Here is a 144,179-nt window from a genome sequence, read left to right as displayed (position 1 = left end):
TAAAAAAGGAGAAGCTTTGAGAAGAAAGTGAGAGTTTCCAAGGCCTGCTCTGGTTCATGGGGTCACGGAGAATCGAACACGACTAAGACGACTGAACAACAATAACCACTTAGCTACAGAACATGCATAATAATTCACAACAATTTTGTTCTATTTAACAATGGTGTCCCCCCCATTAGAAGCCTGACGGGGGAGCAGTGTTCTGTAACTTGGATCAGTGCTATTCTGCCTTCTGACAGTAGTACAGTTGTATTCTAGGTAGTGTAATATTCTATAGGAGTTGTATATCATGTCTGGTCCAGTCTTAGTCATGCTTGGCGTTGCCTCAGCATGAGTAGAGCAATTGAAATCATTCAAGCTTAAGTCCATGTGATTTCAGTTGGTTGACTCTTAAGCATGCCTTATATTTCATCCAAACCATTGCGTTTTAATAACACTCCTTGGTGGTGTTAGACTTGTAAACCCATAGAAAAGAATTGTACATCTTAGATCAGGGATTGGGAAGCTGTATCCCTTCAGATGTTGTTGTATCTCAATTCTTATCATCTTCATGCAAAAGGGCCAACCGTCATGGAAGACGGGAGTTATGGATTTCTGTTCTTTGACCTGTAGGTTTATCAATCGGCCTGGAGGCCTTGCCAAGTAATGGAATTCCTAACTCACACTTTATAGCAAAGGATAGCTCACAAACTCAGCCCACACTCAACATGCTATGGTCAAATATTTCCCGGTTATCAAGATTCCTCATGTCCTATCAGTCCAGGATTGACAGCTACCTCATCAGATATCTGATCTGGACATGTTATCCAAGCCATGTGGCCAAAGGAGTTTGTGCCCTACACATCTGCATTCAGCCATTGATACATCAGGACCATACGCAATGCCTTGAAAGCAGCTCGTTCTCCAGGAAGAGATCTTAGCGCCGCTTCACAAATGTACCGCTCATCAAGTGATTTGCCATCATCTTACTATTCAGCATTTCATAGCGTGCAGCTGAACTGAAGGTGTGCGCCGACTTTGAAGAACTCTTGTGGTGTGCAGAGTTCTATTAGCGGTGTTAGACCTGTGACGACGCCTTCTCACATACAAGCCAAGTGAGGAACGCATATGTGTGAATCAGCCCAGAGTGGGCCAATCTGCAAATGGTCCAGAATTGCAAGGCACACAGACTCTTGTCAGTGTCCACTGACTCTGCTGCGGGAGGTCAGGTACAGGGGCCCAGTGAAAAGCTTCTGCAGCGTTAAGAACCTTCTACGCAGCTATTAATGGTGGAAAACTGCTCTTCTCTTGTCCACCTGGGCACCCTACCACTAATGGTTTGAGCCAACAGCGAGGCTACTACTGCTCTTTTGGTCAGCCCTGAGTGCCATTCTTAGCCAGTTGTCATGGAGGACCGAGACATTGCCAGTGGAGGCTGGTCCACTTGGGTGAAGGGGACACTGCCCCACCAACCTCCATTTCCCTTCAGCCAACCCCCACCAGCCTGCCTTCTTAGTCTCGGTGTCACCCTTTCAGGACTCAGCAGGAAGGAAGGTGGGAACAAAACTAGAATTAGCTGGCTCTCCCTCTCATTGGTTCTGGCTCTGCCTGCCTTCTTCCCTTCCCAAGGGATGCTGCATTACTGCCACGTTCTTATATTTAGCCTGTGATCAATGACGGGAGAAGCAAATGTCTCTATTTTATGCACATGCCCGTAATGAAATGTCATTAAATTATATTCTATTCACTTTCTGGAGCTGCCCCAAAGTTATTATATGTGGCTAATGAGATCATTTGGCCACCCCGCTGTACAGCAGTCCTTATTTGAATGTATACTTGCAATCCTGGCTCAGGTGCGGAGATATTTACATTACATTACAAAGGTGCTTGGATGATTAATATTTGAATGATATTGGCACTGTGGCATGGACACCTGCAAACATACAAAAGAAGGTATTTCTTTACCGTGGGACTAAGATGCAGCCTGGTTCAATGCTGCCACCTCTTGGCCTGTTGAGGAACTCAGGCACACGGCAAGAGTTACCGGTAATTTGTATTTTCAGCTATGGAAAACCAGCAGAACATTGGGAATAAAAGGCATTTTGAATATGTTTTAGAGGAATGAATTGGAATTCTGAAGCGATGTGGCAATTCAATATAATATCAAGAGCTACTTTTACCAAGAGCAACTTAGAATAGTGCTTTCTTTCCACCCTTATACATAGTGAATATTGAATTTCGAAACTGAATAGACAGAACTCAAAGCATTCTTTAATTCATGGCTGGTTTTCATTTTGAACCTAAAGTAAATATGGAATGAGGTTTCCTACTTTCATTTTTATTGAAGATATTAAACTTTTAAAAGCATTTATAGATCAACAAACCTATTTTTTAAAAAAACTACAGGGGGAAAACCAGCAAATTTATTTTGTCCCTGAAGATTTTATGCTTTAAAGAAATTCGGAGCAACATGGAGCAGGGTAATCTCCTGGGCAAGTCCCGTTGAAATGGAGTTTTCCTTCTGCTAGATATAGGCTACCTTCCCAGGTTGAAGATTCCCGTCTGCCCCTCACTTCCCTCTACAGCATGTGCAGAAACCGCCTTTTTGACCATTGGACCCACTATTGGTCTCGTTCGCCCAGTTCACCAGAGCCTGTCTTTGCATGCAGGGCAATAAATAATACAACAATAATTAATTAAATTGCCCACAATACGTTGTCCTTCCACATCACTCCAGATCATCTGCCTGGGCAGGCTGCCTCGGTCTGCCTAACGATAGGGCTGACTCTGAAAGCACTTTGAATAAGAGGATTGCTTTCTTTAAAGGAAGACCCTTGGCCACCCTTACTTGTCCTGTCTCATACAAAACACTGACTATAGCGATTGCATGATACGTGAACAGAGAACAGCAGAGCTTTTTCAAACCTGTTGGATTTTTCTCAGACTATTAAGCACAACGTCAGGGCTGTGACACTCGGTAACAAGGCACAAGAGCCTTTTACTGCCACCTTTGCATTATAGGATAAGCAAATGCCTTTTGTGAGACAAGCTTGTAGCAGGTGAAAGGGAACCCTACCAGAATCTTCATCCTGACTATAGAAACCATTCTGTCACGAGGAGGACCATTGGCAAAGGATGTACAGCCACAGACACAGCCAGACATTTTGTGGGTGTGGCTAGAGCACAAAATGTCTTTTGAAAACCCTGTAGACTGGTATTTGGTTTTGGTTTTCAGGTGCATTCTGCAACATTATAATAATAATTCATTGTTTATACCCCGCCCATCTGACTGGGTTTCCCCAGCCACTCTGGGCGGCTCCCAACAGAATACAGTCATACCTCAGGTTGCGAACGCTGAGGGTTACATCCTTTCAGGTTATGCATTGTTGGTGGATTTAGACTGGATGGCCCACACATCATTCTGCTTTATTGGGCCACATTTAGTCCATGCATTTAAAGAATTGAGCCTTCAAGAATGCAGAAACTAACCAGATAAATAACAGAGTTTGGGGGGAGGGTGTTGTATTTTGAAAAAAGAGGTCAGATAAAGACCCAGCAGAGCACATACTGCAAATTTTCTATTACCAAACGCTGCTGCCCTTTGCTGAACCAGTATGTGCTCTTTCCACTTCTGTGGTTAGTCCTAGAATTAATGATTAGAGGACCCTCCACATTAAGTATGCACATTTATATTTTAATGTGAGGTCCATGGTCACATCGGAGACCTGGGAAGTGAAAGGTTATGATTTATTGCTGGAAAACAGGATGAGCTCCAAACCCTCTAGATGAGAAATGCGAAGCAGTTCAGTCATCTGAAATCAACCCCTCGCAGCACCCCTGGCAACGTAACTGCTGAAAAGAAGGATGTCTGTTTAATTGGGACTTTCAAGGATGTCGCAACCTGAAGTGTGCAATTAACTTGTCAGCCTTTTTGAAACATGAATAACTTTTAAAAAAAAAACCACAGAGATTCATGCAATGTGAATTTTAAGTACCAATAGCCTGATTTTGTCTCCACGGGGGGAAATCAGCACCTAGGGTTCCCACACGTAATAAACAGGATTCCCTGCCCCCCCCCAAAAAAAATTAAAGATGCCAGTGACCCTTTTCTTTAAGCAGTAGCAGCTTTTGAGGAGTTACTCATAGCAGAACCTCTTGTTGAAGAGCATCATAGAAAACAGTCATAGTTTAAAACACCTGGAGGCAGCACCATGAGCTCTGGGGATCAACAAGAGGTGGCCCCAGAATGTAAGTTTTTTTTTAACTTTCTAGAAGGAAAGTTCTGAAGCAAAATGTGGACTCCCTCCTACGTTTTCTTTGAAATGAGCCAGCCTGGCTGCTCCTTTCTTACAGTGTTTGAAGCTAATGAATGAAGTCAGTGTTGTGATTGATGAGCAGGTTGTTCAGACACCAGGAATCTCTGAGGTCCTAAAGAGCAGCTGTTTTCTACCCATCTGCACTTTTCTTTCTGGCTAGTGGTCCCTGTCTGCTTGCAGTCTCCATCTGAGATCAGGCATTCCTGTGGATCTGTAGTCAGTATATGTGTGCTGAGTGTGCATGCATGTATTTCCCCTAGAACTTTGGAGTGCTCTTTGTTACGTTGGACAGCAACAGCATCAATGGGGAAGGGATCAGTCAAGATCATGAACACACACATACACAAACAAACACACTCTTCCCCTGGACATATGTTAGGACTGTGCACACACAACCCCCTGGCAAGTGTCGCATTTTAATAGCTACGACAGACCGAGGTGTTATGCTCCAGCGTGACCCCAATGAGATTATAAATAATACCTGAAATTCTTTCTTGATGTTTGCACATATGAGAGGGTTAGAAATGACTATCAGGGAGTGGTCTGTCAAAGCAAACTCGGTTTTTATTTTAACATAATGATGTCAATGTACGGACCTATATCATCTTAAATTGTGGAATGCATGCTACCACGAGAGGGTGCTGTTCTTTCACTTCTCCAATATGAAATGTGTGTGTCTTAACATACAAGTAGACGATCCTTGCTAAGTCAGTTCAAAGGTTCATCTAGTCTGGCATCCTGTTCCCACAGTGGCCAGCAGATGTCCATGGGACGCCTGCATGAGCACAATTTCACTCTCTCCACTTGTGATTCCCAACAGATTGGTCTACAGAGGCATGCTTGTGAAACATGGACCACTTATAAATGCCATCTTCAACTCCTCGAAAGATTCTCCAAAAAATTTTACACATCACTTGGGAAGACAGGTGAACCAATGCCAGTGTACTGGAAGAAGCAAAGATCACCAGTGCAATGATTCTTCAACATCAACTTTGTTGGACTGGTCATGTTGTGTGGATGACTGATTATCGTCTGCTAAAGCAACTAAGCGTAATTCCGGTGGTCAACAAAAGAGTTTCCAAGACTCTCTCAAGGCAAATCTCTAAAAATGTAGAATAAACACTGACAACTGGGAAACACCGACAACTAGGAATGCTCCAATTGGTGAACAGCCAAAGGTATTGTGGACTTCAAATTACAGGTGGGTAGCCGTGTTGGTCTGCCATAGTCGAAACAAAATAGAAAATTCTTTTCAGTAGCACCTTAGAGACCAACTGTGTTTGTTCTTGGTATGAGCTTTCGTGTGCATGCACACTTCTTCAGATACACTGGACTTCTGTTTCAGTGTATCTGAAGAAGTGGACTTCAAAGACGCTCAGACTCAGGACGAAAGGAAGAAATGAGCTAAGACGAAGACACATTTGGCAAGCCCTCACCATGATCAACTCCTGTCCGGAAACCTATGTCCCCACTGTGGAAGGACATGTAGATCCAGAATTGGCCTCCACAGTCACTTACGGACTCATTGTTAAAACCATGTTCATAGAAGACAATCTTACTCGGCTACGGGCGATCACCAAAGAAGAAGACGACCTATTTGGGCAATTACTGCCCAAACCTGGATTTTTCCTTCAGCCTTATACTAATGCTAATTGAGTATTGGCTCCAGATTAATTTATTTCTAATGCAGGCGGGGAGACTCTGGACCGGCTTCATTGTCACTTTCATCACTTGCCACTGTCACCATTGCTCCTTTGCTTGCCCTCTCCTCTGGATATCGCTGCCCAGAAGGGAAAGGCAGAAGATACACACCCACACAGAGAAGTTGTCCCTCTTTGCTCTTGTCACTACCTGCATGCTTGAAGAGGGCAGATGAACAGGTACCAGAAGGATGAGGGCCAGAGGGATTTGGGGGTCAGGAGCAGGGTCCCTGTGATGGCCTGGGAGTCAGACTCTGATGCTGAACCTGAGGGGTCCCAGCCTGCACAGGATTCCCCGGCTCCAGAACCAGCTGAGCCGGGGCCAGGGCTTGAGCCTGAAGGATCCCCACCTGTGCTGGATCCCCAGGTGCAGGCATCAGCAGAGTCTGCTCTGGCGCCTGATGGGAGGGAGGACCCATTGCCTGCAGGTGCTCCACTCCCAGCCTCTTCAGAAGAAGCGGAGGCATCCCCTGGGTCCAGTAACCCACCAGCCTCTCCTGAGCTACAGAGGCTCAGGGCAGAGAGGCGAAGGGAGTTAAGTGCCTACAGGAGGAGTGCTCGCCTCCAGGCCCGGAGGAGAGGCGAGTCTCCGGAGGATCGGGGCCGCCCTAAGCATAGGGCCAGATAAAAGCCAGCCAGACCCAGCCCAAGTTGCGTGAGCAACTTAGTTGCAAGCGTGTGCTCAACCTGCAACCTTGTGCCTGAACCTGCCTTGGACCTCGACCTGCTCCCTGCCTTGCTCCCTGCCGGACTGGCCTCCTTTGGACCCCTAGACCCAGGACTGGACTTGGACCTCGCTTCATGGACAAACCCTTGGGGCCAGCACAGTCCCTGTGGCAGATATTCAACAATGCTAACCCCTGACACGGGTCCTGTGCTAACTCTGATTAGTGGGCTTAAGTGCAACAATAGGCTGTTGACGACTTCAAAACCTCTGGGAGGTACAGCCTAAAAATATGCACATGGAAAGACTGGGCATCAGCTTAAGGAAGGCAGAGGCGCCAGCTTCTCCAGACGATTGAGGGGGCCCCAACGCAACGTCCTGATGTCACGCCCACAACATGGCACAATTTCCTGATGTCACGCACAATGCCCTCTGAACATTGAGGGGGCCTGTTCCCCTTAAAAAAAAAGATCAGGGGGCAAGGGAGCAGGTCCAGGCAAACCAGGAAACTTCAGGCCAGACCAGAAGGTCTGGCAACCCTATGGCAGGCATAGGCAAACTTGGCCCTCCAGATGTTTTGGGACTACAAATCCCATCATCCCTAGCTAACAGGACCAGTGGTCAGGGATGATGGGAATTGTAGACCCAAAACACCTGGAGGGCCGAGTTTGCCTATGCCTGCCCTATGGACACTAGCCAAAGGGTCCTCATGCAACTACCTGCAGGAATCTAACCTAAACTTTGAGGCACCCAGTTGTTGGTTGTCAGCTATGTCTCTAACTGCTTCCAGATTGTGGAAGGTGGGTGTGGTTTGATGGAAATGGATCAGCAGGCCAAACTGGGACACAGGGGTGCCAACTTGAATACAGTATTTGAGGGGGGGCGAGGCAGGTAAGCCCCGCCCCACATAATCAATCACAAGGTGCTCTTCCCTGAAACCCCTGCTTTCCTCATTATAATTCTCTCCCTTTTTTAAGAGAAAAAAAATGCACTTCTCTAAAGAACTTCCCTTGCTGCATTGGGAGAGAAGAGATCTCACAAGTAATTCAGATTCGTCATGCCCTCTTTTTTGAGACCTTGTGCACCGTGTAAAAAAACAGTGTCTCTCTAGACAGATCAATGCTTGGAGGGTATTATTATTATTATTATTATTATTATTATTATTATTATTTATTTCAAATTACTCATGGCTGTGAAAAGAAGGCCTGGGGTTTCCTCCACCATTTGTTCTGCAAGAATCATTATTTCCATGCTAACATATTGAATATGGTCAGGAATGTTGCTCGGAGAAGCTCTGTGATTAAGTTAAACAATGGGTGGCATTAGCGGGAAGGGATCTGAAGACCATCTAATGGCAGCTCTTCAGGATGTGATTACTTTGATAAGCACTGAAGCAAGGGTGTCAAGTGTGGACTTAACATATAAGTGTACCTGTATTGAAACACCTCTGCAAATGAGTCTTGGAGTGTTCCATCCCTCCTCCTCCAGAGAGAACATTCCATATCAAACACTCTTAAAAGGTTACGTGCATTTGTTGAGATGACAAAGTTCCAGTCCAGAAGCTAAGAACAAAGCCAGATGACTTGCATCAACTTCTCTCCGTCCAACTTTGGATGTGAAGTTGGCAGTGACAGGTGACGAGGTCTGTTGTGGCCCCTTGTCTCTGGAATTCCTCCCCAGGTGGTGGTCCCCCCCCCTTTTGGCTCCAAGTGGGAACCTTTTAAAGTGTTGGGCAAAGCCAATCTAAACCCCTGAGCTGCCATGCTGGTGGGGTTTGGATATGGCAAACATGCCCCGCCATCCCACCCTGCCAGCCCAATGGACCCTGCTGCACCCGCGGAAAGCGCCAGCGAAAACAACCACTTGTACTGTTCGTGCTGGCAGCAGTCCATGAATCAAGATACTTTGGAGGCAAAGGGAAGTTGGGTTGGCCAAGACTCTACTGGACCCTAACCCAAGTTAACCCAGTTCAGGTACCAGTGATGGGACTAATCAGAGTCTCAACACAATTACTCTCCCACTTCACTCTGGTCCACATGAGTGACAGGGCTTCAGATGCAATGCTGCTTCTGCTGTACCATTCAGCTCAGCTGTTCCTGGCAAGTAGTTAGGATTGCATCCTTAGGCTTTATTTTAAAAAAAAAAGTTTTAGGAGCAGGGATAGGCAAATCTGTCAGTTTTGTTTTCTCATTTTTTCCAGTCTCAGGTTTGGCTCTCCACATTTCTACAACACTTTTCACTTTTCTTTCAAGTCCTCGTGAAAATTTCCCAGCATTTTAGTGCAATTTTCTCCCAAACATATACATTTGCATGGAATTTTCCCTAATAGACACAATTTTGCAAAGGATTCCTCCCCCCTTTTGTATGTCAGATTGGTTGATATGTCGCTTTTAATGCACATTTCCCCCTATCCTGTGCAATTTTTTTGTACGTATTCCAGTTCCTTGCAAAGATCATCTAATACAGGGGTAGGCAACCTAAGGCCCGGGGGCCGGATGCAGCCCAATCGCCTTCTCCATCTGGCCCACGGACGGTCTGGGAATCAGTGTGTTTTTACATGAGTAGAATGTGCCCTTTTATTTAAAATGCATCTGTGTGCCAGTGTGGTGTAGTGGTTAAGAGTGGTAGACTCGTAATCTGGGGAACCGGGTTCGTGTCTCCGCTCCTCCACATGCAGCTGCTGGGTGACCTTGGGCTAGTCACACTTCTCTGAAGTCTCTCAGCCCCACTCACCTCACAGAGTGTTTGTTGTGTGGGAGGAAGGGAAAGGAGAATGTTAGCCGCTTTGAGACTCCTTCGTGTAGTGAAAAGCGGGATATCAAATCCAAACTCTTCTTCTTCTTCTTCTTCTTCTTCTTCTTCTTCTTCTTCTTCTTCTTCTTCTTCTCTGGATTATTTGTGGGGCATAAGAATTTGTTCCTTCCTCCCCCCCCAAAAAAATATAGTCCGGCCTAACACATGGTCTGAGGGACGGTGGACCAGCCCATGGCTGACAAACGTTGCTGACCCCTGATATAATACTAGGCAAGATGGACAAACAGTCAAACCAAGCATATGGCAGCTTCTTGTGAGATACCAGCAGAACGAACAATAAGGTCCCCCTCTCTAGTGGGATTTGGGGAAGTGGTCATGGGCTAGATACAGACTAATAAATTGAAGCTTAATCCAGATCCCAGGCATAACTATGGTGCTCCTAGTATGGAAGGAGGTGGTTTAAAACAAAAACAAAAACTGAACAGATGCGACCAAAGAATATTTGCATATACATATGTAATAATAACATTCATATGTAATGCACCACAAGTGCCCTTCCTAGTTGATAGTGGGTGGCAAAAAAGGTTTCAAAAAGCAGATTCTCTGGACATTGATTATAATCTAAATTGGATTCCCTTCCTCTCCCCTGCCACCCAATCTCTCTTTTGTAAGGCAGTGTTAAAATTGACATTCTCCCCCCCCCCCGACAATATAGATACCATGTGGTGTGGCAGGCAACTGCAGCATGTATAATACCCTTAAACATTTTTTACTAATCTCTGTATTGTAGCTAGAGAGAAAACATGGGCATATTAAAGTAGAAGTAAATTCAATTTGCAGCATAATGTATTCATGTCTAGGAATGGGGGATAAATTTGATTCAGTTTTCATTTACCTAAGTTGCCCTTTTCAAAACAGCATGTGAACCAAAACACATACATTTGCATTTCTATGAATCATGCAATGCAGTTCTCCAGATTCACATGTGAGACCCATTCCCCTTTCAGAAGCTATCCATGTTTCCACTTCAATCTACGGATGGAGGGGGGCAGGGAATCAGTTCAATTCACATTTAAAAGTGAATCCACCTAATTCACACTTTCTGAAACAATAAGCAAACTGAAGAACAGCCATACTTTGAAATTTGTACCTCCCTGAATTTTGCAATGGAGCTCTCCAGCCGAATCCTATTTACAAACGCGCATATCCTAAGGTAAAGTGTGTATATAAACAGAAAGATAACTGAAAACAGCATACAGAAATGTATAGCATAAAGCAAAATTGCATACAAAATTGTGTATATATTGTGTATATAATTTTGCACTAAGATGCTGATACATTTACACAAGGACTTAAAACAAAAGCCCACACACCACAAACTGGTGTGGAAAACAAATTGACAAATTCAAACAGGTTTCCTCATGTCAGGTAATGTCTTTTAAAAACAGCTAATGATAACTCTGAATGTTAACTCTGAACTCTGAATCAATAGTTCGGTTCTTTTAGATTTTGCATCCTTAACTCTCCCATTAAAATTAAGCATTTTGACCAGATCCCCCTTCTGGTATGAGAGACTGTTAAAAGGGTGAACTCGCTATGCGCAAACGATTTGCCCTGGAGCATACATACCCATTGCTTAGATGGAGAACAAATCGTGAGTTTATTTTCTTCGCACTGTGAGCAAGTTTCTGCAAGTTCAAAGTTCGGAAAGCTCCTTCAGGTGCATTTCTGGGAGGGGACTTAAGAGAAAGAGGAAAGAAGGGAGGAGAGAGCCTTAGGACATTTGTCTTGTGAATCATTGCCAGAGACATCACTCTCTGTCATCTCCTTTCCATATCTTTCTTACTGAAGCTGTGTTTACGCTGATTACCATTTTTCAGTATCCGTCTTTATTTACAAACAGGCAGGTTGAGCACAGTTGGAGGCAGAGCATACTTAGATGCCCTGGTCAGCCAAAGCTCACTGCTCCCACATCAGATCTCCAGGGGCAGGGGTGAGGACCCTGAGGACCTGAAGCTTCCATCAGCCCCAGAGCCGATGGCCAGTGATGATGAGAGGTGGAGTTCAGCGACACCTGAAAGGCCACAGGTTCCCCAGCCCTGATGCAGATAATCCTGCAGAAGCCACCTCATTCTTCACATCAAAGCTCACCGCTTATCTTCAGAGAATCTGAAACATGCCACAGTTACATGCTAAAGGACACACATCTTTTGCACATGCCAAGGAACCACAAGCCACAGAATCCTTTAGCACCAGCCTTGGCCATTTTTGCACCAAATTTGCGTGGAATGGGCTGTAGCTCAGCGACAAATCTTGCTCCCGGCATGCGGAAGGTTTTCAGGTTCAGTATCCAGCATCTCCAGGCAGGGCTTGGAAATCGTCCTGTCTGAAATCCTGGTGAGTCCCTGACAGTCAGGGTGTTCACAATATTTAGCTCAATGGACCAATGGTGCATCTCAATATAAGGTACTTTCCTCTGCCCCGCTAAGATTTTCAGGGTTTATGTTGCATCTCGGGTTTTTTCACTTGTGTGCTGCTTGGGCAAAGTTGTGGATCAGTGTTATATAGGTCAGCATTGACACAGATAATACTGGGGGGGGGGGGAGTATATACAGCTTCAGTTTATAGCACTCGTTTCCGCACACACACCCCAGCGGAGTATTGTCTGAAAGAAACACAAGAGCCTTATTTCCAAATTGCCTTGCATATTTTTTTGTGTGGAAAGTACAGCATAAAGAACACTAGGTGGTCCCTGTGGTTCACTTTTGGCTTTTCAGAGGCATTTTTCTCTGCATAACAGTGATGTACAATTATGGAAGGCTCTGCAGACGTGGGGTGGGGGGTGGGCAGAAACCTCCAGGAGGAAGTTACCACCCAGAACCACATAAAGAGCTGCAAAAGCAATGAGAGAGGGTTTTTTCTCGGCATTTAAAGCCAGAGATTGACGTGGCATTCTCCGTCTCTGAAAGGGAAGCGAGGCAATCCTCTTTGGAAAATTGCTTTCAAAACAATTGGCTTCAGGGTTCTGCTGAAGTTGGATACACCCTGTAATATGCGGCAGTTTGATTTACCCAAGTGAGGTTATGAGATGAAAAGGAGGGAGTTAAAAATATAACAAAGAGGCTTGGGATTTGATTCATTGTCGGGAGTTCAGGCAGATGGACTTTTCTCTCGTCTCTGGTCCTAGAAGCTGCTGTGGGCACAGCACCTGTGGAGAGGGGGCATTTATGCATTGCCAAAAAAAAAAAAAACCCAGGAAATACTTCATCAGGGAAAGAAGACACCGATTTGCATAAGATTTGCATTCTAATTTATCTGTATAAATTTAGATGTAAATCAAGGACTATAATTTAAATAGAAATACAAGAGTAGGAGTATGACAAGATGCTCTGATTGTGAGACCCAGTCTCCTTTTCAGATCCTGTTTGTGGGTGACGCCTTCCTTCTTATGCTTCCTTATCTTTAAACTGAACTTAGATTGGACAGCCCTTTCAACAGAGGGCTCTTTCAAACAGAGGACTACCCTTGGACAGTCCTTCAAACAGAGGACCGTCCTCTGTAAAGTAGACACTTGGCCACCCCAAGCAGCACACACTATGTGGAGTAAGGCTCCCAGCGATGGTATAAGACAGAGGTAGCCAACGTGGTGCTCTCCTGGTGTTGTTGGACTACAACTCCCAGCATCCCTGACCACTGACCATACTGGCTGGGGCTGATGGGAGTTGGAGTCCAGCAACATCTGGAGAACACCAGCCAGATGGGCGGGGTATAAATTATTATTATTATTATTATTATTATTATTATTATTACACATTGGCTACCCCCAGTGGTTTTCTCTGCATGTTATTATCACTGAAATATATGTTTCTGTGCACACTTTACCTTAGTATATGCGTTTTGGACACGTTCCTCAGCTGGAGAATTTCATTGCAAAATTCAGAGAAGTGCACATTTCAAAAGACAGCTGTATCTCAGTTTGCATATTGTTTCAGAAAGTGCAAATTAGGTAGGTTGGCTTTTAAATGCAGACAGAATCCATTTTCTCCCCCATTCCTGGATGGAAATGGAGACCAGAATGGCTTGGGAGTGAGGGAATGGGTCTCATGTGTGAATGTGCTCCCCAAAATTAAAAGATGTGTGTGTGTTTCATTGTTGGTTGGTTTAACAATATTCAGCCTTGGGGGGGGGGGGAAATCCCCACCCTTATTAGGTTTGCATAAAGCAGCATGGCGAATCATCTAAACTTTTAATTTAGGTGGAATTGGTTAAATCCAGTTGTCTTTTCAAAAGGGATCTAGGTTGGTAGACTTCTTACTGTCACTTTAAAAACTTCCCCTCCCATTAAACTCAAAAAAGGTGTCTTAATGAAAACCTTATGGCAGCTTCTTGATGACTGGCTTCTAGCTGGCAAAACCAGAACTATGGTCTGTTAAAGCTATGTGGGTCAGCTATAGAGGGAGAGAGGGAGTGGAAACAGAAGAGCAAAAATGGTAGAGAAATACTTTGCTTTTTCAGAGGCAGAGCGGGAAGGAGAACTGGGTAAAGAAGAATCTGTGGGCATGGGAAGAAGATGTGGAGGGAGGAACTGGGTGTGAACAGAATCCATATTTTATACAAATCCCGTTGCCCCTTCTGTGTTGGATTCACTGGGTGTGTGAGCTGCTTGCTTACAGTATCTGTCATTCCATGCTTGCTTGCTTACACCCCCTTTAATTGCAACAGCTGAAAAACGACACCAGATTCTCTCTACTTCGTCCAACTTGCCAGCGTTTCCTTTCCTTAAAAGGGATGTGAACTGTACTCCAGCCAACAGATTGGGCTTTAAACACTTGCCCCGCAACCCCCAGCTCTTCCAATTCAGTCTACGTGGCTGAGTCCTTTTCAACATTGAAAACCACAAGGAAATCTTTTCATAGCAAGAAAGTCCATGAAGCGTTCCTTGTTGGTTGGCATCCATCTGTCTTGGGAGATAAAAGAAGAGGCATGGGCATGTTCTCTGTTGACCTTGGGCACGGGGATTAATGGGCTTTACTTACATGGGGGGGGGGAATTACATTTGATTCTATTATTGGGAGAAAGTTCTTAAGAACACAGGCGATTATTGCCTTATACTGAGTCCAGCTAGCTAAATACAGCCTGCACTGGCGGGCAGTGGCTTTCCAGGTGTTGCATCGGGGTCTTCCCCAGCCCTAGCTAGAGATGCTGGGAAATGAACTTGAGACTTTCTGTATGCAAAGCAGATAGTCTACCACTGAACTCCATCTCTTCACTAAGAGCAACCCAACAGTGGGACCAATTAGCCATAGACTCTCCCTTGCTAGAGGTCTTCAGCCATCTGGTGTTGTTGGTGCTCAAGTTCTGGATTTCCTGCACTGAGGAGAGGGTTAGATTAGGTAGCCTACAAGGTCCTGCCTAGGATTCGCATACAAATGCTTTCGTGACCCTGGAATCTGGGCAACGTTCTCACCATACATTTAGACTGCTATTATATCATGTTAACAGCCACGGTTTCCAGCAAAGAATCATGGGGATTGTAGTTCATTGGATACACTGAGAGCTCTTAGGGGCCTACAATTCTTGTAGCTCTGTGAGAGGTCACCCACGACTCCCAAGCCTCCCCCAAGCTGTCAAAACAAAAGGGGAAGGGGGGAATGCCACCTGCAAAGCGGCAAAGCTCCCCCCTTACCCCCGATGGCTCGGGGTAGGCTTGGGAGTCACGGGCGGGCAGCGCGCCGCATGTCACCCCAGTCAGTGAGAGCACCCGGGGGGTCCACCCCCCGCCCCCCTTCCTACACCCCTGATTAAGCCAAGTAGTAAACCAGATCATGACAGTCATCCATTAAAAAGTTCCCTCAACAGGGCTGCCTTCATATGTTTTCTAAAAGTGGTGTAATTCTTTATCTCCCTGGGATCAGCAGAAACACAAGTTTTGCCTCTGGAGAGGCTGCGATTTTGCCCTAGAAAAGCTTCACTTTCCCACTTTGGTGGTTGACATATATTTGTCTATGGGGAAATGTGACTAAGATTCTTGACAGTGAATATTGCTTTCTGAATGGGACAATATGGAGGGGTTGAAACAGGGACTTTTCCAGAGCTCCACCTACTCCCCCCCCAAAAAAAACCACATGCACACACCAGTGGGCGTCAAGAGCTGTGCATGCATGGTGCCCTCCTGGTGCCTCAGAACAGAATTTCTGCCTGTGGGTGAACACATCTAGTCAGACTTTTCAAAAGGTGCAGCATGATGACACCCCCCTCCAATGGTACCTCCCCCTCAGATACAGTACATGCACATAGCAGGATGCGCTGTTGTCATTGAACAATGTCTTTGGATGATGCACGCGTGGCTTTCTCCGTGTGATTGTGCCAAAAGGCCTTTAGAGGGAGATGATTTCACCAACTGCGTAGAGGAGCTATCCTCCCCCAATATTGGCCTCTCAACTTTATTCCTTCCCTTCCTCTCTCCCTCACAGTTTCTTTGTCTGTTTTCTCTATTACTTGCTCTCTCTCCCCCCACTCTCTTGCTTCTCCCCACCCCCCACCCCCACCCCCTTTGCAATTTGTCCACTGGTTTATAAAGCATATTCCCCTTCTTCTGTGGATTTCTTCACAGCCTCCCTTAGACACAGCATCTGATTACCCTATGTGGAGTGTGTGTGTGTGTGTGTGTGTGTGTGTGGAAATGATGCACTCTTTAATATGGTGGTTTTCTCTCATATTATCCTTTAATTGAAATCATTCCTCAGCAATCATTCCTCACTGTAAATCCAGAGAGGAGTGAGATTGGGGGCCCTAATAAAGCCCCCCAAAAAACACTTTATGAGAACTTTTACTCAGGATATTATTATTATTATTATTATTATTATTGATTTTGAGCTCACCCCGTGGCAGGGATTTGAACTGCTGACCTTCTGATCAGCAAGCCCTAGGCTCTGTGGTTTAACCCACAGCGCCACCTGGGTCCCTACATAACACTATAATCCAGTTTAATTCCACAAACCTGCATTTCAGGTAAGCACTTGAACACTCACCCCACCCGACAAAGTACTGACAATCTGGAAGTGACATACTGATTAATTCATTGCTATGAAGAAGCAGATCAGTTTTCAGTAGAAACTGAAAATATTTCAGAAATATTTTGTTCAGAGGTGCTTTTTAAAGAAGGATTTGGTAGGAGGGGAATTCTGTTTGGCTAATAAGTTTTTCACCCGTCTGCTCATTTGCAAAGAATCACACACCTCCGACACAGATTTGGATTCTGGTTAGTGAGATTCCCAGAAAGCTAACTGGGTGAGTATTTTGGCTTGAATTCAGTGTCAAGTCCTGCTCTCGAAAGAAGGAGGAAACAGGGGAGATCTTTCCCATAGGGGCTTAATGCAACGGCTAAAGTTTAGCAGGGATTACAAACGGAATTCAAATGCAAGGGAAGGGAAGGGAAGTCGTGCCCTAATTTTCTCATTCTATGAAAATCCTTCTCTCCTCCAAAAGCAAAAGTTGGTGTCATTTTGCTAAGGAACTTGCAGGAGGAACACGGAGGCAGTTTTCTGAATAAGCAACAGCAGCAGGGGAAAAAGACAACTATTATTTTATCAATTCTATAGCTTGACCTTTAAAAACTTTACATAAAAACCAACATACCATAAAATGCAGGGTAAAATTTACAATAAAACCAGTAGCCAAGGTATTTTGGAGGTATTATATATGTTTTTAAAAATGCCATAGGTGGTAGACGTCAGTGTCAATTTACTGTTTTGCAATTTCAAGAGTGATAATCCAAATTACATTTCATGTATTTTATAAACCAGGTGCCGGGTCCACCTATGAATCTCATGCTGGTCAGCCTAGCTAGCTCAGCAGAAAACAAGGGCTATCTTTTTCAGGAATTGGGGCTGGTCCCTTATCTCAGAGGTGGGGATCCTCAGGCCCAGGGGCCAAAAGTGACCCTCCAAGCTTCTCTATCTGGCTCTTAGGACTCTCCGAAGATTGCATCCTCTCCCCCAGGCCACGTCCTTTAGTCTCCCTGCTTCACATCTTCCTGGACTATTTTTGCCTGGCTGCAATGTGACCTTGACCCAGGGATGGCCAGCTGCGAAACAGGAAGTGCAATCCTGCTCTGCTGCTGTTGCTACCTGTGCCATCTGCCCTGGAACCTGCACTGATTTCATGTGAGATTGTGCCAATTTCTGGCACTCCATCAGATCTCATGTGAATTCAACGAGATCTCACCAGAAACCTTGCCCAAAATTGGTGCCACTTCTCCACCAGCGGACACCTCAAGGGCTTCTACTATCTTCATTTCACCCATCTCTTGTGCCCCCATGCATTCCAGACGAAAATGGGAATTGTAGAACTAAGACCTGACATTGAATCTTATACGAACCCCTCCCGGGTTGAGAGAATGGCTGTAACGAAGAAGGGAAATGCTACGTCTCTTTAGGCCCAAATCTGCACTGTGTACGGTATATGGTACGATGATAAACACTACAATTTAACATAATATAACTTTATGGTTATGGTAATTGCTATTCGTAGCAGTGTAGGCCTGGTTAACTGCGGCGTAGCTCTCAGCTGGAACTCTTGACTGTATCATTTAGGAGACCTTTATTTAGAATTCAGAATTTGCACTATAGCTGTTCATCCGAGTTTTCATCCCAAATGACTGGTATTACTGTCAGCCACACTATCTCCCCACCCACCCAGCCAAACGTCTGCCGTTTTCAAAATTCATTTAGTCCTTCTGACTACTACAGATGCCAATCTTGATTCAGTTCTGTCCGTTAGAAAGAAAGAAAAAAATCATTTATGGATATGCGCATAAAGCGAACCTGAATTAAAACATACACTGGGGTGGGTGGGAAGAATACACTGCCAGTGCTAGGCTGGTGTATTCTTGACTTATCAATATTGTTTTACTGTTCTCACTTCCCTTCACTGGTAACAGAGGAAAAAACCATATCTTGGCAACCGTGTAGCTTCTCACATCAACCAATGCATGAGTCCAGTCACAGCACTGCATTCATGGAACAATTTGCTCACCTCACAGATGACATATGAATTTGATCAGTTTCTTATAAACTGCAAGAAAAATGTGCTGCAGAAAGTCAGTCCACCGCATCGAGTGAATGCCATGGGTTACAGAGTGAAGTGCTGTGTGTTGTGGTGTGTGTGGTGTGTGTGTTGTGTGTTTAAATATTGGTGTGTTTCCCCTCCCTTTCCTCCCCAAATTTTCTAAATCCTTTGAGCAGTTCCAGCTGCTTCTGGGCTACATGCAGCCGCAAATTCTGCTTATCACCTGTTACTGATAAGGATTGATAGACACAAGTCGGTCCTGCAACAAAATGTTGCAGAATGGAGACCCTCCTGTTTCCATTCCTTTCTCCCTCCCCATAAACACTCAGCTAGCATTCCACCGTCACTGAGCCTGTGCAGTCCTCATTCGCCTAGTTTGGGTTCTCAAATCCTTTAGGTTTTCACCCCCCGCCCCCCAGCCCATGTTAATTTTTTGTACTTCTGTTTTGTACTTTAGATTCTTCTGAACCTTCAGCTTCTGCACGGATAGTTCCGTTTTGCTTACAAAAAAAAAGACTAGAACTCAGAGAACTGGAATCACCCTGAATGTATATGATATATTTTTATTATTTTTTTATTATTTATTAAATTTGTATTCCGCCCTATAACCGCAGGTCTCAGGACAGTTACAATGTAAAATCACAATATAAAAACACAAAATACATAATAAAAACAAAACAACCAAATAAACCCCCCTCCCCCAAACACATTTTAAAAGGGCATTGAATGTCAACCAGCCAAAGGTCTGGTTAAAGTGGAATATTTTTGCCTAGTGCCTAAGGGTGTACAATGAAGGCGCCAGGCGAGCCCTCCCTGGGAGAGCATTCCACAAGCACGGAGCCACTACAGAAAAAGCCTATTCTTGTGCTGCCACCCTCTGAACCTCATGTGGAGGAGACACACTAAGAAGGGCCTCATAAGATGATCTTAGGGTTCAGGGTCAGTTCATATAGAAAAAGACAGTCCTTAGGTAATGATGTGCACTATCAAATCTTGTTGCCTTTGTCCTGCCTGTCATTAACTCTTGCTCCAGCCTTCCACCCTACCATTCCTAGTTCATTTTTAAATTTGTTCCATTATTATCTCTGGTCAAACAAGTATCCATGTTTGCATTTTGTTGTTGTTCAGTCGTTCAGGTCGTGTCCGACTCTTCATGACCCCATGGACCAGAGCACGCCAGGCCACCGACTACCCTTCACTGCCTCTCGCAGTTTTGGCCAAACTCATGCCAGTCGCTTCGAGAACACTGTCCAACCATCTCATCCTCTGTCGTCCCCTTCTCCTTGTGCCCTCCATCTTCCCAACATCAGGGTCTTTTCTAGGGAGTCTTCTCTTCTCATGAGGTAGTGTTTGCATAGTACATCAAAAACCCTGTAAAAAACTTTTTAACCCAATGTCATAGTGGATTTTGAAAAAGAAGAGCTGTTTGCAAGCACTGATGCCCCTATTGTATTGCCTTCAGATCTTTGAAAAAAACCGAAGCTAGCACAACTTAAGAGTTAACCAGTGGCCTGTGCAGTAGATCTAATGTGGCTTAACTCACGTTGTCTGTTTGAGTAAGTGCTCCGAAATTTGCTTTAAATAGTGTCCACATTCCTGTATGACCCTCCTTGGAGACTAACATACTGAGGTTAGTTTATAGTATGAAAGCAGCAGTGTAATAAGAGGTTCTTATGTTATAATTAATGGTACCAGCACTACTCAGAAGGAAACCTAGGCAATTTGAAGGCTAAGTGTTTTTGGCTGATCCTTTTCCTATAGATACAAAGCAGTAGAACATAAGGCACCCAGTAAGAAGTCGTTGCATGGTGGATCATTGGAAGATGCCTTACACGGACACTGTCAGCCACGAGATCCAGAGGTTAGTATCTCTTGTCCCAATGATGTCCCTAATGATGTGGTCAAAGACAATATGTCATCCCAAAGGTCAGCTTTTCAAGGTATTAGTTTCTGTAGTCTATCAATGGCTGGCCATGATGGTTCTACTCAGCCTCCATGGTCAGATGCTTCTGAGTAGCAGTTGCTGGAGACCTCAGGAAGCAACCCTGGAGCTCAGTTTCTTCCTCCTTAGGGCCTGTGTTGCCCTTGTAGAACACAGCAAGGAGGAGGATGGGCACAAAACTAAAATGAGTTGGCTCTGCCTCTCATTGGCTTTGACTTTGGCTATTGGTCTTCCTACCTCTGCCCTCTGAGTTCCAGTGTGTATCAGTCACAACTGTCTATGCAAGTTTTAATGCTCCCATGTTACTCAACACAGAAGCTGGGGACGACGACGACGACAATGACAACACACCAAGTGGCAATGTCCCCTAATCCTTTTTTGCACATGCACAAAGGAGTTTGTTTAAAACACACACACACACACACACACACACAATGCATACCCCTTAAAATAAACTTTAAAAACTCTATGTGGTTTGCATAAACACAATTGGGTAGGGGGATTATGCCATTTCCCTATAAAGTCGATGAAAACAAAACTATGTCTCACAAACTGAGCAGTACATAAAACAGAGAATTAAATAGTGAAAAGTGGATTCCAGGAAAACTTGGGTAAATGAATAAGTTTTTAAGAGGCATTTAAATGTCATTACTGTCTCCATCTCATACGTTATCTGACAGAGGGCATCCCAAAGGGTGGGCACTGTCTCCAAGAAGGCCTTGTCACCAAGTGAAAATCTACCAGTCATGGAACCAGTAGGGTCTCCTCAGAAGATATTTAAGATCAACTTAGTTTGGACAGGGGGTGACACTCCACTAAGCTCCTGGTTCTACTTTGTTTGGGGATTTAAATGCCAACACCACATTGGAGACCACCTCTGTAAGCTCAGGTAAGGAGGACTGTGATTCAACAGGATCTCAAATTTGTCCTGAGTGCCAATGCACAAAAGCTTTTGATCCCTACTCAAACAGACAGGAAGTCCAACCTCCTGATTATTTGATTTCATTCTTTGATCTTTGATCATTCTTCCAGGAGTTGTTGGTCCATGCCAATGTGACCTGTGTAGGCAGAACTTCTTCTATTTGAAATTACTTATCCGAACATGCATCCAGCTGTGCAGATTAGTGCTGAGGTGATGAGTTCCACGGGGGGGCGGGGGGGGGGGAGAGAGAGAGAGAGAGAGAGAGAGAGCGCACAACTTTCATTGATCTATATTGAGCATCATTGCTTTGTCAACTTACTTTTTGTGGTTTTGGACAAATGAAGCAGGCCTCTTCATTTCACTCTCTAATCACATGTTCTAAGGTAATGGTTGGTTTTGTGGAATGTGTGTGTGCCTCTGCTTCAAACCATAATTAAAGGAATTGCATGGACTTTTGAAACTGTCTTTGGAAATCTGAAAATGGAAGCTTAGTTAACAAATGGTAGGGTGGAAATTGGAATAGGAAGTCAACAAGCATCATAACTGGCGGGTTGTGGCATTTATAAAGTGTATTCAGAAGAACCTACCTTTGTACTAAACAAAATCGAAAATTCTTTCTAGTAGCACCTTAGAGACCAACTGAGTTTGTTCCTGGTATGAGCTTTCGTGTGCATGCACACTTCTTCAGATACTGGTATCTGAAGAAGTGTGCATGCACACGAAAGCTCATACCAGGAACAAACTCAGTTGGTCTCTAAGGTGCTACTAGAAAGAATTTTCGATTTGTTTTGACTATGGCAGACCAACACGGCTACCCACCTGTAACTACCTTTGTACTGTGTAACATGGAACTGAATACTTCTCATGAGCTTTTCGAGTGCATAAAATGGGTCAAAAAAGAAAGGGGGGGAGGGGTTTAATTGGCAGGGTAGAAAGTAAAGGAATGATGGGCTTAAAGGTTCCAAGTCAGAGAAGAGAATGGATTTTAAAAATCAGTGACAATTTGATATAATTGCTGTTCTGGTTCCAGGAATTGTTCACACACAGACACACAATATTTAACGCAAATGTGACATATTTTATTGCAGTTGCATTTGGGTATGTGTATGCAAGTTTATAGATTACCCACTTCATCAAACCAAAGTGTTCATCAAATGTGAACTATTCCATGCAAATCAAAGGTTTTCATTATCCTACACTGCAAAATTGTCCCTATAAAAGAGCACACTCTTTTTGTGAACAGACTCCTCCCAGAGTTTTTATTCCCAGCACCCTTAACAAACTACAATTCTCAGGGTCCTTTGGGAGAAGCCATGACTGTTAAAATGGTGTAGGGTTCTTTAAATGTAAGGTGTAGTAATTCCTAAGGAAGAGTCAACATAGCTTTCACAAAGGGAAGTCTTGCTTACCAAGGTTGAGAATGTCAGTAAGATAAAGGCGATCTGGTATCTTTTTACAAAGTCCTTCATGAAAGGCACCTGAGTAGATTTAGCAGTCATGGAATAAGAGAATGGTTTCTCTTATGGATTAGTAGCAGGTCAAAAACCAGGAAGGAAAAAAAGAGGAGACAATGGTTAATTTTCACAGTGGAGGGAAGGTGTATGCTATTTTAACATTTCCATAAATGATTTGAGCAGTTTGCAGGAGACACCAAATGATTTAGGATAGTAAAAATCCAAGGTAACTATTTCTGTGAAGAGACCCAAAACAATACTGTATCTCCAAACGGGTTGAATCAGCAACAAAATAGCAAATGAGGTATGCAATGTAAATAAATGCAAACACTTATATTAATTGATGGGGCCAGTAAATTAGAAATGTGTGACTTGAATCACACTGATATTGAAATCTGTACCCCATGTATCATTTGAGATAGCAGCAAACTATTGGGAGTGTCTTTTATTTGTTTTACCATATTGTATTATCCTTTTTTGATGAAACCTCCCCTGGAACCCTAAGGTGATGGGTAAGTAAAGTGGGTTCTCCACTCATGGAGAGCACGTGTTGCGGAAGGGTTAACAAGACAACTCCCTTGTTGCTGGTCGGGTTAGTTTGGATGGCCACAGTTGCGACTGGGCTCTTCAGGTTGCTGGGGAGAAGTGTATGTTGCAAGTTAATGATTGACATCCATAGCCGTTTAAATTCCTGCACGCAGCTTGCGCTTTCACTTTCGCTGCGTGCATCGGATCTCCCGCCCGCCCTCCCTGTTTTCAGGGCCTTTTTTGCGATTGACATTGCTATGCCTATCATGGGGTTGCCTGCTTTGGAGCAGGGGCCTGGTAGGAATTTTGTCCATTTGGCTGATTGGCTGGTGCCATTTGGTTTTTGCCTACTGCGTAGCAAATCGTCACAACTTGTAAGGTTGCAGTTTGGCATTGGTTAAAATTGGTTGGTGCAGGGATAAGGAATCGGCTGTGCCTGCCCCTACAAATGCTGCTGCTACAAAGGTATTCCATTAAAGGAATCCAGGGGCTCGACATGCTTTTGTCCGTACCCCCGCAAGGGGCTAGAGCCACGCAAGAGCCCCTGGGAGCATTTGGGGAGAGGTGAGGGCCTGGCACCCAGCTCTATCCTTTCCCAGGAAGTGTTTACCCTTACTGACTTCACTAGATGGCTAGTGGATGTCAGCTCTGTCCCAGGGCAGGGGACAGATAGTCGGAACCAATGCCTAAGCAACCACTCACATTGGTGGTATTTAAATAAAGTTGTGGCCAAAATAATGCCAAAAACCTTAAACTTAAATTGCTGTGTGAAGTGTGGATTATTGGGGGGGTGTCTTGGGACCTCGACACGCAACAAATATAAACACTAATAACACTCCAGAAATTATATGTGAATGTTATGTACAGCCTCAAATTTCCTTTGCATGATCTCAAGCATTTTAAATTGGGCACCGAAGAGTTTTATGGTCTTCTAAAAGAAGAGTGAGGATCATGACAAGGAAGCAGTTAGATGAACCAACCTCATGATTTAGCTAACTGTTCACAGTATCCCAAGGCCTTCTTTTTGCTAATGAATGGGCTTGCTCTCAAAAATTAGTGGCTTGAAGTAAGATTCCTTTTAGCTGCCTTTCCTTTTTAATGTTAGACTGAAGCACTGTTACCTTTCTGTAGTAACTAAACACTAGCATGTGTTTTAGCTGTAACAGAAGCAATATTCAAGGCAATCCCTGTGTGTTTTCTCAAAAGAAAGTCCCACTGTGTTCATTGGGGCTTATTCTTGGGTATAGGATGTATAGGATCCCAGCCAACATGATCCAATAGTCGATCGTCACTTCCAGACAACTTGTATGTTGAGCATCTGTTCTGATTTGCGGGGAGGTTGTACAACGTTGTGTCAAGCAATTGTCGACTGACACTTTTCAGGGCATTGTTTTCCTTGCTGCAAAAATTCCAATTTTTTTAAGAGCACCAAAAGCACTTTAATTGAGCAATATGAATTTGCCAGTATGTGATTGAATCCCACTTACAAAATAATGACAGTCTGGAAGCAGCTTCTATAGGGCACAGGGTGGAGCACTCATTGGCTTCCGGATGTTGTTGGACCACAGCTCCCATCAGCCCTGACCCCTGGTCGTGTTGACTGGGGCTGATGGGAGTTGGTGTCCAGCAGCAGCTGGAAAGCCACAGGTGCCTTATTCCTGCTGTGGAAAAATACAAGGGAGCAACGGAGATAAAGCAAAAGTCCAATAGTGCAGGGAATGAGATGTGAAGTGGTCTTATTGCTATGTGAGGCAAAAAAGACAGGGATCATTTTCTTTCATGCATATTCATAAGCTGAGTCCTCCTATTTTTGTTTGAAGCAGCTCTCAATTGGCTCAAATATTGCCTTTCTTAAAAAAAAATAAAAAATGAGGAATTCCATCTTGTTTTAATCATAGTCCGCGGCTAGTTTTCCTTAATGGTTGCCAGCTGCATTCCTTTTATGCTGTTGTTTTGGCTTAGGTTCCAGACAAACTCTGGATCTCGGAGCTCTGGAGAAAAAAAAAAAGAAACATACTTTGTGCCTCCTCCACTTTTCTAACACAAAACAGACATGGCTTTGGTTACATAAGTATGTGATGAGCTGGAGGAACAAAATGGCCGCCGTCTACTTTTCTTAGTGTTTATGACGATGTCTTAGGGGGTTTCGTCACAGGGGGAAAAGAAAGAAAACCATGCAGATTTCCTTCTTAGCAGGCAAATCATATATGCACCAAGGAATCACATCCAGTTCATGGGAATGTCTCCATCCCTTCCAACATTTCTCCAGTGAAAATAGGGGTGCCCTATTTCATAAGAACAATAACAATAATTTTATTGTTTATACCCTGCCCATCTGACTGGGTTGCCCCAGCCACTCTTGGCAGCTTTCAACATATGTTAAAACATAATAAAACATGAAACATTAAAAAAACTTCCCTATGCAGGGCTGCCTTCAGGTGTCTTCTAAAGGTTGCCTGTTTACTTATCTCCTTGTCTTGCGGACAAGGACTATGATAGGGACTGTTTAATCTTATTATTTTGAATGTGACTCTTAAACCCCTTTCCAATAAGAAGGCTTATGAATTCTTGGAATAAAGTTAATGTATGTCCTGCAGAATAGCTTGATGAACAACAAATCTGCAGGTGCCTCCCTTTAAGGCCTCAGGCAACAGTGTTCCCCAACCTTGGGCCTCCAGCTGTTTTTGGACTACAACTCCCATCATCCCTAGCTAGCAAGACCAGTGGTCAGAGATGATGGGAATTGTAGTCTGAAAACAGCTGGAGGCCCAAGGTTGGGGAACACTGCTCTAGTAGATGCCATAGAGCTAGTTTACAACTAAACCCTATTTCAGCTACTCCAGTAAAAGCTGGTGCCTTATAGGGAGGTGGCTACAGGTGTTCTGTAAAATGATATTATTTATTAGAAATTATGTTGGTTAATATAAGTAAACCCTGTACACATTTTACATAGAAAGCAATAAAAGTACAAGCAATAGCAAAATATCAAGTCAATATATTATTTTCTTTACTCTATAGAGGGCTCTCTCTTTCCAGTTATCACCAAATAGCTTTCAATAAAGACAAAGTCAGCCTATGGGGAGGCAATGAGGAAGGAAAGACCTATATACTGTAAAGAGGATGAACAACTCCAGAGAGGGAAACCATAAACCACTGAAGATGACAAGGCATTCCAGCAGGGCAGACTGATTGGAATATTCTGCAGTCAGCTGAGAGAGAGCTGGTTAGCAGAGTATTCTTGAAGATAAATGTCTCTGTTACAATATCCCATAGGGTATGTTTTCATAATCAGTAATAAGAGCATCAACCAGATCCTATTAAGGTCATAAACGTGCATCGATTTAATCCCATACGGATAGATTCTCAGCCAGAAGCAACTATCGCTTGAGGAATAAAATTAGTGGGTAAATCAGACAAACACAGCAAGGTTTATCCTTTGCTCTTTTAACTCTCAGTCGTTTAGCTCATAAAGAAACCGTGTTTTTATCAGCTAAATAAAATCATCGTTAGTGAGCATACAAAGCCTGTCTGACTACTGCTGATCACATGTTTTTTATTAAAGCAGCTCAACTCTTTGTGAAGAGTAATCTGAAACACACATACATGAAGGGAACATCAACATGCTAGAATAGATGGAGAACCTATTGCCCTCTTTTCATCTAAACCTTTTTTAATATTCTTTATTACATTTTCAAATTTACATTTCAAAATAAACACCTTCCATTGCAGCCATCCATTCAGCTGCTCCCCTCCCTCCCCTTCCAAGATTCTTTTAATTTGCCCACCATTCCTGCATATCTTTGTATATCCATCTAATTCAGTTCTCCCATCTTACATCCCTTTTAAATATGTTATACTGTTTAATTTACCTTAATACTGTCAGCACTTTCAACTGTATACAATTATTTTCTACATACTCAGCGAAAATTTTCCACTCCTTTAAATACCAGTTCTTCTTGTCTCTTAGTCTATTTGTTAGACCTACTATCTCTGCATAGTATATCATCTTAAATTGTCAGTCCTCCTTGCTATGGACCTCCTCACCTTCCATTTTTGGGCTAACAAGATACGAGCTGCCATTGTTGCATATATAAATAAGTTTTTTTGACACCTGGGTACCTCTGTCTGAAACATTCCTAACAGGAATGTCGTTGGTTTTGGGGGGAATGTTGCTTTAAACATTTTTTTCATCTCGTTATATATCATTTCCCAATATTCTTTAACTTTTTTGCATGCCCACCACATATGGAAAAAAGTTCCTTCCATTTTACATTTCCAACACAAATCCACTTCCACTTTATACATCTTAGCTAGTCTACTCGGGGTTAGATACCATTTATGAATCATTTTCATGTAGTTCTCTTTCAACGAGTAGCATAAAGTAAATTTCAGATCTTTCTTACAGAGTTTCTCCCAGAGGTTTAGTTCTATATTATATTCTATATCAGGCATGTCCAAAAGTTAGATTGCGATCTGCGGTAGATCATTGGCTCCCCCCAAAGAAGCTGAACAACTGTGGCTCCCCTAAAAAAAGCTCAACATTTTGCCTCCTCCCTGAAAAAACTCAACAACTTTGACCCAAACCTAAAAAAAGCTCAACAACTTTGACCTGAACCCCGCAAAAGGGTGTAGATCACTGCCAGTTTTTAACTGTGAGTAGATTGCAATCTCTTGGGAGTTGGCCACCCCTGCTCTATATCAATTGCCTAGTGGGTCATTGAGGCTTTAACCAGCTTGTCTTTTGTTTCCCATTCCAACAATAGCTTATACATGTTAGACAATAGTTTTTCCTTATTCTGCAATAACTCTCTTTCAAATTGTTAGCTTTGGTCCAAAAATCATTTTTTATTAGTTTAAACATATCATATAATTGATAATACTATAACTAATCATTAACTTGGCTCCTTAGTTCTTCCATTGGTTTCAAACTGGGTTCACTCCTTGAGAAGTCCAGCAAGTCTCTCTAGGTCAGTGTTTTTCAACCTTTTTTGGGCAAAGGCACACTTGTTTCATGAAAAAAATCACAAGGCACACCACCATTAGAAAATGTTAAAAAAAATTAACTCTGTGCCTATTGGCTATATATAAAGTAATTTTTCAATTTTTCCCATGGCACACCAGGCAACATCTCGCGACACACTAGTGTGCCGCGGAACAGTGGTTGAAAAACACTGCTCTGGGTAGCCCACTGACTATCCATATTGATTGTAATTGCTTCAGCTGGCGATAACCATAGGGGTGTTTTGCTTTCCAGCAAGTTTTTGTATTTCTCCCAAACTCTATACAAATTCCTCCTAATAACATGATTCACAAAACTCTTATATATTTTAGCTTTCCCATACTAGAGACAAGCATGCCAGCCAAATTTAATATCATGGCCTTCCAAATCTAAAATGTTTTTCAATACAATCCATTCCCTTAGCCAACACAAACTAGGCGCCTCATAATACAATTGTAAGTCTGGCAGAGCAAAGCCTCCTCTTATTTAATGTCTATCCAAAAAAAAAAATGTTCAACTCTAGGCTTTTCCCCCTGCCAGACAAATCTAGAAATATCTTTTTTCCATTCCTTGAAGCAACTTAACTCGTTAGTGATAGGGATTGATTGAAATAAAAACAATATTTTAGGCAATACATTCATTTTGATAGCTGGGATTCTACCTAATAGGGAAAGTTTCATCCTTCCCCAAATCTCCAACTCTTTTTTAATCTCTTTCCACATATAATATAATTATCTTGAAATAAATTGAGATTTTTTGCCGTCGGCCAACACTTCATCTAAACCTGACCTTCACTTACATGACATATGGACAAGAATCTGTTATTTTATGTTGCCATGGTTCCAGAAGTATAATATGAGGTAGGCTCTCCCCAGTTTATGTCCATAGATGGATGCCAAAGATGGAGGCAACGAGGTCTGTATACTGTTTCAAGTATATAATTCAATGGTGCAGGGAAGTCAATGGGACTCTCATCTCCTGACATGGGTGAGATATTTGTTTCATTGATTTTAATACACACAACAGTCCACATGGTCCTTTCTCTCCATTCAAATGCAACCACCCCAACCCCATCCTCTTCAAGATTCTCCTCTTTAAAAAAATGGATTCTGAATTTTAACAAAACACACCACTGCCAAGAATATTAGTTGTAAATTTTGACGCATTGAATGTTATTGTTAGATACTTGCAATGTGACAACCTTGCACAGATATCGTGCTATGGTAACTGGCATTTACCAACTACTATTGGAGCTTTGAGCAGTGTTTCATAGCCAAACGCTTACATAGTTTGCCAGTCACTTATATAGAACCACTCGTGCTGCCCTAAATCCACCTCTGCAGGAAAGTTGTAATGTGGAAGTGCTTTCAAACATGACCCCCTCCCATATATTTTAAGGTGGTACAGTCCACACCATGACCTTTCTGAATGCCAGCTCTTTTAACCTTGGAGAAGTTTGAATAATAATTTTCTTAACTCAGTAAGCCTTGCTAGGAGAAAGTATTAAGAATCTCTGAATCAGTGGAAACTCTTCCTCTGTCTCCTCGTGGTGGCCTAGGGAATAGCTTATCCCTCCCAAAATTCCACCTCTTCCGTGATAGGCACATTTCTCTTTTGTGAGAAGAGGGCGAGTTCCAGATCTCGGTTTTTGGAACTCTCAGAAGTTATGCTAAGTATTCACTGCTCAGGCAGGCTCAAATATTCTCTCAGCCCAGATGAAGATCAAGAAATGGGGGCAAAGCAATATGCATCTGCCATCGGCCACGCTATAAATTAAGAGATGGCTTACTTCTACAGGCAGCTGAAGAACTTCCCTGCTTCAGTGAAATAAAATGCTACTTTAAGGAAGACAACTAACAACAGACAACACGGTAAAATTGCAGGATGTATATATATACACACACACACAACCAGAGGGGATATAATCCATAACACGTACAAATGTCTCAAAAGAGGCAATTAAGATTCCAAAAGTGCAATGTTCAATGTGCAAAAAGTTCAATGCGATAAGGTGCTCAAGTCTCTTAGCCGTCCACGTCTGTTTTCCGAAGAGCGGCTAGCTTGCATTATCCCCGTTTCACTGTTATCGTTTCTTCAAGGGACAGACTTCTTCTTAAACAACAATAATAATAATTGCAGTGTACACAGTGAGCATTTGCATTGTTTGAAATCAGTAAACATATTAATGTCTAAAAATTACTCACCAAATATTTGTACATAGAAACTTGACAAGTCATACTTCATATCCTAGTTTGGCAAGCCTGTCACTTTCCATTGTGTGTGCATGACATTTGTAGGAATCCAAGTTTTACATTAATAAATTTTTTTAAAATGAATTTAATGTCATGCAGCGCTGTGTTTATTTCAAAGTCCAATGGGGCTTACTCCCAGGTAATTGTGCCTAGGCCTGCAGACTTAGAAACATGAGTGACACTTTAATAATAAAATACCCTTTACCCTCCTTTACATTTTTCTAATTGTTTTACAAACTCGTTTCTCCATTCTGACCAAATCTTCAGAGGGTAAATTCACTCAAATGCCTAACTTGATGTAAAGCTGGATTGTGGCAAACAATGCAGGCAAAAGTTTGAATTCATCTCAAGTGTATTTGTTCCTCTGTAGGAGCATTAGTATACATTCTGATTTCCATCTCCTTGACACGTCACAATGCGAAAAGAGCCCATTCTAATCTGGCAGGATTCCTACATGAGATTCCTTTTATCTTAGTGTGAGCAAACGCTTCCAAGCTCATGCCTCTCCCTGCTCCCCGTCTAACTCTGCATATGTTTTCCAGATGAGAACTTCAACTGCACAGCTTTGAGAGCTAGCTCAGGTTTTAAACTAGAAGACTGCCACATACTGCATTTGTATTGCAGCAAAGGAAAGGCCAAGTCCCCTCCTTCTACTTCTTAAAATCTAAACATTTACTATCGTTAAAGTTAGTCTTCTTTTGGATACCTTTTCTTTATTCCATTTTGATTGTGGAATGCAGCTGGATTGTACAAAAACAAAACAAAAAAACACTCCCATCCTGATCTGGTTCCATAGATTCCAATAGATCCTACTCCGAAGAAGGTCTCTTTTGAACTAAAACCTCTGCCAGAAGTTATATGCTTACATTAATCCCTTTCCCTAATAGATCTCCAGTACTAACCCAACTGAAGATGTAGCTAACATTTGGCATCTTCAAGAGTCATACATCACATTGGGGTGTAACACTGCCGGTTTCTTTAAGCCCAGTCCCTGGGTTGGGGGTTGGAATATAAAAATGCAGCTTTCTTCTCTCTCTCTCTCTCTCTCTCTCTCTCTCTCTCTCTCTCTCTCTCTCCCCCCCCCCTTTGAAAGAAAAAAAAACTTGGCAAACGTCTGCCTAGTGTAAGATGCACTGCTTCATTTTTGCGTGTAGGATACCTGATGGGTGGAAGTTAGGGAGGTGGGGGGAACCCTAGCTCTTCGCAAAAAAAAAAAGCTTCCTAGGATTTGAGCTTCTGAAGATGATGTGGAAAAGAAAATAAAATACGTTGAGAGGGGGGGAGGGTTCTGCAGACTAGATGTACCGGTATTTATTCAAAGCCAGATAAGGTACTTAAAGTACCTTATCTGGCTTCAAATCAATAAATCTCGTCTTCAGAGTTAAAGGACCTAACCTAGCTTTGAATAAATATTTCAAAGTACTGGTAAATATTATTTTAAAGTATTTTTTAACTGTTTTTTTATTTTTATTTTCAAATGTCTGGGGTTACAAAAGTACCAACACAGCCTCTATTTTCAGGTCATAAAGCCCTTTCTACAGATCGGTTATATTCAATGTGAGGTATTTTTGTGACTTCTTTTCCACATCATCTTCAGAAGCTCAAGCCCTAAGAAGCATTTTGCAGAGAAACAGGTTTATTCCCCCCTCCCTAGCTTCCACTGCGGGAGGCAGTGGAAGACAGGAGTGCCTGGCATGCACTGGTCCATGGGGTCACGAAGAGTCGGACATGACTAAACGACTGAACAACAACAAGCTTCCACCCAGAGAATCGGCCATCTCCATTTCAAAAGACAGAGGCAGAGAATAAAGAGAGGGGTTAACTGTTTTAGCTTTTATATTAAATGGTACAAATGTTTACAGTTATTGTTTAGGGCGTAATAAGAAATGGATAGATGAGGGAGTGTTAACAGATAATTCCTAATTTATCATTCTTGTTCATCTGTTCTAAAAATGTGCCTGCGACAGCCCATATCACTGTGTTTGCAATTTGAAGAAGTATTTGTTGCACCCGATTGTTTTTCTACATCTCCTCAGTTTGGGATCGTGGTTAGAAATCCTCCGGAAAGGGAAGGAAGGAAGGCATAGAGCACTTATGCTTCATAGCAGTGATGCAGTCAGCTGCCACGTGTTTAAGTATCCAGTTCCGAAAAAGAAGAGGCGGAGGCACCAGAAATACCTTCAGTTCCACAAGCTAGAGAAGAAACACCCAGGACTTGGAATTCCTAATGCCACATCAGCAAAACTTGGAATCTTTGCAACGAGGAGTTTTTTTAAATAATGAGATCACACTGTCACAGCATAGAAATCTAGCTATATTTACTTCACTTCTTTGGTCTAGATTAGATATAATGCCTCACAGATATGTAGCCATATGAGGCCCAATCCTCACGATCCATATAAAGCAGTATCATACTACTTTAAATAGTCATGCCTTTCCCCCAAAGAATCCTGGGAACTGTAGTTTGTAAAGGATGTTGTCAGAAGATTCGCATTGCAGGGGGACGGACAAAATGATCCTCAGGATCCCTTCCGTCTCTAAATCCTATGATCCATATTCCCCTCCCGGAACTACAATTCCCAGAGTTCCATGGGAAGGGGGACTGATAGTTAAACGACTCTGAAGGCAAGGAGTGATCACGGTGCCATGTTCCCATCACTCCCTCTGCCCTCCCCAATGCTTGAGGGAGAGGAAATTTGAATATCGCCCCCCCCCCCAGTTGGCTAGCTAACCATACTTTGCCATTGCACCTGAATGACAAACCATCATTTGCTCAAACCATAGTTTCCCATGTTTGGATGCAACGGCTGTTAATGAGAAGGAGAAGCTTCTAATTTCTCCCCACTCAGGGAGAAGGGGAGGACGGAATACTATGTGGAGAATCATTTGAGTGCAGCCTGAATGCCTGGTGTCAAATGTTGACAGAAGGTTTTGAAGCAGAGGCTGTAAGTGGTGCTATCCAGGGCCAGAAAACCCGACTTGCTTTTCATACCACGTCTTGCTTCCACAAAACTGAAATCAGGCAGATGTGTGGCAATTTTTTTCCTAATTTATTAACAGACGTGCAAGTCTTTCATTCTAGTAGGTGGGACCTGATGACAGAAGCAACCTGGGTCCAGTTACTCCTACGCACAAATAATACCTAGGGACCATCAGCAGTGGTGTTCATTTCCCCTCATATATGTTTTTTGTAAGTATATTTTGTTGGAGAACTGCTTCACAAAATTCAGAGAAGTGCAAATGTTGAAGGATTTGATGTTTGGGGGAATTGCGAATTAGATAGGTTCATATTAAAATGCAAAGGGAGCCGAATTCCCTCACCCACCTCTCAGTTCCTAACTGCAAGATATCTCATAAATGCCAGGGCAAGGTGTAACAGTTGTATACATTGTGCAGTTGTACACACTAATGTTTCATTTCAGTACACAACAGTTGTACAATTGTACTGTAATGAAACAGTAGAAATACATTAATGTCAGTCTTCATTTCTGGATTGCAACTGGAGGATCTAGATGCCATAACTGAGGAAATATCATGTTTGTTAGGTCAATATTTGACTGTGTGAATATCCCAATGGACCGTTGCAGCAGGTTTCCTTGTAAATGAGGGTCTACTTTGAAAGGCTTGCTGTGTAAATATCTTACTTAGGCTGGCAGTGTTTTTCCTGGAAACCAACCATCCGTGTGGTATTTATTTACCTCCAGATATTTAAAGACTATCAAACACATTTAAGTGAAATGTGTACTTAAAGCTGTCTGCGGCTAGGAAATTCATTGATAGATTCTGATTAGGATAGTCTCCTCTCAAAACCTTTACAGCACAGTCCTATACACGTTTACACAGAAGTAGGATACCACAGCATTCAGTGGGGGTTTTTCCCAGGTAGGGAATGAAGGAGAAATTCAATTCAGTATGCACTTTGAGCCAAATCTATCCAATTCAAACTTTCCGAAACAATGTTTGTTTGTTAAATTTCTATACAGCCCTTCATCTGAAGATCACAGGGCAGTTTAAAATATAAAACACAAAGGCAAATGAAGATGATGGACTTTATGGAACTTGCCGAACTGACTGGAAGACTCCGCGATCAGGGAGAAGAGACAGTTGAGGAAGATTGGAAGAAATTTAAATTTTATTGGAATAAACATTGCAACATTTAGTGTCACCTTAGGAGGTAGTTATAGGTTTTTGCTATGTTCTTTTGAAATAGGTTAATCATATGTTTTAGAAGTATATTGGTTAGGATGATAGCTTATAGAAGCTGCTAGATAATGTTAAGGAAATGAAATTCAGATGGGGGGGGGGAAGTCACCCAATAATGTGAAGAACAAGTTATGTATGTAAGAAGAATCTATTGTTCTTTTTCTTTCTTTATTCTCTTTTTTTTTTCTTTTTCTCTTTTTATCTTCAGTATTAAGTGTAATATGATGTTATCTTTTTTTAAAATCTTACAAAATCAATAAAAAATATTAAAATATAAAATATAAAACACAGAAATATATAGCATAATAACATACAAAAACAATACCCTCCCCCATGATTTTAAAGGGCATAGATAGACTGTTTAATTAGCCCAAGGCCTGGGAGAAGAGTAATGTTTTTCCAGGTGCCTAAAGATATGGAATGAAGGTGCCAGGTGAGCCTCCCTGGGGAGAGCATTCCACAAGTGGGGAGCCACCACAAAAGGGCCAATTCTTGTGTTGCTGCCATCTGCATCTCTCACAAAGTTGGGCCTCAGATGAAGATTGCAGGATCTGAGTTAGTTCAAATGGGGAGAGGTGATCCTAGAGATATTGCAGTTCTGAGGCTTTGTAAGTAAAGAACAGCACATTGAATTGAGCAGCCAGTGCAGTTGGGCCAGGGTCAGTGTAATATGCTCAAACCGTCTTGAACTGGTGAGCAACCTGGCTACTGAATTCTGCACCAGCTGAAGTTTGCGAAATGTTTTGAGGAGCAGCCCTACAGTAGCCTAACCTAGAGGTTACCAGAGCAGAGACAACTGAAGTTAGGCTATTCCTGTCTGGATAGGGTGCAACTGGGCTACTAGCCAAAACTGATGGAAAGCCACCTTAGCCTCATGCGACAGCAAAGGATCCAAGAGTACCCGTTCTTTCAGAAGGAATGTAACCTTATCAAGAGCAGGCAACTTCCCATCCATCCGGTCTAACAAACCGCCCACTAACAGTGCCCCAGTCTGATCTGGATGGTGCTTCAGTTTCCTGGCTCTCATCCAGCCCATAACTGGGGCAAGACAATGGTCCAGCTATCCACTTCCTCACCTGCAGATGTAAATGAGATGTAGAGCTGAAACGCAGCTATCTTTTGAGATTTCCACTGATCTGAATTTTGCAATGCAGTTCTCCAATGTTTACAAACATGCATATACGGGGGTGGGGGTGGGTTGCATAAAAATGAATATATGTATTAGTGAAGTTAGCATTTGTTGTTGTTTAGTCATTTAGTTGTGTCCGACTCTTCGTGACCCCACAGACCAGAGCACTCCAGGCACTCCTGCCTTCCACTGCCTCCCGCAGTTTGGTCAGACTCATGTTGGTAGCTTTGAGAACACTGTCCAACCATCCCGCCCTCTGTCGTCCCCTTCTCCTTGTGCCCTCAATCTTTCCAACATCAGGGTCTTAGCATACACATCAGAAGTTAGCATACACATTGTATTAGGGAAAACTGCTTGCAAAAATGTGTGTTAGTCAAAACTGCATATAAAAATGTGTTAATTATGGGAAATAGCACTAAAATGCTGATGAATTTCCATGAGGTTTTTTAAAAAAATTAACAGATTGCGGCAAAATGTGAACTGGAAAAATGAGAGATGGAGGGAACCAAAATTGGCAGGTCCTACCATCTAAACCACAGAGCCTAGGGCTTGCCGATCAGAAAGTCAGCGGTTCGAATCCCCACGGCGGGTGAGCTCCCATTGTTCGGTCCCAGCTCCTGCCAACCTAGCAGTTCGAAAGCATGTCAAAATGCAAGTAGATAAATAGGTACCGCACCGGCGGAAGGTAAACAGCGTTTCCGTGCGCTGCTCTAGTTCGCCAGAAGCGGCTTAGTCATGCTGGCCACATGACCCGGAAGTTGTACGCCAGCTCCTCGTCCAGTAAAGCGAGATGAGCGCCGCAACCCCAGAGTCGTCCGCGACTGGACCTAACCGTCAGGGGTCCATTTACCTTTACCTTTCCCTACTCCCGAGACAGTGCTTAAAGTTGCAGCCTTACCGCTTCCACCCGGCTACCATTCTGCCCCTATTTCACCCCTTCCTGTTCCCCAATATCTTCCAAACTTTTCTTATTTATTTATTTAAAAAGCATTTGATTTATTAATAAACATTGTCTACTAAGACAACATTAGCTGAGCTAGACAGACCAAATGTTTCTGACTTGGGATCAAGCATCTTCCTGCTTTCCTAACTTTTAGGATTGTGTGTCTAAGAAATAGCATAGTTAAAGACTTCCAAGGCAGGGAAATGAAACACACCTCCTAGGACTGAGGGGGTGGGGTGGGGGGTGGGATGAGACTGGCCGTGATGTGATCATTCTTTCCATATGGTTTTGTTTATAAGCTGAAGTATTTCGTTCAGACCGCGGCATTCAGCTGGCAGCTCTTTCTAGGCTAATGAAAAAAGGCCTTTGCTTAAATTCCAGCTGTACCACGTGACAAGGACTTCTATGGCCGAACAGCAACACACAGCGGGTGGGGAAAGAGGAGGTGGGATTTATATTTTGGTATCTCCGCCAGCGTATGGAGGGCTGCTCTAGGAAGGTAAAAATGAATGCATTTAATCTCCTGGTGCTCAGAAGAACTACTGTGACTGGGATGTACTTTCCCCCTTCACTTCCTGAAAGATGAAGAAGCCCAGATCAGCCACAGTTGTTTGAAACCATGAACTGATACAGTGCTGAAGGCTTGTACGAATGGCTCCTGAACAGTTTGTTTTGGCAAGCCGAACTAAGGGCATGCCTCAGGTGTGCTGTGGGATGGGGAATCAAGAACTAGATGCAAAACCTAGGTCACATTCACACCATACCCTGAAAGCACCACAATACCCCTTTAAACAGTCTATGGCTTCCCCTAGGAGTTTGGGAAGAGTCATTTGCTAAGGGTGCTAAGAATTGTTAAGCAACCCCCTTCCCAGAGCTACAAATCACCAGTGATTAACTGATAGTTCCTATGAAACTACAGGAATTGTAGTGCTGCTACAAAGATCCCTAGCATGGAACTTGCCACTGGGGCGACATCTTCATCAAGCTATCCACAACAACCCAAAGGTCTCATCCCTGGTCAGTCATTCATGAGCGTCTATGTGAAATCAAGACTCTTTGCCCCACGTGCAACACTTTAAACTTGTTTAGATTGAACTGCATTTCTACTGCCCATTGCTCGGTTTGGAGAGCTCCTTTTGGAGTTCTTCAGAATTGTTTGTTTGTTTGCTTGCTTGCTTGTTTTAACAACCATTAATAACTAGGTATAATCAGCAAAATTGGGCACTCCCACTGCTCCCAACTCTAGATTGTTTATGAAGAAGTTAAAAACACAGGTCCCAGTGCTGAACTTTGGGGGACTCCACTCACAGGCGGAGAAGGAGGGTGCGGATGTGGCATGAAGGGGGGTGACATTGCCATCCCGCCCCCCTAGGACGCTTGCTGCTCACTGCAGGCGGCCCCTCCCTGGACACTTGCCACATGTGGCTAGCCCTGCCCCACCCAGGTGTACAGCAACTAGCTCCACCTCTCACTCCACTTTCTATATCCTATTCTTTCCATTACTCCTCTCTGCTTCCTGTTACTTAACCATTTCCTGATCCAGAAGAGGACTTCGCCTCTTATTCCATGTGAATGCTGCCCCCCTTCTCCTATACACACGCATTTCCCCCATACAAAATACCCCAATGTGCTCTTTGTTCCCTGCTTCCTCTATCAGTGTCCTGTACAAATTGGTGGCCTCTGCTACTGTTTGGTCTTCTTCTGTTCATGTATGAAGAACACACCACGAGCCAAGGGCAAATTAAGCTTTCTTCTTGATGAAGCCTGGGAACCTCAGCACAGTAGAAGATGAATTCCTCCAGCCAGACCACACCTCTGAGTCAGCTCTCCAGGAACTGGCCTCCTGGGTCAAAGCTGTTTCTCTTAAAGGGGTGGTGTGTCATCTATTTAATTCATAATGCAGACATTACCACCACAACAATGTATCAGTGTAAAACAGTCCTGGATCTCCTGCTTAACTATTATTGGGCCTTAGGTAGAAGAGCTAGGAGAGGATTGTCTCTAAAATCTTTTAGAATTACTGCTAGTCAGAGTAGACAGACTCAATGGGACAGTAGTTTAACATCCTATCAGGCAGCTGCATGCATGCATTGAATGAACTAACAGTTCCCAGTAACACAGGTCAAGTTGAGTCCTCCATTTTATTGCATTGTTTTTAAATATCTAAAGTTAAGAATGTTGTGCTTTAGAAAATAACAGAACATGCATGCATGCTTTGCTATCTACTAACTGCAGGTGTTAAAAACACAATACATGGGAGGGCTAAAGAAGGGTGTGTACAGAAATACAGGTGTGATTTAGAAACCTAAAGATAAGGTTGATAGGTGACCCACTTTGCAGGGGGCATTTGAAGGAGTCGTCTATTTGAAGGTTCAAAGATAAAGAACCATTGAAAAAAGGAGAGCAGGGACCTTGAAGTTACCCATCAGCTCACTGTCTTCCCCGTATGGCAAGATATGATGTACTTATATAAAATTAGAGCAAATGGTTCTAAATTTGTGACTATGCATATAGGTAAGAATGTGCAACTTTTTTGCAGATCTGTGCCCTCCTGTCCTTTAGTGATGTGCTTCACCTTTTTCGGCGATGTGTTAGTGACCACCCTATCTAAAGGGCAATACATTCTTGTAAGACAGGGGTGGGGAACCTTTTTTCAATCCAAAGGACCACATTCCATTCTGGGAAACATTTCAGGGGCCACATGCCAATAGTGGGCACAGCAACTAAGGTGAATTTTACCTCTGTACAGCAGGCTAGTTTCTACACACAGATCATTCATTAATGGTGGCTGGTGGCAGATGCAGAGAGACCCATGGAAAGTGGATCCAAAACCAATGACAGGCTGAGCCAACAAATTCTAGTTTTGTCCTCCTTGCTGAATTCAACAAGGGCAAGATTGAGATTAAGGAGGAGGAAGATGGCAGGCAGGGCCTGGTTGCAAGTAGGCAAGCAGGCAGGTGAGCACCAGCTCAGGGCAAACTGAGGCTGGTGTGGTAGCGCCCATTAGCCCTAATGCACCATCCAAGCATCCATTCCGACTTGATAAAAACACTCAAGGATGCATAGCGGGGCCAGTGATTGGTGTGGCCTGGAAGAGTCCCGGGGAGGGGGGCAGGCAGAGAGGTGTGGAGGGCCACATATCAATCCCCAGCCTGAGGTTCCCCATTCTCTGTCATAAGAAATAAAAATCCTATACAAAGATAAAACAGCACATCTCCCTTTGATATCCCGTGTTGTCCAGATGTCCAAAGAAGTCTCGGCAAAGTGTTTATTCTGATTTTCCTCTCTCCTGCATCCTCCAGACACAGTTTCCTAATGTAGAAGGCTGGAAAAGAAAACACGGTCTCTTGCTATGAACTGTTAGCGGGCTCTTGCTTCGCTTTGGTCGCTTTAAGTATCTTGCTTGGGTTGGCCCGAGACACTGTTTTTTCTGGAAACGTCATTTTGCTCTTGGTCAGCATTCCAAAACCGCAGAGCACTAAAAAAAAAGTTCCTGCTCCACGCTGTCAGTTCTTTTGCTTCTCTTGCATCTAGAGCCTCAGCTCTCCAAACTTTCTCAACCTTACCTGCATGAAGGAAGAGGAGAGAAGATTTCTAAGGTGTTTTGTCCCCGTCCCCCCACCCCACCCAGTCTGCATCTTCCATTGCTTGTTAGACTTTTCCTGCGGAGCTGTTAGTTAGATTTTAAATAAGGCTCCATCTAGCTTATTTAATGGAAACGATTATAGCAGAAACATTTGCAATCACTTAAGAGTGCGTTCCCATCATGCTTAGCTGGGAAGGCAGGGGGAAACCAGCAAACAATTCAAAGGCGAAAATGCAGTTGTAACTTAAAGAGAAAACGACAAAATGACAGGCATGGGAAAATCTTTCTCATGACTCGGAGCCTGTTAAGTGGAAGGATCGACTTCTTTTGGTGTGTTTGTGGGGTATGGTGTGTGTATCTCTCCTCCAACCTTGAGTGCAGCAATAGATGTGTGTTAGAAACATATATGCTTTGCAGCCAAACTGCAGTAGTGAACATCTGTTTCTGCTTTAAGTCATACCTCACTCTGGCATCTATCCAAAAAGCAGCACTTGCCTGCAAGGCACTGTAACTTTTTTAAAGGGGCAGATCTCCTAAGGCCTTCTTGTTTTACTGAGCCCAAGTTCAGTGCAACTGCATAAATTGGATGGGTGTCTGACCTGACTTTCACCAGCAAAGCAGAGTAGTGAGAACAGCATGTAGCTTTGCCATTTTATACATACATCTGTATTTGAACAAATGTTACCTGAGCTTCCAGTCAATGCATTATGGCAATCCATCTCAGTGATGATGGTCCTACGGTTCTCCCAGAACCTCAGTATCAGCAGCAACAAGAGTTACACTATGACTGGAATCCATTGATTTCAATGACGACAGTGGTTTCAGGTGTGGCGGGGAGGGAGAGAAAATAGGAAGTGCAAGTGACATGCACGCCCAGGACCAATATGCAACTTAACACTTCCATCATACGGTGAACAAGCAAAATTGCAAACTACATAAATTAATACTTCCGGTTTAATAATGTTCAGGCCTCAAGGTTAGCAGGGCTTCCAGGTAGTGGTGTGCAGATGGATTTGCTGGGATAATAGCAAGCCATGGATGCAACCATCATCAAGTAACTGGGCAAAATGCTGTTGCCCAGATCCTTCTTGAGAACTTCCCATAGGACATCTGGTTGGCCATTGTGAGAACAGGATGCTGCACTACATGGGCTGTTGGCCTGATCCAGCAGGCTTTTCTTATGCTTTTCAAGTGTTTGTATTTTCTAATAAACTACCAAATATTTTCTAATAAACATACCAAAAAAAATGGGGGGGGGACAAAACAAATTACAGTTCTCGGGATTCTCCATGACTATGAAAGTGGTATAAAAGTGCTTTAAATGCATGGGGTGAAACATAACCAGACTCTCCAACATTTTTGTTTGTTTGTTTTAAATGAAGAATAATATTGATCAGGGCAGCGGTGGTTGGGGAGTTGTGCTTGTGTTTTTTTTAAACCCCGTTCCCCAATCTCTGAACTGTTCCTCTCTAGCTTTCCCCTACAGGGCAAAATGAAACAGCAAGGCAGCTCCTTGTATTCTCTATCTCAGCTGCTTTTCACACCCCAGGGGGGGGAACGTACTGTAGCTGCAGCTCCATAGCTGCAGCTTTTGAAAAAAGCCAGAAGTTGGTTTTTCATGCCAGAGGGACAAAGATGGAAAAACTGCTAGAAGAAACTGGAACCAGCACATAGCTGAGGGGGGCAGGGAAGGATAAACCCCCATATTACTCTGGGAACATTTAGCTTTTGCGTATCACAGCCCAATCTGCCAGCCTACAACCCTCCTTATACCTTCATGTGCAACGCTGCAAAGTTTTTTCAGACTTGGACCAGTGGGGGAAACGTAACTCTTTCGCAATCGGCTTTGGGGCTCATAAATATGAATAGCAGTTCCCGAGTGCAGAGCTACGCTTGGTGATTTAGAAGGAAAACGTAATCCTAGATTATTATTTTTTCTGCAACGGTAGCGATAGTGCCACATAGCTGAGTGCCTGGGAGCCAGCCAAGCCAAGGCTTCTTCTGCAAAGCCCGCCCTGAGCAGACGTGGCTCGCCTGAGCCATCCCCAGAATGGAAGCACATGCTCACTGAGGAAAAAGAAGCCGCAAAGGCTCTTGCCACGCACCGTTTTGCTCTGGCACACTTGCTTCTTAACTGCCTTCACTGAACTTCTGCAGTCCCCACCCAGAAATGTCTGTGAGCGGAATTCCACCTCTTATGTAGGTCAATGGCAAAATGAAATTCATAAGACAGCACTCCAGTGGCTCTGGCCGAAACATGGGTGCTGAGACCTGAAAGAGTAACGTCTTTTCTGCATGCTTAATTCCTAGATTTAAGAGCATCTGCGTGCGGTGAAGTGCCCTAAACGGGGGTTACCAATGTGACAATCACAGGTGCTAGTGTGCCCATCTCCTATGGCACCTGCAAATGGTCTCAGTAGCCTAAACGCCACCTCAAAAATACACAATGCACATGGGACTGTTTGTTCTTCCTGCTCAGTTCCTGTTTCTGCTCCCTCAGCTTCTCCTGCATTCGACACACCCCCTTTAAAATGTTATAAGTAGAAAAAAGAGGAGAAAAGAATAAAATAATGGAGGAATTAAAAAAGAAGGAGAAAGAATTGAATAAGGATCAAAAAAATGAGAAATTGAAACAAGAAATTAGGTTATTAAAAATTGAATATTCTAATGTAATAGATCAAGAATTAGAATGGAATTTAAAAGTAATGAAACAACGCTGCTTTGAATTTGCGAATAAGCCAGGCAAATTCTTAGCGTGGCAGTTGAAGAAAAAACAAAACGAGAGGCTAATTACAAGATTAAAAATTGAAGAAAATTATATTGATGACCCGAAATTAATAATACAAAATTTTGTAAAATATTATGGAAATCTGTACAAAAAAGGAAAACAGAATATAGAAGATATGGAACAATATTTAATTAATCACAAACTACCAATTATTACAGAAGATAAAATAAAAATATTGAATGCTCCGATAACAATAATGGATATTAAAGACGCAATAAAGAAATCTAAAGCAGGGAAAACACCAGGCCCTGATGGATTACCAGCTGAATTCTATAAAAAGATAGATACAATATGTAAACAACTAAAAGAACTATTCAATGAGGTTATGGAAAAGGGTGATGTACCGAGCTCATGGACAGAAGGATTTATTACATTAATACCGAAACAAGGTGGGGACCCTGAACAGATGACAAACTATAGGCCAATATCGCTATTAAACAGCGATTACAAACTTTTTACAACAATATTGGCAAATAGGCTAAAAGAGATTTTGAAGGACATAATACATCATAATCAAGCGGGTTTCTTGCCGGGAAGGTACATCCAGAACAATACCAGAAATATTATCAATATCCTAGAATACCTGGAATTTAATCATGATAAACCTGCAGCCCTAATGTTGATCGACTGAAAAAGCGTTCGACAACATTTCATGGGAGTTTATGAAGAACAAATACAATTAATGAAATTAGGAAAGGAGTTTGAGAGAGGGATTGGAGCAATTTATAATAAACAAAGTGCAAACTTAATAATCAATGGAAATATTACGGAAAGAATTGCAATTGAGAAGGGCACGAGACAGGGGTGTCCCCTCTCTCCATTACTATTCATTTTGGTATTGGAAACTCTGCTAAATTCAATTAGGAATAATGAAAGAATTAGAGGAATCAAAATAGGAGCAACATCCCATAAGATCCGGGCATTCGCGGATGATATAATAATCACTACTGAGGAACCTCAAAACAGTAACCCAGCAGCACGGAAATGATTAATACTTTTGGGAACTTAGCTGGATTCAAGCTGAATGGGGAAAAACAAATCTTTTAATTAAAAATATGGAAATAGAAGAAGCTAAAAAATTACAATTGATAACTGGCCTGGAAATCAAAAACAAAGTTAAATACCTGGGTGTGTGGATCACAGCAAAGTGCATCAATCTGTACCAGGACAACTACACCAAGGCATGGAATGAAATAAAAAGTAATATGGAAACATGGAATAAGTTGTACCTCTCGCTAACAGGAAGGATAGCTGTGGTGAAAATGAATATTTTGCCTAAGATGTGTTATTTATTCCAGACCATCCCTATATTAGGAGGGATGGACTGCTTTAAAAAATGGAGGAAAGACATATCTAAATTTATCTGGAGCGGGAGAAAACCCAGGATAAAGCATCAGATCCTTATAGATAAAAAAGAGAGAGGTGGCTTTGCCCTTCCAGAATTAGAGATATATCATACAGCTGCTGCCTTAACATGGTAAAAGATTGGATAGATCTGGAAAATCCCGAAACATTAGATTTGGAGGGGTTTGATAACCGCTTTGGGTGGCACTCCTACCTGTTATACGGGAAGGTAAGCGCCCATAAAGGTTTCTTGAACCACATTATAAGAAAGTCCCTGTTTAAAATCTGGACAAAACATAGATGGATGCTGGAGCCAAAAATCCCATTATGGACATCGCCAATAGAAACAATCACAGTGAGGAGGAAGAATATGCAGGGCAAATGGGCAAGATATAGAACATTAATAAAGGAGGAGAATGGAAATATTGTATTAAAAGAGTACAAAGAGATAAGTAATCAACTGACAGGATGGTTACAGTATTCCAGTTAAATGAAAGGTTCAAGACAGATAAAAAGGAGGGAATAGCCAATGAAACATCTAAATTTGAGGCGCAGTTAATTCAATCTAAAGGAAAATACATTTCCAAAATGTACGATCTGATACTAGAATGGGAAACCAAAGAAGAACTGGTAAAAAGTGCCATGATAAAGTGGGCTCAAGATATTGGGCACAATATTCTCATGACGCAATGGGAGAAACTGTGGAAAGATGACATCAGATTTACAGCCTGTATTAATTTAAGGGAAAATGTCATGAAAATGATATACAGGTGGCACTATAGCCCAGTCAAATTATCAAAAATGTTTAAAAATCAGTCGCCCCTGTGTTGGAAATGTAAAAGTAGTTTGGGAACGTACTTCCACATGTGGTGGGAATGTGAGAAAGTTAAGGAGTACTGGGGAAAGGTTCATAATGAATTAAAAAAACTTCTGAAAATCTCTATAAAGAAAAAGCCAGAAACCTTTCTCCTGGGAATACTACCTCCAGAAATTAAGACAGAAAAAAGATCATTAACAATGTATGCCCTCACAGCGGCCAGAATTCTTTTAGCGAGAAATGGAAGGGAGAGAGTATCCCCACAATATGTGATTGGCAAGCTTTAATGACAGAATATATGCAGTTAGCGGCAATGACGGGAAGAATGAGAGGTCAATTCAAACAAAAAACACAAAAAGGGGAAGTTTTTATTGATTATTTAAACCAGTACAGTAACATCAAAATCTCCTGGCAATAGGAAGGTGAAATCTGCGTAGGTACTGAATATCAACATATCATTAGAAAGAAATAGAAGACTAGACTGGATGTAACAAGACCTGTGTGAGAAAAAAAAAAAGGTTAAGATAAAGAAACAAAGAGCACGAACGGAAGTCCAATTTATGTATTTGTATATTGTATTAGTGTTGTAAGTTGTAAAATTAATGTAGTTTTTTTACTCCTTCTCTTTTCTTTTTTCCCTTTCCCCTTTTGCTTCTTCCCCCTTTTTTTTCTTTCTTCCTCCCCCCTCTTCCTTTTTCCCATTCCCTCCTAATCCCACTCTTTTTTCTTTTTTTTTTCGTTTGTCCTTTGACCCTCTTTTTAGGATTATTCTTTTAATATTGTTAAACTATGTACGGGTTGTATATGAGGTGTGTGTTTCCTTTCTGTGTGTGTTTTGAAATTGTTATGTATTCTGTTGAGTTATTGTATGATTTTGCTGTATAATAAAATTTAATAATAAAAAAAGAAAAAAAAATTAAACATGTCATTTGACGTTCAAACTGTCTTTTTCTGCCCTTTTAGATGTGGCAGCCATTTTGTGTCATGTCACGCACCCTACAGCAGTCATTTTGTGACTGGCACCCATGGCACTGATATCTGGTATTGATTTGGCAGGTGGAACTGTATTACCTGGGGGTGGCCCCAATAAAACTAGAGTTACTCTAATGGCATCTATCTTGTTGGCAACTGGTGTTCATGTTTGGACATTTTCACCACTGGTCAGGGGCCTATGATGTGACCCCCCTCCCCAAGAAGGGCACCCAATGAGGTTTTCAGACTTCATGGATTCCTATTCCTCATTTCCCACCCAAAGCACCTTTGTTTGAAAAAAAGATAACCACTGAACTCATTAAAGCCAAGGCTGCTATTCTCCCAGAATAAATTGATCTTGTAAAGAAGCACAGAGACCGTTTCCAGATAGGGATGGGCAAATCAGTCAATTCTAGTTTCTATCACTTTCTCATTTTTCTAATCTTAACTTTAGTTATTCGCATTTCTGCATCAATTTATCTTTTGTGTGTTGTTGTTGTTTAAAAAAAACCTTTCAGTGCAAATATCTCTGAAAACACACTTTGCCATTTTGCCCAATATACACATTTTGCAAGCGATTCTGCCTAAAATGATGCATTTTATGTTGTTTTCATTAATATGCACTTTCTCCTAATATATGTGTTTTCGTATGCATTACTCTTTTGGAGAACTGCAGCATAAAATTCAGAGAATTTCATGAATTTCAGAAAGTGTGAATTTAGTTAGGTGGGTTCACAAACATATCAAATTTCTCCTGTTCTCTACTTTCAGATGGCCTGTTTAATGAGCATTCATTCTTATTTGTTTGCAGGGAAGTTAGATTACGTTGTGTCAAAGCAAACTATCTCACACTTTCCATTTACCTGCAATTTTTTTCACTATCCCAATCACCTATAATTTTGCATCCTGAATCTGCTGGTATGTGATGGCATCCCAACCGAAAAGAGTGACAGTCTTGAATTGCTCTCAGGAGCAGACTGAGCACAATACTGAATTCAGCCCCATTTCGGCAGAAATTGTTCACTAAACTTGGCCAGGAATAATCACATCCAAGACCTTCAGAGCAAACAATTAAACTACCACAAACATACCTCTACAGAAACTTAAAATGAAGGCTTTGTTGAGATTTTTGCTTTAAATAAAAGGGTACGGCCAAATGCAGATCCCAGGCTAAGACCATATTACCATCCTATCCTGTTCTAGCCTTGGAAAAACATAGATATATTTAGGGTTTTTTAAATGTGTTTGGTTAAAATCCATGACTCAGATAAATTTCAGTGCAAGCTAAATAGCTATTATGCTGGCCTAAGGGTGTGGCTTTCTGTGGCCTTTCCTTTTTGAGATATATATATCTCACATACATGGCATACACACAGCAAATTCACTCTCAGTGGAATGATGAAAGAATAAAATTATTTTGTAAAGTAACAGCTTCAAAGAAAGTTCCTCTTACTCCTTATCACATTTTTAATATTGACAAAATCTATATTCTAGTTTCAAACCTTTCTTTTAGCACATAAGTGTTTTAGAGCAGAATGGGAAACCTGTGGCCCTCCGGACAATTCTGGACTACAAGTCCCATCATGCCTGCTAGGTGGGGGGCAGGGTTGATGGGAGTTGAAGTCCAGCATCATCTGAAGGGCTGCTGATTCCCCAATTATTGAGGAATCTGAGAGTTATTAGGGACCCTTATTTTCCTTAGAGATATGATTTCCCAGGAAGAGAGTTTGATTGTTAAACCACTCTAGGAATTGTAGCCTCTGTTAAGGGGATTGGAGTCTCCTAACAACCCTAAGAAGGCTGATCGCCGAAGAATTGATGCTTTGAATTATGGTGCTGGAGGAGACTCTTGAGAGTCCCATGGACTGCAAGAAGATCAAACCTATCCATTCTCAAAGAAATCAGCCATGAGTGCTCACTAGAAGGACAGATCCTGAAGTTGAGGCTCCAGTACTTTGGCCACCTCATGAGAAGACTCCCTAGAAAGACCCTGATGTTGGGAAAGATGGAGGGCACAAGGAGAAGGGGACGACAGAGGATGAGATGGTTGGACAGTGTTCTCGAAGCTACTAACATGAGTTTGGCCAAACTGCGAGAGGCAGTGAAGGATAGGCGTGCCTGGCATGCTCTGGTCCATGGGGTCACGAAGAGTCGGACACGACTGAACGACTGAACAAGAACAACAACTCTAAGCACCCTTAACAAACCAGAGTTCCCAGGATTCTTTGAGGGAAGCCATGACTGTTAAAGAGATAAAAGAGTGCTTTCAATGGTGCGGATGTGGCCATACTTAATTACAATATGGCAGAGATAGCCAAGGTGATGCCCTCTGTATTTTTATGGGCCTACAATTCCCATCATCCCTGACCACTGCCTATGCTGACTGTCTCTGTTAGAAGTTGTAGTCCAACAACATCTGGAGGGCATCATCTAATAAGTCGTGCCAATGGCTTCAAGGAAAAGGCAGGTTTCGAGGAGAGATTGATCCTGTATTTATTCGTTAGCCCCTCGTTCAGACACTGTAAAGAACATTATTTGCTTAAGGGCTGGAGTCAGGAAGAATGAGGTATAAGGGAGGGAGAAAGCATTGCAGCAGGAAATAGCTTCTGGGGATTGAAAGAAATGCATGCCCCAGGCCAGCTGCAGTGCATCAAGGCAGCCCACAAAATGGCAGCTTCCCAGAGCACAGTGAAACAAAGGCCAGAGAGGGCTTGGTTTCCTTTTGGTATGTGAAGACTTAAAGATCAAAAGAGAAAAGACCCATGTTGCAAGAGGGATTCTGTATGCAAAAGGGGTTCTGTATGTTTATTAGAAATATTTAATCCAGCATCCTGTTCTCCCAGGGGAGAGACTACATGCTTTATGGGGAGCCCACAAAAAGGACCCAAACACTACTGTACTCTCCCCAGTTACATAACTATTGTAGGGTTGCCGTACGTCCAGAATTTCCTGGACCTAGCTGGGATCCGGTCATCTGTAACAGCACGCAGGCGGAAATTGCTGAAATTTCCAGGAAAATCCAGACACCGGAAGTCTAGATTTTGCCAAATTTCCTTTAAAACTTCATTTAAAAAAATAGATTTTGCAACAACTTGGCCCCCTCCCCCCCCAAAAGCCCTAAACTATTGTCACATCCACACCGTACGTTTAAAGCCCTGTTGTCCTACTCTCACCAACATAGAAAATCCCGGGAACTGTAGTTTATTAAGGGTGCTGACCTCACAGAGCTAGTTTGAGAAGCCACAGTTCCCAGGATTCCCTGTGACTGTGAAAGTGCCGTAAGAGCTCTAAGTGTCTGGAGTGGGTGTGTCCTATGTGTTAAAGGGATTGCTTGTGAATAATCAGGTTTAATCACTCATCCTTTCCTCAATGGAAGCAAATGAAGTGGGGGCATCCTTAGCAGGCAGTCTAACTCCAGAACAATCTTTGACCAGGCAGAAAAGAAACCAGAAAGTTGAACAGGAAGCTTTGTTTTAGCTGGACTGAAAACAGCAGCCATGTTTGCTGGGGGTTGGTGGAGGGTATGAAACCACAGTTTTGATAATAGCACCATCTCTTTGGGCAATCCTATTTGCATGCAACATTATCAAGCATTGTGAAAATTCAGGATTAACAAGAGATGTGTCATTAGATCAATTTACTAATTTTGATGCAAAGTGGCCTTGCAAGGGATGACATGGGAGCTGGAATTATGGTTCTGGAAAGGCCTATAGGAGCAGTCTGTGCCATAACCCAAGTGCAGGTGGAACACATAGTGCCTGCCTAACGCACGCAGTCAGCACCCCTGCGGTATGCCCATTGTTTCCAGCCTATTCCCTTTCTGCTTCCTCTAAATGGCTTGTTTAATTGGAAAATTAAGTCCACAGCCTAGAAGTAACTTAGTTGCTGTTAATTTTTACCTTCCTTTTGTTAGCCCAGGAAGCAACGAGACCTTTAATCTCTTAATCCAGGTGTACCCATCCTGTGACTTGGATGAGACTAAAAAAAACGGGATTGTTGGTCTTTAATTTTGTTGTAATCATTAAACACACACACACCCGCCATCTTGCTTTTTTTTGCCTTTGTAACTAGGAGTTGTTTCGGATGCCAAAGAGACTTGGTTTCCCTGCACAGGAACTTTCTTTCTTTCTTTCTTTCTTTCTTTCTTTCTTTCTTCTTTCTTTCTTTTTCTTTCTTTCTCTTTTTCTTTTCTTTTTTTCTTTCTTTCTTTCTTTCTTTTCTTTCTTTCTTTCTTTTCTTTCTTTTTCTTTCTTTCCTTTTCTTTCTTTTTTCTTCTTCTTTCTTCTTTCTTCTTTCTTTCTTCTCTCTTTCTTTCTTTCCTCCTCTCTCCCCCTTCACTTTGTATCACTTTCCAACACCTCACAGAAATAAGGACAGGTATTAACACCACCAGCTTCTTTCTCTCTGGCAAACTCATCAGCCGGCCAACCACCCCAAAAGTTGCCAAAGTTTTGGGGTGGTGGCAAGGTCAGGGCAATATAGGTGCAGTGGCAGGAGCGCCAGATTGGTAGGGAGGGGTTACTTCCACAGCATGGCCTCAACCTTGCCACTACCCCAGTGCCATTCAGGTAAACAGTAGTGTTGGGAGCGGTGGTTCTGCCTCACCAAACATGCTGCTACAATTCTCTTTGGCTTACTGTATTATGCAGTTCGTAGCTTTTTCCGGATTCGTTACTGCTGTTACGGAATTTATGAGAAGGTTTCCAGTTAAACGGGGCACTGCGCCCCCAAGACCAGCACCATTCAATTTTGTAAATATCACATAAAACCCACCACAGTTTTGCCACTGTAGTTTGTTCAAGGTTACATATTCATACATAGCGGAAACCTTCAGAAATTCATATAAAATCACTCCAGTGTCGGATTTATCCATTCCTATGTTGTTCTGTTCAGGAAGGAAATGGCTACCAAGGGGTAAGCTTGGGACATGAGTGAGGGCAGCCATAATCCCTAAGTGTGAGCCCACGTACTCAGCAGCCCCTCTGCTTGGGTGATAATCTCTGGCATCCTGACATGTAGCCATTCCGGAAACAAGAGCGAACCCAGGTCAAGATAAAAGGGTGCGATTAACTTGACTGGGAAACAGGAACATGTAAACTTAACTTTGTATTACTTAGTGGGTGTGAGGTGGGGGTCAAGGAAGGAAGAGGGACAAAGCTGATACTCAGGTTTCTGTCAGAAAACCCCTTCCAATTTGTGACATGGTTATGCTGTATGTGTGATGTTTTACTAAGGGTGTTTTGGGTAGTTTAGGAAACTTATAAAGAGGGGAGCCATCCTTTGTTCGGGGCTTCTTCCTGCTTCTTCCATTTGGTTGTTTGAAGTGTTGTTGCTACAATAAAGATCAGGCCTACAGGCTGCTGTTTTGCTCCTATATTCTTAGCTGGTGTCTTTGTTCAACAATCCAAGTGAGCCCAAAGATTTTCCTATAACTCTGCAAAAGTCTACTTTGTTGTTGTTCAGTTGTGGGGTCCGACTCTTCGTGACCCCATGGACCAGAGCACGCCAGGAACTCCTATCTTTCACTGCCTCCCATAGTTTGGCCAAACTCATGCTAGTCGCTTCGAGAACACTGTCAAACCATCTCATCTTCTGTTGTCCCCTTCTCCTTGTGCCTTCCATCTTTCCCAACATCAGGGTCTTTTCTAGGGAGTCTTCTCATCTCATGAGGTGGCCAAAGTACTGGAGCCTCAACTTCAGAATCTGTCCTTCCAGTGACCACTCAGGGCTGATTTCTTTAAGCATGGATAAGTTTGATCTTTTTGCAGTCCATATTTTACAGTATATGTATATTTTACAGGCTTTTAATTGCTTGGGCTGCAATGGATTTGGGCACCCGCTTAGCATTCTACACCCTCCCGCATACACGTGTCCGTAATGACTCTGTCCAGCTGAGTTGTTTTATGGACCATGGATAGCCACTTATCCACGGGTGATAAATTTATGCAAAGAAGCACTATGCTTGATGTAGGCGTGGTAATTGTCCTCCGAGCCACCATAACCATGAACACTGTCCCAAGTAATAAATTGCTATGATATTTACACAGAGTATATTTCACAAGCTTAATGTGCATTTCATGATGCAGCAAACAGTGCGATTCACCCTTCGCGGGACTGACAGGCCTAACAGTAGCACCTATGAACCAGATACCCCACCCCTTAGCCTTGGAAGCCTTGCTAGTGGCTGCAGGAGGGGACTGTGAGCAACATCATGCGAGGGAGGGTTTCTAGGACTAAGGTGAAACTGACGCTCCCTTGTTATTTTGGCTATCGTATGCTGCATGTCTCTCATGTAATCTTGTTATATTTATAGTACTGAAATGTGGGGTTTTGTCTGTTATTGTATTTGCTCTTGTTTTGCTATGTTGTGAAATTGTTGCCTTGTTACTGTTGTGCTATGCTATTATTATGAAATTGTTATTCTATTGTTTTGCTATATTGTTAAGAAATTGGTTTTGTAGTGTTTGTTTGAAATGCTTTCCTGTTTTCTTTGTTGTAAGCCGTTTTGAGCCTGTTTTTTTTGTGTGTAGTGTCGTTAATAACTGGAGGCAAGAATCAGGTACAACATCTCTTTATTTCAGAAACAGGGAAGAGCTAACAGGAATGGAGAAAACTGGGGTTTATAGTAACAGTCATCTAGTAGGGAGAAGATACATTTTGGTGGGAACCAATGGCACGTCTTCCCTCCCGTGGAAACCAATCCAGCAGAGGATCCAAATCCTGCTCCCTGAATCAGCAAATGATTGCCGTTCCCGCTGTAACTTGTACATTCAAATAAGGTCTGTAATACAACACAATACACTATATTAAACATATTGACTGTGTTATTGCTTAATACACAACACCGTGGAAACGCGGCATGCAAATAAAATGAATAATCACGCAATGCTCCTTTGCAAGGGATCTTAGTATACAGGATGAAGTTGTGACTGGCCCTTCACCACACTGAGTGTGTAGCACCAATGGTCCAAAGGGACGCCACACAGGGAAAGGCTTACTACACACATACAGCTTAATGAGAGCCCCGAGCTGGTAGAATGGACTTTACCATTTCAGACTACAGGTGGGGGATTACATCATCAATGTCCCATAAATGCACAAATTTATCTGCAGAGAATACCAGCATAGCAGTGAGAGGGCTAGTCCAGAACCTTTTTCTCTAATGTGCTAATTATTGACTAAAGGAAAGGGGTGGTTTTTTATTTTTTGGTTTTTTTTGCTTTGCATGAGGCAGAATTAAAAAATGGCATGCTGCATTGGCCACATGAAATGGTACTGTCCATTCTATCACCTCATGTTGTTGTGTATGTAGGACAAGTCAAAGACAGCACCTTATGCACCAGGCTCGATCCAGGGCTGGCCTTAAAAGAAAATCTATCAAGTAGCCCACCTAGAATAGGAAATTTCCAAAGGGTGCCATTGGACGGGGGGGGGGGTTGTAACAGAGATGGAAGTTGGCAATGGTGGTAACAAGTAATTTGGTTCAATGGAAGCAAGTGTAAAGTAATAAATGTTGGGGCAAAAACAAAAAACAAAAACTCCTTAATTTCACATATACGTTTATGAAGTCTGAACTGGCAGCACCTGTGAAAGTGGCAAATTCTATGCTAGGAATCATTGGGAAAGAATTGAAGATAACACTGCCAATATCATAATGCCATGATACAAATCTATGGTTTGGCAGCCTTTGGAATACAGTGTACAGTTCTAGTTCCCTCACTTCAAGAAGGATTTTGTTGGAAAGTTTCAGAATAAGAGCAGCCAATTGCCCTATGAGAAAAGCTAGCAGTACATTTCCCAACATTTCGTTCTACAGCGTTAGACTTCGTTAGCAACTGGAATTCTTGTGGTCAACTTTTACACTTTTGGTGAATTCTTTCAGAAACATTTCTTCCCTTTCAGTCTCTCTCTCTTTTTTGTAATTAGCTTTCTAAACTCACAAAGAGGAAAATGGAAATTAATCTACATTTGAGTTTTCTGCAAGTTAAATCTTCTTGCGTACCAGTTTTGCTTGGGTTCCAATATGTAGCAAATTCAGAAATATCACTGACTTGGCAAAATTGAACTTCATAGTTTATGCAGAGATTATTTTCTGGTCACTTAACTTCTTCCATTTTCTATCTGGGATATAACTTAGTTCATGCACAAATCTGATCCTATGACCACCTGCTTCATCTTACAGGATATAAGGAGATACCATAACATACTGCAGAAGCAACAGTCTTTTTTCCATCTTCTTCAACCCAGGTAAGGTTGATTTGATTCCCCCCTTGCTCCTGCTGTAAGATCTTCACTCATCCCTTCTCCCTGGCAAGGAGGCAGGTGCCATTTTGTGGTTTGCCTCAGATGCCAAAATGTCTTTCCTGGGAAGGAAAGAATAGTGACCGTAGGCAGCACTGGAGGACCAACCTATTACGTACTGGCTGAGGCTGATGGGAGTTGTAGTTCTGAACATCTGAACGGCACCAGATCAAGAAAGATTGCCCTACTTAATTCTGGGGTATGTATCACACATATCAAAACCTACATTTGGTGCCAGCTTTTCCCAGTGGCCGAAACACGCCATACCTACAGTAGGAGAAAAGCCATCAGATCATCTTGGGATTGGTAATGTTTTCTTCCAAAGACTGGAAATCACAGCAATAACTGGATGCTGAGGAGATCCCTACACCAACACAGAGAACTACAATTTCAAGAGTTCCAAAATGGCCGTATGACACATTCCTCAAGCGGTTCCCCCTGCCCTTGCCGTAAGAGCTTTCCAGATGTTTACACAAATGTGGTATTCATTATGCGGTAAATCCTTTGTGTGAAGACTCTACCACCCCAGCAGTAAACATGTGAACCTTACTCTTATAAGTCCAGGCCCATAACTCATTGGCAGAATATCTGCTTTGTATGCAGAAGATCCCAGGGAGGACTGGGAGAGCTTCGGCGTGAAATTTGGAGAATTATTGTAGACAATGCTGAGCTAGATAGACCAATGGTCTTACTCAATCTTAAGGCAGCTTCCTCTGAGATTTGGTATAAACACAGGAACCTAGAAAGTAATTCCTCCCATAATATCCCTTCCAGGTTCACCGGTTTCACCAACAGCAAGTTTAGATTAGAATACTTTCAGGGACGTAGAAATGTGATTGTCCTGCATGGGAGCCACACCTACTGAGTTGCTGTATTAAATCTTAGTCTGCATGGACAACCATCAATGCACCTATAGGGCAGCTCTTACTTGCATTAGTGGTGGAAGGAGTCTGGCTTTTGCTGCCAGCAGCTGGGAGGGAGCAGGGAAATATGAGAGTCTGCAAAGGTAGCCAACAAAAGTTCAGCTGGGCCAGCTCAGTCTTTAAAACCATCTGGAATGTGACAACATCATCTACTTTCCAGTGTAAGTTATGGGCCTGGAAGCAGCTGTGGAAAGCATAGCCTATCCATACCCATCGCATAGAAAAAAGGCAAAACTCCCTTGCATGCTGAGACACGCAGGTCCTGCTGCAATTCTCCATCTCTTTTCTCTACAGGTAGATCCTTGTAAGTATGCTCAGCCCAGTCCTAGGCAAGCAAGCAAAAACTGGCTTGGAGTCATGGTTTCTCACTTGCACCGAGTTAAAGGACAGTAGCATCCACATGCTGACATTATTGTTAGTATTTGCCTGCTAAAGTACAAAGAAGCATTGGCTGGGGCTCTATCCTTTTGTGTGTGTGCATACCTGCGCAAGGAAACATGAATCCAGAGGTAAATTGGGCACACCCAGTTGTACGAGTGAATAAGCAAGTGATGTGGAAAATTGGGTGTCTGTTCTGCTCTACAGAGTTTTTTTTAAAAAAAGCTAACTCTTTGATTCTGTGGGGGAGCAGAGGGCAAAGACTTGTTCACTGGTATTCCAGAGGTCAGGACCAGGTCTAAAGAGTTTAAGTTACAGGAGGGTAGATTTTGGCTGAATGTTAGGAGAAACTTCTTGATGCCAGGAGCCATTCAGCAATGAAAGCAGCTTCCTAGAGGGGTGGTGGGGCTCTCCCTATCAAGCAGAGGCTGGACAGCCACCGACTGAAGATGCCAGTATGCTGGATTTCTTGCCTCAAACAGAGGGCTTGGCCAATGCTGTGATGCTGTGATTGTGCACTCCGTGGCAATGGGAGGCCAGATGGACTAGGGTCTTTTTTTGGTGGTGCTAGTACTGTGCACCTAGGGATGTGCACCTTGTGTCCTCCCTGTTATCTTTTAGGTGTCTTGTTTGACTTGATATAAGGCAGCTCTCTATGCAGAGAAGCCCAGAATAATAGACTCTTGATTTGCTTGTGCGCTATGTACCACACAGTCTCTTTGGGTGGATGTTATTTTCACTATTTCCAGAGCACATTTCCTGATATTTCATTATTGGTTTAATTTCCCCCAACATGGTGTCCTCCGTGTGTTATCAGATTCCAATAATAATAATAATAATTTATTATTTATACCCCGCCCATCTGGCCGGGTCTCCCCAGCCACTCTGGGCGGCCTCCAACAATCAAAATACAATACAGAGTCACAAATTAAAAACTTCCCTAAACAGGGCTGCCTTTAGGTGTTTTCTGAATGTCAGGTAGTTGTTTATTCCCTTGACTTCTGACGGGAGGGCGTTCCACAGGGCGGGCGCCACTACCGAGAAGGCCCTCTGCCTGGTTCCCTGTAGTTTTGCTTCTCGCAGTGAGGGAACCGCCAGAAGGCCCTCGGCGCTGGATCTCAGTGTCCGGGCTGAATGATGGGGGTGGAGACGCTCCTTCAGGTATACAGGACCGAGGCCGTTTAGGGCTTTAAAGGTCAACACCACACTTTGAATTGTGCTCGGAAACGTACTGGGAGCCAATGCAGATCTCTCAGGACCGGTGTTATGTGGTCCCGGCGGCCACTCCCAGTCACCAGTCTAGCTGCCGCATTCTGGATTAATTGCAGTTTCCGGGTCACCTTCAAAGGTAGCCCACGTAGAGCGCATTGCAGTATCCAGCGGGAGATAACCATAGCATGCACCTACTGACAAGACAGTCTGCTCAGTAGGTCCCAGCCTGCCGTACCAGATGGAGCTTGGTAGACAGCCGCCCTGGACACAGAATTAACCTGCGCTTCCATGGACAGCTGTGAGTCAAAATGACTCCCAGGCTGCGCACCTGGTCCTTCAGGGGCACAGTTACCCCATTCAGGACCAGGGAGTCCCCCACACCCGCCCGCCTCCTGTCCCCCAAAAACAGTACTTCTGTCTTGTCAGGATTCAACCTCAATCTGTTAGCCGCCATCCATCCTCCAACAGCCTCCAGGCACTCACACAGGACCTTCACCGCCTTCACTGGTTCTGATTTAAAAGAGAGGTAGAGCTGGGTGTCATCTGCATATTGATGAACACCCAACCCAAACCCCCTAATGATCTCTCCCAGCGGCTTCATATAGATATTAAAAGCATGGGGGAGAGGACAGAACCCTGAGGCACCCCACAAGTGAGAGCCCAGGGGTCTGAACACTCATCCCCACCACCACTTTCTGAACACGGCCCAGGGGAAAGAGCGGAACCACTGTATAACAGTGCCCCCAGCTCCCAACCCCTCTAGCCGGTCCAGAAGGATGTTATGGTCGATGGTGTCAAAGGCCGCTGAGAGATCCAGCAGAACCAGGAAACAGCTCTCACCTTTGTCCCTAGCCCGCCGGAGATCATCAACCAGCGCGACCAAGGCAGTTTCAGTCCCATGATGAGGCCTGAATCCTGATTGGAAGGGATCCAAATGGTCCGCATCTTCCAGGCGTGCTTGGAGTTGTTCAGCAACCACCCGCTCAATCACCTTGCCCAAGAATGGTAAATTTGAGACTGGGCGATAGTTGGCCATATTGGCCGGGTCTAGAGATGTTTTTTAAGAAGCGGTTTAATGACCGCCTCTTTCAGCGGGTCTGGAAAGATTCCCTCGCAGAGGGAAGCATTCACCACCGCGCAGAGCCCATCGCCCAGCCCTTCCCGGCTAGCTTTTATCCAGGATGGGCAAGGATCTAGGAGACAGGTGGTCGGTTTCACTCGTCCAAGCAGCCTGTCCACATCCTCGGAGGTAACAGATTGGAATTGATCCCATGAAACATGACTAGACAGGGCTCTAGCACTCTCCCGCCCCGGCCCTGCTCCCACGGTGGAGTCTACCTCCTTCTGAATCTGAGCGACTTTATCTGCAAAAAACTTTGCAAAAGCATTGCAGGAGATCTTGGGGCCCCTACCAGACCCCGGTGATAAAGGTGGTTCTGCTAGGTTGCGAACCACCTGCTGTTTTCTGCAGATGCAATAGAAACAGCGAAGAAGGTCCTCTTCGCTGTCGCCATTGCCACTTGGTAGGCTCGAAGTTGAGCTCTAACCCGTGTCCGGTCTGATTCAGAATGAGTTTTCCGCCACCGGCGCTCTAGCCGTCTCAGCGACTGTTTCATCACCCTCAGCTCCGGGGAAAACCACGGAGCTGTCCGGGCTCCATGCAATCGGAGAGGACGCTTCGGAGCCAGACAGTCAATAGCCCTGGTTAACTCCGCATTCCAGCGGGCCACCAGGGAATCAACTGAAAGGCCATCAACATGGGATAATGCATCCCCTACCACTCTCTGGAAACCAATTGGATCCATTAAGTAGCGGGGGCGGACCATCTGAATCGGTCCCCCTCCCTGCAGAGGGGAAGGGTCGCAGAGAAGTCCAGCTGCACCAGGAAGTGATCTGACCATGGCACTTCTTTGTTTCACTTTTACTTAGTGTCAGATCACCAACATCCATAGAGGTAAACACCAGGTCTAAGGCATGTCCGCGGCTATGAGTTGGACCAGACTTATTCAGGGACAGCCCCATGGAGGCCATGCTTTCCACGAAGTCCCGAGCGGCCCCTTGTAAGGTCGTGTCGGCATGGATGTTAAAATCCCCTAAGACAACCAAACTAGGTGTCTCCAGGAGCATATCCGCCACGACCTGAAGCAGCTCGGGCAGGGAATCCTTGGTGCAGCGGGGAGGTCGGTACACCAAAAGGAATCCTGTACTGCCCCTATTGCCCAACTTCCAGAACATGCACTCAGAAAACTGGGTCTTCCCAATAGGACGCCTGGTGCAAACTAATGACTTCCTAAAAATCACTGCAACCCCCCCTCCCCGCCCAGATGGCCTGGGTTGCTGTGCGTAAGAGAAACCTGGTGGACAAGCAGCGGCAAGGACAGGCCCATCTGCTTCATCCAACCAAGTCTCTGTTACACATGCCAGGTCAAATCCTCCATCCACAATCAAGTCGTGGATGGCAGTGGTTTTGTTAATCATTGACCTGGCATTACACAGCAACACTTTCAGGTCATGTGGGTATCCCCTGCTGATTCCAATATCCATCCGGTCAGGACCAGACCTGGAGGCAGGGATAGTCCTCAGACAACGACTAAACCTGCCTCCTCGGTAATGACATGATCTGGTCTTAGCGTGACTCCTCCTCCTGCCCATGATCACTGAGATCGGGTGTCTTTCCAAGACTACCCCCCCTGTGGAACCTGCCCCAGCCATCCTGTTGGCTGAGGCCCAATCCCAGGCAGCCCTACCCCTATCCCCTTAAAAAACAAATAAAGACCATACACTAAATTAACAAAATAATACAAATAACAGAGACAACGCTAAAATTAAACTAAACATTTGCCCCACCCCCAACAAAAATAATAAAATGATATAAAAACCACCATTAAAACAAATTAAAAGTGCAGCAGTGAGTGCAGGCCTCGCCCCCTCAGCCAGGTGGAATTAGCAGGAGAAGGGAGCGGCCTTCCCAACACTCACGCAGCAAGCGGCAGCAGCAATGTCCCAGGCCTCTCTGCAGGCTTTTAAGCTGTAACGGTGAGTGCAGGCCCCGCCCCCTCAGCCAGGTGGAATTAGCAGGAGAAGGGAGCGGCCTTCCCAACACTCAAGCAGCAGCAATGTCCCAGCAATGATTCCAAGTACCATCAGCATCTGCCAGCATGGTCCTCGCTCACAGATAATGGGAACTGTAGTCTGATAACATCTGGAGGATATCAAGTAGGGGAAGCCTGATCTTCCTTGACACTAAGCCAAGGGCAGACAGCAGTGGTCTCTTGATTCATCCACCTGCAGAGCAAACAATGAAATGGGAAGTTGTTTCCCCCATTCTATACATGATGAGATACTGGTCAATGTTGGCTCAAAATCCTAAGTAAATCATTCCATCTGGCAGCTTAGGCTGGCTTCTGAAAACTTACAAATATGTGTTTACTTCAACTAGGGATATCCAAGATGGTGCCCTCCAGCTGTTGTTGAACCACAACATCCCCTCATCTCTGGCCATTGGCTATACTGGCTGAGGTTGATGAGAGTTGTAGTCCAACACAATCTAGAAGGCATTGGCTAACCGTGAAAAATATTTTCTACCTTTCCATTTGAAAAAAATCCACTGCCTAACAACCATTACAATCCAAAACAAAGTACTGAAACCCATAATACAATCAACTACAACATAAAATCTAACAGCAGTTCATAAAAAACAACTTTAACAGGAGCAGTTAGCATGAATACTTACCATACAAGTCCAAAAGCTTGATGGAACAACAGTTTAGAAATAATTGTGCCTTCCTGATGGGTTGTTTGTTGTTCATGTATTCAAATACTGTTGGGCTATGTGAACCTTAATTCCATTTTATCATAGTTTATGGCTGGAATACTAACTTTACATAGCTGCCAGCTCTACCACATCCCAAAGGAGCCAGGATGAAAGCTTGTCTGAGATTTCTGCTGGCATACTAGAAGTCATCTTCTGATTAAGCCCACGTCCTCACAACCAGCTCTTCCTACCATCACCTGCCTGCTCATTATCTCTGGTGTTCCAAGTGAGCTTAAGGTCTCTCAAGAGACAGGAAGGGAGCAGTTGTCCATACACATCATAGGCCCACCCCCCACCTACCTTTCCCCACTTGCAGAAATAGGACAGGAAGGAGAAGTGGGATTGTGTGCCCTAGTTAAGATCTGTTTGTTCCGAGCCCCAGACAGTGTTTCCAGCTCCCCCTGTAAGAAGGAACTGTGCATGAAACAAAATGAACAGGATGGCAAAATGTCCCTCAACAACCATTTAGCACAAATTTAAAGGAAAGCTTCTACAAGTTCCTTTTTCATTGGGACTTAACATCTGCAAGGTTTCATCATATTTGCACTGCAGCCAGCAATATGTGCTGGAAATGCAAAGCAGCAAATTCCAAACGTGTTCACTTGCCCTCCAAAAGATTGGTGAGCCCTGCCTTAATTCAAGTCTAATCAGGTGCAATTCTCCAACAGTTTACCCTGCAGATTTCCCATGTTAATTAATAGTACATGTTTTCAGCAGTGAAATGTTTGTATATCTTTACTCTTGGGGTTGTTCCTAGAAATCACTTCAGTTGTCCTTACTTGTCTCATGTATAGCTGCTTACATAGAAATTGACTTGCAGCTTTGTCTAAGTTTCTCTTTCCAGAAATATGTAGATTTTTTTATTGCTGTGAAGTGTGATAAAATGTACTATAGTTCTGTTGGTGTGATTAAACACGTGTTATGTTTTAATGCTGCAACTTGTTTGCATATATAATCTAGATCAAATAGTGTTTGAATAATGTCTCTTTTTGTATGTATAAGTAGTTTATGATAAATAAAAAATGAAGTGTTAAAAGAAAACAAGATAGCAGCCATTCCCAATTAGACCAATTAATTATCAGGTAATTGGAAGACAAAGTAGCTCATTCCCATGCATTTTGCAAAGTGCACTGCTACTCTTTGAAGCCCAAGCGGTGATGCAGGTAAGGACATGTCATAGACAGTGTTCATAGCAGTGCATGGTTTACTGCACAGGAAGGAAATTAGGTGGAATTTAATCTCAAAAGCCATGAAGGTCGTCCCCCTACTGAGCAAATTGCATTCTATTTTATTCTGGAACAGCTTTAATAAGGTTTCCTCGTATTCCTCGGTGAGTAGGGCTTCAGAGGTAAGAAGGAAGGAAGGTCTCCCTCTTTTTGCTAATGTTTGAAAACAGGATGAGAAATTAGCAGAAAGTTCAGCAAACTATGTAGAAAGCTGAGATTTTACAGATATGTCCCTGTTGCAACTGTTGTGAATGTTGTTGTTGTTGTTGTTGTTGTTCAGTCGTTCAGTCGTGACCGACTCTTTCGTGACCCCATGGACCAGAGCACGCCAGGCACGCCTATCCTTCACTGCCATGTGAAATGTTAGGAAGTTAATTTACCTTTTTTTGACTGAAACAAGGGAACAGCCAGGGCTGTCTGGCCCTGCTATTGGGCAAAGTGAAGCAGGTGGCTTGGGTGGCAGGTACTGGGTTGGGGCAGGCAACAGTGATAAGGTGGAGAAGAAAGCTGTGTATACCACTATGTGGCCTGCCCTCCACCCACTAAGTTAGCCTTCTGCCTTCAGGTGTGGGTCTGTTGCCCATACTGAAGGAAGATCCAGCTAGCATTTGGGTCAGCTTTGATATATGGAATGGTGCGGGCGCCAGCTTGCCCTTTGCTCATGAAGCAGCTCTGGAGGGGAAGGAACATAGGAAGCTGCCTTATATATATTGTTGTGAGTTTTGGGGATTGGTTGGTATATTGCCCAGTGCCTTCTCATTCTAATGGAGATTCAATTATTGAAGTAGCCAGGCCAACTTCCTGGTGAGTTAATGGGCCTAAGTAAGAAGGTTACTCTAAGCTAGAAGGCTGCACCAGAGAACTGTAGAGTTTGAAGGTACCGCTGAGGATCATCTAGCCAAACCACTGGGGCAATGCAGGAATCTCAACTAAACCATACCTGACCGATGGCCATCCGTCTCTATTTCCCACCTCAGCCAGGACACACAACAATGGAGACTGGAGGTGGGGGGGAAATAAATTTGACAACTAGACCACCCTGACCGATGGCCATCCTTCTTCTGTTTTTCCCCTCAGCCAGAACACACAACGGATAAAGACACAACAATGGAGACTGGAGGTGGGGGAGGGAAGCCCAGCAGAGGGTAGGGCAGTAGGGCGGTTCATAAAAAACTTTTTTTGAAAATGCCTGCTCCACTGAATTGAAATTTAAGCCTTCACAACATAGGAAAACAGCCAAGAAAACAGCTATTTTCATGAAGCAGGGTCAAGATATTAACTGATATGCATGAAATTTCATATATAGCTGTATAATCCCTAGTATAGTAAGAAAGACCTTTGGAGCAGGCATTTTTTTTAAAAAAAGTTGTTTTTTATGAACCGCCCTAGTAGGGCAGTAATTGTTCATTGATAATTTGTCGTCGTCGTCCCCCCATGATGGCACATTGGGCGGACCGCCCCCTCTGCCCCCTTCCTATGCCTTCTGGGGTGTTAGTTCTTTGAGCTCCTCCATCGTAGGCTCAGGTTGTATATATGTGTAAATGAACTGTCCCTCGATTGAAGAAAACCAAATCCCAGGACAATTGGGACCGCTGGAATTGCCCACGGCTCTGAGACTAGGGTGTCGTGCTACAATATTGTATGCCAGAGCATGGCTCCACTAGTTCATTCCTTTGACACTTTTTTATATCATTTTTTTTAGTTTTGCAATAATACTTTCCATTGCAATATCTCCTCTTATATTATACATTTTGGCTTTTTAGGGCCCTGACTTCCTTCAAACCTTCCTTATGATTTTCTATCTTTCATTTCAAATTTATGCATTTTCACTATTTAACCATTGCTTTAAAATCAAAAACGTTGAACATCATACATTCTTATTCTTATCTGCAGGTGGTTTTTGTACCCTTTCCTTACAAAGCTTCTTGCAATCCCACCAACGTATTTGATTGAATACAATTGTCTTCAAATAATTACAAATTTGGTCCAGTCCTTGATGAACTTTGGTCCCGCTTTTCTCAGATTCTTCCCGTCATTTTGGCCAGTTCCGCATACTCCATTAGCTTCAATGGCCATTCTTCCTTTGTTGGTAATTCCTCTTGTTTCCACTTCTGTGCTAATAAAATTCTTGCTGCCGTTGTTGCGTATAGGAAAAGCTTAATATCTTGTCTGTTAATTTCTGTACCTACAATTCCCAGTAGAAATGCTTCTGGTTTCTTAACATATGTATATTTCAACATTTTCTTAATCTCATATGTATCATATCCAGAAGCCTTTCACTTTCTTACATTCCCAACACATATGATAAAAGGTACCTTCTTTTTCCAACATTTGTTATTTACCTTATAAAGTTGGCTAGCTTCACCGGTGTAATAAATTCATTCCTTTCTACACTGGTAGTGGATCTCTGGGTTTATCAACAAGTGTCCTGGCTCCGACTGGAGGAAGAACTCCAGGTTGTGATTTCTACCGCTCCATACATTAAAGCCAGCCTCCCCCAAAGAATCCTGGGAGCTGCTGTTTGTCATGGGTGCTGTGAGCTTTCGGAAAACCACCCCCTTCCCCTCACAGAGCTCCAGTTCCCAGAGTCTCTAGGGAAGAGGGATTAACTGTGAAACCCACCTGAGGATTGTGCGGGGAATGGGGGGCGGGTCTCCTAACAACCCTCAGCACCCTTTACAAACTGCAGCGCCCAGAATTCTTCAAGGCTGGTGACATGACTGTCAAAGTGGTATCACAGCACTTTAAACATATAGCATTGATGCGGCCAGTCATGGAGACCAGGGAGGAGGAAGCTGGCAGCCAGGGCCAGCCTCTGGACTGATTGCTGCACGGTGGGGGCAGTCTCTGCTGCTGTGCACATGCTCAGGAACACTCTCACCTTTGCCATTGTTTCTCAGGTCCCAAGACTAAACTCAGCTGTGGTTGCATTTCTAAGTCTCTTAACTTGTTGCTGCTGGCTGGTAGGACTGGGCAAGAATTCCTTTTGCCTCGCCACAAAAAAAGAGGGGAGGAACTTCAGCCTGCAGGCTCCTCTCCTCTCCTCTCCCTCCCCCCCCCAATCCTTTTGGTGCTGGTGGGCGGGGTGGAGGCACAGAGAATGAGCTGGGATAGGCTCGTGCGTCAGGAACTTGGGGAAGTCGCTCCAGGGATGGATCTTCCTTGAGGTGGCTCGGCCATCTCCCCCACCTTTGACATGCCAAAGCGGTTGCCGCTCCAAGGGAGGGACGAGAAGGAAGAGACACCACCCCCCACCCCACCCCAGCAGAAGATGGAAGCAGGCTTGGCGAGAAGGATGGCCACGTCAGCCACCGCAGAAGAGAAGGGGAAGGGGGGAAGGGAAAGAGCTGGGGATATCAGGACAGCCGCGGATGGGACGATGGGCGGCGACACCCAACCGAATCGAGGGGGCGTAAAGAAAGCAGGGAAGGGGCGGGGGATCCCCCTCCCCGGACTCCAAGATTTACTTGAAATCCTAAGCATGCTTTCTTGGAAGCAAGATCCCCTTTGGAACCAATGGGGCTGAGCAACGGAGTGTAGGAGAAAGGAAGGGGCCTGCTAGACTCTGGCAAGCCTCCCTTCACCTTGTGAAGGTTGTAGGGGGGGCGATGCAGTCCCAGCAGAGCAGCTCCTTGCACTGCAATGTCACTGTTCCTCAGCCTCAGGTTCCTTGTCTGTAAAATGGGAGCATATAGCAACACCCACCCCGCCTTTCGGTTGAAGCTAAACGAGATTTGGGCTTTTTGTTGGCAGGTGTGTGGGGTGGCAATAGACGACTGCTAGTACTCTTCTTCAACGGTCCGTCCAGGGCCTTACCCAAGAAAGGGGAATTGAGAATCAACGCAGCCAGAGAGGACAGATACAGGCGGAAACAATGTGATTCACTGAGAAGAACGTTGGGAGAACTTGTTGCTCTTGTATATAGAGATAGAGATGTTTGGGGCTGTCAAGGAAGTGAAGTGGGAAGCTCATTCCGCAAGTTGAAAGTGGAGGGTTATACGGTACCTCACCTTGGGGCGATTCTAGAGCTGCTTTATGCGGCAATGCCCTAGGCTTGGTCTATAGAGTTGGAGAGGCAAAAAGTATGGGCAAGATGATGGGCTGTCTGTTTCGGCTTCCTCCCACAGGCTCCCCGTGGTCTCACCACGCAGGTTCAGAGGGGGTCAAACAACTCTCCCCTTTCCCACCTGCAACCCAAAGCTCATTTACTCCAGAGTAGCCCCATTCCAGAGGAATCGCTCCGGAGTAAGCGAGGGATGGGGTCGCCTGGAAAGCATCCGGATTCCGTTTGACTGACCTCAAAGGAAAGGAAGTCTGGGGGGGTGGGAGTTGTTTTTGTTTTGGCTCGCTCTGCTTTCCGAGAAGCCACATAGGAGAAAGTGCCACATCAGAGCGTGGGCTCCACCTGGCTCAGTAGCGTCTACACGGACCGGCAGCGGCTCTCCAGGATTTCAGGCAGAGCGTCTGGAAATGCTAGAGCGAACCTGGGAGCTTTTCCGCGCAAGGCAGGCGCCCCACCGCGAAGCCACGTCCCTTCCCCAGAGCACAGCGCAATCTGGGGGGCGGAGGGGTGGGTGGCTGGGTGTCAAAACCAAGGGGGCCTCCAGGTCGCTCCAGGTTTCCGATACTTCCCCGTCGGCGTGTCCTTCTGCTCTCGCCTCCTTTACCTCGGTGGCAGGACCTGGACAGCTCCCGCTTTGAAAGCCTCGCCCTGCTCCCAGGCGCGCAAGCCACAAAAGAAAAGGGGGAGGGGTGGAGAAGTGGGGTGTGAGGGTAGGGAGACGCGGGGGGGGGGGGGGGAGAGAGAAAGAATCCAGGCAGCCAGTCAGATTTTCCTTTATAAAGCCTCAAAGTGTCCACGTCCTCAAAAAGAATGGAACCAATTTAGCACCCCCAGCTCCTGCCCGCCTGCCCGCCTCTCTCCCAGCAACTCCACCTCTTTCACCCCTCCTCCCTCCCCCTCGCGCCTTCCTCTTCTCTCCCTTCCTAGCTTCCAGATCCCCCCGCCCCGTCCAACAGCAGCTCTGCCAAAACGGCGGGGACAGGTTGGGAATGAGAAGAAGAAGAAAAGAAGAAAAAACACGTCACGTGACGCAGGCCCGGGCTCCTCGCAGCCTGCCCCGCCCCTCCGCCGAGCACGGCGGGCTCTCCCATTGGCTGCGGCGCGTTCTACGGCTCGGCCAGCGCGAGGAACCCCCTCGCCGTATAAATAGGGCCGTCGAGGGCTTTATTATTTTAGCATCCCGGGCAGCAGGTTTCTGCTAAGTTTGGAGTTACTCGCCACCACGACTGTATGCCTGCGTCCCTAAAGTTCTAGCTCACCACCGACCCGGGGACTCTGAAACACAAGGAGTCTGCATGTCTAGAAAGTAGACATGCTCAGCTTTGTGGATACACGGATTTTGTTGCTGCTCGCAGTAACTTCATGCCTAGCAACCAGTCAATGTAAGTGCCTTCAGATTGTTTGGAGCAGGGTTTGGTGGGGAGAGAGGGATTTGGGCTGCGGCGGCGGAATCCTCTCCTAACTTCGTCCTAAGGAATGTTGCCCTGCCGTCGAATGCTTCTTTTCTCCGGGAGCTGCAAGGACAAGTTATCGTGCAGATCTGGGCATGCTCCAAAGCCTGAGAAACTGCTGCCCACTATAACTCCCCCACCCCTGGGGAAGCCCCATCCAGTAGACTGAGTTTTGGGGAGAATCGTAGTTTTCCTTTGCATTGACTCCAGCTGGCAAAAGAGCTGTCTCTTATTTCCATAAGACGGAGTGAAGGGATGAGAGTTCTTCAGAGCTTGCTTAAACTCGGCCCCTCTCAACTTTCCTTGGCTCATGTGGAGAGGTCCTGGCAAGAAGCCAAGCAGTCTTTTCTCCCACACACCCACGCACTTCTCTCTCCCCCTCCCCATACTCCAACCCTCCCCCCCCCATTTTAAGAGAAGGGCGGTTTTAAAACCTAACCCCTATCTCAAAAGCAAAATTGGGGTTGGAGAATGACAATGATAAATCCAGAACTCCTACATTTATCAGCATCGCCTCCTTGGAGAACGTCTAACGTGGTTTGGGGCTGGGGACGGGTTATTGCCCCGATTTATCAAGGGATTTCAGAAAACAACAGATTCCCCCAAAGTCTTTGAGAACAGTCGCTTTTTAGGGCGTTGTACACGAGCTTTGTGCAACGTTTTACGGATGCTCAAAATGCGCCCTCTAGAGGGAAGGATGCGGTAGCGCAGAGGACCCGAAGCGCGGCGTGTGGAGTCCAGATAGATAGACCACCAAGCGCTTTTAAAGATATGTTGATTTTTATGAGACAATTTAGTTACTAGTGGAGTGCACACGCAAGGAGAGAGAGGGCAGAAATTCTGTCGCGATTTGCTCAAGAATGTTTTGCTCTTATTAATTCCGGGTATGGAAGGAGACACGCTTTTAGAAAGCTACAGCAAACCAGGGAAAGTGTACGATTCCTGACCTTTCTGTTAGAGAAACAAATATGACAAAATGGATATTCCAAACATACCCTTTTTAAAAAGCTCTAGCGACCTCTTCTGGTAGACGAGAAGTAGAAAGTTTCTCCCCAGAAAATTCATCTATTTTTATGATTTCCACACTTGTCCTTTAAAGCCCTAAACGGCCTCAGTCCTGTATACCTGAAGGAGCATCTCCAAACCCAATCATTCTGTCCGGACACTGAGGTTCTGCTCCGAGGGCCTTCTGGCAGTTCCCTCACTGCGAGAAGTGAAGTTACAGGGAACCAGGCAGAGGGCCTTCTCAGTAGTGGCACCCGCCCTGTGGAATGCCCGCCCATCAGCTGTCAAGGAAATAAGCAACTATCCTACTTTTAAAAGACATCTGTTTAGGAAAGTTTTTAATGTTTACTGTTGTATTGTGTTTTTAATATTCGATTGGGAGCCGCCCAGAGTGGCTGGGGTATAAATAATAAAATAAATAGATAACTGTCAGGTAATTAACGTAACTTCTATTACCTTGAATTATCTGTAGGCCCCCAATTTTAAATAGTGAAACTTGGCACAGACAGCTGTTGCCAGGTTAGTCCCATCAAATAGATATCTATTACATTGCTACCCCAATGTAATATCAGAGTGGTGTTTTACCCTCACAAGAACCCTGTGAGGCAGGCTCAGCTGAGAGGTGGCCATTTCCCCGAGGCCACAATTTGTTTCATAACCTGAGTATGGATTTAAACTTGGGCTTTCCATACCCTAGCCAGACTTGCTAACAAGTGCACCACACTAGTGATAATCATTTGGCACAGAGAAGGCAATCTTTAGCGTTATATCTGACTGACAAAAAGTGTTCTGTCTAACTCAAAACTTTGCATGCTGCACAAATGGAAACTTTCCAGCCCAAGCATCACTACCATACCAGTTCTCTGTGGTTTAAATATGTGCAAGGTATAGCCTTCACCCTGGCTCGTGCAGCACACCCATGCATCAGAAACGCCTGTAATCCTTTGTACATTGCATATGGCAAATGCTGCGCTATAACAGAAGCATTGGCCCTGCTGCCCAATACATAACTGGATTCAATGAAACAAGTTGGCAGCCAGGGACCCTCCTAGGGTTATTGCAATTAATGACTGAGCATTCACCAAAATTAATTTAGGAACACTGCTGTCTTTACAGTTGCATTCAACTCTTTACCAGTCCTACAACCGCGACTAGGGCCTCTCCCTCTAGTGGCAATGAGAGAGAATGGGTTCCCTAACCCAGTTAAATAAGCCCACCACCCCCCACCCCTTCCAAGCAAGTTCCGTTTACAAGTTCCAGTACCATGTAAAAAAAAATATGTCTAACTTTATTCCATCATCCTATAGGAACCATTATCGAAATGCTTTTGATTAGTCATTTCCACCCTGATCCAGTTTCCCACCAGAACCCCCATTAACATCAGTATCAACTTTGTTATTCTGTACCGACGTTACTCTTAAAACGTTTAAACAATGATTATTTCCTTGAGATATTAAGAAGAGATACTCAAGGTTTCTCATCCAACCAATGGTCTAAGATATATATTTAGAGCTGCCGTCTTGAACATTGTGTTCATTGAACACAGTTGGACTTGACCTCCAGAGAATAGCATACTGCGCTCTATGCTGTAGATTTGCACTCCGTAAGTAACTTTTGCATTTAGCTACTCTGATCATGGAACAATTATCTCTGGGTGAGCAGCTTTTTCAAATTCCCACTCAAAATTCCTCCGTGGCACATCAATGCATATGTGCAGACTGATTGATACTGTTTCCTCCCCATTTTTGTACTAATCTGTTAGTAAAGCTTCTGGAGGCTCTGCCTTGCAGAGAGGAGTTACATGGCCGTGACTCCTTTTTTGCTCTGCTGCTCAGACAGAACATTTCTCCCGCTCCTTCTGTAATACGCAGCATTCCAGATGCATCTCGCAGCAAGCAGGGGAGCAGGAACTAATGGAGCATAATTCCCTGTGCCCTTAGACCAAGGATGGGAAGGCTGTGGTCCCTCCAGATGGTTGTTGGACTACAAAGTCCATCATTCCCCTGATCATTGGCTGTGCTGGCTGGAACTGATGGGAGTTGGAGGGCCCACAGGTTTCCGTCTCGGAGTGACAGGCTTTGCTCTTTGTGCTCCATTGGCAGGAAGGAAATGCTTAACAGGGCAATTGTTGGTTTGTTTTTAAAATAAGAATGTCCAATGCACAAAATGTGGGCTATGTTAGAAAACTATAATGAAAGTTACAGTACTATTCCTAGGATTTCCAAAGCTGCTTTTGGTATGCCCTCCTCCCCTCCCCCCCCCAGTGGAATTTTTGATCTTTTATTGGAACAGCAGGCCCCTCCCACATGCCACACCACAACGTACTGGGAGGGTTGCTATTTGAGAAACCCAAGTCTCTCTCTCTCTCTCAGCATAACCTACCTCATAGGGCTGTTGTAAAATTGGAGGGGGAAGCCCTGTATGCCTCCTTGAGCTCCCTAGAGGAAAGATGGGACATAAATGTAATAATAATGCATACATTAATGAAAGGCCAAATCCCCCTTGGGTATACAGAACTAAGTAGCCTGGCTTTGTCAGATCCTGGTTTTCCACCTGTTAAGATATTTCAAAGCATGGTTATTTCCCGGTTTAAAGTTTAGCAGAAGAACAGTGCTGTCCTAGACATGTCTTCTCAGAAGCAAATCCCAATCAGCTCAGCGGGGCTTCCTCTCTGGTATGTGGGTTTAGGATTGGAGCCTAAATAGCGTGAAAGAGAGGGGATTTCTTTGCTAATGGGTTTACTTGACTTCTGAACTCCAGAAAATCCTATACAAATCCTCAGCACAATCCTGTTCAAGGAATTCCCATAACCTGAAATGATGTGAAAGAATAGTGGGTCCTAAGTTTAGGTTAACGTTATTTACAAGAATATGGCCAACAATAACCTCGGCTTGAAACATCTCAAGTTCAAAAGCTAAACTCACTGTTTTGGGCTTTCTGTTGCACCTGCACACTTTCAAAAGCTGCCGTTTCAAGCATGTTCAAGGGGAAATGGTGTGTGGTCACCTTTGCTGGGATCCACGGAGCCTCATACATCAGCAGAAAGCACATTTGTGCATGCTTGGGAGGGTTTTGTCTGTTTCCCTTTATCTCCCATCTTACGAGATCTTGCTCTGCAGGAGGCCCTCTTCTTCTGGGGCCACATTTCTTTGGTGTGTGTAACAGACATAAGAGGGGGCAAGAAAAATCCCCATGGCACATTGAGCGTTTCACTCATGGCCCTTTAGAACCAAGTTCTGATTCTTATAAAACCTTTTATTAAATATATCCATTCAAGCCTTGGGGTCAGATAAAAGCCTTTCCAAGTTGGACAGGCCCACCCTCTGACACAGGTGTGTTGCGGTGATCAGAATGTCATCCGCTTTTAAAAAAACAACAGCAACAACAACGTCATTTCATGTTAACATTTCCAGCTATTCATCTTTGAAATCACAACTACCGTACTTTTTCCATGTATAAGGCTAGGTTTTTTTTTATTCAAAAATTACGTTCAAAATTGTGGGTCGTCTTGTACACGGATACAATCTCCCCCCCCCATTTTCTCAATTTGGACTCCCCCCAAAATAGGGGGTGTCTTATACATGGGGGCATCTTATACACGGAAAAATACAGTGCATTGCTTCACGTGCAGACTGTTTTGAACATTAACATTTTTTTGTTTTTGTTTTTTTGTTTCCCCCTCCAGATGTAAATCAGGTCAGTATCATTCATTTCAAAATAAAATGGACAAGAGGGGGCTATTTTATTATCTCCCTACTTCCACCTTACCCCCCGAATGGCCACTTACTAACTACAGCTGCCAAGAAGTGCATGGGCAATGCTACTGCCAATTAGCATCATTACGACTGCCCAGAAGTGTGCCCACCCCTACTTTCCTAATGGGCCGTCCTTCTTGTTAAAAGGCTACCTTCATAGGTGAATGTAAGATTAAGAGGAGATCGCACAGTAGCCAGAAGTTTCTTGCATGCACAGCAATTTTGGAGAGTCACAACTCTTATTTTAAAGCCTGTTAAAGACATCTTTGCACCCATAAAGCATGAACGAATTCAGGTATGACTTTTTAATATCGTGTTTGCATGATGTAGCAAATACTAACTCGTATAATAACTTTTTCCCTAACCCCCCCCCCCACTTGTTTAAGTTGCTCTGCCTTAAAATAACTTGGCTGAGTCTAGCGCTTACCTTGAAATATTGCTAATGTTAGATTTCTTCTAACTTCATATTCATTCCTTTTTTTAGGAAACGGAAGAACGGAGGGTAAGCACATTTTAAGGGATTTTCTTAAGTATTACGGAATTACCTATTCCTAGGTATCTGCTACAATTTTAAAGAACCCATGAATGATGAAAATATGATTTTTGAAAGGCTGCAATCTAATACATAATTTCGTGGTAGAAAGGCCTTTTGAAGTTAGTGGGGCTTACCTCTGAGTAGAGGTCCTTTTTACTGTCAGGAAAATCCAAACTGAAAACCTGAACTTCGGAGTAAATGCTATTAATTTCAGGTGAATTTGTTTTTGAACACAGCTGAGATGCTTAGTAGCATACTGGCAGTTTCTCTTATATATATCTCTATTTGGAAGCTAATTGCACTAAATTCCCTGGGGCTTACTCCAAAGTAATTGCGAATGAAACATAACCTTAGGTGAAAATCCAATCAAGTTTTATTCAGAGTAGACTCCTAGAAACGAATGGACCTAAATTAGTAGCTTCCATTCATTTCTGCAGGCCTACTCAAGAGTAGGACTTGGATACAGCTCAGTAAATTTAACTGAATTTTTGGGGCTTTAGCTGCTGTGTTTAGGATTTATGTGTAAGTGGGTTGAAGCCATAGTTTTACCAGCATGAAAGCTGATCTGGTATGCACAGGAAAAAATAGTCAGCCTAAAGCATTCTTCTTGAGACTCTCTGATTTTATGGATGTCAGATCATTTGGCAAATTACTAAATATTTGTGAGGAATATATCCGTTTGGTTTGGAGATTAGCAGCACAACCCTACTCAGGCATAAACTCCATTCGGATTTCCTCTGAGGAAAGTTGGAATAGGATTGCAGCTCAAATGTGAAAATAAATGAATGCTTGCCACTTAATGAAGAACTAATAAATGCATGCATTTTTATTTATGCATGTTTGTCCTCTTGGTTTTCATTGAAAGCAAGAATGTGTTCAATCTCTGAATAGCTATTCCTTTCAGTTCTACCTATGCACTAGTTTTGCTGTTTTCATCAACAGACGGTTCTTTCAACACCATAGTTTTCTGCACTTAAAACGATTGCTTGAAACGCTCGTTTACATTTTTGTTGTTGTTGTTCTTTTTCAGGGGCCCAGAGGAGAAAAGGGGCCACGAGGAGACAGGGTAAAGAACCACAATTTTGTTCATTTTGCTTGTTATATCTAAATCCTGCCCTGGTGAATGAGGAAGAGCATGGTCCAAAGCGAAAAACCTGTTGTACCAACCCATGTTCAGAGTTATGGCTATTTTTGTGTGCAACTTCTGAGACAATTCATATAAATGAGGCTGCACTGTATACAACTGAACACATCTGCTTGGGGGGAAGTGCTATGGGCACCATTTGGAAAGGGTCGGGAGGGCTGTGTAGCTTTAGGTGAGGCCATAATTTGGACAGCAAGTATTGCTGAATGCTTCAGAAGGTCCGTTGCATATGGTTGAAGCGGTTATTATTCCCACTGAAGTGTCTTGAGACTGATTTGCAGGTAATAGGTTTTCAAAAAAGCAATCGTAAAACCACAGTATGATTAGTAGAGGCTCATGGCTCTGGAATTCCTATGTGAATAAATAACAGCCACCAGCAAAATCACTTGAGTTCAGAACCTTATAAAATCAAGAATGGAAATTGAGGTCACGATCCTGAGAGCTCTCCTTTGCTTATTCCCCTGCCCGCTGTTTGTCCATTGATGCAAGCACATTGTCCAACACAGCAGCACTGTTTTTCCTCTCCGATTCCCTCACAACGATCTCTCTGAAGAACCATTTAACTCATTCATTGCACAGGTGATGCAACACAATTGCCCCTCCCTGGGATACTGGGTGCAATGCTTCTTCAGGGTTCAGAGGAAGGAATGGGGGAAAGCAGGTTGTGTTCAGAGATTGATCCGTAGGGTCGGAATTGCTTGTGGGATTTCTGACAGAGGTCAAGGAATGTGTATGGCTGAAGCCTCAGAGGTGCAGTTGCTCGGTAACCAGAGTCCACTTAACACTCTGTGTGTGTGTGTGTGTGTGTGTGTGTGTGTGTGTAGAGCAAATGAAGTTGACACATGTGTCAGGGAGCCAGAGTTGATCCTATTACTCCCCACCCCCCACCCCGTGAACAAATGAATTGGAAAACATGTGTTTGCTACCTTGTAAAATGTGAAGCACTATGAGGGCAATTTGGTAATACATCACGTATCGCTTGTGCAATTAAGTAGCTTTAGATTCTGGATTTAATAGTCTTACAGGGAGGAGGGGCTCCCTTTAGATAATAAAGTGTCTTGCTTCTCTCACTTCAGAATGTGCTAATTGACCCCTAATATGTTGAGAAAGGTGGTCCTTCTCTTCTGAGTGGGACCCTGGATTTTGGCCCTCAAAGTCTTTCCCTGACAGCATCTCTGCCAAAAACTGGGCCTCCAAGACATGCTTCAAGATTTGTTCTTCCCTCAGTAGTAGCTTAGAATGAAGCAACCATTGCTGTTCAATATTTAGCATGTTTACACCCAAACAATTTGTGACCCACCATGCCTGTCACAGTTCTCCACCACATATTACGTTATTAAGGAGCAACCAGGTGCCTGAGAAGAGCTCCCTCCTTACTAAGTTTTGAAGGCCTGGGTTAGGTAGCCAAATTTGGTACTTGCCATAAATAGCTTGTGTGCTGGATTTGACTTGGTGGTTGGAGGCCTGATTTAGGACTAACAATGTGCTAAGGAACCAAGCCTTTAGCCTTTAATCGTCTGTGCTGTGTGAGATGCGTGCCTGCTTGTTTTAAAATGATGGTCACTGCAGATATGGGCACATTCCGAGTTGTCCAGAATACTTCCTGCTTTAAGTTATTAAGGACATGAAGATCCCTTTACTATTGTGTAGGAGGCCACCTTGAATCCAAGAGTCTGTAGCTGGATACTCGATAAAGAAGTATCTGCCATACATCATGAAATATCTGATGACTCAGAACCAGTTTAGGAAAGATTCTGATTTTGATTCCACCCCAATCTAGCCTCTTGTTACTAGAATAGATGTTGGGTCGTCTGATTAACATGTGGACCACAATTATTTAAATCACATCAGTGATATTTGGAATGCTTGTTGTTATTTGGAATAATGCCCTTAGGCATTAGTAAAAATTGACGTTTTTACCCACAGCTAAACACAGAATTTGCAGTGTTTTGATTAGCATGGAATTGATAAGTGCAATCTTTGGTAGTTGTAGCAAAAGGGGATGACTAAAAAAAACCCATGAAACAGAGAGTGCATTGAGTTATAATGCTTTGATAGGTTTCTTTTCATTCAACTAATATAGTCTGGAACTATATTACTCATCTAATGGGAATTAGCATGACTGTTTGTTCTGATGAGATTTATACCATTTAAGAACATTGGTCCTAGAGTTAAGGCTTGTGCAAACAAATTAGTCTCCACTCTTATATATGAAAATCATCGTGATTATTGTATTTGCAAGCCCACTTGCTCAGCCAAATGGGGTGCAAGCAACAGTTAAGTGAAATCAGGAAAGTAATTAACTTGCTTGGACCTCTCCAAAGCCAGAGAGCAGATAACATGGAGTTAGAACATGTACTCATTTAAAGGCAGTTAAAAGGTTACTACGGTATAATTATCCTAGCATGGCAAGGTCTTCCCTAGCACAATGAGAATCTTTGTATGATAGCTCACAAGGGACAACCTTCTCTAACAATGTGTGCTAGAATCCTTATCAGGCCTCAAATCAATGCACTAATGAAGTTTTTAAAGGCGTAACATAATGTGAATCTGCTAAATTTTTCTCAGAGTAGATCCACTGATATTAATGGATCTAACTTATATCCATTAATTTTAATAGACCTGCTTTGAGTAAAACTTAGTTGACTGTCACCCTGTAAGTCCTAGCATTAATATGCCGACAAAATGTTAAGGTGCTGAGCCTTTTCCATGTGTTATGCCCATGATGAGGAAGCTGTGGCCCTCCAGATGTTGCTGGACTCCCAACTCCCATCAACCCCAGGCTTCATGGCCAATGGTCAGCCATGATGGGATTTGTTATCCATCAACACAACAAACAAAACAAAACAGCTAGCACGTTTGCAAAGCTAAGCAGGGTCTGGTATGGTTTCAAACTGGATGGGGAACTGCTTGTTGAGATTCCTGCATTGCAGGGGATTAGACTAGATGACCATCAGGGTACCTTCCAACACTATGACTCTAACATCTGGAGAGCTTCAGGTTCCCCATTCCCATGTTAAGGCCTTTAAGGCTGCAATTCTCTTCTCTCCTGCCTGCAAATAAGCCTCGGTGAACTCACAGGCTTATTTCTGAATATACGTACATGCATAGGATCACACAACTAAATCTTCTAGTTGTCTAAAAGAAACAGTGACACATTTAAGTGGTTTCCACATTGTAAAGTACAGAAACACCGGCTGTTTCGATTGTGCAGGCTCATATATTTGTACTTTAAATGACGTCACTGCTTTGAAATCTTTGGTAGCTATTTATATATATTTATAACTTAACGTTGTGCATTTTCCCCCATAGGGTCCACCAGGTCCACCAGGCAGAGATGGTGAAGATGGTCCACCAGGCCCTGCAGGCCCCCCTGGTCCTCCCGGTATTGGCGGAGTAAGGCATCCAATGTTTTATTTTACTGAAGTTGATTGGTGATGTCTTGAAGCATCTTAACGTTTAAGCAGGTCGTAAAAGGCCTGTCACGTCAAAAGCAGGGACCATTATCTTTAGCTGTGTCTTCTCAGGCATGTATAGAAATACTGTTGAGATCCATAGGTAGGAACATCCTTGAAGATACAGAAACATTTACGGAAGGAAGGAACTTTTTTCCATTTTACTTTGATTCCTTCTGTCTCCCTTCACTCAATCAGTTCATGATGTTGTTGTTGTTTTAAAAACAAGCGCGAAGGACTTGAGATATAGAAATGCAAATTCGTTACCCTGCATTCATTTTCATTTTGGATTAGAGTATATTATTTAGATTCTGATCAAGCTCTTCTTTATTAGCTTTCCTCTTTTTAACTCCTACAGAACTTTGCTGCTCAATATGACATGTCCAAAGCAGCTGATCCTGGCCCCGGACCTATGGTAAGCAAATGCTTCATTTCTTGCACAGGTACATGCACAAATTCAAATTGTGCTGGTGCGTCTTGCCACTGATGGCGAGAGAGAATCCCCCAAGAACAGCCTGCTCACGGAAATCTCCCCACATTGTGTCTCCGCTATGTAACTGGCCTGCAGACCATACAGCAGCATTATGCAGCCCACTGCACCTCCCAGCCAGGCATCTAGCATTGTCATCCCTTGCAAGCCATGCGTGTTCAGAGAATGCATGGGACCCCACTATTCCTGCATCCAGTGTGCTTCATGAATGGGGAAAGTCAATGCTGGGAAGAGTTTTGCACCCTACCCGGGTCACTTCCAAGGAAGGTAGGTCAGCTATCCAGTGTCCCTTTGGTTCCAACACAGATGCTGATAGAATCCAGTGGCTGGAGCCAGGAGACCACTGCATTGCTGGCCAACCTGTCCTTCTCATGATACAAGAGCTGGAAGGGAAGAAACACCTACCAGGTTCAGCTCTGTCCCAACATGGGCTGCCAGATGTAATGCGTTGTGATAGGTGCTGGGCTTGGCCACTTAATTTCTTCACCTGTGATTCTTGCCCACCTGGCAAGACGGGCTAGACCCATCAGCACTAACAAGCCCAGTTACTTGGAAGTTGGCCCATTGAACTTGGTTCCAAGCAAAGGAGCTTAGCACCTGTGTTCCAGTGATTAGAAGTTCGCCTCGTTGATTTGGTTTTGATGGCATTTTATGTCCAAGGAAAAATACTTTGTCAGATTTGCTGAATTAATGATCGTCAAAAATGGTCAAGTCCTCTCATGCTCGGCGGTTATAACAGTTTTTAACAAAACAAAAACCATCATCTGCACAGTTAGGAGCAATGCTTTGCAACACATCAGCTGTAATCCAAACCATAGGGTAAATGGCCCAAATACACATGATGTTTTGTAACTTGTGCTTCAGTGCAAGCTTTCCCATCCCTCCCCAAAAAAACATGGACAGCAGGGAGAAGGGGGAGGGACCTCATCTGAATTGGGACCTTGGCATGTGGCGTGTGTGTAGGATTTTTTGGATTTTTTTTAGATGTGGTCCCAATCTGGATTGGGACCCCCCACACTTGCAATTTGCATAAAGATAAAAAACTACCATTGAAGTGAATGGGAGATTTTCCCCGGCGATGCAAGCTGCAGGTGTGGTTTCATGATTCAGACTGGGACCCATTGTGCGGGGCATACTTTTAAAGCCCCCTACTGTCCTCCACACACACACATCCAGGTGCCCATCCAGAGTGAAGCCTCTGCCCTGGCAGTTTGCACTCAAGAGCAAACTATGCATTAAACATTGTGTGTAGTTTGGCTCTAATATATTTACTAGAAAGTAAGCTCCACTAAACATAGTGGGACTTTTTTTAATTCTGGCATGCCTATTGGGGCACACTGTTCTCCCCAAGTGAATTTTAAAAGTTATAAAGATGCAACAATTTTAAAACTTAAAAAGATACTGTTAAATAAAAATAATTAAAGTTAAAAACCATCAGCTGCTAAACAGTTTCAGCATAGCACATTCATCAAACACAGGCTGAAGGGAACATGCCTTCTTTAAAAACAGAAGTGACAAGGGACAAGAAGTGCCCTGGGATGGAACAGTCCTGCCACTAAGAAGGCCCTGCCAACTGAAAGTAGACTAAGAACTTGTTTCCAAGGGTAAAGATGCATGGGATTGCTCAGATAGAATTAGATTTATTTCCAAATGGGTGTGTTTTGGATTATATAAAATGTGAACTCAGTATGGTATTTTAAAAAATTGGTCATGAAGGAACTTGGTTTCCCGACAAAAAATAAAAATTAAAAGGCCCAGAATGAACTGTCTTCATTCATTTGCATCACAGTATTTTTTACATTTAGTACCTGAATTCCTGGAAACCGTAGACCACTTCAGATGTTCTCTTGAAGCATTGACAAGGCATGAGGAGTATGCTTCCACTCCTCATGCTCCCCCCCTCCCCACTCAAGAAGGAAGGGGAGAGGAAATGCAAAGGGTTGATGGTTCCTCTCATCACTTCCAGAGAATGCTGAAGTTGTCCAGAGTGCCATTTCTGATATTACACTTTCCTTTCTCATGTTAGAAAGAGAGAGGAGATTGTGTTGTTGTTTTTTACACACACATGCACACAGATAAATATAACATATAAACATAAGGTTACAACATGGCGGAAACAAATGGGGCAACTTCTTTTAAGAAGTCACAAAGGTCAAACCTGACTCAGAAATAGGTGGGCTGTGAAAAAGGTCCCAGGAGCATTGTAGGACAGGGCGGGTTCCAGAGGCTGGTAAAACTGGCCGTTGGACAGTGCCTCAAGACCAACTGTTCAAACAGTTCTGCCATTTCCGCTTTGTGCAGTCTAGGAAAATCAGGCGCAATCTGGAAAAAAATCTCAGTGTGCATTTGCCACCTCTTTCCACGCAAGGGAGGCTCCATTGAGGGTATTTTCCTTCAGGGCCCTAAACCTCCAGAAACAGTACTGCCGCAAGACTTAACGCCTCAGGACAGGTTGACCAGTTGCTTGGAACCACGCGGTAGCCACATCTGAGCTTACCATGTGGCACCTATAATCGTCGAGGGAGCTTCTGGCCATGTAACTTGGCCTGCTATTCCCATCCCTCTGCTGCCTCCCCACACTGTTGTGGTTGCCATGTGGTGAGCCTCCAAGAAGGTACCTCATAGCTCCTAGTCTTCTCAGTTCACCCTCATACTTGTTTATGTCTCTTCCAGCTTTCCAAGGGTGGCAGCCCTCACATTTTTTTGTCTCCTTCTGTATATGCAGCAACAGCATGTACAAGGGGTCAGAGTGGCAATAGGACTGTGCTTGCCAGGATGGGGCAAGATGGCGGCAAACTCAGCAGAGCTCTGAATTGGTGGTGACAACACATGTTTGTGTGCACCTGTGGAGTCACCGCAACCACCACACAGCGAGAGCTGCCCTGACCTCTCTGCCATTTTGTCCTTTCACAATCCAAGCAAGCACAGCACTGTTGCCACTCTGCTCCATCCTCATTGTGGCAAGCGCAGCTTTGCCAGGAGGGCACAGCTGCCAATCCACCCCCACCCCTCATGTGCCACTGCTGCACACATATTTTTACTGCTGAGAAGTCACCTCCTCCAGCCAAGAACACAGAAGCCAGCACATCGATATCACCAATATGCAATGTAGCTCTCACGTCTCACCCTTCTGTTGCATGCTGGGAGAATGCCAATCCTGCTCTACAGCAGGGTTGGGCAACCTGTGGCCTTCCAGATGTTATTGGACTACAGCTCCTTCACCATTAGCCATGCTGTTTGGGGCTGATCTGAGTCCAACAACATCTGGAGGGCCACAGTTTGCTTCCCTCCTGCTGTACGGTATGAGCACAGTGCCCAACGTTGGGCAGAATTTGGAATGGTACAACCATACAGCTGGTTCCAAGACCCTTTTCCTGGAGTTGTCTTCCACTGTTTGCAGGGCAGTGGAAGAAATGGCAAAGAACAATGTTTTTTAGAGACACTTATAGCAAGCTGCAGTATCCTTCAATGATAAGCCTAGAGAGAAATGATTAGAGAAAATTAAAAAAGTATATTAAAGCTAATGGTGGCTATTAAGACGGCAGTGGTCATATATTATGGACAACATACGAGTAATTTTATGTTCAGGTGCTTTGATGTTCTCCTGCATAATCCTGGATCCATTCTCCTATTCCAATGATACTTCTGATTTAAAGCTCCATGTAATCTCTTGATCCTTGATCTTGTGGCTTCTTGTTGCCATGAGAACTTCAAGGTACATATGGAGCTCTCATGAACACAAGGTCTTTCTTGATCACTTAAATGGAGAGGGATGCTCTGCTGTATGCATGCAGACATCCTTCAACCATCAAAGTGATTAAAAAAGGCCTAACCTTGCAGAAAACATTTAAACATCCATATTGGGAAGAGATCGTCAGTCCATTATCCATCAGCTTGTGCCACCTATGCTCAAGGAATAGCCACTGATTTTTCTCTGAACATAATTTTGTGCAAGTGGTGGGAAGATTATAGGGAGACACCTGCTTGGAATTATTGTAGAGTAAGCGGTTTGATCATTGAGGCTAATTAAAATCGGTCTTGGAAGAAAACGAAGGTTGGCAGCTCCTCTTCCTGCTCTCTTTATTTGCAGCTAGGACTATGGGCATATTTAGGAACTCAAACAATTCCTCTATATTCTTATTCATAAAGATCAAGCTGGTGAGAATGCAGATCAAGGGGGAATGATCTAACACAGTGACATTTTGAAAACCCATCTGGTCCAGTTGCCAGGACTTAGTGTCAAAAGCAGCCATTTTGGACTTGTTGTCAAAATCTTTTGGGTGATGATGGGAAATGCACCAATGTGTGATTCCCCTATAGATGTCCTCCTAAGGCTCTGCACAGCTGGAGGTGGGAAAAACCACAAGAAACAGGAGCAGGTGGGTGGCATCAGGAGCTTTGAGCTCTTAACCACCCACCTCTTTGAATGACTTCTCTGCTACATGCTGGAATGGAAGGGCAGGTCAGCCTACCAGGCCTTTCCCATGGGGGAGTTATCGCTGTTGTTTACTATTATTTTTTAAGTATACGCCATCTAATTTCCAAAGAAATTCATTAAATTCCAGACATCACCACAGTGTCTGTGTGTGTATTACTTTTCATCCCACACAAGATCCAAAGTATTGACATTAGGAAAACCCCAAACCACAATAAATTACAAAATGGCCATCAGACCCAAACATCAAAGGGAAACCAGATATGTTATTTGAATCCCTGAATCTCTTGGAATTCACCGGAATCCACCTCCCTGCCTCTGAATCTGATGCAGCTCAGGTTCCACAATGTCTAAAATCGAAGACTGACAATCCTAAAAGAGAAATTTAATATAATGAAAAATAATAAAAATGTAGAAGCAGGCAAATATAATAAAGTGGTAGGTGAATAATTTTTGTCTGAGATGTTTCAGGTAAGCTAAAGCTTAAATATTTATTCTTTCCCTTCTTTGAACAGGAGTCTGTTCATATGTTACTATATTAGCCTTCCCACATCTGCTGGTGCCCTCCATAACTTTTGGACTCCAACTCCCATCATCCCTGACCATTGGCCAATGCTGGCTGGGACTTATGGGCATTGTAGTCTAAAATATCTGGAAGACACATGGTTGGGGAAGGTTGTACAATATCTATAGTGTTTAAGGCAAATTACATATGCTAATGTAAGGATGAGAGGCAAATTTCAACTAGTACTAGTACTAAAGCTATGCTAGCAATAGATAAACACAGGAAAATACAGCTTTGACTTTATGATGCTATGCTACTAATATAATCTAAGGCTATTATAATATTACTATCATTATTCATTTATTTTTGCTCTGTGGTTCCTGGTTTAATCTTGAAGCTTTATTTCAGGCAAAAAAAAAAAAAAACAGTGCCTGAAATGTCCTATGCATGGCTCCTTAAAAGTAAGCCCATTGCATTTAATGGTACTTAGTCCCAAGTAAGTGCGGCGCAGGATTGCAGCCTAAGTGATACTGAAACCACTAGCTGGACCATCATTTTACTATTGCAGTATATTAACCATTTCTTTAACTTTTCCCAGGGTATAATGGGACCCAGAGGCCCTCCTGGAGTAACTGGACCCCCTGTAAGTATATTTGGAACACAGCCATTAGTAGGAAGAGAGATATGTTTGATACACATGCAGATATGTTTGATACACATGCAGAAAACATCAGTTACGCAAGTTTTGCCTTGACTAGATCCTAAGCGGGTAACCCCACATGTGTAAGAGGTGCCCTATATTGACAGGTCCAGGACTGCTGTTGTCAGTCCCCTGATAATAGTTCTCCGTTTACAAACTGATGTGTTTCTCCTTTCACAGTTTCCTGTCTCCCTTCCCAGTTTGCACCTTCGTGTTCTTGCCCAGAAGGCCCAAAACACACAATGTGTTTGCCTGATATCTCTCCATGTTACCACTGGTCCACCTGGTCTGGTCTGGGTTGAAGGACCCCAACATTTGCCTGAATCACAGCCTATAACTCCCCAAATCTCACTCTGCTTCCCTGCCCCAGCCCTGCCCAGTTCTCTTCTCCAAACACCTCCATTGCTAAAAGAGTACTTACTTTTCCCACACTTCAAAACCGTATAAAATGTCTTTTGTCACCCACCCTGCTTCTAGGGCTCTCCTGGCCACGCGGGACATGCTGGTGAACCCGGTGAACCTGGTCAAACAGTAAGTGGAACCATTTTTATTCTATTCTGAGAATGGCAGGAATTCTGAAATACCCATTTGCAATGAAGCCCTTCCCCCAAATTGAAGTTTGGGCCTATTATCTGAGATCCTTTTGCAAGCTAGCAAGGGTGGGAGAAGCAATAAACGAGTTCTGATTCTGCTAGAGCCCACGCCTACTTGGTTTCCTCAAAGTGGGGGGAAACATAAAAGAGCTTGAGGGAGACAAAGGATTTTTGCTAGACAGGTAGGCTTTAGATTTCTGCAGCTACCTGAGACTACTGGGGGAAGTTGAAATCAGACCGAACACCAAGTCTTTTGAAACTCAGAAGCCATAAATAAAGAGCCCACCCCCCACCCCAAGCTTGGATTAAAGAATTCAGATCTAGAACTCTGGCTTAGTCAAGTCACTAGATCATATGTAGCATGAAAGAACTATTGTTTTGTTTCAAACGAACCTTTTCCGCCCCCAATCTCTAGGGTCCCCAAGGTGCTCGTGGTCCAATGGGTCCTCCTGGAAAGGCTGGTGAAGATGTAAGTATTCATTTGAACTGGGATTTCGGTGGTGGGGGCGTGGGGGGAATCAGTAGGAGCCATTTCCTTTTCCAAACATTGGTTATCAGCATTTGTTATGGACTGCCTTCTGTGTCCCGTCCCCCACCATCACTTTTGTAACCATCACTTCTGGTACGGAATTTCCATTTCCATGTGTTTTCATAGCTCAAACATGTTTCCTAAGTTCCAGTGAAATACTGCTGTGTTGTAGAGTGTATTAAAATTTTAAAGGATTTTTTTTTTAAAAAAAGCTGGATTTCCCAACTGTTCTGTTTATTTATCTCCAATAAATAAATAAATAAATAAATAAATAAATAAATAAATAAATAAATAAATAAATAAAACCCCACCCATCTGGCTGGGTTTCCCCAGCCACTCTGGGCGGCTTCCAACAGAATATTAAAATACAATGATTCCATCTGCATTTTGTGAAATTAAGTAATGTGCAGTGCGATCCCAGAGCGGAAGTAAGTCCCTTCTGAGTTCAGTAGGACTTACCCTTTAATAAGTACCTTAAGTTAACCACCTCCATCATAAGTTCTTGTCCTAATAATATAGGAGGAAATATGGCCTTCAAATGTGACATCATGTCTCCTGAGGGAAAGATGCTGCATATTTGGTCGGTTTTTAAGCGATTTGTGTTTTTCATACCTTGCATAGAGCTATGCTAAATATGTGCGGCTCACTTGCTTTTTCACACAAAAGACTTCAGTCATCTCATCTAATGTTTCATTAGGGTCATCCTGGGAAACCTGGGCGGCCTGGTGAGAGGGGTGTTCCTGGACCTCAGGTGAGTTTTGTGTTTTCTGTTTAATCTGCTAATTAAATCTGTTTGCATAAATGCAGGGCAGGAAATTGAATTATCAGCCACCGCTCCTTACCGGTAGTTTTAGTGTAAGTACAATGCCACACCCTCCCTCTAAGGCAGAGATTCTAGCTGTTTACATCTGCTGGATTTTAACACCAAGCCAGAGAGCAGCACTACGAAGGTTGCCACATGGTGTTCACCTTTATTCTACAAGAAATATGGTAATAGTGTATCTGTACCTAAGCTACGGCACTCTAGACTATTACTATTAAGCAACCATTAACAGTACCTCTAGGTATAGGCCGGTATATAAATTCTAATAATAATAATAATAATAATAATAATAATAATAATAATAATAATAATAATAGAAGTACTTTGTTTCAAACTCCAGTTTAAGCCCCTTCAGTTTAAGCAGGTAAATTTTCTGATTGGATAATGCATACCAATTATTTTTTTTAAAGAAAACATTATTGGTATTTATTCAAAGGTATACAAAAATACATATCCATGTATTTTTTAAAATAATATACTGAGATTAAACAGCTACTTAATCTATTAGAGAGCAAAGTCAGAAGGAAGAAAAGACAAAGGAAAGGAGAAACCTAAAGAAAGAGAAAGTGAGGGGGGAAGGAAAAGAAAGAAGAAACTAAAGAAAGATAAAGAAGAAGACAAACAAAATAACTTCTGGTTTTCTGTCCTGCAGCTATATATTCATTCCTTCCTTCCTTAAGATCCAACCATTCTGTCTTCTATAAACCAGGTGTTGTTGTTGTTTTTCAATCTTCAAACCCAGATATTACAAGATCATTTTCTCTTTCATGCAAAAAGTCCATAAGAAATTTCCAATCCTTAACAAATGTCAGCAAATGATTTTTCTCTAATTCAGCTTTGCCATCTCAGCCAAGTCCAATAGTTTTATCAGCCATTCTTTTATACTGGGTAGGGCTGTGTCTTTCCATCTTTCTGCATCGACCACTGATATTAAGTACTTTTGTGCAATTTTATGGATGGGTCGTGTTCACTTCTGAGATACTTTTCTTATTGTGTGGCATATAAGCCTATAAAATGAACAGAATTTGGAACATTTTATACTAGGGGTCAGCAACCAGGAGCCCTTGGGCTAAATAAGCCCCCCCCCAATAAAGACAAGGGAGGGGCTAGAGCACAATGACAGAAGATGTGCTTTGCGTACTGAAGGTCTCAGGTTCGATCCCTGACATCTTCAGCTAAAAACAGTCAGTAGTTTGTGGGAAAGGCTCTCTGTTTAAGGAGCACTGCTGCTCAGAGTAGACCGTATGCACAAATAGTCTTACTTTGTATGAGTCTGGACAGTTTTGTAGGCTTATGCGTCATGCCAGCTTCCTGACCCAAAGGCAAAAGCAATGCGTGGAGGGATCAGTGACTGTGGCAATGAGACTTGCAAGCAGCTCACCTTGGTGGCTGGGACTAACATATTGTATCCAAGTACTTTGTCTAGCAGCTTTTATTTGAGATGTTAAGTCTTCTCTCTCATTTTCCCTCCCAGGGTACTCGTGGCTTTCCTGGAACTGCTGGCCTGCCTGGTTTCAAAGGAATAAGGGTGAGCATTTGACTTAAACAGGAAAAAAATTAAGGGTGGTGACACTTAGTTAATACACCTATGGTATGTTCAGCATCTTGTACTGTGCAATTTACTGGTCTTAGACAGAAGCCTAAGGTTTGTCTGCCAAGGTGGCAATAAAAAAAGCTTCTGTCTTCATCACGGGTGCCAACTTGAACAAAATATTTGGGGGGGGGGCAGGTAAGCCCCGCCCCACATTATTGATCACATGATGCAGCAAGCACACACCATTTGAATGGCAATGCCCATCAGCTTAAGAGAGATGTGATCATAAATCTCCCACCCATACCACAGGGTGTTTAGCCCCAAGTCCTGCATGCATCTGTGATATGTCATTGACAAAATTTTGAACGTACAGCCAGCACTTTAAAGTGTAGTTTTAAGTATTTAAGTGCAGACCAAAAAGAAGCCTGTATACCACTTTCCTTCTCCACCCGAAGGAAGTGGTAGTAACTGCTTCACCAAAACACTGTTCACCTAGTCTGCCACATTCCCCTAGTTTACTGTGGCCCTTTCTAACTGTCTTGAGAAAGGCCAGTTTTTTTTCTCCTTTAGAGAAAAGGCATTTCCCTAAACAACTGTGTGTTGCTTCCCTGTTTCTTGGCCTGGCATGAAATGCTGGCCACATTGGGCACTGGTCAAGGGCCCCAGGGACTTGAGAGGCACCTGCCCACTAGCCTGGCCATACAATCCTTCACTGCCCTCCCTGACAGACCCACAGATGTTTGTCAGTAGCAGACAGCAGTGCTGGTTTTATATGGGAGCCAAGCTCAACTCCCATTCCCGGTGGATACTCACATTTTTAAATTACCCAAAAGTGTAACATCCAATGCATAGGTCTCTGAAATATTATCTAGGTAGGACTACAGAACTATGAAATAGATTTCATAGATTTGGGGCCTGGAGCATGGTTTTCTGGGTAATCTAAGATGGCAGCTGGCCACCATGGATGGGAGCCAAGTTTGCTCCCATTTGAAAGCACCTTCCCACCACTGAAGCATGTCTCTGGGCCTGATGGAGGGTGGTGAATGGCGGCAGAGAAAGCCGTGGCAGGAGAAGCATGCAGTGGCAGGCTGTCATTACCACAAGCAGAGCTAGGCCCTGCTCTGGTTAGGGGACTGGTGGGCCATCATTGGCACCATTCCTCCTGAAGTCTTGCACTGTCCCTGCCTGTTTCCACTTTCCCCCTCCTCTGTTTTTTCACTCTGTATCAAATTTTAGGTTTTTGAGGAAGAAGTCCCTTTTGTATTCTGCAAAGCATCATGCATATTGAAGGCACTATATGAATAATGAAAAGCAGTAATAGTCATCTATAAAGCTACAAAAAACATATGAACTGAAGAGGGCTGTCAAAGTTTGGGTCTGATGCAGACCAGAATCAAACCATGCTAAGGAAGGACAACCGTGTCCCTCCTTAACTGACAATGATCCTCTTCAAGTGGGGGAACCAATATGGTGAATGTAGAGCAATGCTAGAGTTGTGTTTCAACCACTGCATGATAAAGAAATGATTTCCTTAAAAGGTGGGGACTAGAGGGGGCACTTTACCCATGAGTGTTTCTTCTTCCAACATAGGGACACAACGGTTTGGATGGTCGGAAAGGAGAACCTGGTACTCCCGGTAACAAGGTAAAAATGACTTTAATTTAATATACGTTACATGGGTATTCCAGCAAGAGCACAGAGTGCATGGCAGCCCTTCTGTTTTCTATCCTGCATGCATGTTTTGTTCCAGTAGGCTTTTATCCTTCTAAGAAAAATCAGCCTATGCTATATGAATGAAGGACAACAGCAGTTTGGTACTAAGCCCTTGAGATGCATGGACACAACAGAAAGTCTCACAGGTCCAAATTCTAGCATGGGAGCAAGATGAAATAAATAGTCAACTTGCTCTAAGCCAGCCTTCCTCAACCTTTGGTTAAGCTGGCTGGGGCTGATGGGAGTTGGAGTCTGACAACATCTGGGGATCCAAGGAGGTGGAAGAACTCTGCACTTCTGGTTCTGGCTCCGACACTCGGAATTGCCAGTAGGAGCCCCCGCCTATGAGAAACTTTGAACTCGCCAATCACCCAAACCATGTGGCTAATTTGAACTTGCCCCTGCCCCTGCCACTGCCTGAGTTGCTCATGAACTCTGTGTGTACATGTAGGACAAGGGTGGAATCCTAGTACCTGCAAGTTTATTGTTTTCCCCTTTTGTGTGGAGTATACTAGAAATCCCAATAAATAAATACATATGTAAATAAAAAACAGTGGGAGTGCTGCTATTCCTGATTCCAGTCATTCCATTTCTCCTTCCTCCTCCATTTTTCCTTTTCTTAGTTTATGGGCAGCACACAAATGTAATAAATACATACAGGATTCTACCAGCAGTAGTTCAGCATCTGTGGTCATTGAGCCTGCTCCACTTAGGGAGGTGCCATAGCTCAGTGCCAGAGCATCTGCTTGGCATGCAGAAGGCCTTGGTTTTATTCCCCAGCATCTGCTAGGGGGAGATACCCTGCCGGAAACTCTGGAGAGCCTCAGCTGGTCAATGTAGATAACACTGAGCTAGCTGGGGCAATGATCTGATTTGTTACAAGCTTCCTATGTTCCATCAGTACTGGACTATTTTAGATTCCCCCCACACACCCCCTTTGGGGGGTGGACTTTACTTCTGCAAACTTTGGTGTTCTGCCAAGCCTGCTGCTCCTCCCTCTAGGGTATGCTTGCTGCCATTTTTCCTACAGAAGAAATGGCGCTCACAGCCTGGACATCAGAAATAGCAAGAGTCATGTGTTGAGGCAAGCCAGCAAATGCATGTCTCATAAGGAACTGGCTTGCACTGACAGGCCTCTCCTTTCATTATTGAAGTGAACCGAAGCTAGGAGGTGTTCTTGAGACTTAAGTGTGCAAGTACCAAAATGGGATATGTGGGGAACGAGAGCTTTTAAACTTGCTTTGCAGCCAGGAATCTCAGATATTCCTTTGTCTAATTTCTGTTTTCATGTTAGCTCGGGGAACACCAGAGGTGGAGCCAGCAAACCAAATGCCGCTTTGAAATGCAGCTGGGTAGATAACACCAGTCTCAGTCAAAAAAAACTATGGAAACAGAAAGCTGAGAAAAATACAAGTTGGTCCCAAAGCAAGCCAACATTGAGGGATGGGGTCTGCTTTATTGATCACAAGGAGATGGGTTGGCCTTCTAGCTAAATGAAGACCTAGGCTCAGGGAGGGTCAGGAAGAAGCTTTGCTTAATCTTCCCCCTCTTCCCTCCTCCTCTAGTCTGGACACAAGGAGGCTTTTTGGAAGCTTTCGCTTCCATTTTTGATAAACCATCACTTGCTGTGTTGCAAATGTGGTTAATGTTGGAGAGCCAGTGTGGTGTAGTGGTTAGGAGCAGTAGACTCGTAATCTGGGGAACCGGGTTCGTGTCTCCACTCCCCCACATGCAGCTGCCGGGTGACCTTGGGCTAGTCACACTTCTCTGAAGTCTCTCAGCCCCACTCACCTCACAGAGTGTTTGTTGTGGGGGGAGGAAGGGAAAGGAGAATGTTAGCCGCTTTGAGACTCCTTCGGGTAGTGAAAAGCGGGATATCAAATCCAAACTCTTCTCTACTCTTCTAATGTTAACTGTGGCTTGTTTGAAACCATTTGAGTTCAGGCTATGGGTTATGAAGCTGGTTTGTCTCAACAAACCATAGTTACACAGTTAATACTGGGTTCAGTTTCACAAGTAGCCCTCAGCTGGTTAGTTGAAATTGGAAGAGAAAATGTACAAACCTTTTCCTCGAAACCGTATGGTAGGAGAGGGAGTGCAAAAGCCCGGAGAGAGAAGCTAGACTTGTTCCCATTTCAGTAAAATAAAGTTTATTGTGATGTTGATAAGACTCCTGTTGCATCAGCTTGTATCAACTTTGGCAAATATCAGTAGAGCTTCTTTGGCTGAAATCTGTGCATCTGTTAGATCTTTATAGATCAACCTGTCCAGACACATGCCTGCAATTGTGGTGGTTGCCTTTAGCCAGCAAAGCATTTTGATCTCAGTCCCAAGAGTCACACTTCAGCTCCAGTGAAATTAATGGGGCATAAGATTGTCACACAGTTAGCTTTTTCCTTTGCTTTTGCACAATGCATTTTATCTGGGCTACAGCCAACATTTGTTCTATCCCTCTTCTACAAACCCTCTTTGCTAACTAGATCGCTAAGCTGATAAGAGGCTTTACTATGTATGAACTTTTGTTCATTAATTTAAATACCAGAAGTGCAAACTTTCTGACTACATCTTTTGCTAAGTCAGTAATAAGATTTGCAAGGAAAGGACAACCTAAACCATGGGCTAAATGGAGAATCTTTGTCATTTGCAGGGCGAACCTGGTGCCCCTGGTGAAAATGGTACTCCCGGACAACCTGTAAGTTTAATTTTCTCTCTGTGACTTACACAATATTAAGTCATCAAAAATCCTGTTACCGTTTGTTAAAGTTTGCTAGTTGCTTTAATGGAGTTATCAGTGTTTAAGAGAAATGATGCTATTTGATCAGAATATATGACTTACTGTGTTGAGAGCAACAGTAAATCTGCAGTCCTTTACTCACTTGGGTGTGTGCCAATCCCTCTGAGTTAAATCTGAGTTGAGCATGCATATCTTGAATCAGGAGCATTGCACCCTATTGTGGAAAACGAGAAAAGACCGAAGCTATACTAGACTATACCTTGTAATGCACTGCAGCTTATTATTACTACTAGTAGTAGTACTAGAAAGAAAATAATATTGTGGGGGGTATTGTTTTTGTTTGTTAAACAACATTATGAATTTTTGAGTTTCTATATCATAAACCACCCTGTGATCCTCTGATGAAGGGTGCTGTAGAAATTTATTAAATGAAGCAAATAAATATTTGGTAATGATTTGCGTGTCCTTTGCTTTCAGGGTGCTCGTGGTCTCCCTGGTGAAAGGGGAAGAGTCGGCGCTCCTGGCGCAGTTGTAAGTGACTCCCCTACCTGTACAACGTGGCTTCCGTTTTCTTTGTTTTGGATTCTTCAATTTTGTACCAGGAATTTAAGGTGTAAATAGAACCTTTGTTTTCTTTTAGGGAGCTCGTGGCAGTGACGGAAGTAACGGTCCCACTGGTCCCGCTGTAAGTCCAAACTTTAATGTTTTATCATTCTGTCCTGACGAACGACACACACTGGGTTTCTCTGTGCGATGGTCTCCTGTCTTTCTCTCTGCCCTTTATCAGTTGCACAAAAGGAAACCTTTTCTTTCTTTCTTTCTTTCTTTCTTTCTTTCTTTCTTTCTTTCTTTCTTTTTCAAAAACAAACATCTGGCATTTCCAGATAGGCATCAAAGAGCCAACCAAAATATTAGTAGTATTCTCAGGGTGCTTCCACAGACTTTTCAGCTCAAGCCTGAAATCCAGTGTTTTGGACTGGACTGTTTTAGAAGTGATGGCTGGATTTGCCTAGCCCAAGCTTCATAGAAGCTGTGGGAGCTCTCCCCGGACAGATCGTGGCATTATTGGCCCTCTTCAGCAGCCTGACTAGTGGGAATCCAGGCTCTGTAGTTAAAAATATATACAGTATATATCTGAAGATCCCTTTTCCTCATCAGTTTTCTGATGGTGCTTAGTAGCTGAGATAAAGAGATATGCCTTGTACACTGCTTATGAAGCAGCTACTCTTAGGAAGGGATGGATTGATCAGTGTTATTTCTGCTCCATGCCAATTTTGCATGTGTTCATTCAATAAGCCTGTTCCATCCCACTTCCAAATTAATCTGCCATTTTTTAAAACCACTGTATTGAAGTGCATGCTTTATCTCAATGTAAACTTTCCCAAGCAATATGTTATGCTAAAATGAAAATGTTTAATAAACACATTGGGATACATATTTTTTTGAGCTGAGAATTGTATCATGAAATTTTGCAGAAATGTGAAATCCGAAGGATGATTGCATTTCTGATCCCACACAATTAGTCCAGGAGGTGTGAAACGGGTCAGTCTGCATAAGAATTCACAGATTCTGAATTCTTCAAGCATTCCTACCTCTGGTTAGGGGGCAAACTGGCTGATTCAGAAACGGAACATGAGACTTTATTTCTGCAAGTGCCCCTCCCCTTGGGAATATGGAGATTGACCCCAGTAGAAAGATGTCCACAGGGGTCTGGTGGTGACATCAGTTCCCCATCCCTGCTTTATATCCTGGATTATCCAGTGTCTAGCCTAGACAGCGAACCAATCACGTTGTCTCCTGGCCAACTCAGGAAGGAATAGGTCAGTTACTGCCAGTGTGATTAGTACATTGCTCTAAGGCTGGATACACAGCCCCTCAATTTTTTCAACACAGTCTGTTGCACTTTTGCAAGTGATGCTAAAAATTGCTTTCCCTCGCTTGTAACTAATGCAGTGTTCCGTCCTCATCCCCCTTTAAATGAAGCATCTAGAAAGTGGGTGCTTGTTTATCATAACAGCTAGGCAAGCATGTTAAACAGAGAAGCAGAAAAATGCATCCATGCAAGGGCAAACTTTATTCTACCTTAAAGGTTTTTTAATGGTTCTTAGCTCAGGGAAGGCGAAACAAAGGCATAAGGCATTCTTGTTTCTGGAGCCATCCACACACAGAGGTGCATTGGCCCAGAAGCAATGCCTTTAATGGTAGCAGTGATGCTCTGGCCCCCCTATATGATGGACATGGCAAGCTATGTATTGAGCCATATCCCCTTCTTTGTCATTTTGTGCCCAGTGAACATGCTCAGTCCTCACTGGATCTTTTTTCTCCTTCTCCCACCCAGGGTTCTTTTCCTGAATTTTTTTTTTTTGGGGGGGGGGGGGTTGGAGGTACTTCTGCAGACCTCAAGAGCTCCCCCAAGTCTGCTGATTTTCTCCCCCAATGTGTGCAGATGGTGCTGTTTTGGCTACATAAGCAGCAACACTTATGCCTGAACATCAGAAATAAAGGGAATGGTGGAAATGCCGCATTCTGATTAAAACGTCAGAACTGAGCGTGATGAAACCTCCTGCCTTTGCCCATCTCCCTGGGCTGGGAAAACCTGGCAGGAGTCCCAAGTTTTGCAGGCCTGCTTTGGGGGCACTGCCATGCCAAAACATGAGCAGACCCTTTCATGCGTTTGGCTCTACCTGCAGATCTTGAAGGATTTCTCTTTCTTTATTTCCACAGGGTCCCATGGGTGCTGCTGGAGCTCCAGGATTCGGAGGTGCTCCCGGAGCCAAGGTATGACATATATTCCGCCCCCACAGGCACAGATGCTCAACGAAATGTTTTCAAACCAAGCAATGCTTTAGCTGTACAATGAGAAGAATACAGGTTGTTCCCACCTACAAACATTCACAACGACCATTCGTAGTTTTCTTTAAACTAATCAAATTGCAGTTGAAATGCAAAAGTGTAATGCTATTTGGTTTGTTCCACACAGTGGGCTGTATCTAGTGGTGCCCCTCCACTGCCACAAGGCAGCATGCATTAGTGGAAAGGAGGAAAGGTGGTCTTTTGCCAATTCCTCTTTCTCTGTGCAGCCCCCTGCTCCAGAGAGCTAGGGCATCCTCTGGTAAGCAGTGTGGAGGGCAAAGAAGGGGATTTGTGAAAATCGTCCCCTCACACCTTTCAGCTCACATAAGGGTTTGCTGGACCAAAGAGCAGAGAGACAGAACTGGTCCTATCCCTATGTCAAAAATATACATCTTGCATTAGGGGAGATGTTTGGTGATGTTTTCCCCCAAACCATTAGCTGGGCAAATCGGTGGTTCACTGTTCACTTAGGATAGATTCACATAACTGCATTTGCCCTCCTGTAAGCAAGAAAAATTAATGGCATGTGCAGAAATTGCAGATGAAATTATTTCTTGTTGAGATAGTTCTAGTGGTCATAATGATTGGGTGGGTTTGTAATAGCCAGGGAAAGATGGGCAGTAACGAAATTTCGCCCCTTGCTTAGAGAGAAAGATAAAGCACTTGCTTTTCTATCAGGAAGGCTAATGTTGTGGCATTGCCACAGCATATGATGTCTTCACATGGATGTTGTGGATCCACAAAAGCCTGCATATCCCAGCATGCAGGGGCAGACCTTGGTAATAGGAGGCAGGAGGACTCCAGGGCCCTGTGAGAGCCCTAACACCACCTTCCCAGTGCTTGCCAGGCTTTGAGAAGGCAATCTTCTCAGCTGCACCCCCAGCGCGGCTGCACCACTCACCCTGCCCTAAATCTGCCTCGATGCAATGCATCACATGATCCAAACTCAAACGTAAGGATTGTAAAATTATTATTAATAATAATAATAGCAACAACAGGGCTAGCATATCTTCTCTTTTGCTGAGCTATCTGCTACAATTGGATTGTGATTACTGTACTATCTAGTGCTCATCTTAACTGAGACAGACACACTGGAGACGTTACCTTTGTTTTGTCTTTGTTCTAAGCCTGATTAGAGTAGAATAAGTGCTGAAATGAACCATACACCGAACACTCAGCACTCACCACACACATTCTCTCTTCCCAAACAGGGTGAAGTTGGTTCTGCTGGCAACACAGGTCCCTCTGGTCCTGCTGGCCCTCGTGGTGAGGTTGGACTCCCTGGTGCTTCCGGTCCTGTTGGTCCTCCAGTAAGTTACCCTTGAAGCTTCTGCTACTGATGAATGTGGTTCCTTGCGTCTGCTTTTGAGCTATTTGAGTTATTTTGTTTATATATGCCGCTTGGGCATAAAGAAACATGTAAGCACACACACACACACACACAACCCCTAAACCAATATGCCCAGATAACATGATCATATATATTTAAAACCTAACATTATCTTTCTCTCTCTCTCTCTTAGGGTAACCCTGGAAACAACGGCATTAATGGTGCTAAAGGCGCAGCTGTAAGTATGCAGGTGTCAAACTGGATTGTCCCGTAGGAAAAGCTTCTGTGGCGCTACAGAGGAGAGTTCTGACATGTGTTCTCCTCCTTCTCTCTCCTTTCTGCGCAGGGTCTTCCCGGTCCAGCTGGTGCTCCTGGCCTGCCTGGTCCCCGTGGTATGATTGGCGCTTCTGGCCCCGCTGGTGCTGCTGGAGCTAGAGGACTTGTTGTAAGTGATGCTATCTACCGTATATGGCCTGCCTTTCAGTCAAGTGATTATCAAGGCAGCTTACAAATGGCAGGTAGCTCCCAAATCGCCCATCATGTCTGCTGCACACTAATACACACATGCACAACCCAGCAGCCTTTGTTCCTCTGCTCTCCAGCCCCAGGAACTGGAGGGAGGGAACAACCCACCCCCTGAATCTGCTCATTGTCTGGCCAATAAGCCAGGTTGGTCCTCTCCTTGCCATGATGTTCTTCCTGGGAGATAGGGGCAGGCAGTGCAGCCTCCCCGGTGATCCTTGGTCTCCTGTCCAGTGGCAGAGGGCAGGGGGTGCTTCCCTCCAATTCCACAGTCCCCAGGGGTTATATGTGGCTTCCACAAAGGCCAGCAGGGCATCGTTTTAGTGTCTGAGTTGCCTTCGTACTTAGGATGCTGGTCTTGCCTGCCAGCATCTGGGCTTGCTCTGACTTTAGGCTGCCCTTGCTAGAACATTTGGCACCATCCAACCAAGTGTGAAGCAGTGTCTGATCATGTAAAATGTCTGGGGTTATTTTGCCTTCTGTTGGTCCAGTGCAGTTTTGCACCAAGCTGTTAATGTCTAATGCCAACGACAGTCACTGTTGCAGATATGCTCTTTTTATGTCAACTTAGCCAGTGAAAGAATTGTCCTTACAGTGGCAATCCTTACAGCAGCTCTGTAAGGGAGACCAGTATTGGGGAGAATACTGGAGCCACGAAGTTTGTCCATGACTTAAGTCAGATGTGAATTAGTAACTGCATATTAACTTAGAACTGGGCACAGATTATTCCCCTATTGTGCTGCATTGATGATTCCCTTCTTCCAATAAACACACCATCCAAGCCAGTGCTCAAATGACTAGGGGCAGGGCAAGGGAGACAGAGCAGGACTGTCCCTCTTACATTCTGGGCCAGCTACTGTTTGTAAGGCTGCAGGGTAATGGGATGAGTTGGGGAGTGAGACATATGGATTCCATCTCCCCGCCCCCAATAATTGAAGCACAAATCTGGGCTAGGAACAGCCCAATTTGGATGACTGAAGCTGCAGTTCTACATCTGGTTACCTGTAAGGGGGAATGACCCATTGATTTAAGTAGGAACCAACTCTTGAGTGGGCATCTACAGACTTGTTCAGGGAGTATCGTTGCGTGCGATGCAGCTGCTAGGCCGTTTTGCTGCAGTTCTTAGTTGCTTGGATAACGTTGCAGCCCAGATGTTCAGAAGAAGAAAAACAACAACGGTGTGTGTAAATTCATAGTGTTCACTGTTGGGATCTCTTGTTCTGTTTGACTCCAGGGTGAACCTGGCCCCGCTGGATCCAAGGGAGAGACCGGTAACAAGGGAGAGCCTGTGAGTATCTTCACTGCATGAAGCACTGCTATCTATTTGGTGGAAATCACTGTTGATTCTGTTTTTCCCCCCTCCCCCATCATGCAGCCTGTTTCTCAAAATGGTGGCTTGTTTTGCTCTCTTTCCTACCCGACAGGGCGCTTCCGGTCCTTCTGGCCCTGCTGGCCCAAGTGGTGAGGAAGGCAAGAGGGGTTCCAACGGCGAGCCTGGCTCGACTGGGGCACCTGGATCTGCAGGTTTAAGAGTAAGTGAGAAGCAAAAGAAAACAAAAACCCAACCCAATAGAAAACACATGGGAAATCCACAGAGGTAGAACATGGAGTTCGAAGGGACCCCCACTGCCATGCAGGAATATTTTGCCCAGCATGGGGCTTGAACCCCCAGCTCTGAGATCAAGAGTCTTGTGCTCTACCAACTGAAGCATAATTGGTACTGGGCTGAATATACATGTTAATTCTTAATGCAGAAGGCTCCATTTTCCATCCAGGACATCTCCAGTTAAAGGATCAGGTAACAGTTAGAAGACCGTCCTCTGCCTGAGATCTTAGAGAGTTGTTGCCACTGGTCAGAGTAGATAGAACTGGGCTAGGCAGACAAATAGTCTGACCTGGTATATAGGGTGGCTTGCTAAATTCCTGTGGGGTTAACATGACCACACCTACCTGTGCTTGGAGGGGCATTCTTGTCTACACCAGACAATGTTCCAATGTATGTGCATATGTGGGCGGGCCATGGCTTGATGGAGGCAGCCCAACCTGGGTCTGTAGAGGACCTAAGGTTCCAGTTAAAGTATTCCAAGTAGCTGGGCTAGGAGAAGGCACTACCTGAAACCTCAGTCTCTGTCCAATATGGTGGTCAGTGCTGGGCTACCAGAGGGCCTGCTCTGACATAGGCCTTAAGCAAGAGTTCACCTGCGGCATCTCAGCTAGATATCCAACGTCCTGAAATATTTTCAAACTAATTGTGGTTTTTGTAAAAATAAATAAATCACTAGCTGCCAACGTGTAGTAGTAATAGCAGGAGTAGTAAATGAGGATAATGAGAATATATGATTGTTCAATTAAAATTGTGTCGATGGGCTTTTTGCTTCTTTAGAACTTGGTGCATTGGGGACACAGTAGGGCTAATTTTTGCAAGATAATCAGCGCTTCTCATGACACGCTGAATTCTGCTCAGACTTTGTTCAGTTATTCCTTTGGGGGCTGGGCTTAGAATCTGGCAGAGATCTAGAAACCAACTCTTGCGACAGTGACAGCTTAGCTGCACATTGTATTTTCTAACCATTGGATCAGTCCCGTGTGTGATCTCCATGCCTGCATAGCAGTGGAAACATACTGTGTTTTACAGGAAAAACTGTTCCTTGCCAAAGTTGCATATTGCCAATCTCCAGATTGAAGAAGCAGCAATTTGCATGCACATGTTCGCAAAAATTTTCCACAGATGTTGAGGCATAAGAGATCACTTAGCAGGAATGCTTCCTCTAGTGGATAAATCGAATGGGTGAATTGGTCCTGATTTCCCCCCATTGGGATAAACCATTCCTTTTGACCTGTGGGCCTGGGTTGCAGTGCATTGTAAAAGTCCTGAAGGCCTTGGTGGTTAGCTCATTTTCACAGTCTGCATGCTCACTGGTGACAGCACTTTGATACTGTTCCCAGCAACACACATTATGGTCATTGCAGGATAATGTCAAGTAGTGAAGGTCACCTCATAATATCCACAAGGTTGTCCCAGGTTGTTTGGCACCTGGTCTGCTTTATCAGTTTTCATCTGCCGCTATAAATTCAACAATATTGATCAAGACTGAGACATGGACCTGTCAAAACTGGCTTAGGGTATGGGCAGGTGAACCTAAGGTCACAGAGCACAGTTGCATCCCTTTTGATAAATCTAATTGTGAGGGATGCTTCTGCCTGCTCTGGTACCTGCTGGTTTCCAGAGCTATATTGAAATGGTACCTGCCATTCCAGTTGAGAGCTTGCCATTCTCTTTATTGGGACAGAGCTGCAAGTGCCAAACAGAATATACCCTGATGCCTTCAGGTGTCGTGGAGCTTGGTGTCTCGTTGCCAGGGTTGAAATAAAACTCGGCTTCTGGTCTGGTCAGTTTCAGCACATGGAACAGGGGGAAGGGGACATAAAGGCAACAAAAGCCCCTGAGATACCATCCCATTTTGGCTTCACTCCAGCCATTGGGTCCGTGTGTGTGCCCAGTTCAACCATTTTTATTAAGTGAAGGAAAAGTCGCTTTCTCTGGAAGCCCCAATCCCATCACAAATGCCGAGCATCCCTTTGTAAATCCTTAGCTGTAGCAAGCCTTTCCTTTGCCTGTTGGCTAAAACTCTCTCTTCTTTTCTGACCAGATATTTGTGTGCTCTTTTCCTTCCTAGGGTGTTCCTGGATCTCGTGGTCTGCCTGGATCTGATGGCAGAGCTGGTGTTATGGTAAGCTACCTTCTTCTTCGTCTGCTACTGCTGCTGCTGCTGCTGCTTTTGTTGTTTTTTAAAAGGAATGTTCTTCCTGCCATAGTTGCTCCCTCTCATTGGAGCCGGTTGTGGGTTTGTTTCTCCTCTGTAGGGAGCTGTTGGCAATCGTGGTGCTACTGGTGCTGCTGGTGCGAAAGGTCCCAATGGTGATTCTGGACGCCCCGGTGAACCTGGTCTCATGGGTGCAAGAGTAAGTATCAAGGGTGAGGGTGAGGATTGTGTGACGTTGCAAGGCAACAGCATCCAAATAAATAGAGGGTTTCCCCTCTGCCTCCCATAATGCTTGCATTTTAAAATGGTCCATTTTAAAAATGCAGTATGATTTATGGTGATGGTTAGTAGTAGTGTTTGGTCATGAGAACTTGATATTCAGCACTATATTCAGCTCTCATGACCACATTGTGAGATTATTCGTATTCCCATTATACAGATATGAAACTGAGGCTGCAGTGGACATTTTGGGTTGCACCCCTATCCTAACTTTCCTGGGGTTAAGCACAATGAGCTTAGGTAATGTGCAGCCCTATACATACCTGCTTAATAAACATGTCTAGGGTTGCACTGTGATTTGGGAGTAAATCCCAATGAGTTCAATATGGACATTTCCCTTAAACATGGATTTAATTGGTAGATAGACTGATCTGTCAATCACTTGTTACTACTTACAGTCTGCATCAATTTCTGTCGTGTTCATTGATAAATCAGTTCCATCCCATTTCTCCGTTAATCTGTTTAAAAAGTCCAGCTGGTCCAAGAGGTGAACCTGGCAGTGCGCATTTTATCCTAAAACAAGCATTTCAATATGCTTTTTTTGAGCCAAAACTGCAAAATTTGGAGAAGCGCTAAATTGGAAGGTAATTACAATCTGTTCCACGTTGCTGGGTTGAAAATGAGGCCCGTTCCCTTAAAAATGCAGGCCAGACCAAACTCTCCTCCATCCCTAATAGCAGCAAGCCTTTATACTATATTTGTGCATATATTTAAGTGCTGGGTGTCTGAAAGAGGGAGGGAGGAGGAATTCTTACATTCCTGTTTGAAATAAGCCCCAAAGATGATACTCAGATGAAACGTCTGTGCTTTTTAGGGTCTCCCTGGTCAATCTGGAAGCCCAGGCCCTGCTGGCAAAGAAGGTCTTGCTGTAAGTAGCCCACACTTTACCCTACAAATATATCATTTTTTAATGTAGATTTTAGTTAACAGTTATAGACTTATAAGTAATGTCCACAGCTGTGTTCTATAACATTTTTATCCTGCTTAGCCTGGTGTCACGGTGCTCCCTAGGCAAAGGAATGCACATGGTAGATTGCTAACACAATATTGTCAAAAGTGGACACTTACAGTAGTTTCTATCGTTCCAGATACCCACACACAGCAGTCTAGGGTCCAGGCAGCTATTCCTTGGTCTGTGATCTATGGAGCAGTTGCAGCAACAGGGGGGCACTCCCTCTCCACCAGTTTATGTGCCTTCCCCCTGAAGGGCTGCATCCACACAGCCTGAGACTACGTCTGCCTAGAAGTTGTCTCTGCTCTTCCCTCTTCAATCCCCTCCTGGTTCTGGGAGACAGTGGTGAAAGAGAGGGTGGAGCAGCACACAGCACACACAGCCCCTCACTTGCCCAACCTGCTTCTTCCTTCGCTTCTTCCAACCCATCCTGTGCTCCACCCTCCAGCTCTGAAGCATCCCCTGCCTCTGACTGTTGCCTCCTCACTGGTACAGTTCACTGGTCCCCCTTCCCAGGTGCACACTTATCAGCATCCTGCAAGTCCCTGAGCAATTTTCTCAAGAGATCATTGGTGAGCCCAGAGTCTGAGCCTGGGACATTCCCATGTTCATAGCCGTTCTGCCATCCCAGGCCCAACTACCTGCCAGTTTAGGAAATCATCACTGTGGTGTCTGTTGAACCTTGTCTATTGATTCAGCTCTGCACAGGTGCTGGTTTGTTAAAATGGTTTCACAGAAGCTTCCAGACAGGCCTCTGAACACAGGCCTGCAGCAGGACTTCTCCCTTTCCAGTTTTCCTCAACCAGGTCAGGTGTCTTCCAGATGTTGTTGGACTACAGCTCCCATCATCCACAGCCAACATGGCCAATGGTCTTGGGAGTTGGGAATCCAGTAACATCAGGCTGAGGAAGCCTGTTTTAGATCTGGGAAGAAAAAGAGGGTGAGTCTAGAGGCTGGGTTGCATCGTGATATTGATATGTAATGTATTGATATGCAATATAGATATAATGTCTTCATTGGAAGTGTGCTGCTCTCAGTGGAGGTTAATCAATATACCCAGGATAAAATCAATGTGGTTTGTTTCCCTCCTCTAGGGTCTGCCTGGTGCTGATGGTAGAGCTGGCCCAATTGGTCCCGCTGGTCCAAGAGGTGAACCTGGCATCATCGGATTCCCAGGACCTAAAGGTCCCAATGTAAGTGCAATGGAGCTTGGGGGGTACCACCATATAACAGCCTGGTAGCACGAGCAATTGTCTGCAACGCCAACTTCGTGTCCTCATGCTAATCTTTCTGGTAACCCAGCAACAAATACCAGAGTGATGGCACTACAGTGGTAGTGTAAGGTTACAGTCCATATCAATGCCCTGCCCAGATTTGGGGTCGGGGGGAAGGTCCTCAGGCACAATGCCCTTAGTGGAGGACCTGCTGGCTTCCCAGGGAGAGAACAACTCCTTCTCATGCTTCCTGCCATCACTGGGACGGGGGGTTTGTGAGCAAACAAGTGGGAACCATAAGTAGGAGGGGCAGCAAATCTAGTTCTCATTGGCCAGGGTAGGGACTTCAACAGGTACCCATTCATGCCCCCTGCCCCCCAGCACTGACTCCAGTCTCAGAGAGCACAAGTGGGTCTTCGGAAATAGAAGAGATGCATCAGCCCAAATAAAGGAACTTGAGCGTAGTTGATGTTTGTTCTAATCTTGTTTTCATTTTCTTTTCTTTCTGCCATAGGGTGAGCCTGGCAAACCTGGTGACAGAGGTCATGTTGGCGTTTCTGGCCAACGGGTATGTGCAACTATCTTATGTCCCAATGAACATGCCTTAGTTAAGAGAGCAGGATTTGTACAGGAATGGCCAACCTCTAAGAGAGGGCTATACTACCCGTCTACCTGTCTGTTATCTTCCATTTTTAATGCAAAGGAAACAGGTTTGTTTGCTTTTTGTGTGTGTGGAGCAACTCTACCACGTGTGCAAGCAAGGAATGTGTATGTGTATGTGTACACATGCCATAAGTTAGCTTCTACATGCTACCAATGTTCAAAGTCATTGGATTACATCTCATGGGGGGAACACCTCGTTCATTAAATAGATAGTCAGCTAAAGTGATGCCATTTTATTTTTGGGAAAATAACAAACATGATGTATATTGTCCATATCTTACGTAACTCATCCCTCTGTTATTGTAGGGTGCTCCTGGTCCTGAGGGAAATAACGGCGCTCAAGGTCCAATTGGTGTTGTCGTAAGTACATGATCATCATTGTTAACCTTTGACACAAACACAGAGTTCCACTTCCTGTGTCTGCCCATTATTGTCTGCCCATTAACTTAAATGGAGGGCGCTGAACTTCATGTGCCTTTCTTTGGGTAGTTTTGCAGGGGGGGAGTTGACTATTTCATTGTGGCCATTGAAGTTCCTTGATTTTAATACGGGGGGGGGGGGGAGTCGGGGGGGGAGCTGTCTAGCCATGCTTGCACTCCAAAGGCATTGGATGTTTATTTTTAATCCGTCTTTTAATTCCTCTAGGGCAACCCTGGTGCTAAAGGTGAAACTGGCCCAGCTGGTGCTCCTGGCTTCCAAGTAAGTGGTGGTGGTGAGGATGATGATAATACAAATACTGTTATTTAACAAGTGCTTGAAACGTTTTAAGCACTGTATGTACATTAAAATATAAGAGGGTCTGTGTGCACAGGTTTACAATCTAATAAACACAGCAGAAAAGGGAAAAGGAATGGGAAGGGATGAGGAAAACAAGGATTGGAGCAGCTGCTCCTTCAGTGGCTGATAGGTGGGGTTATGTTGCTCTCCCCATTGCAGTGATGCTCCTGGGAGGCAGCCTCTCAGTGGCCTTGGTGTCCTGGTCAAGGTCAGAGGCCAAAATTTGCCTCCCTTGCTCTCCTTAAACAAATATGGTCTTTCTTACTAGCTAATGTTAATGCAGATTTTGCACTGTTTGTGGTTGGAAACTGCGCTAAGAGCAAATGATCAGAAGCATTTCAGTATGTCTTGGCTTGCACAATGCACAGAGTATAAATGTGTTTAGCGCATGAAAACAGGAGTGGTAGATAATTTGGACTGGTTTAAGCCACATCTTTCTTAAGAATCTCTTAATGTGGTCTTGCAAGGAGTTGTCTTGCACATGGCTTAGTTTTCATATAAGGGAGTCATCCTGAAAATCTGTGTAACGCACTTCAGTGAAGGAAAGAGCTGTTTTAAAATCTGAGGCTTGCCACTCAAATTACAATAATAAGTTGGTTTGGGCAGAGAACAGCGATAGTAATCCATAGGTGTTTCAGTCCATGTGGATTTTGCACAGGCAACTCCCCATTTCAGGGCATGCGTGACTGCGCACAGGAACCCAGAAGTGGGACGCAAAGGGGCAAAAACGGCCCTAAAAGAGTGCGGAAGTGGCAAAAATAGCATAAAAACAGCATCTAGCAATCCCACGAGCCTTTGCAAGTGGAAGCCCAGGAGCCATTGCAGGGACCTTTGTTTGAGGCCTGTGGAGAGTTTGAGCAAGGAGGTTGGGAGGGTGTTTGCAGGCTTTTTCAATTGTGCTCCCAACACACGCGATTTTACTTAAACACACGGGTGCCTCGCGGCATAACCCCCTCATAAACGGGAAGTTGCCTTCACAGAATATCCCGTGTTCAGTCCCCAGCATCTGCAGAGGGGACTGGGAATGTCCCCTGCCTGAAACCTGGGAGAGCTTCTGCCAGTATAAACACTGGACAACACTGAGTCCGCGTCCTGTGTTCCTGTGTCTTGAACGAAGCCTGTGAGCCCTCCCATTTTAGATTGCGTTTACCAATACTTTTGCGCAGGCTCACCTGTAACTTTTCATAATGCATGAAAGGATGGTGGGTTGTTGATGATTGACATCTGTTTCTTTTCATTTTAGGGCCTTCCAGGTCCCTCAGGCCCAGTTGGTGAAGCTGGCAAACCAGGCGAAAGGGTAATTGAACACAATACATTTATGGATAAGATGTGTGTTTCCCCCCCCCCCCCCAAACCACACAAATGCAGTGCCCCGAATTTTGGTAGAGTAACAGAGAGAAAGTCTGTGCCTGTCTAACCACAGTGAGAGAAATCCTGCTGCCCATCTGCCATACACAGGTGTCCAATGTGGCTGGGAGAAAATCAGGTCGGCACACTTCCTCTAAAGAGGCATGAGGGAATGACTCTGGCTCCCTTGTGTCTCTTATAGGGACAAGCTCCATAGCAGTGCCTGTGCTGTCGTTCTAGCAGCCGCCCTTTACATTTTCCCTGGTGTAACCATAAGGCAACATGGTCAGTGCTTACAACACGCTGTCACAATATTTTGGCATGGTTTGTCTGATAATCCCCTCTCAAACCAAGGGGAAGTTAAAGTGATTCAGTGTACCTGCCCTGTGTTGCTCCAGCCAACTGGACATCCTTGGCTCCTTTGGGTATGGATAACACAATGCGCAGCATGGAAACCACTCCTGTAAAAACAACAACAACAACAACAACAACAACAACCACAACCACATTTTACCCTTAGAAATATGGCCACTTAATCGGTTAAACTGGTAGGTTCCCTCCCCCTCTTCGTGTGAATACACACAGATTTAAAATATATGTCGTGTTTGTTGATCATCGGTCGGTGTTTTTATCTCACCATTACTCCAATGGTGGTGTGCATGGCTGGTCCCTTCCTCATCCTCACAACAACCCTGTGAGGTTGTTTGCCAGCCTGAGAGAGAGAATGAGAATGAACACAACAACAGAGTCAAATTCTCTCTTGTGGCTTGAGCCCTACATTCTGCTGTACCACAGTTTTGAGATCAAAACCCTTTTTATCTCAGTGGATTGAAATAACCTCAGTAAGGAAAACATGTTCAAAGTTAAGCATAACCTGTCTCTCTCTTTTGTGCATAGGGTCTTCATGGTGATTTTGGTCCTGCTGGTCCTGCTGGTCCAAGAGTAAGTTTATTTTTCACTGTGCTTTGCTTTGTTCCTAAAGTCTGCAATACCTGCCTTTGAACTAAGAAAGATGTGAAGTGTGCATGCACACGAAAGCTCATACCAAGAACAAACTTAGTTGGTCTCTAAGGTGCTACTGGAAAGAATTTTTTATTTTGCTTTAAGAAAGATGTGTTCAGAATACCCTTGAATAACCACTGCTACTGGAGTGGGTTTCTGTTTGGGAGAAAGTACCACAGCTCAGTGGTAACACACATGCTCTGCGTGCAGAATTTCATAGGTGCAATCCCTGACATCTCCAGATCTGGCTGGGGAAGACTGCTGTCTGAACCCTGAAGGTTTGCTCCCAGTCAGAGTAGACACTACTGAGATAAATGGCTTGACTCTGTATAAGGCAGCTTCTTGGGTTCCTATGCTTCATCTCCATTGTAGAAGATTTCCCAAGGAGAAAGGCTCCCGTTTCTAGTCTTCCGCCTATAATACATGAAACCACATTTTCACCTTCTGAAGATTTTTACAGAAGACAGCAACACACATATTGAGATAATACGGTTAATGCTGCATCTGTTAAGTGTTGCTAATGTGTTCAGTGTCCAGTATAATTTATATATGCATGTATGGCATGCATAGCACACTATCAAATTGTATTTATAAAATATCGCATGAATATAGCATACATACATAAACTGCATAGGATATGCAGAGCTGCAAGTTGATGTCCTTATATTGACAGGGAGGAACTGAATTCTGGACCAAGAGATAAAGCCGAGTAAAGGGATAGTCTCCTAAGCACTCTGGCTCAGAAGTGAGTCCCATGGAAGCCAATGGGACTTCCTTCTGTCCCAGTGTCTTTGGAACTGGGCCGTCAATAATATGTGTGCATCTAGAGAGCAGCACTCTGAGTTCTTGTTTAGATGCAGGACTCCTGCAGAAGAGCAAGACCTGCCCTTAAGCCTAGATCCCATTCATCAGCTATGTATGAGCGAAGAAGCAAAAAATAGCATTTGTCGGTGGTACCACTAACATCTTCCAGGCTTCAGTGCTAAATGCTAAGCTTGCTATCAAAATTCAAGGCCTCTGGATTCCATTTAACTTCTTTCCCATCTGCTTCCTCCAGGGTGAGCGTGGTCTTCCAGGTCAAAGTGGTGCTGTAGGTCCTGTAGGTTCCATTGGAAGCCGTGGCCCATCTGGCCCACCAGGAACTGATGGTAACAAGGTAAGGCAAAAAGGGTGCTATTTTTCTGAAATCCTGGGGAGGGCAGTGTCATAGCCAGAGCCTGATGGCAGCCTTCCATATACATGTGTAGCATGTCAGCAGTCTGCTGCTTTGCTGCCTTTAAGATCTTGCATTATCGGCGAACGGTGCAGTGGTCACATAGGGGTATTTTTGGCTTAGGTATCAGTTGCTTGTCTTTGTTGTCAGAAGTGTAACTATTAAAAGAGGAACGAGCAACCTGCGAGCCTTCAGATGTTGTTGGACTGCAGCTTCCACCAGTCCCAGCCAGCAAGGCCAATTATCAGGGATAAAGGGAGTTGTAATCTAACATCTGAAGGGCCAGGTGCTCACCACCCTTGTTCTAGAAAGGCATCTGTGATACAGAGAACCCACCATAGGCAAACTCAAGAGCTTGTCAACATCATCAAGCCTGCTGTTGACCAAGTAGAAGCTTTTTATTTGCCATTAATAGGTGCTTTAGAACATCCTCTTAAATTTCAAATGAGGTTGTTGCGTAGGGGTTGGGTAGGATGCTGTTAGATGAACATGGCCTGGAGTCCTCATTACACATCTGGAGCTTGTCAGTCATGTGGTTTTGTCTAGATCAGGGATTGAGCTCTTCCTTTTCTTCTGCTTCTGTCTACTGGCATTGTTGCGGTTTCATGTATACTTACTAGTCCTGGTTTTAGGATGACACTTTCCACTGCAGCGTTTGTGATGAGGCAGAGTCCAGACATGTACAGGGATGCTCTGTGATTGATTTCTGTAATCTTCCACCCTGCCCTTTGATTCTGGATCTGGAGTCCTGGTCAACCTGTAATTTTTGGTTTCTCTGCCCCTTAATCAAATTGAGGGGTGGTAGCAGTCTACAGGGGTCTCCAGAAAAGTATTGCTAGTTGGCTATCAGGTTTCAAGCCCTGGATGTTGCTGCAGGGATGACAGAAAGCATGTGTCTGTATGCAATGTTTTGTAGATTTCTTAGAATCGTTGTTGGTAGGGACCGTGAGGGTAATCTAGTCCGACACCCTGCAATGCAGAAATCTTTCACCCAACGTGGGGCTTGAACCCATTACCCTGAGATGAAGAGTCTCATGCTGTACTGACTGAGCTATTCAGGGGTTGTTCCTAATCAGAGAAGACCCAATAAAAAGAATGGGCATAACCAGCTTAGGCCCATCAATGTCAATGGTGAGTATAGCTTAGTTAGATTCAACCCTTGGAAAATATAATTCACATGGTTCCTGGCATCCCTTGACACTGCCAAGATGCTAATGAAGTCAATCTCATATCGGGTTGATTTTGAACAACCAAAAGACATCCTCCAAATCGATCCATTTTAATCAGACCTATTCCATTTCTGCTTAGGATGTATTCAGCTGCTTTTACCTGCGTGCTTGGAGAATGGATTGTTTGAATGTCACATGATAAGAAACACCACCTCCACTCCTGGGCGGCTACTGCAGACAGTATTTTTCTGTACAGAGAACCCAGCAGTATTCAGAAATGCAGTACCTTTCAGAATACTAACAAACAGCTATTCGCAGGCAGTACAATGAAGCATGTGGCTCCTTTTCCCCTAGGGCTCTTGAAGATTTCTTTTCCTATTCTCCTAGGGTGAACCTGGTGCCGCTGGTGCTGCTGGTACCCCAGGCCCAGCTGGTCCTAGTGGAATGCCTGGCGAGAGAGGTGTTGCTGGTGTCCCAGGAGGCAAAGGTGAAAAGGTAAGGACAATAAGAGGCAAGCTGATTCCTGACCAACAATTCATCACATCCGCAAAGTCGCCCCTGGTGTATTTTAATTGCAAGGTCTTCCTTGTAAGCTGATGACCCCAGGTTCAGTCCCTCAGTAGCTATAGTAATCAAGAGCCAGTGTGGTGTAGTGGTTAAGATTGGTAGACTTGTAATCTGGGGAACCGGGTTCGTGTCTCCACTCCTCCACATGCAGCTGCTGGGTGACCTTGGGCTAGTCACACTTCTCTGAAGTCTCTCAGCCCCACTCACCTCACAGAGTGTTTGTTGTGGGGGAGGAAGGGAAAGGAGAATGTTAGCCGCTTTGAGACTCCTTCGGGTAGTGATAAAGCGGGATATCAAATGCAAACTCTTCTTCTTCTTCTTCTAAGCACTTGTGCTGGAGTAGGAAGTCTTAGGCTCAGTTTTCCTGGCTTAGAACCATATGCAGCAAGACACTTGGAAACCACCTGTGTAATAAGTGATCCACAAGTTTAATTCTGTCAATTAATTTATTATTATTCTGGTTTAGTTTATCAAGCCCCAAAGTTGAGTACATATGTGAGTGAGACTGTGTTTTCCAGGGACGCTACATCATAGGCATCTGCAAGCAATTGGCTTAGTGGGGAATATGGTAATGGCAAGTGCTAAACACTTCCATTCCTGCCTACAAAAGCATGCCCTCTGCTGACTATATTTAAAATTCATTTCACAATGTTGTTCATGGTTTTTAAAATAAAAAAGATTAGGTGATCTTGAGGGAGCTAGCAATAATTATTTGATGAACTGAGTTCACTGGGAGGTATTTTGGGATGTGTTTGTAACATTCAACTCTCTTGTTAGTGTGGATCCAGTTTCTTTTCCATCTGCAGAAGACACAACTTAGAGGATTTTTATCTCCACTGGCAACCCAGAGCATTGGTAGTTGCAAAGGGGGAGAAAATAAAGAAGCGACAGACATGAAAGATGAAAATAAGGAAATAATGTTTAATTAGCTCTTGATCATCTAAAAAAGCAAAACCCTTGAAGGAAAAATGCTCTGGGGGTTAGGAAGTTGGATGCTTTCTGCTTTTCTTTTTCTGTATGAATTTCAGCAAGGACTGAAAGTTCTGTATAGCTCCACCAGGAAATGTGGTATATCTGCACAAGGTCAAAGTAGAAGGAGATGGAGAAAGCATCTTAACTATTGAAGGTTTCACTAATTGATGATGTAATCATCTAGGGAGGGACAAAGCTTCCCCCTCCTGCTAGTACATGCAGGCCCAAAACCATTATTTTGTGGGGGGGGGAACAGCTACCCATTGTTACGCTCTTGGTTTCATTCGTTCTGTGTCTAATCCATCTCCTTCCAGTAAGGGCCCATTATATAGACTGGGAATCAGTAGCCTGTGTCCTCCAGATGTTGTTGGACTCCAGACCTAGTCTGCATAGCCAGTGATCAGAGACACTGGGATATCGAGTCCAAAATCTGGTGGGCCACAAGAACAGATTGACAGATGGAGAGAGACCAGTGAAATGAGTGATTTGTGGGTAGTGGCTCGTCCCCTTGGACCTCCAGTCCTCTGTACAATGTTAAAACATTGTAGTAGCAGGAGAGGACAAGGTTATAGGGTGTGTGTGGCACTGGCCATAAATGGTTCCCCAAAAGAAGCAGCCTCCAGTCAATCAATTTTTTAAGGAGGTACTAAATGGCTGTTTTATCACTTGGGTCTACTCTGTTGGTGAACGCAAAGCAGAGTAACTTGCTCTGCCTCTTCAGGGATTATGACTTTTCGTCTAGGTTTCTTTCTGAAGTTTAGACTTCCTGATTACGGTCGGGCTTCCCCCAACAACCAATAATCAAATCAAATACGCAGTTCCCGTGTAAAGAAAGCTCTAAATCCTTAGTTAACCTGCAGGTAACAGCTTCTAGAGTGATTGTGAAGTTAGTATTCAATGGCAATAATCACACGCGGGGGTGTCATTGGGTGGATTATTGCGAGTAGGTAACAGACAAGGCAGTGCAGGATATAGCTGAATTGCCAACAGAAATGTCCTTAAAATCCCATTTAAGATTCATTTGTGTCAGTCCCATTGCTAAGTTTTAAGAACCATTGCCACATAAAGCACACATCCCTCCCAGTCAGTTAAACCAGTGGTTTGCAACCAGTGTGCGGTGACACCCTGGGGTGCCTTGAATGATGGCCGGGGTGCCGCGGGCAACACTAGCCTCTGTCTCTCTTTCCTTCCCTCCCTCCTCTGATTCCGTCTCAGGTCTCTGCCTGCCAAAGGCTTGCACAGCTGTTTGTTGCAGCAGCCCCGGCTACAAGCTCCCCAGGCAAATGGTGCCTCTGGGGCTGGCCAGGGGGTGCTTCCCAGGCCCCTGTGGGGCAGTGTGAGGAGGCACCTCTCTTTGGGGTGGGGGGCAGCTCAGAGATCAGGGGTGGCGGCAGCAGCTGCCCAGAGGACTCCCAAGGAGAGGGAGGAGGGCTAAGGGAACACTTCACAACAGGGGGTGTTGGAGAAAGGGTGAGGGGCTGTCGGCTCCTGAGCTCCACAGGGGTGCCACAGAAAGAATGTAGTTGGTCAAGGGAGCCGTGAACTCAAAAAGGTTGAAAACCTCTGAATTAGACAGTGAGACTCCGAATTCATGCTGTGTCCCGCTTCATTTCAGGGTCCAACAGGCTTCAGAGGAGAAGCCGGAACTTCAGGAAGAGATGGTTCACGGGTATGTAGACTTCTTAAATTGCTTTATTTCCCAGGAGCCAAGCATTCAGTCCTTTTAGTAATCAAGAGGGGGGGAGAAAAATAAATGGATTTAGGTCCCAATACATAGCCCATTAATTCTGCACCCAGACCCTTAACCTTCAGTGATATTAGCCTGAAGAAAGTTTCAAAAGTAAATGAGAGATCACTGAAGCTCTTCAAAATACGTCACCAATATTATTAAGGAAGTTAATGCAACTTGTTTGGACAACTATTACATTGATTTCTGATGCTGGATTAAAAAAACTAAAAAACTAAAAACAATACAAAACCTTTTTCAAAAACAAAAACTAAATGTGTTGTTTTTTTTTCATTTGTGCAATTATCCATAGCTTTCTTCTGGTGTGGGTTTAACATGGGGAGAAAAAGCACCCCAGGAAAAACATGTAATTCTGCTTGATTTTTTCAGGGTATTCCTGGTGCAGTTGGTGCTCCTGGCCCTGCTGGAAGTACTGGTGAAAGGGTAAGTGGCAGACTTTTCAGCTACTTAGTAGGCTTGCATTTAGTATGGGAAGAAGCCCATAGCTCAGTGGTATAACATGTGTTTTACGTGTAAAAGTCCCGGGTTCAATGCGTCTCCAGGTAGAGCTAGAGAAAGACTCCTGCCTGAAACCCTTGATCACAGAATCCCTGGATCAGAATCATACAATTGTAGAGTTGAAAGGTACCACGAGGACCATCTAGTCCAACCCCTTGCAATGCAGGGATCTTTTGGCCAATGTGGGGGTTGAACCCACGGCCCTGAGATCAAGAATCTAATGCTCTACCAACTGAGCTATCTCCTGGCTGTCAATGTGGACAGTATTGAGCTAGATGGACCAATCTAGTGGTATAAGGCAGCTTCTCATGGGTGAGATTCACCCCTCCAATGTTACAGCATTCAAATAAAACACAATGGGAAAAATATCAAGATGTTTGTTTGTTTGAAAGCATTTATAATCCACTTTATTTTTAAAATATCTTAGTGGTAGGGAAAAGTTACACACAACAGAGAAAGTAAAACAATACCTAAAGTGCAGTCCTACGCATTGGGTCTTATCCTATTTTTTCCTTATTCCCTGTGCTTTTCTTTCTTTTAAAAAAATGTTTAGGGGTACTCTCATTTTGACTCAAGAAAATCAACATTTTTTGGTTCAAATCTGGAAAAATAAATACAGTAAATGGACAAAAGTACAAAGATTCACAAAATGTTTAGGGGTATGCGTACCCACCCACCCACCCCCCAGCAAAAAGCGCTGCTTATTCCTATAGCATTTCTTCCTGCCCAAAGAGCCTCCTAGTAATTATCTTATTCACCAACTGTGGTTATTAATAGTCCCATTTTACAGATGGAGAAATGAACATAAATGGCATGCCCATAAGAACACAGCCAGCCGAAGGTTGAGCGAAGATTTGAATCCAGTTTTTCTTTGTCTTCGCCAAATATGCTATCTGCTAAGCCAGGGATGGAGAACCTGTGGCCCTCCAGAAGTCCTTGGACTCCAACTCCCATCAACCTGAACCATCATGGTCAGGGATGATGGGATCTGTAGTCCAAAAATATCTGGAGGGCCACAGGTTCCTCATTCTTGCACTAGGCCCAGCTGACTCAACTCTAACACTGCAATCCTGCACACGTCTACACAGGAGTGAGTGCCATTGAGTTCAGTGGGTCTTGCTCCCAGATAAGTGGGTATAGGATTGCAGCCTAAATCATTGATCAGGGATAGAGAACCTGTCACCCTCCAGATATTTCTGAACTTCAGCTCCTATTATCTATCCCTGGCTGTGCTGGCTGAGGCTTTGCAACATCTTGAGGGCAACAGGGTCAACACCCTGGGCTTTAGATTAATCAATATTTATGCTCTCAGACTTTTCTACAGAAATTAGACTGCCTCCCTCCTTGTTGTCATTCCACCAGCAGGTGAATACCTTCCTATTCTAACAGGCTTTTAGGAACTGATTGTTTTTAAGGAAGGCGCTGGTGCTGTGTTGTTTTTTATTGTGGTTGTTATCTGTATTTTTAATAGATCTGTCCATCTAGTTTTAATTCTGTTAGTGTTTAATTGTTTTTTAATGGTTATCTTTTCTATGTTTTTAGCTCTTTCTATTTTATCTGTAAGCTGCCTTGAGTCCCAGTTTGGGGAAAAGGCAGGATTTTAATAATAATAATAATAATAATAAATAATTCAGAAAACTCCCTAAAGATGTCAATATTCCCCAGGAAATGAAATGGTTGAGGGAACATCCCTAGTAAAATATACGTGTCAACTGCCCTGGAAAAAACAGGACATCCTGTTTCCCCCCTTCGAGAGCACGGTGGCCATTTTGGGCACCTTGCTCTCATGCAATTTCAAGCGGAGGCTTGTAAGGACATTTGCCTGAACCCACTTAAAATTGAAGGCTTGAACAGTCCTTTTCATGATTTTATTTTATTTTTTCCCCTTCTTGGGTGATAAGTGTAGGCTGCATGGCTTTTTACCTGTGTCTGTATGGTTTTATATATGTTAAGATCTGCGGTCAAGACCAATGGCTGGAAATCGAATGAATGGTGTAACTGGTTCCATACGGTGCACCCAGAGAGATGTTATTGGGCTTACATTTTTCAAACAGCACCTTCCCCTGACACCAAGATCACAAGGCGAACAACTACCATTTTGTCATGGCGTAGGAGCCTTCAGTGCAAAGAACTCTTGCATATCCTTAACGTGGCACTTTGGATTCATGGCCATTATTTGATTGAAAAGAAGTTAAACGTGGTTTTAAAAATGTTGGAGGGAAAGGATTACATTTTAAAAGAAGGCATTGTGCCTACTCTGTTGTTGTTATTTACACACCCTTCACCCTAAGGTTCCAGGGTGGGTTACAACTAAAACACAACATTACTATTATATGTAATAATAGATCAGATCCGCTGAAATAAATGGACCCAAGTTCATCATGCCCATTGAGTTCAATGCACTGGTAGAAGGCCCTTAATATATCTGCCAAGCTGGGCTCCCTAACATAGTCTTAAAGCAGAGATGGGGAGGTGTGGCCCTCCAGATATTATTGGACTCCATCTCACATCAACCCAGACCATTCTTCCTGGGGTTGATGGGAGCCGGACAACATCTGGAGGGACACATTCTCACTATCTTTGTCTTAGAGGGAATGAGGAGTCTGGGCTGTACTTTAAGGGGACAGAACACATTTTTACAGGGCATAAATAGGACACCAATGGGTTCAACTTACCTTTCTGCCTCATATCCATTTAGAAAATGCAGTGAATGTGTTTTGCTCAGGATCTGGCAGATGAAATATGGCAAACTAGCCAAAAGTGCCTTGGGATGGATGGATGGATGGATGGATGGATGGATTAAACCCTTTTTTGTGGCTCGGCTCTCATGCCCAAGCCATTGGGAACAATTTGTTCTGAAGGCACCCTGCTGCAATGCACCTGCTCTCTTGCCTGTGGCACATGATGGTTTGAGTTGCATCAGTGGATCACCAAGAGGCTGATGGGCAGGTGCTTCTGCCTTCAGCCATGGACTTGCAGTAGAGGACGGCCTGGTGCATATCCTAGCAACACGAATCCTTTGTGTGTTTGTTTTAGGGTGAAGCCGGTTCCGCTGGCCCTGCTGGCCCTGCTGGTGCTCGTGGAAGTTCTGTAAGTAGTGGAATAATTTCTTTTAAAAGTGCGACATGAACAGGTTCTAGGAACCTTTGATATGAAATGGCGATTGGCTTTTCTCACTGGGATGTGTTTTGGTTCTCCTCCCCTTGCATAGGGTGAACGTGGTGAGGTTGGCCCCGCTGGTCCTCCTGGATTTGCCGGCCCTCCTGTAAGTATGAAGGGAAAGATTGGCTTTCACGTGGTTTTTAATAGTTTGGGGCTATAATGTATTCTGAGTAACATTTTCCCCCCTCTTTACTTTTTAAGGGTGCAGCTGGTCAGACTGGTGCTAAAGGTGAAAGAGGCCAGAGAGGACCTAAAGGAGAACAAGGCCCACAAGGTGTTGTTGGGTCTGTTGGCAACTCTGGCCCTGCTGTAAGTCAAATGAATTTTATATTAAACTCTCCTCACCTTCTGACCAAACCGTGTAGTCTCTTTGGATTGCATAGTGCTATATCCATAAATCCATTGCATAGCTGTGAAGCAGAATGCTTGTATGGTTCAAATCTAGAATTACTGTTTAGCTGATTTGTGAAGTGCCTAGGATCTTTCCCAAAGGGCAGGAACAAAGCATGCCATCCCCAAAGGGATGAAAATCTGGATTGCCTTCGGCACTACATTTGGAGGAATTCGGAGTTAGGTAAACCTTGCAGGGGTGGGGAATCTGTGGCCTTCCAGGTGTTGATGAACTCCAGCTCCAATCAACTCCTGCCAGCATGGCCAGTGGTCAGGAATGATGGGACTTGTATTCCAGCAGCAACTACGTGGTCCTTACTCCTTCCTTATAAGCTATTTTCAAAGAGTTAATATAATATATAAGTGCTATAGATTGGTGGTAAGGAACCAATACCAGTGGCCATCTTTCTGGGTAGATTGTGTATGTACAGTATTTCCAGAGGAGTTTTGACATACAGTAGTACTCCTGGTATATTACTGATAATCAAATTATCATAAACATTATCAAGTCATTGAATGAAGAGTAGTACTTTGAAGAGTATATGAGTACTGACTGAACTGAAATGACTGCTGGGAGGAGTAAAGAGAGAAGAAATGCTGTGGTGCAGTGAAACCAGCCGCCTTCATCTGTCCCAGCTGCAACAAAACATGTCTCTCCCATGTTGGTTTCTACAGCCACAGCAGGCACTGTAAATTCCCAACAGTTTGACTTTACCCCCAATGGCGCACTCCTCCATTGTCTCTCGAGACAGATGGGTGCCAACAACAACAACTGACTGAACATTGTAACTCGTATGTTAATTTTTCTGCCTGTGGTTGGTAGTATATGAACCACCACTGTTCTTAGAAAAATTATCTAAGGTAGTGGTAATGTCAACACACTTCAAAACCAAGTTAGCAACTTTGGGATGGTGTCCTGTCTGTGTTATAACTACTGTCACAAACTAGTGGTGTGTTGCTGGTCCACAAATCCCACCATCATCCCATAGCATTGGCCATTTGAGTCCCAACACCAACATCATCGGGAGGGCCACAGGTTCCCCATGCCTGCATTAGAGTATGAAATAGTGTTTGATCCTCCTTCCAATAAGTCAGTAGCATAGCTTTCATTAATTTTTAACTCCAGTCATGATCGAGCCAATATTTGACAGCTGGAACTTTGCAGTACAGTACTCTGCTTATCTTCATTTTTCCTACTCTTTCTTCTTGTATATAGGGTCCCATTGGCCCTGCTGGTCCCACTGGAGGTCGTGGTGATTCTGGTCCACCTGTAAGTCTAGAAACTTTTTATGTTGACGCTCCTACATCCACCCTCCTACTGGTCCTTGTAAATCCTAATCTCTTCATTTATCTCTCCCCCCCCAGGGTGTCACTGGTTTCCCTGGTGCTGCTGGAAGATCCGGACCCCCTGGCCCCGCTGTAAGTAGCCGCTGAGAACACTCCATCTGTAAATTTAAACAAGGTAGAATACATAAAGGGTCTGCTGCTTCTAATTCCTCTATGCAAAGAACGCCCTGGATAACTGGGGTTCTTTGGAACCCTGTTAACAGTTGTTCGAAAAGAAGATCTGAAGTAGTGGGCAAGCTTCTTTGAAAGTTATCCATCACTGCCAACCTTCTCGAGCAAATATGCAGCGATTGAATACATGACACAGTGACAATTGGGCTCAACAGGCCTGGCCAAAACCCTGGATTAGCAGAAGACTTATCTATACAGTGCATATGAATGAGTGAATGAATGAATGAATGAATGAATGAATGAATGAATGAATGAATGAATGTGACTAAGGAAGCTCATCTCTCCTTTACTCAAAGCAGCACTGGAAGAAGGGAATTTTGGTAGGAGGGTGCTTGACCCTTCTCCAACAGCCTCTTTTCATCTGAAATCCCCCTCCCTGAAATTGCTTTTCCACCCACAAATTTCCATACTACTTTTCATTCTCAAAAAATATTGCCTAAACCTTTGGCTGGAGAGAGGGAGATGGCAGGGAGGTTGGATTAACCAGCTTCCTGTAAAGTTACCGGGGAGTGGGGTGTAAGCATCCCTCCTCATTCTTTACTCCATATTGTCCCGTCCTGTCCTCCCTAACACTTGCTCTCAACTGAAGTGTGCTGCTGGAGTTCTCTTGTACACATTTGCATGCCATATGCTGCTGATCCTTGGCTAGAACATGCTCCAGAATCCTGCGCCATGTGTAAAGTTTCTATGGCAGAGCTCCTGGAATTCCTCAACTGGACAAGTTGGTGTGGAAAGTGTTCCCTTTGTATAGGAAACCTGAAAAACTCTGCTGTAGAAACCTCGATGAAAGGAGTCCATTGATTCCATGTGATTATCAGGAGCAAGCTTGTTGTAATCCTGCATGGTTAAAATCACCACCACCAAGATTAGTTGTTGTGGTTGTTGTTTTTTTATCACCAAGAATTTTTGTGATTTCTTTGCTATCTGGTTTAATATTTTGCTCTGTGAACTGGTTACACCAGCAATGTAACCATGTGCATTTATTTACCTGTCTTACTTTATCCCTAGGGTATCACTGGTCCCCCTGGCCCTCCTGGCCCAGCTGGCAAAGAAGGTATCAGAGGCCAACGTGGTGACACCGGTCCAGTTGGCCGTGCTGGTGAACCTGGTATTGTTGGGCCACCTGGATTCAGTGGAGAGAAAGGTCCAAGTGGAGAAAGTGGTGCTGCTGTAAGTTATCACAAATAATTCATTTTCCTTATCATTATTATTACCCATTGTTCAGCGAGGTAAAATTCAGAATTAGAAACGGTTCAGATCAGTCATGCCTGAACACCAGTTATTAGGCCTGCCTTCACCAACCTGGTGCCCTCCAGAACTACAACTCCCGTCAGTCCCCAGCCAGCACAGCGATGCTGCCTGGGGCTTATGGAAGTTCAGTCCATAACAGCTGGAGAGAGGCACAAGGTTGGCCAAGGCTGTGTTAGTCATTCTTGCTGTATTTCTCAGAAATACAGACATCAGCCAACACAGCCCATGAGTGTGTGTTCTTCAAAGCATATAGGAATCTCCCTTTTAAGTACGTGCAGACATAAACCTATTCATCAATACCATTCAGGTCTTCTGCTGGACAAGGCTTCTCTGAGTCCAGTTCTGCTTCTTTTTTTTACTCCATATGTCACTTTCTTCATGAGCTTTGCTGCTTTCAGTAGGACTACTTTCAGCAAGGTCCTATACAACCTTTACTTATTTGAAGTTGTTTTATTTATACGAGCCCATCCCTAAGTAGCAGGATGAAGTCAAGGATATATATAATCTTGATTTTCAATATTTAGGACTCCAGAATTCTGTGCATTGTGTGGAGTTTCAACCTTCCATGGTAGTCAGGGCAAGAATTCCACAAAATGTTTGGGCACAATGGATTGCCCATTGCACTGGATGATGATGTGGCTCATACCCCCAAATCTCTTGTGAATATCCTAAAAAGAGGGAAAATACATTTAAGTGAAGACTTTGGAAATATCTGTCCTTGCATCAAATAGTACAAAAGTATTCTAAGCTAAAAATTCTAAGCTAAATCTTTGTAGCCACTGGCTGAATTCACAACCATAAGGTCAATAGCCTTATTTGGACAATTTAAGGAAGGAATCAGTGCCTGTTACCAAAGGGCATCACTTGATAGAGGTGGGCAGGGAGGGAGCTGCACAGTTCTAGGTGGAGAATGGCTAGCATAACCCACCATGGATCAATGATGTCATTGGTCTACACCACCACTGAGAATTGCTAGTCATTCTCCAGGTGTGGCAACTGCAGCATGAAGCCCCACTTTCTGCTGGTTTCATTGGCCCTGCAAGTGGCAAATAATGAATATGTTTTGATTTGATTTGCTATTGAGGCCATTAGGCTTATTCTGGCATTGCCATGCATTCCCATTCCCAAACTTAAACAAGATAATATAATATAATAATAATTTATTATTTGTACCCCGCCCATCTGGCCGGGTCTCCCCAGCCACCCAGAAGATCTGAAACAGAATAAGGGTTTCAAGGCAAGGTACAGGTTGCCTGATTTGTCTTTAAGAAGGCTGGATAACCTTAATCTGAGTACATCAGAAGAGATATGTGCACTTCTGAGATCAAATTAAGTTGCCAAATGAGACGGGAAGAACCAGTTTCATTTATGTTACAAATTGGAAGTTTACTAGTCTGCAAATAGCATCTGAAAATTTTATTCTGCTCTTTTCTTGATGTAGGGTGCCCCTGGTTCCCCTGGTCCTCAAGGTATTCTTGGAGCTCCTGGTATCCTTGGTATTCCTGGCAGCAGAGGAGAACGTGGTCTTCCAGGCATTGCTGGGTCACTTGTGAGTACCATATCTGCCAAGTCTTCAGCTAGGTGGCGTATATGCTTTGTCTGGAATTAGGATGGTGAATGCTAAATTCAATGCTGAACTCTTGGTTTTTTAACCTGGAGGAGAAACACGGTGTAAAGTTGCTCCTTTGGAGTTGTGTGCTTCTGTCTCATGACTTGCTCCTACAAGTACATTGTGGCACTGTTTCATAGGATGTGCCATTGGGTACCAATGCTGGTGTGGGAGTTCAGCTGATGCCCTCAAGCTAGCTGCCTCCTGAGGGTGACTGTACCATTCTGGCAGGACATGTACCAGAAATCCCCTGAAGGAAGGTCCGGGATTGGCTGTTGCTTGGCAAGTGGAAACCTGTTATATGGTCCTGCCCTGTCAGCTGTTCAACCAATCACATTTTTGCCTTGGCAGTGGAAACTTTTGCTTGCACCGCCATAGCTGGAACAGACTCAGAAGTTTAGTCTGCACATGTATCATGAGCGAGAACTGCTTTCTGTTGAGCTGCATTATATAGGATGTCTGGTGTTGGGCAGGTAAAAACCTGGTTCAGGTGAAAAGGGAGTTTTCAGGCAGTGCTGACTGGTAGTACCTGCAAAGCCCATTTCAAAGTACTGTGCTAAATAGCACTTTGAAAGGGGCTTTTGGAGACCCCTACAGGCAAAAAAAAAAAAACCACCCTCACCTGGCATCATTGTGACATCAAACCTGGTCTACAGTCTGGGCTAAAAAGATTCCTCCACCCCTGCTGTAGAGCATCGTCTACTGGCATCTGCTGAAAGTTATATAGTAGTGAAATAATGAATGGGCAAATAGGATGTATTGAATATTTTGCTAGTTAAGTATACAAACAGCAATTAAATGTATCCCTGCTATTGTTTTTAGGGTGAGCCTGGACCCCTTGGTATTTCCGGTCCCCCAGGTGCCCGCGGCCCATCTGGTCCCGTGGGTTCCCCTGGTGTGAATGGTGCCCAGGGCGAAGCTGGACGTGATGTAAGTATACCTTTTTTGGTCATAACAGTGGGGGGAAATAGAGGTGGGGAAGGTGGAATCCTAAATTTTCAGCAGCATTTAAAATCACATTTGAAGGCTATTTAACACAGCTGTTTTTCTTTCGCACGAAGGTTTTTGTTTGTTTGAGATTTATTTTTTAATTCAGTGAAATGGAAGTGGGATCAGCGAGTGGGATCAGCGAATAGGATAGCAGTTGTAAAGTACTTTGCATGCTGAAGTGTGCTTTGGAAGTCATTGACAGCAATGCACTTGATCCTATAAAGTGATGCACCCCTGTGCTCCGCTAGCTGCCATTGCCACAATGACCATATTCAGACAATCATGTCTCAGCTTAATAAACTGAGGTCTGAACTGTACAGTTGGCCATTTTGTTCCTCACTTTGTCCGAGTGAGCAAACAAACCACTGACTATAATTTCCCATTTCATTTAGGCTTGAAAAATACAGTTAGCAGCTTTAGAGCAAGACAGTATATTAAGCCATGGTTTGGAGTTGGCTTAATATGATGTCTTGTTCCTTAGATGTTAGCCATATTTTCCTGATCTGTACAATCAGGAATGAAGTTTTCTGGGTGATGTATAATCATCTTCTTTTTTTCCCCCTCTCACCGTTAAGGGAAGAGTGAATGGGCTTCATGTGTGGCCAAAAGGCTCATTCATAATGTAGTTTATTAAGCTAATATATGATTATCCAAACTCGCCCATTGAGAATGTGGCTCCCTCGGCCTGAAAAGCAAGATAAGCGCTGTACCCCATAGTCTCCTTTTGATGGGACTTAACCGTTCGGGGTCCTTTGCCTTTTCTCCTTTTTTACCTGCATGTACACAATGAGGAAGAAATGATAACATGAAAAGATAAGAAAGGAGGGAGAATAAGATTTCCATTAAAATCACACAGTTCTCAGAACATTCCATTACTTTTGGTCTGATGAAATAAAGCTGTAATAAAATGAAATATATAAATAGAGTGCAAAAAAATGGATCAATGTTTTTCTATAATGTCTAAATTACTTAGGAAATCAGTGCAATCTAGAAATAAACTGAATCCATCCCTCTGAAATTTGGGGAGGAAATGATCACAAAGGAAGAATAAAGTGTGACAGATTATTTCACTTGTGGTTTGGAGCTGGGGGCAGGAGGGAGGTACAGAACATGCTGTCATTCCCCTGTCAGTAAAGTAAAGCTTTTTTTCCCATGTCGTGTGTGATGTTAAGATTATATTTTTCTTGACAGGGAAATCCAGGTAACGATGGTGCTCCAGGCCGTGATGGTGCTCCTGGTTACAAGGTAATCGCGTTTTCCCTTTCTCTAGGCAGAAGTGAGCCTGTGCTTCCTACAAGCTCATGCCTTTGTATATCTAAAGGTTTTCCATTTAGGGAAGTCTCCAGGTATTTAGTTGTATGTCGAGATTGATATGAAAGTTGTACAACTGGGCGGTGGACAATAGGGGGTGTGGGGTGTGTTGTTTTTCTTTTCTGCCTCTTTATTTTTAAAAAATGCAAATAAAAAAATTAAAGGTCTTCCATTTGTCCTTTGCCTTCATCTTTTCAGGGTGAACGTGGTGCTCCTGGCAACCCTGGCCCCTCTGGTGCTCTCGGTGCTCCTGGCCCCCATGGCTCTGTTGGCCCTGCTGGCAAACCTGGAAATCGTGGCGAACCTGTATGTGACCTCTATCCATTTCATAAAATCAAAAGTCAAATGTAATCTATCAGGGCTGTATCCGAGAGGCTTGGGCCCCAAGCCATCTTTATTGATTGCACCTTTCTCCTCCAAGGAGCTCAAGGTGGTGTGCATGGTTTTCCCTTTTCCTTGTTTAATACCCACAGCAACCCTGTGAGGTAGGTAAGGCTGAGAGGCAGCTGCTGGCCCAAGGTCACCCAGTGAGCTTCATTTCCTGGTGGAGATTTGAACCCCGGTCTCACAGGTCCTAGTCTGACACTGTAACCACTACACCACCAATGGGTGCTTCTTGCACTACAGGCAGTCTACCTGATGGCATTGAGAAGCTTGGCCAAAACCTTTAGGAAGGGGTGGGGTGGGATTCTATGCATTTAGTTGACCTGTTGTAGTTTTGTACTAGACTTAACTGCTTATTGAATGGGTTGGGTTTTAGATACCAGGCCAATGGGATTTGCTGCAGAATGTCACAGTGTGGACTGCTCCTGTCCAGTGTTGGCCAGCCATGCTGTCTTCTAGGGTACTCCATTGCACCTGCTTCCAGTGGGCACTTAGAATCGTGTAGCCACTGAGCATGCTCAGTCCTTATTAAGCCGGGTTTTTTATAGCGAGGGTGCATCTTAAATATTTTTGTACAAACCAGCACCTTCCTTTTCTCAGTGGCCCCATTTGGGTTGCTATGCTGTTGTCCATCACCAGCTGAGTTTGCTGAAGGGGTAATTTTGTTATTGCTGTGAGCCCTGAAGGCTTATCAAAGCGTGAGAAACGTTATCGTTGATGATGATGATGATGATGATATTTTGGTCTACGTTCAATGTCTGATCCCTAAAGCACACCCTCTCACCAGTCTACACGTGCACAATTCCCCTAACTACCATGCATCCCACCTGGTAATTTCCCCTTATATCCTGTCCAATACGAAGAATATTCTGTTCCTTGTATCAATAAGACTTCAATCTTCCAGCTTTTCTCTGACCTAAAATCTGGCCCTTGCACTTCTGTGTTGTGATGGGGGAAGGAATTACAGGTGTTAACCCCGAAGCTTTGTGAATAGTAGGATGGTGCTGTTCTTCCACCCCTGTTTTCTGCACAGTGGGTGCCCACTATTTGCCTGGGAGCCCTACTCTACTCAAAACTTGGCATAATGGCTAGTACCATCCTGTAAACTATGGCCAAGCCCTCCACTGTATCACTGAACATTCCACTACTGCCAATCCATTGTAAAAGAAAGCAACGGGGATCGCAGTACTCCTTCTTGATTCTCATTGAAGTGGTACCAGTGCACTTCCCATTTCGTCTCCAATGAATGAAGACAACCTGTTGTCAAGTGGCTGTGATCTGCCACATCACACACACACACACACACACACACACACACACACACCCCGTGGCATTAGTTCTCTGTACGGTTACACTTTTTGGCTCCCTTGAAACAGAAGTCCCTTTGCAACCAGACCTCCCAAAACAGGGCCTTCTGAAAATGCCACACATGCTCTTTCATTCCAGCAACCGTTTGCTGTAACTGGCTTTGGGTGTTCACTTCATGTCTGGTGAACAGGAAGTGCAAGTGACTAGAACTTTCAGTTCAGTGCGTTTCTTCGTAATGCCTGAACTATCCCCAGCTCTTCCCTTGGCTCTGTGTTGAGATGCATGTGCTTCCAATGAAGGAAGGGACAAAAACTACCTAAAGCCACACTTTGGGCATTGTGGCCAAAAGAAACGTGGAGGGCATGAAGTGTGAACCACTTGTGCTTCCTGTTCTCTTCCATATTATGAATGTATTGAGCCACCCATGGGTCATTCCTTTGTTGGGCAAGGAAAGGGAGCTTTGTCATCACAATCTACAGCGAGCAGCTTCTCTAACTGTGCTTTGTGTCACCATTTCAGGGTCCTGTTGGAATTGCTGGTCCTGCTGGTCCTGCTGGTGCAAGAGGTCTTTCTGTAAGTTTGGATTTTGTTTCGCTTCTGTAATTATGCCCTTTTGGTAAGAAGGCCCATGATGAGGGCAGGAATGGAGATCTGGGTTCTGAGAATCAGGCAGAAGATTGTATAGATCATGGGGAAATTTTGGCATGAGTAGGAAGTTTAGAATATGGTAGTGGTCTTTCTCTTTGTTTGGAAGATTTTAAGATTGCAATGGTGGGGTACCTAGCCTAACTCCCATTCCTTATGCGATTGAATTGTAAGCCCTTTGAGGACAAAGAGAACCCAAGTGTCGAGTGTAGTAATTTTGAGATGCAGGCTTATCAAAATGGACACAACCTGCTATGCGACTTAAGGCTGGATATAAGCAAAAACCAATTCTTAGGAAACTTTCTAGTCCTAAGCAGGGCTTTTCTTTAGCTGGAACTCACCAGAACTCAGTTCCAGCAACTCTCAGGTGGGCACCATTGCCATGCTAAGAGAACAAGGGAGCTGTTCGTGGTGAATTCCGGCACCTCTTTTTCTAGAAAAATAGTACTGGTCCCAAGCGAGTACTCAGGCTGTTCCTACTAGACCAGATCAGTGGTAGAGTAACAGATAAAGCCATTGGTAAAAAGGAGAGGGACCCTGACACATTTTGAGCTGCAGTTCTTGCTCAGCAGAATTGTTTTTAAACAGAGGTGAGTCTGCTTTCTAGACATGAAAACGTTCCAAAAGCAAACGTGTGTGTGTGTGTGTGTGTGTGTGTGTGTGTGTCTAAACAAACTCCACAGGTGGAAAGTTCTCTGCAAAGATTCTCTTTTTCACCTTTCCCTTTTTGTGCCTTCCACAGGGCCCAGCAGGTCCACGTGGTGAGAAAGGTGGTCCTGGTGACAAGGGACCCAGAGGCGCACCTGGCTTCAAGGGACACAATGGACTTCAGGGTCTGCCTGGCATTGCTGTAAGTGTATTGCCCGAACAATGGAGCGAAACAGCAACAGAAATAGCCTCCCTGATAATCAGCACATTCACAGGGCCTGCATCATTGGTTGCACACTCTAAGGCCCTTCGGGATTAGTCTGTGTGAAGGAGCTATCGCTGTGGTGTTGCCTTTTCACACTAGAAGGAATGAGACCTGGTCCACTTAGCTCAACATTGACAACTCTGATTGGCAGCAGCTCTCTGTAGAGTCGTCAGCATTTCCTTTCCATTAGGCCAGCGATTAATTTTCAGAAGCAGAGATGTTGCGTATGACTGAAGCCCATCTAGAAATCCTGCCCCAGTGCCCAGATACATGGGGGCAGACGGCGATTATTCAGTGAGGAGGGTGAGAGAACATATATGCTCAGCGGCATGTTTGCCGTCATTATCACTTCCTGTTTCTCAGGGATGGGACTGGACATTCTGTTATAAGGGCAGCGAACCAGTCGTCCTTCAGATGTCCTCAGCCTCTGACTTCCATCATCCCTTACCACTACCTGGGCTGGCTGGGACTGATGGGAGTTGAGGTTCAGTAACATCTGGAGGTTTCCCTACCTTCTCCACTCCTGTCCTATTTGGGTTTTTAAAAAAACAAACAAATTTTGAGAATCAAAATAAGCCCTCCATTTATATTCCCTCCCCACCACGAATTTGCCATTTGTGCAAGGATGAATATTCTGCATGGAAACAGGTGTAAGTCAATACAGGAGTAAGTCATGTTTTAAAAAACCCGTCTCTTTTCAACAGGGTCATCATGGAGACCAAGGTTCACCTGGTGCTACTGGACCCGCTGGCCCAAGGGTATGTGTGGGATATATCTCCCTTTGTGTGGGATATTGAAAAGTCTTGGGGTTGTTGTTGTTTATTAAAAAAAGTGATTATATATTTCTATATTTCATTGCATTAGCGGTGTACTAATCTGTGGGCGTTTCTTTGCTTGCTTGCTTCAGGGCCCTGCAGGTCCTTCTGGTCCTCCTGGCAAAGATGGTCGCAACGGTCTTCCTGGGCCTGTTGGACCTGCTGGTGTGCGTGGCTCTCAGGGTAGCCAAGGACCTTCTGTAAGTATGAAACGGGATGCTGAGGGTATGGGGCTGAAACCATCAATTTTAACACAAGCGGCACCTGGCTGTCCGTGTTTGCTCAGAAGGAAGTCCCACCGCATTCAGTGGGGATAACTCCCAGGTAAGCGTGTATAGCAGGAGTAGCCAATGTGGGGCCCTCCGGATAATGTTGGACTACAGCTTCCATTCCCTTCTGATTATTCCCACATGGGATGGGGCTGATGTGAGCTGGAGTCCCACATCACCTGAATAGCTACCCCCCCCCCCCCCCGGGACAGAGGATTACAGGCTTGAGTTGCAACCCTACACAGTTTTCCTGGGAGGAAGCCCCCAAAGAATGCAGTGAAGCTTACATCTGACCAAACTTGCATAGGACAGTGCTTCTTTATTTTATTTCATAAAATGTATATGCCACTTTATTGTTAAAAAAACAAAATAAAGCAAAACCTCCAAGCAAATGTGTCATTAGTGCATTTAGTTTGAGAAACTTGTATTGGGTTTTTATTTTTAATTTATTGGGGGTTATTTTGTTACCATGCTATTTATTATTATTATTATTATTATTATTATTATTATTATTATTATTATTGCAAACTGCCCTGTGGTCCTCAGATGAAAAGCGGTATAGAAATTTAACCAATAATAAAAAAGAAAATATTATTTTCTTAAGTTCTACAATTCTAGACGCATGCTACATGAGAGTGAGCCCCACTGGACACAGTGGGACTTGCTTCTGAGTAAACAGACGTAAGATTCCCCTGTAGATGTTTGAAATGAAAAGGCACCCCTTTTATTTGACTTTCTAGCCCTAATTTGGCATTATACGGTTACCAGACATGTGAGGAAAACTGAGGAAGAGCAGGGATGAGCATGCCATCTCCACTCCCTCCGTCATGTCACTTGGCCAACCCCTGCCACCCTTCACGTATTAGAGGGCAAATGTCTGCAGCAGGGGACCCTGATGCCCTCACATAGGCCCCTTGCACATGTTAGAATCCTGATCAGAATTTTAGTTATGGTTTTTTGGGGGTGGGGAGCATCAAACCTCTCTTCCACTACGTGCTGCATTCCCAGTTAAAATTGCCCCCCTGGTGCCTGTCATTAAATTTTCAAAATGCAACATATGTGGAAGAAACTCAATGTGGAACATTGTTTGGCCATTGTCTGGTGTTCATATTACATTTGACCTCACTCTTGCAAGACAGCGGTCATGTTGAACCAGGCAAAGAGTCCACGCTCTCTGCTTAATGAGTGCTCCATTAAGACTACATGCTTAGTGTCCAGAATCCACTGCCTCATCACTAGGGTTAATGAACATGGGCCACTTGTATAATAGGCCCCAGAGGAACCATTTGATGCACCTTGCACTGTGTTTAGGCTCTTCGTCGGGAGCATGGGTTGGGCCTTCTGCACAATCAAGTGAACTTGATTTAAACAAAGGCATGCTCATTTCTGAACATTTTTAGGGTCCACCAGGCCCACCTGGCCACCCTGGCCCACCTGGTCCCAATGGTGGTGGATATGAAATTGGCTTTGATTCAGAATACTACCGGGCAGATCAGCCATCTCTTAGACCCAAGGACTATGAAGTTGATGCCACCCTGAAAACATTGAACAACCAAATCGAGACCCTCCTGACCCCAGAAGGCTCCAAGAAGAACCCAGCCCGCACCTGCCGTGACCTAAGACTCAGCCACCCAGAATGGACCAGTGGTATGTTAGTGCTAAATGCCTGACCATGGTCAGTGGCTTGCAGAACATGTAATTCACTCGTGGCTGGATGGCCAATGGAAATCTGTGTGTGCCACTTGTCTGTGCAGCTGCTATTCTTCCTTTTGTCTGGGAAACCTTTTGGTAGTAGCAGGGAGAGGCAGGTGGACAAACTATTAGACCAGGAACAGCCAAGTTTGTGCCCTCCAGATGTTGATGGACAACAATTCCCATCATCCCTAGCTATTGACTGTGCTGGCTGAGGCTGATGGGAGTTGTAGGCTGGCAGCATCTACAGAGCATCGTGTTGGTTACACCTACATTAGACACATTACTCTATCAGCTGTGTTGGGGTAAGAACAGATGGAAGATCATTTTTTCCATCTGCATAACAAAATCTCTCCTTGTAGACTGCAGGAATTATATTTATCAACACAGCCAGCCCCCCAAAATAAACCCATATCAGGGATTATGGCTTTTTATTTAAAACTACTGGATCTACCCCTCCTTTCTGTTCCAACCCCACACCTAATTCCTCTCCACTTTTAGCCATTCACATCAACAAGTTAATAAATGGTACAACTACATTTAAACAATAACTATTAGTTACACGTGGTTTTTTTAAAGGGGGGGGGTTAAGGTTTCTGTATTGTCTGTACTTGTACCATTCCTATGGCTGCAGCAATGCGAGTATTTAACATGAAGATGGGCTTACTGTTGCTTTGTAAAATGATAGGCTTCTACTGGATCGATCCTAACCAAGGCTGCACCTTGGATGCCATTAGAGTTTATTGTGACTTCTCCACTGGTGAGACTTGCATCCATGCCAATCCAGAAAGCTTCCCAGCTAAGAACTGGTACAACAGCAAGAACCCTGCCGAAAAGAAACACATTTGGTTTGGAGAAACGATGAATGGTGGTACTCAGGTGAGTTTTCATACTGCATCCATTATGATAAATGTGTTATCTAAGGCCAAAAACCTTCTAGTAAGGAAGGCAAAAGCCCCGCTGATTATTTTTTAATCCACACAACAGATACATTAACCCTCTTCTTAAGAAGGGCTCCCCAACTGGATCAGACCAGCAAACCATATACTCCCACATTCTGCTTCCAACAGAGGGTGCATTTTGATAGGGGGAAGCTTGTGACCCTCCAGACCCACTGGACTCCAATCCTTCATCGTCCCCAGCCATAGCGACTATCTGGGGATTATGGAAGTTTCAGTCCAATGACATCTGGAGTTGCACAGGTTTCCCACCCCAAGTCTACCACCTCTGAATCTCAAACTTCCATTTAGCATCATGAATTATCGTCATTGATAGGAATTGAGTGGGGTGAGGAAACAAACTCCCTGCTGCTGCTCCTTCTTTGGCCAGTAAGTGAGGCCCATTGCCATGATGCTTTGCCTGGAGCCTCCCAATGGCCTTGGACAAAACTTAAGTTCTGACTATTTCTTCTGAAATGGTGGTGACACTCCACTCCACCCCATCCCCCAATTCCATTGCCCTTCAGAGGCCAAGGTGTTCCAAGTTGACTTATGTGCAAAATGTACAGTATTTCATAATATGCGTGTGATTTTTGACTGAAGCTTTTCCCCTCCTGTTTTTAGTTTGAGTACAACGAGGAAGGCGTAACCTCCAAGGACATGGCCACCCAACTTGCCTTCATGCGACTACTGGCTAACCATGCTTCCCAGAACATCACTTACCACTGCAAGAACAGCATCGCTTACATGGATGCAGAAACAGGCAGCCTGAAGAGCGCACTGTTAGTGCAGGGATCCAACGATGTTGAACTCCGAGCTGAAGGCAACGGCAGGTTCATGTACAATGTTCTTGAAGACGGCTGTTCTGTAAGTACCAGTTTCTTCCTGGGTATCACTATCTTTGAGTGTTATTGCCCTCCTACAGAGCCAGGTCACTTAACGTACTTGTTAAAATAGCGAGTCCTTAAGGGTTATTTTGTTTATCCAAGGTAAGTATTCAGCTTTTCCAAGCACCTGTGAAAGGCACTAAAACAGGGGTAAGCAAACTTTTTCAGCAGGGGGCCAGTCCACTGTCCCTCAGACCTTGTGGGGGGCTGGACTATATTTTCTTGGGGGCGGGGGGTGAACGAATTCCTATGCCCCACAAATAACCGAGAGATGCAATTTAAATAAAAGCAAACATTCTACTCATGTAAAAACACCAGGCAGGCCACCAAATAACCCAGAGATACATTTTAAATAAAAGGACACCTTCTACTAATGTAAAAACACACTGATTCCCAGACCGTCTGCGGGCTGGATTTAGAAGGTGATTGGGCCAGATCTGGCCCCTGGGCCTTAGTTTGCCTACCCATGCACTAAAATCTCTCCCTATTGTAACACCACATTTTTTCTATACAAATAGAGCAGAATATAAATTCCATAACATAAAGCAGAGCAGCCCTTCCTTTGGTCTTGGGCTGCAACCCACGTCAACCCTGACCGTGGGCCGTGCTGGCTGTGCCATTGGCTAGCGATAGAGGAATCCAATATCTGGAGTGCCACAAGGTCCATGCAGACTGCCATAGGTGCTTCACACCCTACCTGTGTATTCCCAGTAGTCAGAGACTTAATTTATAAGAAAAGCTTGACTCAGAGCCACCATGTATCAGTTACATGGGCCTTGGAAAATTAGCACTCCTGGAGAGCAAAGACTATAAATTAGTTGACCTGTGGAATAATTCTGTTTAACTAGTACAGTGCTACCCATCTCGCCCCTCCCCTGCCGCCCTCTACAACAAAACCCCACATTAGATGAAGGCCCAGACTCTTCATGAGGCGGTAGTGCTTGCTGCACACACAGAGGCAATTTTTCACAAAATGTGAACAGGAAACGTGTCTTTTGCAAAACTCTGAACACATGGTGGGCACTCAAGGAAAAGCTGAAAGTGCCTGTTTGGAATACATCTCTCCCATACAAAATGCTGTTACTAAAGCACCAGTGTATAGGCATCAGATTGAAAAGGAAATGTCATGAGAGTATGAGTGGTGTTAGTTCAAGAATTGGGCAGTGGTGCTGCAAAGGAGAAGGGGAAATACAAATGATGGGGATGGAGATAGGAGGCTCCCGGCATGTTAGATGATGTGAAATGTGCCTGAGGGTTGGACTAGTGGGTGTATGTAGCAGGGAAGTGAAGTACAACTCCTATTGATCCCTGGTAAACAGCGATCAATCGGTGCCTGAATAACTGTTCTGACTACTATTTGCTATTGCTATCTTACAGAGAAAGACGAACAAATGGGGCTCAACAATTATTGAATACAGAACAAATAAACCATCTCGCTTGCCCATCCTTGACATTGCACCTTTGGACATTGGTGGCCCTGATCAAGAATTCAGTATCGACATTGGCCCAGTCTGTTTCAAATGAATGAACTAAAACTAACTTAAAACAAAACCAAAAAAAAAAAGTATTCTCTCTTTGCCATTTCTTCTTTTATACTGAAAGCTGACTCCTTCCATTTCTTCAGTTCATCTACTAGCTTAAAATCTGGGCGAAAGAGGAGAAGGATTTGTTGGAACGTTGTGCAATGCAATTTAATACAGCCCCAAAAAGGAATCAGAAGGTGTTTTTTTCCCAAGATTTTGTCACCTTGTTGTGGAAAATGTCAGCCTTTGTGTAAAAAAATCAAAACCAAAAAAACAAAAACCAAATAAAAAAATCCTGAAAGTCTGCACCACTTGTGGCCTTTGACTATCTTCCACAGAGGAAGTTTAAAACCACAACTTCCAAAGGTTTGAACTACCTCATACACTTTTAAGCCAAGTGTGATCCACATTCTTATACATATGATCTGAGGTGCTTTTGGTCCAGTGCATAAGAGAAAGGTGCTGATTCAGTCTTATAGAGTATATAACCAATACTTGAACTTTAATGGTGCTAGAGTCATTTGGATAAGAAAAGAAAAAAAAAACACACCACTTTTCTGTATTAAGTTGTATTGTTTCTTTGGAATCTGTCTCGGAATAAAGTCAGACTATCCCATCTCACCCCCAGACTAAGCATGTGGATCATTTCTCTCCCACCCCATCCTCATTCTCTTCTCCAAAATCAGGTGTCCGTTCTTTTAAATCTCATTTTCATCCTCTACAATGGGCAGAAAAGGAATCATCATTTCTCAAAAACAAATTGTACCTATTTTGTATATGTGAGATGTTTAAATAAATTGTGAAAAAAAATTGAAATAAAGCATGTCCACTGTTCCAAAAGAAACCACTGAATGAGTAAAGTTCCTTGCTTAAGAGATATTTTCACATCTAATGTTTACTTTCCAACTCGTAATTCTTCCCTATTAAAATGTAGAAAGTTAGCAAGATTCAGATGTGCTTCTGATGTGTTTTGACTACAACCAACCCCCTGTGTTTTGGTTATTCTGGTTCATCTGATGGTTGAATATGCTAAAGACTACCGGTACTAACTTCATTACAATGAATAGACCACTGCTTGCTATATACTAAACACCAATTAATACCCTTTCCAACAAACTATGCATATAAGCCAGTTGTCTGTCTTGTTTTTATATATATATCTTTGGTACGCTCCAATTCTGTAAAACAAAGCATTTCCCAATCAAGTCCATCAATCTATTTTAGAAAGAGACACAAATAAAATTTCCACTCAAGAGTCCGTAACCAGTCAGACCTCAAATTCTACTCACAATTGCATCAGCATTCCCTCTTTTTACCATGTGTATTATCTACTTTTGTTTTCCATACAAACAAATCCATAAAGGCCACACAACTCTCAAAGAAGCCACAGTCCTCATCACACAACGTGACACAAATTAAGTGCATTACAAAGCACATACCATTGATTTCAAAGGAATTCATTTCCATCAAGAAACGTTTAACATTGTAGTAGTACATGTGAAAAGGATAAAGTTGTTTCGGCTCTGGGCAGGCTGCATTTGGAGCCCAGTTTCGCATGCCACATTTTAAGGATGACATAGTGTCCAGAGGAAGGGTGGCCAGGATGATGATTGACCTGGAAACCAACTTTGGAAAAAGCTGGGTATGTTTAGTCTTGAGAAGCAAAGGTTAGCTGTCTTCAAAGATCAAAGAACTGCCATACAGATAGAGCAGGCCTGTTTCCTGTTCCTCCAGGAGGCAGGACAAGAACCAAGGTATGGAAATGGAAGGCGATTAGATTTCAGCAAAGAACCAGAAGCATCCTTGTGGTAACAGCTGTTTAGCCATGGATCAGGCTGTCTTGGGAGGTGGGGCTGGCTGCCCTTCACTAGAGGTACTGAAGTAAAGGTTCCATGCCATCTGTCAGGGATGCTATAATCGCATCCTATATTGTAGATGCCGCATCTCATGAGGGTTGACTAAGGACCTTCCAGCTCCATGAGTCTGTGATGTAAGAGCAAATCTACACAATCAGGAAAAGCCAGTGGCGCACTCATCTTCTGAAGCACCATGTCAAAAGCACTTTGCCCTTGGAAAGCTAGCAATGAAGGATTTATAACCTAAACGTGCTAATTCTCTATATGCAGGTAGGGTTTTTTGTTGCTGTTTTTAGCTAAGAAGCACTCAGACATGAAACAGTCCAAAAGGGCTGTATCAATTGCTTTTTCTGACCACAGCAATGGGTTCACTTAGTGATATGAATGGAATTGTTTCAGAGTACGGTGGATTTATGCTATTGGTTTGTTTGTTTTTTATCAGCCCCATCATCCCATGATGAGGTTTAACTGGAAGATCATCTTGTGAATATTTCAGGGTATTGTATTACTTCTCACTCTGCAAGACAAATTCTAGGATTACCAGATGATGATGAATTCTGCTGGATTTGTTTGTAAGTTCATCCTCCATTAGGCTTTCATGTAAATTTTATTACAGGAATGACATATCCATTGTAATCTTCATTCTTCTGACTTTGCTTTCCTGGATCTTTATAAAGAGACCATGTGCCTGGTGCTATTCATAGGCCCAGTAAATTCTGCTACAATGGCACGGTCATTGAGCAGATTTTAAGAATTCAGTGGTGCCTAACTTCAAGAAGATGTTTCTGAACTACCGGGAAAAGAATTTTATTCATTTAGTAAACAATCTGTTCAGCAAGATAATTTTTTTGTCTAGTTCTTTAAAAGCACAAGATGATCACAGTGCTGAGAGGTGCCATCATTTGACTAAAATCAGGCAATAATAATAACAATAATAGTTTTTATTATTTATATGCTACCCATCTGACTGGGCTGTCCCAGCCACTCTGGGCAGCTCCCAACAAAATGTTAAAAACACAATAAAACATCAATCATTAAAAGCTTCCTTGAACAGGCCTACCTGCAGATGTCTTCTAAAAGTCAAAAAGTTGTTTATCTGTTTGATATCTGGTGTAAAAGAACTGATACAAAAAGCATCCCACCCCAGCAAGGTTTTGCATCTGGTCCTTGCTGAATATTATAAATATTAAATATTACATTTGTAGCCCACATTTCCTCCAGGAGATCTAGGTGTCATACATGGGTCTTCTTCCCTCCTTGTCCCGTTTTATCCTCACAACAGCTCTGAGAAGTAGGTTAGGTGATATACTGGCCCGAGGTCACCCAATGAGCATCAGGGCTGAGTGGAGATTTGAATCCTGGTCTCCCAGAACTTACCTTGACATTCTAACCACCGCACCACACTGGCTCTAAATTATTATTATTATTTTATTATTAAGAAGAAGTGATGCATAGTAGAATACAGATTATCATAAAATACAGATTCTCAGCAGAGACAGCATAAAAATAAGGGAAGAGAAAATCAGCAGCAGGTTCTCTAAAATACAAAGAATAGTGCACAAATGAAAAATCTTCTCTCTAGCCAAAGTAACTATCGCAGCCACCCACAGAAAATGACAAGCCCTCCCAGCTCTCATCTGCGAGCTTTCCTTTCCCAGCCTCTCACCTAAGGGATCTTCAGTTTCATGCCTCTCACCGAAGGTGCTTCCACCATCTGTCACTTTCATGAGGGCCCACACCTTGGCCCCCAATAGCATCCCAGAAGAGGGGACACCTCTACCCCCTGAGGTGAGTCCCATGGGCATTGGCTCATCACTGCCTGTGGCACACCTGCCCATATCTGAGGATATCTCTGAGGCAGATAGGGATCTCTGTCCCAATCTGGAGCAGTTTGCCGTACACACAAGCAGACCGATCTAGAGCAAAGTTATCCACAATGGAACATGGTTTTAAAGGCCACTTCATAAAGAAAAATGAGGTGCATTTCTGGACACATCCTTTATTAATGGAAAATGCAGCATAGCCTATCGCCTGAAGGATTGGAAAAGACAAAATGTGCTCAAAATATTTTTGCGTTGATTGAAAGTTCACAGTGCTATTTTAAAATCGCTTCACTTTCTTGGGCAAGTGTCTGTGAATCTCTCATTCTGAAAAATTTAAAAACCACTTGCAGCCATCAAAGGGCTGCCGTTTGGGTAATTAATCAAAACAGAAGGCATCACCCACTGAATATCTGCCTATCACAAAGCTAGTTAAAGGCACAGAAGCACAGACAATTTGGTCTTTGGGGGGCAGCAATGGAGCAAATTCCTACCAAGCAATTCTGTACAAATATCAATTCATTTTAACACTTACACCCTATCCTCATAAAACTATGTTTCATTTCATTGCTTTGTTCCAATATGTGGGGAATATTATTTTTTGTTTGAACTCAAATTATTAGAATTTATTATTTATTTACTATAAGAATTTTCATGCCGTTTTCATGAATTTTTTGCGGAGGGGTTGCAAACTGTTTCAGAAATGTGAAGAGCCGAATTTAAAATGGGAAACTGAGAGGCCTGAAATTGACAGATTCTCCCATCCCTCCTGCCAGCTACTGTAAGTGCTTATAGGATTGCAGCCTAAATCAGTCTTGTTTTCAATGCACGGCTATAGACTGCCACCTGTTGTCTTGCAAAGGAAGTGTTGGAATACATGGGATCTGCTTCTTCCTCCCCCCCCCCCCCTGGCCATCAGCTGCTACAGGACTTGAAGCAAGATATGTTCCAGAGGGTGGGGCAGGGAGCTCAGAGGGCCACCCTCCTCTCTTTAGACCATTTAAAGTTGCAATACAGTACTGCAATTTACACTAGGGCGTTAGTTCCACTGAACCCTGTGGGATTGCATAGCAAGCTTATTCAGTCACATTTTTCTCTCAACAATACAATTTAGGAAATCCTGGTTTTCAGCAACAACAAACATGCAAAGATAAATTCAGCTATAGATGCCACATTCTCCCTGGTTTTTTTATGAAAATGTTTACCAAATGCAGCCTGGGCATTTGAATCTTTGAAAACTTTTCTGTGGCTGCCCTAATGCTGCAGGTTCAAATGTTCCAATTTTTTTTTATATAAAAAAAATCCTTCTCTTGTCCAAGAGGTGGCAGCCTTAACACGCATGTTGGATTAGAGAGCGGGATTATTTAATTCACGGACATGCTGAGGTATGCACAATTTATTCTATTTATTTATTGTAGATGTCATCAAGTAAACGTTAGTTGTAATAACGTATTTTGGCAGCATCCTAGACATTATTATACATTTTGAAAAATATTAGAAAGAGGCATGTCTTCAAGCAAGCAAGGTATGTGCATATGTAACCTCTGGCTCGGCTCTACCGGGTTTAGCTGAAGTAAAACTTGCTAAGATTTGAATTGAAACAAACAAACAAAAATTCAGAAGAGTCACAGTTCTATTGAACAATAACACATAGATCAAAACGCATAAGTAATATATTTAAAACAAGAACAATGCACCCAATAGCCCCCAAGAAAATATGTAATTCTTGCTTACAAACTTTGTAGCCAGCCAGTCCAAAGCTTCTTGCAACTCACCGAGGGCACTTCAGAGCTACTTCTATGTAAATAGGATTTATCTCAAAGCTGCTGGGGAAACAGCAGCAGCAGTAGCAAGCAAACATATAAATTGCAGCTTGAAGGATACAATCTTGCAATATGCAAATAAAACTAAAACTACTGTATAAACACTTCCTTGAGGCATATGCTGCAGACATGGTATCTTCTTTCTGGTCATAAATCATTACTCATGTTAAGCTTCGTTTTGGAGAAATCCTTGATAGTTTTGGATGTACGCACACCTGTGGTGTGGGGGCTAACAGATGGACAACAAACATGGATTCTGTGAGAATTTATATTTGCTTAAGAGACTAGAAGTCTAGAAGGACAGGCACACACACACCCTTGTCCGTGGTCTGATTATCTCATTGTCCTTTCCATTTTGAATGCATGGTTTGTAATCATCATACTTATTCAGACATATGGACTGCATACTGTATATGCATACTCTATATGTCTACATTAAGTTTCCTTTTCTTTCTGTTATATTTGCAAATAAACATTTAAAAAACAACAACAAATAAAATAGTACTGTAGAGAAAATGATTCCACAACCACTTGCTACTTAAATATGCCAATACATTCAATTTAGTTTTCTTTTACAAGGCGATAAGCACTGACTCCTCCCCGCCCTGTGCTCTTTTCTTCATACTGTAGTCTTCACTAAGGGACTCCTGACCCCTTGTCAGGAATAACTCAACCAGGCTGCTTTCAGATTCGCACCTGACACTTACCGTTCACCCCCTTTCAGTGCTTTGTTGATGATGCAATTGGAATGTACCGTCAACATCAAGGAGGGCATTTTAAAAATCTGGAACATGCCGCAATACGGGAGTTTCCTTGGCACTGACTTTTGACATCTTTTTTGGCATCAGGTGTGATGTTTCCATTCTCCTAGAGATTTCAGGGAACACACTGATTGTATTTGCAGCTATTTTAACTAGGAGCTTGGTGATCATCTTGTGTTTTGCAAGGCAGATGGTATTTTAGTGTTCTGTTCATGATGATCATGTGCTATTTTTAGTTTGCCCGTATTGATTATAATTCCGTATTTTTTTAAATTGTGCTATATGAATTTTTCTACTGAGTCACTTGGAGACCTTTTTTAAAAAAAGGATAGTAATAATCCATTGACACCAATGGGCATTGTGGATGTACTGATTTAGCTCTGATTTTGACCTTTCTCCTTGTCCCACCCACTCCCAGATTGCTGTTGTGATGGTGCCAGCAAACACCCCTGCCATTTTTTGCTACTTGTCTTCCCCACTGTTGTTCCCAACCACAGCAATGGTGAAAAGAATTTTAAAAAATGAGAACACCTAGCAAAATGACCCAGGTGTGCCCTGCTGTGGGTCAACAGGTGTGGCATTGAAGATCACTGACCCCAGATAAATGGCTCCTCCAAATGACCTGTTGATTGAGCATTCATGCCAATATACTTGCACAAAACCTACAGAGGTTAGATGGATTGTGAGTGGCCAGACCAATTGATGACCAGACCAATTACATCATGCTGGATTTTTTTAAAGGATGGTTTAGCTATGGTTTATATATTTTAAAATGTATTGCAGCATTGGTGCTGTTTCATTGGTCTGGAAACCACTTTGGAACTAGGGTTGTGGTTAAAAAGTAGTACAGTGGTACCTCGGGTTACAAACAACTCGGGTTACAAATTAGAGTGTCAGACTAGGCCCTGCAAGACCAGGATTCAAATCCCCACTCCACTATGAAATTCATGGGGTGACCAGTCAGTGTGTCTCTGTCCAATCTACTTCATAGGATTATTATGGGGATTAAATGATGGCGGAAGAACCATGCATGCCACCTTGAGCTCTTTGGAGAAAAAGATGGCAAATAAAGGCAATAAGTAAGTAAGCAAGTAAATGATAATTAAATGAAATCTCTGTGTTCAGAGGCAATTCAGCTGATGCATGGCAAGGTGGAGCTGTTGCCTCAAAGCCAAGTTTGTAGCTTTCCCAAAGGTGCCTGGTTCCTTGCTGCTTAAAAAAGAAACACAGTTCTGAAGAACATGGACCCCTTTTACATGGTAGGCCTAGACCTCAGTTTAGTGATAGAGCAGGCAAAATAACTCCATGCAAACTCTGGCCTCCCCCAACAGGGTTGAGAAAGTCTCCATGCCTTGCACCAAACACGAAATGTTCAAGATGCCCTGTAATAATTGATGTTAAAGGTAAAGGGACCCCTGACAGTTAGGTCCAATCTCGGACGACTCTGAGGTTGCGGCGCTCATCTCGCTTTACTGGCCGAGGGAGCCTGCGTACAGCTTCCGGGTCATGTGGCCAGCATGACTAAGCCGCTTCTGGCGAATCAGAGCAGCGCACAGAAATGCCATTTACCTTCCCACCGGAGCGGTACCTATTTATCTACTTGCACTTTGACGTGCTTTCAAACTGCTATGTTGGCAGGAGCAGGGACCAAGCAACGGGAGCTCACCCGACCTTCCAATCGGCAAGCCCTAGGCTCTGTGGTTTAACCCACAGTGCCACCCGCGTCCCATAAGATGTTAGCACAGCCTAATTATGAATTTTCAAAAGTTGGGTGAATTAGTGACTGTGTTTGAAGGCAAAACACAGCACACCTTCCACATTAGTAATACAAGTAAGTCAAGGTCAAAAGGGCCAAGGGTTTTCATGCAACATGTCTGCCTCCTCAGAATAAATGAATGGAAATCAATTGAACCTAACTGGAAAAGCGGTGACTTCAGGTGCCCCCATTAGAGAGCTGCCATGCCAGTTATTCCCAAACTGGATCAGATGTGAGTGATTAAATTAGAAAAATGCTTTTCACTGTTCACAAAAAAGGCTCGCAAGAGCCTGTCCACTTCAACTAGAACAGCAAACATTTTCATTGTTTGGTTTACATCACTTGTTGAAGGAACACCTCTTTACCCTGACTTTTGACATTTACAGTTAATGTGATTCTGTTGGCAGTATGTACATTCTTTGGTTTGTTTTACATTGTTTTATTGTATGTTAATGTTTAATGTTGCAACCTTCCCTGGGACGTTATGGTGAAATGTGGATTAAAAGTCTCTTACAGTATGTGGATGGTGCTGTGGGTTAAACCACAGAGCCTAGGGCTTGCTGATCAGGTCAGCGGTTCGAATTCCCGCGACAGGGTGAGCTCCCGTTGCTCAGTCCCTGCTCCTGCCAACATAGCAGTTTGAAAGCATGTCAAAGTGCAAGTAGATAAATAGGTACTGCTCTGGCAGGAAGGTAAACGGCGTTTCCGTGTGCTGTTCTGGTTCACCAGAAGCGGCTTAGTCATGCTGACCACATGACCCAGAAGCTGTACGCCGGCTCCCTCGGCCAATAAAGCGAGATGAGCGCCGCAACCCCAGAGTCGTCCGAGACTGGACCTAATGGTTAGGGGTCCCTTTACCCTTTACAGTATATAAATAAAATAATGGCATCACTAGGGATGTGGAAGAAATTAAAATCAGTTCGCATTTAAAGGCAAACTTACCTAAATTGCACTTTCCAAACCAACATGGGGATCAAAATGCAACTGTTATTTCAAATTTGCACTTCTCTGAATTTTGCAATGCAGTTCTCCAACCAAGTAATGTGTGCAAAAATGCATTGTATTCAGGAAAATTGCTTTGTAAAAATGTATATACAAAATAGCTCTGCCTGATTCCAGCAGTTCAATGCGATGGCAGCTGGGAAGAAATTGCTCTGCCTGTTCTCCTTTCCAGTCTTGCATGGCTGGAACTCTTTTCTCTAATGCCTCTATCTTAGGGCCCCTGCTAGACTGGCATTCTGTTATGGCTGCATTCTGCAACATGTTCTTGCCACAATAATTGTGAATGAGTGGTGGATTTTTTTATGCTTTATTTGCTGTTCAGTAGTGCTTCTTCCCTGATGTTAACATTATTGCTGTCTGGGCAGACTATAGTGCAACGGAAATAAACCAGAGCATTTGTGGTATTCAAATTTAGAAGTAAGTCACAGGATTAACACTGACTGGAAATGAAGCCATGTGGCTACCCTCCCGGAACTGTTGCAAGGACAAGTATTACTGAAAGCAGGATCGCATATGACCACTCCGAGAGCATCAAGAGCACAAAGCATTATGAATGCACAATAAAAAGGACATCTGGAGGTACATTAATCCTACACAGCCTGATCTCATTTTTGTTTAATCAGAGGCTTCCTCTTGAATAAGAGTGTATTGTTTTACAGCCTTATCCCTCTTCACCCACAACTGAAACGAAGTCCAAGACTGCAATCTTACACACCAGGGAAATACACACCCCTCACCCCAGGATTTTTTCCTCCCTTCCAACATATCACTAATTTTATTAGTTATTACAAAAATAAAGGGGGAAAAATGTCTTAGTGCTGTGTTGAACAAAACATTGTAAACCTCTGTGACCAGCTCCCTGTGTCCTCCCTGAAGACACAAATCATCCCCTACCAAAGGATGTAGCAATAATAACCACAGCATGCTGATGCATGCATATATATGTTCATAGGAATAATTCTACCCCTTCCCCTTTAAGGTGTTGCTTTCCTATTGCAACCTGCAATCCAAAAAAAAACTACATGCAGACCAGAACTGCCAGCTTCATATCTCACCTATATGGCTTGTCCAAAGTATCCACATTCACTGAAAGTATAGATAGTGCTCAGCAGAACTATAGTCTAGATATGCCATGCCTGAGCTGTCCATCAGCACATCAAGGCAACCCATTTTCAGCTTTCTCCAGCAATCATAAATCAGCCAATCCTTTGTTTTAGCAGATTTAGAAAATATTAAGAGAACATAAATTCCCATGGTTCTTTGTTTGTGTTGTTAAAAGAATTCAAAAGTCACATCAATAAACATTACATCCACAATTCTTATACTGTATAAGAATACATGGGATTCGTTAAGGCAGATGAAGCAATAACAATGGACAAAGGAAGTTCTCACCAGAGTATTTTTGAGAGCTATGAATTCTAGCTAAAAACAGCCTCCACAACGTATAGGGAATTATTCCCCTGGGAACCTTTCAGCAAATACAAGAAATAAATTCAAATAATGTGTTGTGCTAATGTTTACCGGTACATTTGTTAGTAGAGCATTGTAAAGGATTAAAGGACAGCTGATATTCAGCAACCAAATGCAATGAAATCAGCAAGGCTTTTGCAAGGCTGTCCTATCTCATTAACCTTTTAGTTATTTGTGTGCCGATAAGCAGAGATCAACTCTGTGCACTTAAATTTCAAAATGACTCCTGAGTAAGCAGTCAGAGGATCGAGACTGAGATCAAGTGAGAGCTCCTCTTATTGATCAGTAATTGGCAAAGGAGCATGAAAGAGAGAGTAGGAATAAATGGACATTTTTTTCTAGTGGAGGGTTGTAGAGAGTGGACCTCTGCTTCTTAATTTGTTCATAAATGATCTAGAGTTAGAGGTTAGCAGTGAGGTAGCCAAGTTTGCTGATGATACCAAATTGTTTAGGAGGGTTCAAACAAAAGGAGATTGTGAGGAGCTCCAAAAGTATCTCTCCAAACTGATTTCATGTATATGCAATAGTGTCTGAACTGATAGCAAGTGACCAGGCAAGAGGCTTTTAAGGCATAGTGCATAGCTCAACAAAAATGTCAACCCAGTGGACAGCAGCTGTGAAGAAGGCGAATCCAAAGTTAAGGATCATTAGCCTAGGGATCGAAGATAAAACTGCCAGTATCATAACACCATTATGCAAAGGTATGGGGAGTCCACACAAGGTATCCTGTGTAGAGGTTGTAGTCACCTCACCTCAAAAAAGATACTGCAGCAGAACTGGAAAAGGTTCGGAAAACAATCAAGTATCTGGAGCAGCTCCCCTATGACAATAGGATTACAGCATTTGGGGCTTTTTAGTTTAGATAAAAGGCAAGAAGAGACATATTTGAGCTGCATGGATTATGCATGGTGTGGAGCAAACAAATACAAGGAAGATATGCGGGCAGGTGATAATTTCTGTTCATAGCCCTGAAACAAAATATAATAAAAAATACCAAGTTGTCAGTTTGTCCAGTGGTTCAGAAAATGTAACAAAGCACACAGGGTTGTCATTGATTCTTTCAACAGGTGAGTGGGGCTAAAACCCAGGCGGACCTTCAAAAGATGATGCAGCAATGACTATGACAGAGAACTAAAACAAAACTACATATAGGGCAGGGTCACTAAAAGGAAATAACCACGCCAGAGGCTGCAATTCAAGTTGTGGCACTGCCTCACCCCTCTGAAAACACTCGGGGATTTACAACCCTGAGTAAGATGTGCTGACTGACAGCCACCAACTTGGGTGACTTTTAAAATAAGTCCAGTTCCTGGAGGGTGGGCCGGGCTACCAAGGCTGGTTAGTCAACGTGGCTCTCGTTACCTCCGGCACTACCTGTCCCGAGGGGCCCAAGCGGGAAAGGGCTATCCTGCTGCCCTGCCCGTGGACTTCCCACCTGTGCCTGGGCCCGAAGAGACTTTGATCTTCCCCACCCACGGGAGCGGCGTCCCCTTGCTTTTGCCAAGCCAGCAGAGCAGGTTAGGCAGGTGGAGGAGGAA

The 144,179-nt window shown here is 43.8% G+C and overlaps 1 protein-coding gene and 1 long non-coding RNA gene across 2 annotated transcripts; one reads left to right on the top strand and one right to left on the bottom strand.

The window, feature by feature from the left end:
• The first annotated feature begins 67,395 nt into the window (after window positions 1-67,395).
• COL1A2 (collagen type I alpha 2 chain) lies at window positions 67,396-132,997 on the top strand. The gene is made up of 52 exons (XM_033164934.1): window positions 67,396-67,660; window positions 72,420-72,430; window positions 72,974-72,991; window positions 74,055-74,090; window positions 77,481-77,564; window positions 77,982-78,038; window positions 83,652-83,696; window positions 84,231-84,284; window positions 84,762-84,815; window positions 85,573-85,626; window positions 87,173-87,226; window positions 88,823-88,876; window positions 91,593-91,637; window positions 92,157-92,210; window positions 92,320-92,364; window positions 94,404-94,457; window positions 95,744-95,842; window positions 96,056-96,100; window positions 96,209-96,307; window positions 97,619-97,672; window positions 97,809-97,916; window positions 100,062-100,115; window positions 100,249-100,347; window positions 101,242-101,295; window positions 102,474-102,572; window positions 103,108-103,161; window positions 103,563-103,616; window positions 103,902-103,955; window positions 105,277-105,330; window positions 106,278-106,322; window positions 107,440-107,538; window positions 109,152-109,259; window positions 111,919-111,972; window positions 112,420-112,473; window positions 115,585-115,638; window positions 115,760-115,813; window positions 115,912-116,019; window positions 117,317-117,370; window positions 117,466-117,519; window positions 118,627-118,788; window positions 120,311-120,418; window positions 121,301-121,408; window positions 122,660-122,713; window positions 122,978-123,085; window positions 124,991-125,044; window positions 125,859-125,966; window positions 126,734-126,787; window positions 126,937-127,044; window positions 128,514-128,760; window positions 129,494-129,684; window positions 130,368-130,610; window positions 132,008-132,997. The coding sequence occupies exons 1-52, from the start codon at window positions 67,591-67,593 to the stop codon at window positions 132,152-132,154; spliced, it is 4,092 nt and encodes a 1,363-aa protein (XP_033020825.1). The 5' UTR covers window positions 67,396-67,590; the 3' UTR covers window positions 132,155-132,997.
• On the bottom strand, window positions 113,062-115,320 carry LOC117055427. Its single transcript, XR_004427633.1, has 3 exons — window positions 115,224-115,320; window positions 114,188-114,190; window positions 113,062-113,078 (listed from the first exon to the last, which is right to left on the bottom strand). It is a non-coding gene; the product is annotated as an uncharacterized LOC117055427 (long non-coding RNA).
• Window positions 132,998-144,179: the final 11,182 nt, after the last annotated feature.

This window comes from Lacerta agilis, chromosome 12, assembly GCF_009819535.1.
Source record: "Lacerta agilis isolate rLacAgi1 chromosome 12, rLacAgi1.pri, whole genome shotgun sequence".
Taxonomy (NCBI): domain Eukaryota; kingdom Metazoa; phylum Chordata; class Lepidosauria; order Squamata; family Lacertidae; genus Lacerta; species Lacerta agilis.
The sequence above is the reverse complement of the archived record's forward strand: the minus strand, read 5'-3'. Positions and strand labels throughout refer to the sequence as shown.

Coding starts and splice junctions, on each gene's coding strand:
- COL1A2 (XM_033164934.1), top strand. CDS start 67,591: ATGCTCAGCTTTGTGGATACACGGATTTTGTTGCTGCTCGCAGTAACT. Junction 101,296..102,473: donor CTGGCAAAGAAGGTCTTGCT/GTAAGTAGCCCA, acceptor TCCCTCCTCTAG/GGTCTGCCTGGTGCTGATGG. Junction 115,814..115,911: donor CTGGATTTGCCGGCCCTCCT/GTAAGTATGAAG, acceptor TTACTTTTTAAG/GGTGCAGCTGGTCAGACTGG.